This window comes from Myripristis murdjan, chromosome 16 (genome assembly GCF_902150065.1).
Source record: "Myripristis murdjan chromosome 16, fMyrMur1.1, whole genome shotgun sequence".
NCBI classification, from domain to species: Eukaryota; Metazoa; Chordata; class Actinopteri; order Holocentriformes; family Holocentridae; genus Myripristis; species Myripristis murdjan.
Window position 1 is genome coordinate 29,213,070 of NC_043995.1, and position 133,394 is coordinate 29,346,463.

At 40.6% G+C, this 133,394-nt stretch overlaps 6 protein-coding genes across 7 annotated transcripts; 2 read left to right on the forward strand and 4 right to left on the reverse strand.

The window, feature by feature from the left end:
- Positions 1 to 3,733: 3,733 nt before the first annotated feature.
- Positions 3,734 to 7,913, reverse strand: LOC115373372 (fucolectin-7-like). The gene is made up of 5 exons (XM_030071720.1): positions 7,777 to 7,913; positions 6,344 to 6,638; positions 5,259 to 5,416; positions 4,579 to 4,858; positions 3,734 to 4,025 (listed from the first exon to the last, which is right to left on the reverse strand). Exons 1-5 carry the CDS (start codon positions 7,895 to 7,897, stop codon positions 3,875 to 3,877), a joined length of 1,005 nt encoding a protein of 334 aa, XP_029927580.1. The 5' UTR covers positions 7,898 to 7,913; the 3' UTR covers positions 3,734 to 3,874.
- A 1,929-nt stretch (positions 7,914 to 9,842) lies between these two features.
- Positions 9,843 to 14,388, reverse strand: LOC115373373 (fucolectin-1-like). The gene is made up of 6 exons (XM_030071721.1): positions 14,338 to 14,388; positions 12,547 to 12,559; positions 11,685 to 11,979; positions 11,187 to 11,338; positions 10,607 to 10,886; positions 9,843 to 10,053 (listed from the first exon to the last, which is right to left on the reverse strand). The coding sequence occupies exons 1-6, from the start codon at positions 14,386 to 14,388 to the stop codon at positions 9,903 to 9,905; spliced, it is 942 nt and encodes a 313-aa protein (XP_029927581.1). The 3' UTR covers positions 9,843 to 9,902.
- Positions 14,389 to 24,893: 10,505 nt separating this feature from the next.
- On the reverse strand, positions 24,894 to 61,438 carry LOC115373366 (fucolectin-7-like). Of its 2 annotated transcripts, none has more exons than XM_030071714.1 (6): positions 61,326 to 61,438; positions 60,697 to 60,767; positions 59,363 to 59,657; positions 58,900 to 59,054; positions 25,765 to 26,044; positions 24,894 to 25,215 (listed from the first exon to the last, which is right to left on the reverse strand). In XM_030071714.1, exons 2-6 carry the CDS (start codon positions 60,761 to 60,763, stop codon positions 25,065 to 25,067), a joined length of 948 nt encoding a protein of 315 aa, XP_029927574.1. In that variant the 5' UTR covers positions 60,764 to 60,767; positions 61,326 to 61,438; the 3' UTR covers positions 24,894 to 25,064. The 2 variants fall into 2 exon arrangements, with proteins under 2 accessions (XP_029927574.1, XP_029927573.1); XM_030071713.1 differs by lacking the exons at positions 24,894 to 25,215; positions 25,765 to 26,044 and adding exons at positions 57,360 to 57,754; positions 58,302 to 58,581.
- A 3,805-nt stretch (positions 61,439 to 65,243) lies between these two features.
- LOC115373368 (fucolectin-5-like) lies at positions 65,244 to 74,277 on the forward strand. Its single transcript, XM_030071715.1, has 6 exons — positions 65,244 to 65,359; positions 66,314 to 66,384; positions 67,051 to 67,345; positions 72,189 to 72,343; positions 72,756 to 73,035; positions 73,574 to 74,277. The coding sequence occupies exons 2-6, from the start codon at positions 66,318 to 66,320 to the stop codon at positions 73,722 to 73,724; spliced, it is 948 nt and encodes a 315-aa protein (XP_029927575.1). The 5' UTR covers positions 65,244 to 65,359; positions 66,314 to 66,317; the 3' UTR covers positions 73,725 to 74,277.
- Positions 74,278 to 76,704: 2,427 nt separating this feature from the next.
- On the reverse strand, positions 76,705 to 89,440 carry LOC115373364 (fucolectin-1-like). Its single transcript, XM_030071711.1, has 6 exons — positions 89,347 to 89,440; positions 88,866 to 88,936; positions 87,531 to 87,825; positions 80,100 to 80,251; positions 79,500 to 79,779; positions 76,705 to 78,962 (listed from the first exon to the last, which is right to left on the reverse strand). The coding sequence occupies exons 1-6, from the start codon at positions 89,352 to 89,354 to the stop codon at positions 78,812 to 78,814; spliced, it is 957 nt and encodes a 318-aa protein (XP_029927571.1). The 5' UTR covers positions 89,355 to 89,440; the 3' UTR covers positions 76,705 to 78,811.
- Positions 89,441 to 93,062: 3,622 nt separating this feature from the next.
- On the forward strand, positions 93,063 to 121,668 carry smarcc1a (SWI/SNF related BAF chromatin remodeling complex subunit C1a). The gene is made up of 28 exons (XM_030071709.1): positions 93,063 to 93,302; positions 95,673 to 95,792; positions 96,292 to 96,377; positions 97,032 to 97,113; positions 97,204 to 97,296; positions 97,450 to 97,519; positions 97,896 to 97,965; positions 98,365 to 98,440; positions 98,791 to 98,916; positions 100,026 to 100,144; positions 100,670 to 100,800; positions 103,032 to 103,091; positions 103,260 to 103,297; positions 104,117 to 104,238; positions 105,420 to 105,491; positions 106,013 to 106,126; positions 106,452 to 106,605; positions 107,134 to 107,244; positions 107,661 to 107,720; positions 107,846 to 108,104; positions 108,322 to 108,483; positions 110,408 to 110,463; positions 112,525 to 112,678; positions 113,785 to 113,963; positions 114,339 to 114,473; positions 117,205 to 117,532; positions 118,462 to 118,587; positions 118,741 to 121,668. Exons 1-28 carry the CDS (start codon positions 93,117 to 93,119, stop codon positions 118,830 to 118,832), a joined length of 3,381 nt encoding a protein of 1,126 aa, XP_029927569.1. The 5' UTR covers positions 93,063 to 93,116; the 3' UTR covers positions 118,833 to 121,668.
- Positions 121,669 to 133,394: the final 11,726 nt, after the last annotated feature.

Here is a 133,394-nt window from a genome sequence, read left to right on the forward strand (position 1 = left end):
TGTTGAGTCAAGGACTGTGCAGAGATGATGCAGTCAAAGAAACGATACACTCCATTTATACACTACTCACAAAAAGTTAGGGATATTCGGCTTTCGGGTGAAATTTCCAGATGAACCTAAAATGCATTATAACCTTTACAGGTGAACTTAATGTGACCTTCTGTAAACTTTTGAATGCACATGTCCAACTGTTCAGTGTTTCAGTACTTTTTGCACAAGTTGCTGTTCTCTAACAAGGAGCTTAACGGCAAAATTCACAACAGGTGTTTGATCCATGAATCAACCAATAAATGTCCTGGTTCAATTAGAATTGGTATTTAAACAGTCTTCCTCATCATGCTGTCCACATTTTGACATCATTTTGACCAAGACGACACCTAACAATTGATCAACAGTACCTCAACATTGCGAGGCTTCAAACAGGATGTTCTCAGACGGAAGTGGCCACTGAGCTTAGAGTGTCACAGAGTGTCATCAGTAGGTTGCAACAGAGATACAAAGAGACTGGAAGAGTCACAGAAAGGCATAGAAGTGGACGTCCTTTGGCCACATCCCACACTGATGACCGCTTCATTGTGAACAGTGCCCTGCGGAACCGGATGATGAATGCCACTCAACTCCAGGCACGTTTAAGGGAGGTGCAGGCACCCAAGTGTCACATCAGACCATTCGAAACCGTTTACATCAGCATGGTCTGCATGCTAGACGACCTGCAAGGGTACCTGACCACACCACCAGGCACAGCTGTCATCGTCTTGCATGGGCCAGGGGGCATTTACGCTGGACAAGGGACCAGTGGGCCTCAGTGCTGTTCTCTGATGAAAGCCGATTCATGTTGAGCAGAAATGATGGCCGCCAACGATGTTGGAGACGTCAAGGAGAGCGCTATGCATCAGCCACTGTTGTCACCAGATGAGCCTTTGGTGGTGGTGGTGTTACTGTGTGGGCAGTTGTGTCTAGTCAGTACAGAACTGCCCTACACTTTGTGAATGGTACAGTGACAAGCCCATACTACCTGAATAACATCATTAATCCAGTCATTGTGCCCCTGCATGAACAACACAGGCCTAATTTCATCTTCATGGACGACAATGCTCCAGCTCATCGAGGTCGCATCATTAGGGAATGGCTGCTGGAGACTGGGGTACCTCAAATGGAGTGGCCTGCACTTTCTCCAGACCTGAATCCCATATAAAACCTATGGGATCAGCTCAGTTGCCATGTAGAGGCTCGGAGCTCTGTACCCCGGAACCTCAATGACCTGAGGGCCCCCCCTTCAAGAAGAGTGGGATGCCATACCTCAGCAGACAATAAGTCGACTTGTGAACAGCATGAGACGTCGTTGTCAAGCTGTAATTGATGCTCAAGGGCACATGACAAGTTATTGAGACACTGACATTTTTTGTTGTGGTATATCCACCACTGTTGTTGGCTTTTGTTTCAATAGATTGTTTGAAATAAAGAAATCACCAGTGTATGCTTCTACTTAAATGCCCTACTTTCATGATATAATATCACTGTAGCGTGAACTTTTTACATTTTCCGTAAATTTCTCCCGAAAGCCAAATATCCCTAACTTTTTGTGAGTAGTGTATGAAATCCAAAGAGAGAGAGGGGGAGTGGAGGAGGGTGCATGTTTTCACACCTGACACAGCCACATCACTAAAATATGGATGGCATAAGAGGGTCTCTGGTAAACTGCATAGGAACTTACATAGTTAAATACATTTGTGTGTATGTTAAGATCACAAAAAGGCCAGACCCCAAAATGCAGACTGAGAACAAGTTTAAGTTGTAAAGTCAATTTATTGCAGTCAAACCAAAAGAGTTCAGTAGAAAGTTTGTTGAGCCCAGTATGGAGGAGGGAGCCAGGCGCCAACAGATAATCAGGGTGAATGGCTGGAGGGTTGGCTGGTAAGCGGTGGTCAGGAGCTCGGAGCCGAGAGGAGGCAGGACGGTCCAGGAAGGCAGGTGAATGGTGAAGGTCGAGCAGGAATCGAGCCGAGGGTTAGCAGGTAAGTTCACATGCGAGAGGTCCAAGGAAACACCAAGGTAATGGACAATCTGGCAAGGAGTGGTAGAATGAGCTGGCTTTTATCTGCAGTGTGGGTGACTTGATTACCAGATCAGGAACAGGTGTGATGACTGCAGGTTGCTGATTGGACCTCCCACTGCACTCCATCTCTCAACAAATAGACAAGGGAAACACAGACACACCCACAAGAGGGAAGGGGACAGGGAAAAACAAAGCAGCAAAACACAGCCTTAACAGTGTATGTTTTTGCCTCCTTTGTTTTTATCCAAACACCCAGTTTTAGCTGTAGAAATCAAACTAGTGGCACACTGTGCAGACCTGTTTCTGGAAATGTGTCGCAGTTAATCGGTCCTGGTATTGCATCATATATATATATTGCTGCTATTTGCTATTTTGTTGTTATTATTTATTAATAATTACTAGAGTGGTGTACTGTGCATGGGTCTCATCCAAATATGGTGAGGGCAAAGTGACAGTGTGCATTTCCTCTTGTTATGCATGGTGAGTTACGGTTCCTTTGCCGCTCTGCTGACTGCAATGATGCGATGAACTGAAGACGAGAGGAGTTTTCATCAAGTCACCTTCTTTAAACATTTAATATACGTTCTATTCTTATTTTTTAATAAGGGCTGCAGCTCTAAGTACACCTGCAACAGTGGTTTTCTGAAAGATTTACCAATGAAGCTCCTGGCAAAGACAAACTGCTCCCCTCATTCTTACCAAAACATTTTTACGCCTCCGTGAACTTTTGGGAGTCCTCTGGGTCTTACCTGCTCCATCATTTCAGCTCTGCTCTGACTGAACAGCCTGCAAGTCAAAAGCTCCGCCCAGCAGCCTAAAGGCAAACACACACAGACGAGGCAGGTGCGAGGCAAGTGCTGTCTGCGAAGTGCTGTAGGTGTAGACTATACAGCACTCTAAATATAAGGGCCTTTTTACTCTATTCTAAAATAAAATAAAATTTAAAAAATATATATTCAAAAATATGCACGTTGTGTCTTATTAATGACCAAAAGCCCTTTAAATAAAACTACCACCCAACCCTCCGGGAATCACAGACCTTGTGGGAATCATCTTTTTCCCACTCAAATGTCACATTAACCCTATAAAGCCATTTGCTATATAAATTTACATCCTCCTTTACAGTCCTCATTCAACTAATCTTATGAATGAATGAATAAATGAATGAATGAATGAATGACTAAATAAATAAAAGTAAAGATGAAATGAAAAGGACAACATGTGGCATTCATTTTGAAGAAAATTTATTTCAGCGAATATGATTATTTGATTATGATTATGATTATCCAGCAGCAGAGAGTGTCGCAACAATGCTGTGTTCAATATTGAAAACAGTCATCTCAGACTGAATCAAAAGCAACGAAGCAACAGCATTCGACCATAAAGCACAGACCAGACAAATCACAAGTAGCCCAGTGACATTATATCTGCATACAGAGCAGCTCTAGACCAACAAGAACAACCTCCAATCCAGCTTTCACTAGAAAAGTCTGGAAAACTGAGACAGAGCTAAACAATGTGCTCAACCCAACTTTAACCTTTACTTCCAAAATATTTTGCACAATAAGTACCACTTATTTTCCAATGCTGCAACACCCATCAGCTCTATGATGATACATCATGGTCAGTAGAATCACAGAAGTCAGGCAGCTCTGTTGCGGCAATATTTGTCCCTGGCATCATTACCATCATAATTGGTTTTCATATTGACAATCTAGAAAGTGAGGCTTAATCAATAACTGCAATCAGTGTGAGCCTGCATGAGAGCATCACTCAATGTAAAAAGGGAGTATGTTGACTTTCTCAGCCTCCTCAGACCTAGTCCAGGCTGTGGCCGTACACCTCCACCTCACACAGGGTCAGGTACTCTCTTCTTCCTGGAACAACAATGTTGACGTAGCGACCCACCATCCCATTACACTGGAAGGTTTCGGTACCACCTCCAACGATGTGCGAGACCACAGCACACCTACCAGGAGAAGCAGAAATCATTTTGTTACCAACAGTTCAGGTGAACAAATGGACACAAAAATAGACGTTTCAGTTTCAGTACATTCAATCATGTGACTGATATGTTTGTGTTTGTGCCACTTCTGAACACAACATTACTGAACATGTTGTGGGTAAACCTTGGTTTTACTCTCTTACATGATGCTATAGATGTTTTTGGATTTATATTTTATGATGTTTATGTAGAAGTTAACAATGTTACTGTTTTAAAAAGTACAAATATTTTTAAATAGTTGTTTAAAGGACAGAGAAATGGTCTTGTGATCAGGGAAAGAAAAGTGAAGCGAAGGAGAAATGCTCTTCCCTCCCTCAACAACTGAGGTGTCTTTGAGTAAGGCACTGGTCCATACGCGTTTCAGATGTGTTTGCATATGATTATACACGCTTTTATAAGAACATGTTGTGTTGGGAAGTAGCACAAAGGTGTGTTGTTCAGAACTAGACACGGAGTTGTGTTGAAAATGAATGCCAAGATTGTCCAGTAACAGTTTTCAGTATTCCTGATAAACTACCTGGGATTGTTGTTGCCATTGTTGTCGAGGGAATTTCCGATGCGGATCTCAGCTCCATTGATTCTTTCTGGTACAAGATCTCTGTTAGTGATGCTGACAGAATCCACCTTATAGGTTTTGAGCAGGTCCAGTCGCCACCAGGGGCTGAAGTTGTATTGCGTGTGACTGCAGGAGCCTTCGTTCCAGTTGCTGGCACGATTCCCATCTATGGCATTCATTGGGATTCCAGCTGGATACACTGATGACTGCTTTGCTCGTCCTCGGAGTGCCAAATTCTCTCCTGCACAAAGGGCATGGTGACAAAAATCAACAGATCAAAATCATGACAATCTGTGGGTTTTATAAAACTCACCATATGTATTAAAAATCCACAATCCCACTAACTTTTGATTTCTCATAAATTGGAGATGCAACTTTTTTTTGTTCAGTTTATCCCAATTCATGTCTCCTGTAAATGATTATGTTCCTTTGGTATTATTATTATTTCCTTGTAATGGTTATGGTGAAGAAAAAAAAAAATCCTGTATGATTTAAGACCGAAATAAACTCATTCATTCATTGCAGTTTGTACATACATTTCATTTAGACACAAAACTTTGTCTTATGAGTTAAATATCCATTGACTGGAAGAAAATCAACACTAATGACATTTCAAAACATGTCACAACTCAAACTCTCACCAGCCACAACAGCAGGATACCCATAGACTTCCACTTCGCAGAGTGAAAGGACTTTGTTTTGACCCTCCATTTTCAAAGTCACATAGCGTCCCTCCAATTTGCTGTCAAAATTCAGAGTGAAAGACTTGCCCAATGGAACATGAGGAACATAACCATCCCTGCGAGACAGAGAGAGGAAAAAGTCCATAAAGATGTCTAAGATTAAAGGACTAGTTCACACAAAAATGAATAAAAATATCATTATTTCATCATATTTCATCATCATATATTGCAATATGTAATCGGGTAATGTGCAATTTTCACTAATTAGGCACTGGGGCAATGTGCAACGCAACAAGCACTTTATACTTCTATATAACTAGGTACTCTAGGTATCACAAATTACCATCGTTGGTATTAGATTATTGTAATATGCAACTGAGTATTAGGCAATCAAAATAGCACTTTCTATTTTTTGGGCAATTTGCAATACAATAATGCACTTTACACTTTAGCACTTTGCACTTTAACCAGCCCCTCGACATATAATTTTAGTGTTTAATTTAGTGTTTAAGCTGTGGTGAAATGCGCATGGTCCCCTGAGCCTTGGCCTGTATGTTTTATGATCAACTATGTTGTTTGTCTTGTCTTGTTCTGTTGTTTTGTTTTGTTGTTATTGTGAATGAATGTTGTACAACACCAACCTGCCAATGGGACTAGAGATGGAAATTAGCCACACGGCTACAATCTCACGTGTTTACATTTATATGTGCATTAACATGTACTGTCCCATTTCTTTCTTTTTAAAAAAATAAATAAATCTACAAATCTACAAATCTACATTATCAGCTCACCTTAATGTCAACTGAAACATTCATTTACATGTTCACAAGTTTACATGTTATTATTACACATAGTGAGCCAGGTGGCACAGCTTCATGTCAGGTGGCTCCATATCAACTTACATGAATAGTAACAACAAAAGATTGTGCAGTACAAGAACATCCAATCAGACAACTTTTTGTGGATGAAAAAAAGCTCAAAAAAGAGTAGTGGTCTCTTTTATTCACATGCTTATTGTCTGATGAGTCTTTATATTCACTTACGCATTTTTTGGACTCTGATCTTCAATAGGAGAGTCCGAGATGTAGATATTTGCCCCAATGGTCTCTTCTGCACAGCAGTCTCCTCTGACTGTGATGATGATTGAGGTGATAATGTAGGAGTCCAGCAGGTCCACTCTCCACCAGGGGTTCGTCTGATATTCAGTAGTGCTGCATGATCCAGCCATGAATTGAGATTGGCGGTTTCCATCGATGGCATTGGAGGCGGCACTGTAGCCTGTCCATGGTGCGCCTCTGATTGATGACTGAGTCGCTTTCCCACGCAAGGCCAGATTTTCTGTGAATGTGGCATACATTTAGATATACATTTAGTTGATGATTTGTCATTGTTTAATTTCTCAGTAGCTTGCCACAGCTGGTTCTGTCTAGTATAAACAATATGTGCTACCGCTGCTGATGCTGTTTAGGCACCATGATCACAGTTATTTCAAGTTGCAAACCTACCCTGCATTTCATCTAATCATGTAGTATCTGTCACCGAATGCTAACTCACTTCCACAGTATCAAACAACACATGGCAAGGCGCTGCTAATGGCTGGTAGCTGCTGGTGCTAAAGACAAGACAACTAACTGTGTCACAGTAATTTAAATATGGAAACAAAGCTACCTTTGCCTGTTTGCCTTTTCTTAAAATGGGACAAAATGCACCCACCACAATAATGTTCCTCATATCTTTTATTTCTAACCTGCATACTGTAGATTTAGCCATGTTTTGCACACAGCCGATCCTCCAACTGACCTCTATGATAGAAACAGCTGCGACTAGATTGACACAACTGCAAAACTTCTGATGCAGTAATCAAACCAATTAAGGCAGCCAGTGCATTTTATTTAAATAATCACAGGCTGTGATTGTAATTCTCTAGCAGTCAAAGATACACAGCATGAGAAAAAAAGGAGGAAAATCCGCACACTGAATTGGAGCTCCCAATAAACTTTATTGACTAAAAAACGACGTTTCGTTTTACAGTCTTCCTCAGGCAACTATAGAGTAATGACATGGCAAGTGGCAGGTGGACACCTTATACAGTTTATTGGGAGCTCCAATTCAGTGTGCAGATTTTCCTCCTTTTTTTCTAGTTTGGATCCTCTGATCATCCAGCACCTGGCCTAAAACAGGATTGGATGTGCGCACAACTACTCTGTCTTCAAAGATACACAGCATGACATGATATTTATTGCATGATATTTATTGCAGATATGTTTTAATTGTATGCACACAAAAGCACTTTTATGGCTGATGATTGTATTTTTTTAACTGTTTCTGAGAGCCAAATGCAACAAAATTTCGTTCCAGTGCACTGTTTTTTATGCATGTGTGCTTGAATGACAATAAAGTTATCTATCATCTATCATATCTATCTATCTATCATTTTATGTCAAAGACAACATAAATATCACAAGATAATATTTACTTGAAGCAGTGGTAACTGTGCAGGCGCCCAGGAGAAGCAGCAGGAGGATAATTATGGTGTGTTTCATCTTTCTGGTTGAGAGAGAGACAATAAAAAGGGACATTAGTAGATTTGTCATCATTACTGTGTGAAACTGATCAACAACACATGGCTCCTCCTTACAGTTTAATTTCAAAAGTGGCAATAAAGTGATTCCCAGAGGAAACACAAAAAAAAAAAAAAAAAAGGAAATAAAATGAAATAAATAAAACAAGTCATGAACTCATCATTTAAAAAAAAAAGGAGTATAAAAAATATAAAACAACACACAATTGAAGCCAGTTTCAAGTACATTAAAATTCAAACAACATCAGGAAAGGCTCTCAGATTATAAGATTAGAAGCAAGGAAACGCATTGCTCCTCTGAAGAGCGAGCTGTCTTTGATGGAAGATAAGACTGCCACACAGTTTCTTTAATTACACTTTAACTTTAACTGAAATTTCTTTTATTGCTCAGGCAGTGGATCAGCAGAGTTGAATCAAAAGACACTTAAAGAATAATTTGGGGAGAGAAAGAAAAATGTTTCCCACCTTCTCTCTGGTCAAAAAGGATTTAAGGAGAGATGAAGTAAAAATGCACTCAAAGATGGTGAGTCTTGATGCGCCCTCTTCAAGCAGCTCGCCGATGCGCTTCAGAACTGCCTGCTTGCAGCTCTTTTTATACCTCTCTCTCTCTCTCTCTCTCTTTCTCTCTCTCTCTCTCTCTCTCTCTCTCTCTCTCTCTCTCTCTCTCTCTCTCTCTCTCTCTCTCTCTCTCTCTCTCCACCAGATCATGATCAGATCTGATTGCTGAGTGTCTCCTTGCCCAATCGTACTGTACTATTGTGCAAGGCCACCACATACCTGCCATCTCTGGCTCTACCTGCAGCAGCTCCTCAGTGTTTAACCAGCCACTGGTCCACAAGGAGATAGTTCCTTTATCCCTTGTTGACAGAGAGCCAGCAGAGGCCCAGTCATAATGAGGCCACCTTGGTGTATGACACTGATGCCGATGGAGGACGTGGATAAGAAAATAATCTTACAGCAACTCCAAAGCTGTCTTATTTACACAATGTAACATGTATGTATGTTTTATTGCATTCATTGTTTAAGAACTTTGCTGGGCTGTATAATATCTGCAGGCATTTTTCTGTATTGCATTTTACATTCTCCTTCACCGGAATGTTTATTTGTATGTAGAGTGAGTGTGTGTCTGTGTGTGCGCACATGTGCTTATGTGCGTCTGTATCTGAATATTTATCTTGACATGTTTCTCCACCAATGTTCATTCTTAAAAAGCCCAACAAGGGTCAGGAGGTGAAACCTAACATTAGCTCCATGTATGTGTTTAAATCAGCAAAATGTTGCTATATAAACTTACATTGTCCTTATTCAACTAATCTTATGAATTAATGAATGAATGAGTAAATAAATAAAGATAAAATGAAAAGGACAACATGTAGCATTCATGCTGAAGAGAATTTAAATAAAGTTACAATAAAGGAACAATAAAGTTCCTTGAATCCTTGAATCCTTGAATCCTTTATTTCAGTGAATATGATTATTATGATTCTGATTCTGATTATTCAGTAGCAGAGTGTTTCGTAACAATGCTGTGTTCAATATTCAAAAAGTCATCTCAGACTGAATCAAAAGCAATGAACCAACAGCATTCGACCATCAAGATAAATCACAAATACCCCAATGACATTATATCTGCGTCCAGAGCAGCTGTAGACCAACAAGATCAACCTCCAATCCAGCTTTCACTAGAAAAGTCTAGAAAACTGAGACAGAGCTAAACAATGTGCTCAACCCACCTTTAACCTTTACTTCCAAAATATTTTGCACAATAAGTACCACTTATTTTCCAATGCTGCAACACCCATCAGCTCTACGATGATACATCATGGTCAGTAGAAGAAGAAGTCACAGAAGTCAGGCAGCTCTGTCACAGCAATATTTGTCCCTGGCATCATTACCATCATGACTGGTTTTCATATTGACAATCTAGAAAGTGAGGCTTAATCAATAATCAGTGTGAGCCTGCATGAGAGCATCACTCAATGTAAAAAGTGAATGTGTTGAATTTCTCGGCCTCCTCAGACCTAGTCCAGGCTGTGGCCGTACACCTCCACCTCACACAGGGTCAGGAACTCTTTTCTTCCTGGAACGACAATGTTGACGTAGCGCCCCTCCATCCCATCACACTGGAAGGTTTCAGTAACACCTCCAACGATGTGCGAGACCACAGCACACCTACCAGGAGAAGCAGAAATCATTTTGTTACCAACAGTTCAGGTGAACAAATGGACACAAAAATAGACGTTTCAGTTTCAGTACATTCAATCATGTGACTGATATGTTTGTGTTTGTGCCACTTCTGAACACAACATTACTGAACATGTTGTGGGTAAACCTTGGTTTTATTCTCTTACATGATGCTATAGATGTTTTTGGATTTATATTTTATGATATTTATGTAGAAGTTAACAATGTTACTGTTTTAAAAAGTACAAATATTTTTAAATAGTTGTTTAAAGGACAGAGAAATGGTCTTGTGATCAGGGAAAGAAAAGTGAAGCGAAGGAGAAATGCTCTTCCCTCTCTCAACAACTGAGGTGTCTTTGAGTAAGGCACTGGTCCATACGCGTTTCAGATGTGTTTGCATGTGATTATACACGCTTTTATAAGAACATGTTGTGTTGGGAAGTAGCACAAAGGTGTGTTGTTCAGAACTAGACACAGAGTTGTGTTGAAAATGAATGCCAAGATTGTCCAGTAACAGTTTTCAGTATTCCTGATAAACTACCTGGGATTGTTGTTGCCATTGTTGTCGAGGGAATTTCCGATGCGGATCTCAGCTCCATTGATTCGCTCTGGTGCATGATTTCTGTTAGTGATGCTGACAGAAACCACCTTATAGGTTTTGAGCAGGTCCAGTCGCCACCAGGGGCTGAAGTTGTCTTGCGTGTGACTGCAGGAGCCTTGGTTCCAGTGGCTGGCACGATTCCCATCTATGGCATTCATTGGGATTCCAGCTGGATACACTGATGACTGCGTTGCTCGTCCTCGGAGTGCCAAATTCTCTCCTGCACAAAGGACATGGTGACAAAAATCAACAGATCAAAATCATGACAATCTGTGGGTTTTATAAAACTCACCATATGTACTGTGAAAATCCACAGTTCATCAGTTTATCCCAATTCATGTCTCCTATAAATGATTATGTTCCTTTGGTATTATTATTATTTCCTTGTAATGGTTATGGTGAAAAAAAAAATCCTGTATGATTTAAGACCGAAATAAACTTATTCATTCATTGCAGTTTGTACATACATTCCATCCAAAATCAACACTAATGACATTTCAAAACATGTCACAACTCTCACCAGTCGCAGGATACCCATAGACTTCCACTTCGCAGAGTGAAAGGACTTTGTTTTGACCCTCCATTTTCACAGTCACATAGCGTCCCTCCACTTTGCTGGTAAAATCCAGAGTGAAAGACTTGCCCAATGGAACCTGAGGAACAGAACCATCCCTGCAAGACAGAGAGAGGAAAAAGTCCATAAAGATGTCTAAGATTAAAGGACTAGTTCACACAAAAATGAACAAAAATATCATTATCAGCTCACCTTAATGTCAACTGAAACATTCATTTACATGTTCACAAGTTTACATGTTATTATTACACATAGTGAGCCAGGTGGCACAGCTTCATTTCAGGCGGCTCCATATCAACTTACATGAATAGTAGCAACAAAAGATTGTGCAGTACAAGAACATCCAATCAGACAACTTTTTGTGGATGAAAAAAAGCTCAAAAAAGAGTAGTGGTCACTTTTATTCACATGCTTATTGTTTGATGAGTCTTTATATTCACTTACGCTTTTTTTGGACTCTGATTTTCAATAGGAGAGTCCGAGATGTAGATATTTGCCCCAATGGTCTCTTCTGCACAGCAGTCTCCTCTGACTGTGATGATGATTGAGGTGATAATGTAGGAGTCCAGCAGGTCCACTCTCCACCAGGGGTTCGTCTGATATTCAGTAGTGCTGCATGATCCAGCCATGAATTGAGATTGGCGGTTTCCATCGATGGCATTGGAGGCGGCACTGTAGCCTGTCCATGGTGCGCCTCTGATTGATGACTGAGTCGCTTTCCCACGCAAGGCCAGATTTTCTGTGAATGTGGCATACATTTAGATATACATTTAGTTGATGATTTGTCATTGTTTAATTTCTCAGTAGCTTGCCACAGCTGGTTCTGTCTAGTATAAACAATATGTGCTGCTGCAGCTGCTGTTTAGGCACCATGATCACAGTTATTTCAAATTGCAAACCTACCCTGCATTTCATCTAATCATGTAGTATCTGTCACCGAATGTTAACTCACTTTCACAGTATCAAACAACGCATGGCAAGGCGCTGCTAATGGCTGGTAGCTGCTGGTGCTAAAGACAAGACAGGTAACTGTGTCACAGTAATTTAAATATGGAAACAAAGCTACCTTTGCCTGTTTGCCTTTTCTTAAAATGTGACAAAATGCACCCACCACAATAATGTTCCTCATATCTTTTATTTCTAACCAGCATACTGTAGATTTAGCCATGTTTTGCACACAGCCGATCCTCCAACTGACCTCTATGACAGAAACAGCTGCAACTAGATTGACACAACTGCAAAACTTCTGATGCAGTAATCAAACCAATTAAGGCAGCCAGTGCATTTTATTTAAATAATCACAGGCTGTGATTGTAATTCTCCAGCAGTCAAAGATACACAGCATGAGAAAAAAAGGAGGAAAATCCGCACACTGAATTGGAGTTCCCAATAAACTTTATTGACTAAAAAACGACGTTTCGTTTTACAGTCTTCCTCAGGCAACTATAGCGTAATGACATGGCAAGTGGCAGGTGGACACCTTATACAGTTTATTGGGAGCTCCAATTCAGTTTGTGGATTTTCCTCCTTTTTTCTCGTTTGGATCCTCTGATGATCCGGCACCTGGCCTAAAACAGGATTGGATGTGCACACAACTACTCTGTCTTCAAAGATACACAGCATGACATGATATTTATTGCATGATATTTATTGCAGATATGTTTTAATTGTATGCACACAAAAGCACTTTTATGGCTGATGATTGTATTTTTTTAACTGTTTCTGAGAGCCAAATGCAACGAAATTTCATTCCAGTGCACTGTTTTATATGCATGTCCAAACTTTATTTATGTAGCGTCAAATCACAACAGAAGTTATCTCATGACGCTTTACAGGTAGAGCAGGTAAGGACCACGCTCTACAAATTATAGTAGAGAAACAAGAAACCCAACAGATTCCCTCCTGAGCATGCTCTTGGCGACAGTGGCAAGGTAAAACTCCCCTTTAACGGGAAGAACCCTCAGGTAGAACCAGACTCAGGGTGGACGGTCATCTACCTCTACCGGTTGGGTGGGAGGGGAGAGAGAGAGACAAGGAGACAGAGACAGGGAGATAGGGACAAACTGGGACAGCAGACAACAGCAGAAACAGCAGGGTATCCTGAACAGGTAATCTAGATGGAAGTGACACGCAGCATCTAGCCATCTCATCTGCAGCTGGATGACCTTCCAGGATGAGCAGGACAGTCTGACCTAGACAAGACACAAAAAGCACAACGAAAGCAAAGGGGCAGTGGACTCTGGAACAAGCATGCACAAAAAAAAGGGGTATGGGGGGGACAGGAAGAAGAAGAAAGGAAGAGGGTTAGGGTTAGAGGATGATCAGAAGAGAGGAAAGTGCTCAGAGCATGATATGAAGTCCCCCGACAGTCTAGGCCTATAGCAGCATAACTAAGGGCTGGTCCAGGGCAACCTGGGCCGACCCTAACTATAAGCTTTGTCAAAAAGGAAAGTTTTAAGTCTACTCTTAAAGATAGAGAGTGAATCTGCCCTCCGTACTGAGATAGGAAGATTGTTCCACAAACGGGGAGCCTGGAATTGGAAGGATCTGCCTCCCAATCTAGTTTTAGAGATTTTGGGAACCACCAATAAACCTGCATTTTGGGAGCGCAGTGCTCTGGCAGGGTGATAAGGAACTATGAGCTCTTTCAGATAAGATGGTGCCTGCCCATTAAGCGCTTTATAGGTGAGGAGAAGAATTTTTAAATTCTATTCTAGATTCTACATGTAGCCAATGTAAAGAAGCCAATATTGGAGTAATATGTTCTCTTCTCCTAGTTCTAGTCAGCACACGTGCAGCAGCGTTTTGGACCAGCTGGAGAGTCTTTAATGACTTGTTGGTACAACCTGATAATAAGGAGTTACAGTAGTCTAACCTAGAGGTAACGAAGGCGTGGATTAATTTTTCTGCGTCACTCTGAGACAAGATATGTCGGACTTTTGAGATATTACGCAAGTGAAAAAAGGCGGTTTTAGAGATCATGTGTGCTTGAATGACAATAAAGTTATCTATCATCTATCATATCTATCTATCTATCATTTTATGGCAAAGACAACATAAATATCACAAGATCATATTTACTTGAAGCGGTGGTAACCGTGCAGGTGCCCAGGAGAAGCAGCAGGAGGATAATTATGGTGTGTTTCATCTTTCTGGTTGAGAGAGAGACAATAAAAGGGACATTAGTAGACTTGTCATCATTACTGTGTGAAACTGATCAACAACACATGGCTCCTCCTTAAAGTTTAATTTCAAAAGTGGCAATAAAGTGATTCCCAAAGGAAGCAAAAAAAAAAAAAAAAAAAAAAACGGAAATAAAATGAAATAAATAAACAAGTCATGAACTCATCATTTTAAAAAAAGGAGTACAAAAAATATAAAACCACACACAATTGAAGCCAGTTTCAAGTACATTCAAATTCAAGCAACATCTGGAAAGGCTCTCAGATTATAAGATTAGAAGCAAGGAAACACATTGCTCCTCTGAAGAGCGAGCTTTCTTAGATGGAAGATAAGACTGCCACACAGTTTCTTTAATTACACTTTAACTTTAACTAAAATTTCTTTTATTGCTCAGGCAGTGGATCAGCAGAGTTGAATTAAAAAGACACTTAAAGAATAATTTGGGGAGAGAAAGAAAATTGTTTCCCACCTTCTCTCTGGTCAAAAAGGATTTAAGGAGAGATGAAGTAAAAATGCTCTCAAAGATGGTGAGTCTTGATGTGCCCTCTTCAAGCAGCTCGCCGATGCGCTTCAGAACTGCCTGCTTGCAGCTTTTTATACCTCTCTCTCTCTCTCTCTCTCTCTCTCACACACACACACACACACACACACACACACTAGATCATTCAGATCACAGTTGGGCATCACCATGTTCCCAAATTATGAAGTAGACTTTGCACATTTTTTTTTTATTATTAAGATAAGGAAACAGTTGGTGGATTTCAGCAAATTTTCTTGGACCAGGGTGTTGTCTGTTTACTTTAGTTAACTCATAAGAACAGTTTATTTACCAGAATAAAAATTATATGATTACAACTTTTAGTACACAGTTTAATATACACATTGTAAGAAGGATTTACATGATTGTAGTATTTTCATTAGCATTCAAGAGATATTTTTCTCACCCAGTTGAGAACTCAGAGCAATCCACCACTTCTCAATCTCTAGCTCTTGCTGTGTGTCTCCTTTCCCAATTGTACTGTCAAGGCCACCACACACCTGCCATCACTGCGCAGCAATGGTCGGTGCTGGGCAATTTTAGGCATTTTGGAGCAACAAGTGGAGAATAAGAAGATGAAAAGAAACATGTTCACATGAGAGCAAAATTCAAAATGCTGTCAAAAATTGAGTTTTTGAGATACAGTTCTGAAATTTGCCACACATCATCTACCATGACTCCAAAATTTTGTCATTTTTTTTCATGAACATTGAAGATTTATTTACCAAGAATTTGCAAGTGTACAATACCGTTTACAGTCAAACAATTTAATGCGCTGTAGGCTCAATTTTTGATAAATCAAAATCTGTGTAGATCATTTGTGTAGGACAGTCTGACGATGCTCTGTAGCAAGTTTGGTGACATTTGAGCAAAAATTGTGGGAGGAGATAGGTTTAATAAGTTTTACAGTTTTTTTAAAAAAAAATAGAGTGATGGATTTCATAATTTTCAATAGGTTTAAATGCACAAACGTTTCTTCAGTATTGGGGCTACATTTTGGTGAAAGCTGCAAAGCTGTCGCACATATGGTTGATTTGTTATGAATTTTCAAAGTTTTGAAATTTAGAGGCTTGCTGTAGTGCCACCTCATTTTTTTGTCTTTTTTTTTTAAATCCAAAGACATGTATTTCACATCCACATGATACACTGCATAACTAAGACAGCTTGTGAGTTGCCACAAGGTTTATTTATTCACTTTGATGGAGCTAGGCTAATGACTCCCAGAGACTTCAAGTCTTTAGCATTCCTGTATCAGAATCAGAATCAGACTCAGAAACAGTAATATAGTAACTGAATGGCGTCTAGGGAAAAAGGTATGAATTTAGGCTTATTCAGCAACATTCATAATACTCCAACAATGCCATATCTCCCTCAAGTATATCATGCGCCTGTACAGCTCACTACATTGGGGGCACTGTTTTGATTACAGTATGGCACCACTGTGGGCTGTGCCAGTTTTCTAACTCCACGGTTCTCAAAGTGGGGACACATAGCCAGGGGGTCCGCGAAAAAATTCACGGAAATGTATTTTTTTTATTATTATTAATTTTTAAAAACTTTTTGGATGGAGGGGCGTTAAACTGAAATCAACACTGTGTTCGTTTTTAAGTGTCTCCCATGATTGATTTGGGGAGCTTACTCATGTGATTACACATCAGGCAATCTGGTATGACACCTCACAGGCGCTCGCAGGGCTTCACAAATAACAGCAACAACAAACACTCAAAGCGCATCTGTCCGTCAGTGTCTAGTCAATTCTTATGGTACTCAAATAGTCCAGTCATTTTATGAAAAATTCAAGGTTACTATATATATAGTAACCTTGAATTAAAAGGTTACTACATAACAGTGAATTAAAAGGTTACTGTATATATAGTAACCTTTTAATTCACTGTTTAAATATCTGTTCTGGCATTTATTCCTTATATTCCTTATTAGCGCGTATCAAATCAGATAATGTGTGATATGCATGTATAAACAGAATAATTCAAAGAACTTGTAATAGACTTTTTTTCTTGTCTTTGTGTGTGTAATCAACTTGTGAATTTTTATAGTGATATCTGAAAGTAAAATTTTGAACCCCTTTGCCCTGTGTGTTAAAAACAGTGTTTTTTGGTAATTTGTGGTCATAAATAGGCGATTTTCAAAACTTTCCACCAATGGGATTTCCTGGGACTTTTTTCCCCTCACTCAGGACAAACTGAGGATACAAAATCAGTTGAGTTTAATTCTCTTGCAATTTGTCCTAGGTTGACCCCAATTTTGGCCTAAAATTACTGGACTAAAAGGGTTAACAGCCGGTCTCTGCTAGAAGTCCCGCCTCTAACCTAATATCGCTCATCGATTGGCTCTGCCGTTTCTTGCTAATGCGTGATTGGCTGTCCCCGCTGTCACTCCATGTGGTTGTAAAAAAAAGTGCTGGAGGACACAGCGGAGTTTGTTTGGCTGGTTGGCCAGCAGCTAAGCACACGGTGTGTGTTCTTCACTGTTTGTTTCGTCAGGTGGCAGTTAGAACAATAGTTCAGCATGCTTCTTTGACATGAGAGCTTTTATCAGGCACATTGGCCTGTTGTCTCTAGGGAAGCAGGAATTATCCATTTTTACTTACCATGTTTTAAAATATCAAGCTTATAGAACTGTAGAGCCACAACAACACAGATGTTTTTCAAATAAGAGCAAGGCAATGGACACTGATCTGTTTGTATTTAGGTAGTGTCACACATTTATTTTATTTATGTTTCTGTATGGTGTTGTTCATGTACAGTATGATGCACAGTTGCACTAAAGACAAGAACTCAGTTAAATTGCCTGCTTGTCTTTCTTTAGTTGCCTTTAACTTACAACATTACAGAATTATTAAATACTTGTAGTCAGTATAGATATTCATATATGCAGTATAAACATTAATGTAAATCCCTTACTAGTTTTTATTTTTTCTGATTATGATTGTTTGCTTGTTTTTTTGATCAGCTCTACATGACATGACATGGAGTGGCGTTCAGGTGTCCCCTGGCTTGGTGTAGCCTGGCACAGTGATCAGGTGTCACCTGAGGGCTATTCCATGAAAGCAGCTAAAGAAAGCTGCGCTTACGTGATATAGCCTGGCTTGAATTAGCGTCAACTTTTACTAAAGCCTCCACCCGTTCCACTAACGCGATTCAGCCGTGTCTAGTCAATGCTAATTCTAGCCACGTTTGAACCAGCCTCAAGTGCGCATGTTCACGGGGCACATAAGCAGCCCAGAACAGTCGATTGTCGAAACGAAGATACAACTGTCTCAAAAGGAGGGGAAAAGGAGAGCCTCGACATTTTCAGCGGCGGAGCAGACACTGCTGATGGAACAATATGAAGAATATAGAGAAATCACCACAAACAGGGCCGGCTTTTGGTATAGGCGGTATAGGCAATTGCCTAGGGCGCGATGTAAAAATCCAAATATAAAGGGATCATTCAAAAGTGGGATGACCATGAATCCAATTGGGATTAACTGGAATATGTGTTCTTGTAACGTCCCTCACCTGTGTCAACTAACCTATTGGCTTCGGGCAGAATAGAGGCGGATCATCGCAAATTGCGGGTGGGAAATAAAATAAGACGTCTTTTTTATTTAACCTCATGTTCTTTTCAACCCTTTTATGTTCAACGCTTGTTGTTGCATTTGATGTATGACTTGTGCTATATGAATAAAATTTGATTGAGTAATTGATTGTTTATTCGGTTGATTTCGGAGACTGACAGTGATAACACATGATTTTAATTACGTTTATTTTTATTAAGTCAACACGTACATTCATGCTTGGTCACATTGTGGGAAATAGGCTAAGTCTGAATTTATATTTCCGAACACAGACATGGTGCTACATAATTAAATTTGAATTTAATTAAATTGAATATGTGATGCTGGGGCAACAATATAGACGTGACGGAGCCGTCATTTGGGGGTCTGTTTGCGTCCGTCAGACATTCTCTGACACGCAGCTGAGCTAAGCTTGGCTGTAAGCCTGCCACGGAGCAGGCTAGTTCTGTTGATTAAGCTGCCATGGTTATTGAGCTGCAACTTATATAAGCCACTTTGATGGAACGGAACTCTCACTTAAATTAGCGAGGCTCATCGAAATATGCCAGGCTATCCCGTTAGCCAGCTTGATGGAATAGGCCCCTGTGTGTCATGGTTTTGTGTTTCTTGTGTTTTGTTTGATTCTGTTTCTTTTGCCTGAGGGCTGTACTACGAAGGAGGCTCACATAGCCAGGCTTTGTGTTCACTATCAGGCTCAACAAAACCTAAAGCTCCAGTCAAAGTTAAGTGGTATCACGACGGTGGTTCTCATCAAGGTTTGTTAAGTCCGGCTGTCAGCTTTGTGCTCTGTGCGCGTTCACAGAAAAGGGGGCGTTTTAGCGTCATATGATTCTACTTCCGCGAAAAATGGACCGTTCACCGGCTGCATATTTCACGCAAGAGGAGCAGCTTGTCCTCATGGAAAGCTATGAAAATTTTAAAAATAAAATTAACGCTAAGGGCAACACTGTGGCCGCAAATAAGGCGAGAGAGGAGTGCTGGCAGAAAATTGCTGACCGAGTGAATGCGTATGTCAACACTGACTCTCATTATATTCTATATACCTATTCATTCAGTAGCTATTTTGAATTTTAGTTTAGAAATATGTAACTTCAATAGCTTTATGGGAGTGTTGCCTAGGAATTGGAGCTAAAGCCTGAGGTTAAGTCAGGTGACTGAAGGTGTGTGTGGGTGAGTCTAGCAGTGTCGGACGAAGCAGGCGGTGGTTACCATGGTTACACGACAATTTTGACCACTATTTACGCTGTTTAGAGCTCCTTGTCAGAAGTTTCAGATAATTGTTCGTTACATTTGAAGTCTAACTAGAATTGTGGAGCCATTTCTATTGATGTTTGTTTGCTCCTTTTTTGTTAAATCTTTTTTTTTTTTTTTTTTTTCTAAATCGAAATAAGTGGCGTTTGGAGTGCGTTTGAATCACCACGGGCTGCTCCCGTCCAATCATCACCTTCGGATGCGTTATAATATAAGGGGTTTTCTTAAAAAAAAAAAAAAAAGTAGGCTGCTATAACAAAGTCTGTGATACAACGGAATATTTCTAACAAACGTGCAGTCTGTGCACCACTAATAGAAGGTATACATGCATTGTGCAGGTATAGTATTAGCACCACGCACACCGTTTGTCCTACTGTGAGCGCACAACTTCTATCCGTGGCATTCCTGACACTTGGCTCAACAAGTGAGCAAATGTAGCGTATTCCCTCAGATGAAAATCTATACCGCTCATGGAGAATATCGTCAGGAAATGCCAGCGGATCCGCGCAATCCCTAAATCCTCTTTGTCTCCGTAATGAGCCATGGACAGTCCTGGCTCCCAGCTCCACCGGATCATCAATGAACGGTGACGCCATCTCCGAAAGAGTTAAATAGTGAGATAACGCCGCTTTTATAGCCAGGCGGGGTTAAACTCATAACCTGGTCCCGACCAGGTTATGAGTCAAGCATAAGTTACCATGGTGATCTAGCCGGGTTAAAAGAGAGCCACCTTCGTGATACAGGAAAGCCTGGCTTTAGGCTCAACATACCTCGCTAGCCCACTAAACCTGATTTGTAGTACACCCCTCTGGTTCTTTTAGTGATTTGCTCCTTCCAGTGCCACACCTGTCCTGTGTCTGTTAATCATCCCTGATTGTTCTGATCCCTCCCAGTGTTTCCCTCAGCCTATCCTGTGTTCTCCTGTCTCGTGCTCCAGCCCCTTCCCCAGGTGTGTCTTGTTTGATCATTTGGTTCTTGTGTATTTAAGTCCTGTTTTGAGTTCTGTTCCTGGTCGGTTCATTGTGTTGTGCTGTGCTTCATTGTGTTCTGTTCTGTTCTGTTTCCTGCCTGAGTTTCTTGTGTTCCCTGTTAATTAAATTTTTTCATTGAGCATTTTTTGCCTGCGGCTCCTGCTTTTGGGTCCTCCACCTTCCAGCCCCCGTGACACTGTGATGGTGTTCAGGTGTCACCTGGAGTGGTATTCATTTTTCACCTGGAACGGTATTCAGGTGTCACATGGAGTTCTGTTCAGGTTTCACCTGGAGCAGGACCACCTGGCATGGTCTTCAGTGGTCACCTGGAGTGGTGTTCAGGCGTCACCCAGCACGGTGTAATCTGGCACAGTGCTCATTGGTCACCTGGAGCCGTGTTCAGGAGTCACCTGGAGTGGTACTCATTTGTCACCTGGAATGGTCTTCAGGTGTCACCTAGAGCAGTGTTCAGATGTCACTTGGCACGGTGTCCCCTGGAGTGGTATTCAGTTGTCACCTGGAAGATGTTCATGTGTTCCCTGGCATAGTCTTCAGTTGTCATCTGGAATGGGGCTCAGGTGTCACCTGGAGCAGTGCTACCAGGCATAGTCTTCAGGTGTCACCTGGTGCGGTCTTCAGGTGTCAGCTGCAGTGGTGTTCAGTTGTCACCAAATGACATTGTGCCAGGTGACACCTGAACACCGCTCCAGGTGACACCTCATACCAACAATGTACCTGACCACACCTCATTTTGAGACCTTGGGCACACAGATGGGCATGAGTGCTATTCAAACAAAGTGGGAGCTGGACGGGAACAGCAACCATGCCCGTTGGAAACTAGCAAAAACCACTGATGTCGCACTTGGTGCTGCTTTGCACCAGGTGTAAGATGTTGACGTTCTCTGCAATTTGGGTGAAAAAGTATGCTGTATCCAGGTATCAGAATGGTAATCTGCCAAAAGAGTTGGCATACTGGATATTGGCAAAAAAATTCTATTATATGTTCATAACTGATGGTCTAGTTGCTTTCTTCTGATCTTGCTTTTAATCTTGCTTCTTTGAACTCCCTTCCTAAAACAAAATTTTATTAGAGGGCCTTAATACTGTTGTGTGTGTGTTCCAATATTGAACACTGTAAAAGTGCAGTCTACACCTGATTGTATTTGCACCCACCTTGACATTACATCACCCCTAATGTGTCCTCGTTTGACAAATACTGTCAGCTGTTAGCCATTTTCCATTTATCCATTATTCTTCACCTCCACTATTCAGTTTCACCTGTCACCCTGCCAAAGCCAGTTAAGCCCTGCCTGTGACCCTTGGCGGTGCCTCAGGCCACAGTTAGCCCTGTCTGCGCCATGAGCATTCAGTGGGCCATGAGCACCTGGGAACTGGCCCTGACATATAACCCCAGACTGAACTGACAATTGAAACGCAACTGGCCTTGACACGAAAAAAGCTTGCTTGTGTTTGGCTTGCTTTACTGGTACTGTTCTTCTTCAAAATGAATGGCCCAGCGACGTACCTGGACCAGCAAACAACAAGATTTTGAAAGGCCACCCAAAGCTGTAAAAAATGTTTTGAAGGATGCACAACAACAAACGTTTGCTTGGTGCTTTATCAAACAGACTTTTACAGCCGACTTGCTTGCTAACTGGTGGAACTTCTTTATTCGAGTATCACCATGAAACAGCTCCCCTTAGCAAGTCAGTAAGTAAGTAAGTAACATTTACTTCTAGAATAAATTGAACACAGCTCAAGCTGACCAAAGTGCTGTACAAAGGACATTACATGCAAAGTTAACAGTAAACAATAAATAAAAAACAACAATAAACAGCAAAGGATACATACAGAGTTACAGACATGACAACAAATTATAAGGTTAGCGGGCCAGTCATGGTGCAGCGAGTACACCATGATTGTCTGTCACCTGTTATAGCGTTTTTCCACTATAGTGCCGTGCCGTGAAATTCACGGTTCCGCATTCATTCCCACTACACCAGCCCGCTTGGTTCCAGGAACCAACCGTGAAAGATTTCAGCCCGGTTAGAAGGGGCCGCGGAGGCGGGCCTAAATAAGATCTCCTTCGTGATTGGTCCATCAGAATGTCAGTTAACCAGGCTGCTACAAACTGACAAGTGACAAGTGTCAACCATTAAACCTCAGCCAGTGGGCTATTATTTACAAACATTAGTTTCTGGAGAGATTATGGAGGAAATTGATTTGCTTGCTGAGTTTTTTGTTGGGTTTTTCTGTTGTGTAGCCTAGTTTACATTTTTCTTACAAATGGAAATGGAAATGTGACCACTAAGCGCAGATAGCAGAGCATCTGTGAAGATGATGATGATGATGGCATCAGGCGGGTCGGCCGCAGCACCGGTCGGAGTCAGCTGGATCTGACAGGTGAGCGGCCGACCCGCCTGACTCCGACCGGTGCCGCGGCCGACCCGCCTGACTCCGACCGGTGCCGCAGCCAGCCCATAACAAAGCCACTGGCCGGCAATTTATTCAAACAAGATTTTGTCCATAAAAAAAGTAGCAAAAAGCTAATGTAACAACTGACAGCTCCTCTTGTTACTATAACAACTCCATGGCAACGAGCGCACCTCTCTAATTCTATGACGCCGACCCGCTGGTACCATAAGCAATGGAAACACTCCAAGGCCAAACAGGGCTGAGCCCAGCACGGCCCTTCACAGCTCGGCTCTGTATAGTGGAAAAACGCTATTAGTTTTAGCTGTGACAGTAGGACATATAAGAGATGATGTGCTCACACTTTTTAGTACAACATCCTGGCAGCTGCATTTTGGATCATCTGCAGTCAAGATGATGAGGACTGGGGAAGGCTGAAAAAAAAAAAAAGGATTTGCAGGAGTCCAGTTTTGATGTAATAAACACATGAACAACTTTTTGCGTATCAGAGAAGGACATGCAGAATTGACTCAGAGCTCAGAGATCGTTGGTAGTATCTATTTTTAACAATAAAACTGATTTGTTTGTCAAAACAGAACTCAGAATCAAATGTAACACCCAGGTGTCTTGCATGTGACTTCACATATGGGGTGAGGTTATTTTACTGGAGAAATGGCTTCTGGACTTAGAGAGACCAAAGATATATACTTCAGTTTTGTTACTGTTTAGCTGAAGGAAATGCCTTTAATGTCCTCAAGACAATCTAGGGGAGCCTGGAGGGAATCCCTAGATTTTCGCTGGAGGTAATCATCAGCATAGAAGTGACAGGACATGTTATATTAAGATCTAGTAATACTAGGTAGTACTAGCATGGCTTTTTCCCAGAGTCATCAGCAAGTAACAAGGCAACCAAAACCAAGTCAGAACTGCAGGCACTTGCAGTTTTCTCATCAACTTTACACTGCTTGTTTCTTGTAAACTGTAGATAAAATGTCTCATCCCTTTGTCTTACACACTTGTATGTAAGTATGCATTTATTGTTTAAGTACTTTGCTAAGCTGTATAATATCTGCAGGCATTTTTCTGTATTGCATTTTACATTCTCCTTTTCTGGAATGTTCATTCGTATGTAGAGTGAGTGTGTGTCTGTGTGCGCGCACGTATGGTTATGTGTGTCTGTATCTAAATATTTATCTTGACATATTTCTCCACCAATGCTCATTCGTAAAAAGCCCAACAAGGGTCAGGAGTTGAGACCTAACATTAGCTTCATGTATGTGTTTAAATCAGCAAAATGTTGCTGATTTAAGTGCTATATAAATTTACATTGTCCTTATTCAACTAATCTTATGAATGAATGAATGAATGAATGAATGAATGAGTAAATAAATAAATAAAAGTAAAGACAATATGAAAAGGACAACATGTGGCATTCATGTTGAAGAGAATTTATTTCAGTCAATATAATTATTTGATTATGATTATGATTATTCTGCAGCAGAATGTCGTAAAAATGATCCGTTCAATATTCAAAACAGTCATCTCAGACTGAATCAGCAAGATCAACCTCCAATCCAGCTTTCACTAGAAAAATCTAGAAAACTGAGACAGAGCTAAACAATGTGCTCAACCCAACTTTAACCTTTACTTCCAAAATATTTTGCACAATAAGTACCACTTATTTTCCATACATTATGGTTGGTAGAATCACAGAAGTCAGGCAGCTCTGTCACAGCAATATTTGTCCCTGGCATCATTACCATCATGATTGGTTTTCATATTGACAATCTAGAAAGTGAGGCTTAATCAATAACTGCAATCAGTGTGAGCCTGCAGGAGAGCACCACTCAATGTAAAAAGGGAGTGTGTTGAATTTCTCGGCCTCCTCAGACCTAGTCCAGGCTGTGGCCGTACACCTCCACCTCACACAGGGTCAGGAACTCTTTTCTTCCTGGAATGACAAGGTTGACATAGCGACCCTCCATCCCATCACACTGGAAGGTTTCGGTAACACCTCCAGCCATCTGCGAGACCACAACACACCTAACAGGAGAAGCAGAAATCATTTTGTTACCAACAGTTCAGGTGAACAAATAGACACAAAAATAGACGTTTCAGTTTCAACACATTCAATCATGGAACTAATATGTTTGTGTTTGTGCCATTTCTGAACACAACATTACTGAACATGTTGTGGGTAAACCTTGGTTTTAATTCTCTTACATGATGCTATAGACGTTTTTGGATTTATATTTTATGATGTTTATGTAGAAGTTAACAATGTTACTGTTTTAAAAAGTACAAATATTTTTAAATAGTTGTTTAAAGGACAGAGAAATGGTCTTGTGATCAGGGAAAGAAAAGTGAAGGAGAAATGCTTTTCCCTCCCTCAACCACTGAGGTGCCTTTAAGTAAGGCACTGGTCCACACATTTTTCAGATGTGTTTTCACATGATTGTACACGCTTTTATAAGAACATGTTATGTGGACAAGTAGCACAAAGATGTGTTGTTCAAAACTAGACACAGAGTTGTGTTGAAAATGAATGCCAAGATTGTCCACTAACAGTTTTCAGTATTCCTGATAAACTACCTGGGATTGTTGTTGCCATTGTTGTCGAGGGAATTTCCAATGCGGATCTCAACTCCATTGATTCGTTCTGGTACATCATCTCTGTTAGTGATGCTGACAGAAACCACCTTATAGGTTTTGAGCAGGTCCAGTCGCCACCAGGGGCTGAAGTTGTCTTGCGTGTGACTGCAGGAGCCTTGGTTCCAGTTGCTGGCACAATTCCCATCTATGGCATTCATTGGGATTCCAGCTGGATACACTGACGACTGCGTTGCTCGTCCTCGGAGTGCCAAATTCTCTCCTGCACAAAGGACATGGTGACAAAAATCAACAGATCAAAATCATGACAATCTGTGGGTTTTATAAAACTCACCATATGTATTAAAAATCCACAATCCCACTAACTTTCAATTTCTCATAAATGGGAGATGCAACTTTTTTTGTTCAATTTATCCCAGTTCATGTCTCCTATAAATGATTATGTTCCTTTGGTATTATTATTATTTTCTTGTAATGGTTATGGTGAAAAAAAAAATCCTGTATGATTTAAGACCGAAATAAACTTATTCATTCATTGCCATTTGTACATACATTCCATCCAAAATCAACACTAATGACATTTCAAAACATGTCACAACTCAAACTCTCACCAGTCGCAGCAGGATACCCATAGACTTCCACTTCGCAGAGTGAAAGGACTTTGTTTTGACCCTCCATTTTCACAGTCACATAGCGTCCCTCCACTTTGCTGGTAAAATTCAGAGTGAAAGACTCGCCCAATGAAACCTCAGGAACAGAACCATCCCTGCGAGACAGAGGGAGGAAAAAGTCCATAAAGACGTCTAAGATTAAAGGACTAGTTCACACAAAAATGAACAAAAATATCATTATCTTCTCACCTTAATGTCAACTGAAACATTCATTTACATGTTCACAAGTTTATGTTATTATTACACATAGTGAACCAGGTGGCACAGCTTCATTTCAGGCGGCTCCATATCAACTTACATGAATAGTAACAACAAAACAGTGTACAGTGCAAGAACATGCAATCAGACAACTTTTTGTGGATGAAAAAAAGCTCAAAAAAGAGTAGTGGTCACTTTTACTCACATGCTTATTGTTTGATGAGTCTTTATATTCACTTACGCTTTTTTTGGACTCTGATCTTGAATAGGAGAGTCCGAGATGTAGATATTTGCCCCAATGGTCTCGTCTGCACAGCAGTCTCCTCTGACTGTGATGATGATGGAGGTGATAATGTAGGAGTCCAGCAGGTCCACTCTCCACCAGGGGTTCGTCTGATATTCAGTAGTGCTGCATGATCCAGCTATGAATTGAGAGCCACGGTTTCCATCGATGGTATGGGAGGCGGCACTGTAGCCTGTCCATGGTGCGCCTCTGATTGATGACTGAGTCGCTTTCCCATGCAAGGCCAGATTTTCTGTGAATGTGGCATACATTTAAATATACATTTAGTTGATGATTTGTCATTGTTTCTCAGTAGCTTGCCACAGCTGGTTCTGTCTAGTATAAACAATATGTGCTGCTGCTGCTGCTGCTGCTGCTGTTTAGGCACCATGATCACAGTTATTTCAAGTTGCAAACCTATCCTGCATTTCAGCTAATCATGTAGTTTCTGTCACCGAATGCTAACTCACTTCCACAGTATCAAACAACGCATGGCAAGGCGCTGCTAATGGCTGGTAGCTGCTGGTGCTAAAGACAAGACAGCTAACTGTGTCACAGTAATTTAAATATGGAAACAAAGCTACCTTTGCCTGTTTGCCTTTTCTTAAAATGTGACAAAATGCACCCATCACAATAATGTTCCTCATATCTTTTATTTCTAACCTGCATACTGTAGATTTAGCCATGTTTTGCACACAGCTGATTCTCCAACTGACCTCTATGACAGAAACAGCTGCTGCTAGATTGACACAACTGCAAAGCTTCTGATGCAGTGATCAAACCAATTAAGGCAGCCAGTGCATTTTATTTAAATAATCACAAGCTGTGATTGCAATTCTCCAGCAGTCACAAATACACAGCAGGACATTTTACGGCAAAGACAACATATATATCACAAGATCATATTTACTTGAAGCGGTGGTAACCGTGCATGTGCCCAGGAGAAGCAGCAGGAGGATAATTATGGGGTGTTTCATCTTTCTGGTTGAGAGAGAGACAATAAAAAGGGACATTAGTAGATTTGTCATCATTACTGTGTGAAACTGATCCATATCACAAAGTGCTTCACAAAGACAGCAAAAAAAAAGAAAGAAAGAAAGAAAGAAAGAAAGAAAGAAAGAAAGAAAGAAAATGAAAAAGATAAAACAAGTCATAAACTCATCATGTTAAAAAAAAAAAAAAAAACAATTTGTAGTATAAAAAAATATAAAAGACAATTATTATAGATATTAAATACAATTTAAAGTACATTAAAACTCAAGCAAAATCAGGAATTTAAAAAGGCAAAGTATATTTTCATAATGGACTTCAAAGAGATTAGAAGCAAGGAAGCACGATGCTCCTCTGAAGAGTGAGCTTTCCTAGATGGAAGATAAGACAAGACACACAGTTTCTTTAATTACACTTTAACTTTAACTAAAATTTCATTTATTACTCAGGCAATGGAACAGCAGAGCTGAATCAAAAGACACTTCAAGAATAATTTGGGGAGAGAAAGAAAAATGTTTCCCACCTTCTCTCTGGTCAAAAAGGATTTAAGGAGAGAGATGAAGTAAAAATGCTCTCAAGGATGATGAGTCTTGATGCGCTTTCTTCAAGCAGCTCACCGATCCTCTTCAAAACCGCCTGTTTGCAGCTCTTTTTATCTCTCTTTCTCTCTCTCTCTTTCTCTCTCTCCCTCTCTCTCTCCTTCTCTCTCTCTCTCTCTCTCTCTCTCTCTCTCTCTCTCTCAGCAGATGTTTTTTTTTTAGTGAAAGCTGTTACCTCATACATTCAGTTACCACAGTCAGCAAGCTTTCTGTGACCAGGGTGTGGTCTGTTCACTGGAGTTAACTCATAAGAACAGTTTATTTACCAGTGTCCCCGTCTTTCTTCTTGCCCAATCGTACTGTCAAGGCCACCACACACCTGCCATCTCTGGCTCTACCTGCAGCAGCTCCTCGGTGTTTAACCAGCCACTGGTCCACAAGGAGATAGTTTCTTTATCCCTGGTGACAGAGAGCCAGCAGAGGCCCAGTCATAATGAGGCTATGCACTCTAAAATCTTTCTGGTCTGCATGTCTTCCTTTGTTACCCCAGCATGCTGGTGAGCCAGATTGGAAGCAGGAGCAGGAGAAATGGCTGCAGCCTCCATGTGGAGCCAGCAGGTGGACCAGCAGCTGGAGTTCGTGAGAGCATCCGAAGGGTTTCTCTCAAAACAACTTGCATGCTGATGCCTCCTCTGCAACTCCTGAGACTGCTTTCAGATCAGTTTTGTACAAGTAGCAAGAAGAGAGGCCCATGTTGTTTCATTCGTGCATTGTTATTAATATTGTGCTTACTTTGAATTACTTATATCAGCATTTATTACTAACAATGTTTATGTGTTATTGCGTATATTATCATGATACATTTTACTACATGAGCCAGCAGATAATAGGAAAGGTACATTTAGGTAACTGGAAATTACTTTACTCAAATAATTCTACACCATCTGCCTCAAATCGTATTCTTCTATTATCTTATTATTTACAGCGATGTTTACAAGCATTTTCAAAATAAACAAAAAAGAGGTATACCCAGGTGTCTGCAGCTCCATAAAGTCTTAAATGCAAAATTATAATCTCTCACCATTAAAAAATAATAAATAAAATAAACTCAATATCTTTATCGTTTCAATTTTAGTCTCCTTCACCAAAAATTCAGTAGAGGCCAGGCAATAGTTGCTATAGCTAAATGAGAATATTTGTCTAGATAATAAACCTGTATTCTGGCCTCCACTTTCAGATAACCATATTTATTTAGTCTTTCAGGTATGAATGCATGTAAAATCTGCCAAAAACAAAAACATGGGATAACAAGTTGATTATGATTATTCTATGATATCATAACTTAATATTTGTTGGCCTTTAACTTTATTTCCTATAGGTGAAGTATTTAATTTGAACAGGTGCTGAATGGATTCTTTTTTGTATCTCGAATAGTACTTATAGACATGTGTGTGCATGTATGTATGTATGTATGTGCACAGTACGGACAAAAGTATTGGGTCACTTCCATATTCCACCTCCAGGAGCTTTTCTGACCTCCCATTCTAAATCCATTGGCATTAATATGGAGTTGGTCCTTTGCAGCAGAACAGCTTCCAATATTCTGGGAGGCTTTCTCCCAGATTTTGGAATGTGTCTGTGGGAGTTTCTGCCCGTTCATCCAGAAGAGCATTTGTGAGCTCAGACACTGATGTTGGACCAGAGGGCTCGGCTCGCAAACTCTGTTCTAGTTCATCCCAAAGGTGTTAGATGGGGTTGAGGTCGGGGCTCTGTGCGGGCCGCTCAAGTTCTTCCACACCAAACTCAGCCAGCCACACCTTTATGGATCTGCTTTGTGCACTGGGGCTCAGTCATGCTGGGACAGAAAAGGGCCTTCCCCAAACAAAATAATGACAGCATGATTTAGCTTGGAATATCATTTACTTTAGAAAATGAACTGAAAGAATGAAAATGAATTATTTAACATAAAAACTGAATGTTGTTGTGTTTTCCAATTTGTGGTTGTGGTTTTTGTTTTGCCGTTGTGATTTTGCATTTGTGCTGTTTTCTGATTTGTCATTGCATTTTTACTTTTGTTAATTTGATTTGCAATTTGCATTTATGTTTTGTTCTTGCAGTTGTGTTTTCTGAGTTGTTGCTGTGTTTTGTTATTTGCCGTTGTGATTTGCACTTCACAGCCTCCGTATCCACTACACATCACTTCATGATCTTCATGGGTACAATGTTTACGAAACACACACATTAGTAGGGAAATTTCAATTCCAATCAGCTGTAGACTGCTCTTTTGAGGTGTTCAATATTGGAAACACACACACACACACACAGAGACAAATGGAACACACTGGAACATTTTTACAGCGTGGGCTTAAACACTTTCAGTTTCATTTCTTGTTATCATTTCATTTCATTGTCAAGTCAGAAGAACTACTATCTGTCATTCACACAAGTTACAACTCCTGTATTTTAATTGGAGATTTTAATATACATATTGATAATCTGGCAGATACCAGAGCCAAAGAGTTCTCAGAATTATTAGAATGTATGGATTTTAAACAGCATATTAACTTACCTACTCACAAACATGGACATACATTAAATCTGGTTATATCATATGGTCTGAACATCAACATATCATCTGTTACTGATCTGGCTCTCTCTGACCACCACTGTGTATTTTTTAACTGTCTCGATCACTCTCTACACAACACCATAGAACGCACTATTAGAAAGCGATACATCACCTCTGAAGTGGCCACAACTCTCACATCACATATTGCAGCTTACAAAAGTACAGTTTTACCATCATCCTGTGAAGTTTTAGTGAAAGATTTTAACCATAAAATGAAAACAGTGCTTGACGCAGTCGCTCCGATCAAAACCAAGAAAATAACTATGAAAAAGGTTGCTCCATGGAAAAATAATCACACCATGAAGTTAAAAAGAGAATGCAGAGCTGCAGAGTGCAGATGGCGAAAAACAAAGCTAGAAATCCATCACAATATTTTTACTGAAAACCTTAAAAACTATAACAAGGAAATTCGAAAGTCCCGACAGTCATACTACTCCAACTTAATCAACACCAATATTCACAACCCTAGACTGCTTTTTAACACAATTAATTATCTTATAAATCCTGCTACAAACTACAGCAGTGAGCCCCCAGCTTTTAAATGCCAAGAGTTTGCTGGCTACTTCAGGGAGAAAATAATTAACATTAGGTCTTGTATCTGCCAGCAAAACAGGCACACTGCACTTTTACCAGTATCCTGCGTAAAATGTGATGCGAGATATGAATGTTTGACCTGGTTGAGGCTGACACTCTGAGGAAAGTAGTAACAGAACTGAAACCTTCCACATGTTCCCTTGACCCCATCCCAACTTCCCTTTTTAAAACCAACATGTAGCAGGTATGATCCCTTTTTAAAACTTCCCTTTTTTTTTTAGTTCAGTATCTGAAGACATACTAGCCATTGTAAACTATTCCCTACAGCAAGGTGTCTTCCCCACTGATTTTAAAATTGCTTTAGTTAAACCTCTTTAAAGAAAGGGAACCTGGACATTCTATCTCCCAGCAGTTATAGACCAATTTCAAACCTCCCATTTTTAAGTAAAATTTTAGAGAAATTAGTTTTTATTCAGTTAAGTGCCTTTTTAAATTCATATACCAAATTGGAAATGTTTCAATCTGGTTTTAGGACAAATCACAGCACAGAGACGGCCCTGCTAAAAGTAGTAAATGATATCAGAACAAACCTTGACAAGAACAAACCTTCAGTTCTGGTGCTGCTTGACCTGAGTGCTGCTTTCGATACTGTGGACCACCAAATTCTTTTAGATAGATTAGATGAGTGTGTTGGCCTGTCTGGAATGGTTTTAAAGTGGTTCACCTCATATCTTTATTTCTATAGACAATCAGTTTTCCAAACAATATGAGGTTACCTGTGGAATACTACAAGGATCAATTTTAGGACCGTTACTTTTTAATTTATACACGTTACCCCTGGGCAGTGTCATCAGGAGACACAGCATCTCTTTCCATAATTATGGTGATGACACCCAGCTCTATGTGGCCGTGTCTCCTGATGACACTGGACCACTTGATTCACTTTTTAACTGCATTTCGGATATTAAGGCCTCGATGTCACAGAATTTTTTACAGCTCAACCAGGACAAAACAGAAGTACTGATTATTTGTTCAAAGGCTCAGAGAGAGAAACTGGCCTCTAAACTAAATACACTTGGACTAAACCCAAGCCAAGAGGCAAGAAATTTAGGAGTGATATTTGACTCTGATTTTAATTTTAAACCACATATACGCAGTGTCACAAAAACAGCATTTTATCATTTAAAAAATATCTCCAAAGTGAGACCATTTCTCTCTCTGGGCAATACGGAGAGACTAATGCACGCTTTTATAACTAGCAGGCTAGACTACTGTAACGCTCTCCTTTCTGGTCTACCCAAAAACACAATTAATCAGCTGCAACTGATCCAAAACTCTGCAGTAAGAGTTCTGACTCAGACCAGAAGGAGAGCACACATTACGCCTATTTTAAAATCCTTACCCTGGCTGCCTGTTAGTTCTCGCATTGATTTTAAAGTTCTTTTATTAGTTTTTAAGGCGCTGCATGGACTTGCACCGGACTATATATCAGAGATGCTTTTAGTACATGAACCAGGAAGGCTCCTCCGATCCTCCGGCTCTTCTCTCTTGGCTGTTCCACAGAGTAGAACCAAAACATTCGGTGATGCTGCTTTCAGCCACTAAAACTCTGGAACAGCCTGCCGGAGGATCTGAGAGGAGCTGGAAGCATTGAAACTTTTAAACGTAGACTAAAAACCCATCTCTTTGGTCTGGCCTTTATGTAGTGTCTTATAATATTATTATAATTTTATAGTTTTATAGGTATTCTATTTCTTATTTACTATTAATTATTTTATCTGTATTTGTTTTATTGTTATTTTATTGATAGTTTCTATATATTATATTCTACATTCTATTTTATTGTTTTTCATCTTGTTTTTATATTTTATTCAGTATCTTATTCTTGAGTTATTTTATTATTGCTGTGTCTTTATTGTTTTAAATTGTGTCATGGATTTTTCTCTTTAGTTAGTCAAATAAAGGATCTGGAATCAATAAGTTGTCTTTGGGAATTTTATTATTCAGCGCAGAAGGGAAGAACCAAACAGAGTGCAAGGCAGTCTGCAGGGAAGTTCCGCAGAGTGTTTATAATCAGAGATATTTATGCAGAAAAATCAGACAATGAGTCAAAAAACGTTTACATCCTGTTTGGTCATGAGTGACATGTGCCATTTCCAAATTAGGTAATACAGACAAGTTAAAAGTTCAAGCACTTTTGGTGCAAAAGTTCAGGATCCTTAAGCAAAGAGTTCAGCTAGGGTCTTATGCTAGCGAAAGTTTTAGTTCCTTAATATAGAGTTCAAAAGGTCTAACGAAGGTTCATCTGAAGTGCAAGCACGACCGTAAGAACAGGAACCTAAAGCAGGAACATAGACACTGTCTGAATGTAATCAAGGCAATCTTAAGGCATATTAACTAGTAAACATGAGCCATTGTATTTGTAGGCATGAGCAGTAAATTTCCATTACAATTGTTTCATATTGTTTTTTATATTTTATTCGGTATCTTATTCTTGAGTTATTTATTATTGCTGTGTCTTTATTGTTTTAACTCGTTTCATTTTGTTTTTATATTTATTCAGTATCTTATTCTTGAGTTATATAGAGTTCAAAAGGTCTAACGAAGGTTCATCTGAAGTGCAAGCACGACCGTAAGAACAGGAACCTAAAGCAGGAACATAGACACTGTCTGAATGTAATCAAGGCAATCTTAAGGCATATTAACTAGTAAACATGAGCCATTGTATTTGTAGGCATGAGCAGTAAATTTCCATTACAATTGTTTCATATTGTTTTTTATATTTTATTCGGTATCTTATTCTTGAGTTATTTTATTATTGCTGTGTCTTTATTGTTTTAACTCGTTTCATTTTGTTTTTATATTTTATTCAGTATCTTATTCTTGAGTTTTTTGTTTTCTTGTATTGCTGTTTTTATTGTTTTTAAATCTTTTTATTCACTTTCTTTTTTTTTTAAATTAGCCATATTTTATGAGTGTGTATCGGTCTCCTTGTCCTTTCACTTCTTATTTTATGCTTATTTGTCAATCAAGATGTAAAGCACCTTGAATATCATGCATTTGTTTGAAAGGTGCTACATAAATAAAATTTGACTGATTGATTGAAGTCAGCTGGTATTCTTTACAGCCTTGCTTTGTCACATATATATATATGGAGTTTGATTGGGCAAGAATTAAAGCAGAAAGATGGGGAGACTCAGCAAGAGCTAGTGATTGAGAAGTGGTGGATTGGTGTGAGTTCTCAACTAGGTGAGAAAAATATCCCTTGAATGCTAATGACAATGCTACAATAATGTAAATCCAGTTTACAATGTGTGTTTTAAACCATTTGTTGAATAAACTGTTCTTATGAGTTAACAAAAGGAGCAGCAAAAAGACAATTCTGAAGAGGATTGGCGAGCTGCTTGAAGAGGGGGGAACATCTTTGAGAGCGTTTTTACTTCATCTCTCATGTTTTTGGCTTTACATCTCCTTGAATTCTTTTTGACCAGGGAGAAGGTGGGAAAAATGTTTGTTTCTCTTCCCAAATTATTCTTCATATGTCTTTTGATTCATGTGTCTCTTGATTCTGCCTGAGCAATAAAAGACATTTTAGTTAAAGTGTCACAGTAACTTTGTTATAGTCTTATCTTCCATCTAGGAAAGCTCGCTCTTCAGAGGAGCATCGTGCGTCTTCTTGTAGATCAACAGGAAAATAGACATTTTCTATCCAGCTGAGTGTGTTGCATAATTGACGGTTTGGTTGCTTGCTTCTTTGAAGTCCCTTCTTAAAACATACTTTTCATCAGAGAGTCTTTCCTGATTTTGTTTGAGTTTTAATATACCTTAAACTGTCTTTAATTCTCTTTATATTGTTTTTTATTCTCCAAATTGTTTTTTTTTCACCTGATGAGTTTATGAGTTTTTTTTTTCACCTGATGAGTTTATGACTATTTTATTTTGTTTTATTTTATGTTTTGCTGCCGTTGTGAAGCACAAACCAAAATGTGTAGAGCAGAATTATATCAAATAGGTTAAACAACATTTAGTTAAAAACTGAACTTACTGAGGAAGTATGTTTTTAAATTTGTTCTTAAAGAGAGAGAGTTGACAACTTTCAGGTAAACTGGGAGAGAGGTCCAAAATTTGGGGCCGCAGTAACACAAAGGAGAATTATACCTGCTACATGCTGTCAATATTTCTAATCAAAAAACATTTCTGAGACAATACTGCCTCCACCAACGACATGAAATCAGGGGGTTATGTGCGGTTATAACTCAAAAACTACTGCATAGATTTGCATAATCAATCAATCAATCAAACAAACTTTATTTATAGAGCACTTTTATACATAAAATGTAGCACAAAGTGCTTTACATGTTAAAATCATTTTTACTGTTAAAATCATCAACAATAAAATCACAGGGTGCAGGTAAAGAAACTGGAGGATGTTTATCTAAAATGTCAATAAAATTTGCAGCCACCTCAGAGGTAATACAGCGCTTCCTGACAGTTCTCACTGTTGTCTCCTGCTGAATAAAACTGGTGATATTAAAAAACACGCAGTAATGGTCGGACACAGCCAAGTCAACAACAGAGGACACACCAGCTGAGAGGCCATCGCTAATGACCAGATCCAGGGTGTGTCCCCTGTTGTGAGTTGGCTGTGTGACGTGTTGTGTAAAATCCATGCAGCTGAGGAGGTTTAAAAACTCTTTGGACATGTGGTCTGATGCTATAAAACCTGGTGGGAGGGTTGGCCATGGGCCAACAAAGAAATGATTCAGGCTGTGACAGTGGGCGGGGCTTAGTACAATTGGACACAAAAATCCACAACCAACCCTTTTGGGAAGATTGTCACGGCAGAACTCATCAACTTTCCCCAAGGGGAGTAGCTAAAAGTGGTGTGTCTTGTAACAGCTGTATTGCTGAAAGGGGGTGTGGTTCAGGATGAACATCCAGGTGCGACTTTGGTGGCGGTCAGCGTTCTGCTGAACGTTCATTTTGAACCACCAGGTGTTTTTTTGTTCTTTTTTTTCTGTTTTAGATGCCACTTTTTAAATTAAAGTGTCAGGAGGAGCTATGTGTTGTTGATCAGTTTCACACAGTAATGATGACAAATCCACTCATGTCCCTTTTTATTGTCTCTCTCTCAGCCAGAAAGATGAAACACACCATAATTATCCTCCTGCTGCTTCTCCTGGGCACACGCATGGTTACCACTGCTTTAAGTAAGTATGCTCTTGTGATATTTATGTTGTCTTTGCCATAAAATGTCATGCTGTGTATTTGACTGCTGGAGAGTCACAATCACAGCCTGTGATTATTTAAATAAAATGCGCTGGCTGCCTTAATTGGTTTGATCACTGCATCAGAAGCTTTGCAGTTGTGTCAATCTAGCAGCAGCTGTTTCTGTCATAGAGGTCAGTTGGAGAATCGACTATCATTCTCAATTTCTATTTCCCTTTTTATTGACTGTTTTTATTGTTTTAAATTGTGTCTTGTTGCTTTTAATGTCTCTGTAAAGCACTTTGAATTACCTTGTGTTGAATTGTGCTATACAAATAAACTTGCCTTGCCTTGCCTTGCCTTAATTGGTTTGATTACCGCATCAGAAGCTTTGCAGTTGTGTCAATCTAGTCGCAGCTGTTTCTGTCATAGAGGTCAGTTGGAGAATCGGCTGTGTGCAACACATGGCTAAATCTACAGTATGCAGGTTAGAAATAAAAGATATGATGAACATTATTGTGGTGGGTGCATTTTGTTATGTTTTAAGTAAAGGCAAACAGGCAAAGGTGGCTTTGTTTCCATAGTTAAATTACTGTGACACAGTTAGTTCTCTTGTCGTTAGCACCAGCTGCTACTAGCCATTAGCAGCGCCTTGCCATGTGTTGTTTGATACTGTGGAAGTGACTTAGCATTCGGTGACAGATACTACATGATTAGCTGAAATGCAGGGTAGGTTTACAACTTGAAATAACTGTGATCATGGTGCCTAAACAGCAGCAGCAGCAGCAGCACATATTGTTTATACTAGACAGAACCAGCTGTGGCAAGCTTCTAAAAATTTAAACAATGACAAATCATCAATTAAATGTATATTTAAATATATGCCACATTCACAGAAAATCTGGCCTTGCGTGGGAGAGCGACTCAGTCATCGATCAGAGGCGCACCATTGACAGCCTACGGTGCCGTAACTCTGAATTCTTGGCCGGTTCATGCAGTAATACTCACCCACAAATGGACCCCTGGTGGAGAGTGGACCTGCTGGACTCCTACATTATCACCTCCATCATCATCATAGGCAGAAGAGACTGCTGTGTGGATGAGCTCAGAGGGGCAGATATCTACATCTCAGACTCTCCTATTCAAGATTGGGGTACAAAAAAAACATAAGTGAATATATAGAGACTCATCAGACAATAAGCATGTGAAAAAAGTGACAGCTACGCTTTTTGAACTTTTTTTTTTTTTCATCCCAAAAAGGTTTCTGATTGAATATTCTTCTGCTTCCGCTGGGAAACAGTCACTTTTTTGTTGTTACTATTCATGTATGTTGACACAGAGATGGCTGAAATGAAGCTTTGAAGCCCCCGGCTCATTAGCTGACTTTGCACTGTTATCTTCGAAGCAGATGACACTTTGTGTGTTGTGTGCTTTAAATGCCTTGTAGTGAGACCTCAGTTTTTTCAGTTTTTGGCAAACCTGTCCCATTGTGCGTGAGTTCCCAACTGCTGCCAGCTCTCTCTATATATATCACATAATGTCCTCATTTTGGCAAACACCGTTGATTTGACATTGGACATTATACTACATAATGTCCTTGTTTGACCAGGATTGCCGCTTTTTCTCCATTTTTCTTTTCCCTGTTATTTTTCTGCTACAAAAGTGAGCTGCTGCGCTGACATCTGGACTTATCAGCAGCACCATCTCCCCGCCCACAACCAGGTAAGCCCCACCCACAAGCCTTAACTCCACCTCAGACATCGCACCTTGTCTGGTCCTTGGGTATTTTTTGGGCCATTAGCACCTGGAAACTGGCCCAGACATCTAGTGCCGCTGAGGAGCGATCAAAGACCGGAAGTGCGACTGGCAACTGGCCTTGGCACACAAAAGCTCACCCTCACCTGGCATGACAGTGGAAAGCCGACTATCTTATAATGACAAACAAACTTGTGAACACGTAAACTAATGTTTCGGTTGACATGAAAGTGAGTAGATAATGACATTTTTTTTTTTTTTTTTCATTTTTGTGTGAACTAGTCCTTTAATTGCAGGCAATTTAGGTCACCCTCATTCACCCACATCCAAGAGTTGCAGTTGTTAAGCTGCTTCATGGACTGTTTCCTTTTTCTGTCTTGCAGGGATGGTTTAGTTTCTGAAATTTCACTGGGCGAGTTGTTCACTTTGAATTTTACCAGCAAAGTGGAGCGACGCTATGTGACTGTGAAACTAGAGGGTGAAAACCAAGTCCTGACGCTCAGCGAAGTGGAAGTTTATGGGTACCGTGCTGTGACTAGTAAGAGTTCATTTTATTTCAGTCAATGGATATATAAGTCATAAAACAAAGTTATATAATTTAATCATTTTATTATATATATCTCAAAGGAACATACTTACAACTACAATCATGCTGAAGTAGCATATTAGTGAAGGAGTTCCATTAGAGATGCATTACATTTGTATTACAAATGCCAGATAATCATGCCTTTTATCTCCATCCTAATTTATCATTACAGGTGTTTAATGATTTATGAGATATAAACTGGGATAAACTGAACAAAAAAGTTGCATCTCCCATTTATGAGAAAGTTAGTGGGATTGTGGATGTTTAATACATATGGTGAGTTTTGTAAAACACACAGATTGATCATGATTTTGATCTGCTGATTTTTCTCACCATGCCCTTTGTGCAGGAGAGAATTTGGCACTCCGAGGACGAGCAACGCAGTCGTCAGTGTTTCCATCTGGAATGGCAATGGCAATTTTTGCTCAAATGTCACCAAACTTGCTACAGAGCATCTTCAGACTGTCCTACACAAACGTTCCACACAGATTTTTGAATTATCAAATATTGAGCCTACAGTACATCATAATGTGTGGCTGTAAACGGTACTGTAAACATATACTTTCAAATTCTTGGTAAATAAAACTTCAGTGTTCATGAAAAAAATTGAAAAAATTTTGGAGTCATGGTAAATGATGTGTGGCAAATTTTAGAACTGTATCTCAAAAACTGAATTTTTGACAGCATTTTGAATTTTGCTCTCGTGAGCAATTGGAGTCAATGCAAGAATGGCATTTTTAAACATTGGTTTTTCACTTATGGAGAAAATCAATCATTGTTAAAAACAAATGATCAACATCTCCATGCTGTCTAGATGCAATTTGTGTATTTTCAGATTTTTGTCTTAATAACTGGATTTTTGACAGCTGTTTAAAATCTGCCTTTCCATGCATGGCTGACTGTTGTCCTGCATGTCAGTGACTGGCTTAGTCAGTTTGTGAAGCTGCATGTGAAGTTTTAGCTCAGTGAGGTAGAGGCCAGTCCTCGGTGTCGAAGATTGTGAGTTCAAGCTTCAGCTTGTGCAACATTCCCATGTGCCAAAACTCACCAAACTTTGCACAAAGGTCCAGTCCCATGCCAGATTTCCTCAGCTGCCAACACAAGCCAATAGTCCTGATGGTGGCAATACAGTAAGCCTCTAAATTTCAATACTTCAATACTTAATAAATTTATAATAAATCAACCATATGTACTACAGCTTTGCAATTTTCATCAAAATGTAGCCCCAATACCAAAGAAACCTTTGTACCCTTTACAATTGAAGTCAGTTTTTCACTTATGGAGCAAATCAATCACTGTTAAAAAAAAAAAAAAAAAAAATTACCAACATCTTCATGCTGTCTAGATGCAAGATGTGTATTTTCAGATTTTTGTCTTGATGACTGATTGACTGACTTGATGACTTTTTTATTATTTTTTTTTTTTTTTTACAGTGGTTTCAAATCTGTCTTTCCTTGCATAGGCGGATGCTATCATGTGACTGGCTTAGTCAGTTTGTGAAGCCTCAAATGAGGTGACACTTGCCAATCAGCTCAGTGTGATAGAAGATGGTCCTTCGTCTCAGAGATTGTGAGTTCAAGCCTTAACTTGATTTATTTATTGTTGCAGCTGTAAGTCCCATAACAAGCTAGAAGAAGTTTTAAACATATCACTGTGTTGTCACTTGCTAATTAGCTCAGTGAAATAGAGCATTGTCCTTCATGCCAGAAATTGTGAATTCAGACCTCAGCTGATGCAAAATGCACATTAGAATGCCATCTTCCAATTCTACACTTGTTGCTCAGAATTGCATAAAATTGCCCGGCCCGACCATTGCTGCGCAGCAGCTATAATTTAAACAATAGTTGTACTTTTTTAAAACAGTAACACTGTTAACTTCAACATTAACATCATAAAATAGAAATTCAAGAAAGTCTATAGCATCATGTAAGAGAATAAAACCAAGGTTTACCCACAGCATGTTCAGTAATGTTGTGTTCAGAAGTGGCACAAACACAAACATATCAGTCACATGATTGAATGTATTGAAACTGAAACATCCATTTTTGTGTCCATTTATTTACCTGAACTGTTGATAACAAAAAGATTTCTGCTTGTCCTGGTAGGTGTGCTGTGGTCTCGCACATCACTGCAGGTCTTACTGAAACCTTCCAGTGTAATGGGATGGTGGGTCGCTATGTCAACATTGTCATTCCAGGAAGAAAAGAGTTCCTGACCCTGTGTGAGGTGGAGGTGCATGGCCACAATCTGTTCTAGATCTGAGGAGGCCGAAAAATTCAACACACTCCCTTTTTACATCGAGTCCTCTCCTGCAGGCTCACACACATTGCAGTTATTGATTAAGCTTCAGTTTCTGGATTGTCAATATGAAAACCAATCATGATGATAATGATACCAGGGACAAATATTGCTGTGACAGAGCTGCCTGACCTCTGTGATTCTACCAACCATGATGTATCGTCGTAGAGCTGATGGGTGTTGCAGCACTGGAAACTAAGTGGTACTTATTGTGCAAAATATTTTGGAAGTAAAGGTTAAAGTTGAGTTGAGCACATTGTTTAGCTCTGTCTCAGTTTTCTAGACTTTTCTAGTGAAAGCTGGATTGGAGGTTGATCTTGTTGGTCTAGAGCTGCTCTGGATGCAGATATAATGTCACTGGGCTACATGTGATTTGTCTGGTCTGTGCTTGATGGTCGAATGCTGTTGCTTCGCTGCTTTTCATTCAGTCTGAGATGACTGTTTTGAATACTGAAGAGAGAATTGTTATGACACTCTCTGCTGCTGAATAATATTTCATATTTGCTGAAATTAAATCAAATCGCTTCACCATGCATGCCATGTTCTCCTTTTCATATTATCTTTATTTTTATTTATTTATTCATGTGGTTATTTGAATAGGGACAATGCAAATATGCATAGCAACATTTTGCCAGTTGACTCACGTGCATGAAGCTGATGTTCTGCATATAGAGATTACAGCCAATGCTAGTTTTCAACTCCTGACTATTTTTGGACTTTTTAAAAATGAGAAAAGGTGGACAAACTTGTAAAGACAAATATTCAGATACAAACACACATCCCTAACAGCAAAATACATCTGTGCCGGATCTGTGCCAGACATGGGTCATGATTTGGTGCAGATCCACGAAACTTATCTGCGCCTATGTCTTTCTTCACAACGGCCCAATACTGGCACAGATTTGGATAATAGTAATAGATTTTGACCAGAACTGGCCCAGTGCAGTGGATAAAGCCATGACATGTTGTCTGTATCTGGCCCAGATCCGCGATCCGTTCTTATATGTAGTTTGGATTTGGCACAGATCTGTAATATGATATATGGTTTGTAACTGGCACAGATCCACTTTTCATATATTACATCTTATAAATATGAAATACACATACAATAATCTTATAAATATGAAATACACATACAATTTATGTTCAAAATAATTCTCAATTTATTAAAAAAAAATTGTTTCCAATGAATTTAACAAATAATCCAGACAAATTAGATTAGAATTGGAACAAATATATACATGTGGTACAGTAAAATGACTGGTCTCAGTAAATCCTGGTGAGCCAAAATAAAGGAAGCAAAGGCCAAACTTGGCCTGTGGGCCCAAATTTGGGCAGCTCTGCTGTCAATAAAGAAACACTTGCATACCATACCTTTAAAAAAGAAAAAGAAAAAAAAAATCACAGAATACAAATGGGATTCAACAAATTAAAGAAATACCATCCCAAGTTTAACTCAAACCATAATACAAATGTTTCTCTCTGAAACAGCATAATGCAGAACATTTTCACATTCTTTGCATGAAAGGCAACTGGGGTGGTGTGTGATAGTTGTGACTCGAGTAAAGATGTATACAAGCACTACTGGGACACACCAGCTTGTGCTTGCACCACTGGTAAAGTCCGTTCTCTGCGGCCACCTCCACAGTCTGAGGCCAGATTAAACCACCTGATGGCATGCTTGTTGATTTCAGTGTCAGTTGCTTTCTCTGCCACGTGACTCTTGCGCACAGCCCCTAAAGTACACACAAAAACAAGTTAGTGTGGACCCAATATTTTGACTTTGACAATTAATTTGACCTTCAACACCACATGAGTAAAAGTACTGTGTAAAATCATCTGATATTCACTTTATCAAAGTATGGAAATTATAGTGTATGTCTTGGGGTATTGAATGTTAAAAAAGCCAGGAATTTAGAGAATTATCAATTTCTATTGCGCTCCTTCGCCATACATTCTGCAACATAAGGTTGACAAAATGTCATACATGAAGACAGACAACAGCTGAATAAATTTATTTCTGAAGCTTCAAGTTAAATGTGCCACTGTAAGCATAGGGCTATAAGCAGTGTTTATATTCCTAATCATGGCAATGAGAATAGTTGATGAAATTATGAGGAGCAGTGTGTAATTGATACTTACGTGCAAGTAGTGTCTTAGTGGCCATGTCACTGAACTTCTTTTTGTCGTTGACCCCTTTCCAATTAATCTTCTTGGCAACACTGTTTGAAAATATGTGTGCAAGAATGTTCCATGTGAGATGCTTCATGTCACATCCTCCAATAGAGGCCAGCACTGCCACCTGTGAAAATGAATGAATTAGCAGTAAGAAAAGAATTCCAACAAAAATTCAGAGGTAAGAGAGACAAGTCAGAGTAAAAGATGGAAACTAACATGCAGTATGATACATACCATGTTCTTCTGCTTTATGGCATTTGCTGGGTCCTTCAGCCAGGCCTCAAAAAGTCAACCTCATCCAGTGAATGCAAAGGAAAAGAGATGTCTTCAGGCATCTCTGATGTAGGTTCAGATGGAGCATTGTTTGATCTTGACAACAGCAGATTCACCATTGTACTTAGTTGGTTCATTTGATGCTTCATATTTTCCAAAAGTGTCAGCATGTGGATGTCTGCAGCTATAAACGGAACAATTACAGACCGGTCATGTTAAGGATACTAAACAAAGCAAACAAAACAGAACATCATGCAGAGAACACTACATAATGGTCCAGGAAAGGCTCATTTATTCAATTTCTTATCACACACCAACACTGAAGGTCATTTTAAATCATTGCCAAAAATTGTACTCATTTCTATACGATTAAAGACTACATGAGGTGAGGGGTTAGTCAACACTTACGTGTGCAGGGAATTGACTCTAAGAGTGGGCCGGAAAACTTCCTAAGTAGTTTCCTTATAATTAGGGGACGGAGTGGATTAAGATGAATCAAGACATTCAAAGGGTGGTGGTGGAGGTAGTTGTGCTGCTGACTGAGGAGGCAAAGGAAATGAAGATGGCCCAGGAGGTGGTGGACTGAGGGATGATGGACATGGGTTTGGCAAGTAGGACAGTTCAGTGAGTGTATGTTCAGGAGATGGACAGTCATAGAACAGCTGAGGAGGACGCACAGGAGGTGCAGTAAAGGAGGATAGCTCTGGACTGGGTGGCTGAAGACATGCAGCAAAGATGGATGACCCTGGAGGTGGTGTTTGTGGATGGGCAGCAAAGGCGGATCGCAGTGAACGTGGAGGATTGCTAAAAAATGAACAAAAAATGAATGCTGATAAGTTGGTGTGTATGTGTGATAAACATTTTCCTAACTATTACAACAGCATCATCTTTATAACAAAATAATATTGCATTGCCAGTGTTAACTGTGTGGTACAGCTCACTCAAATTATAGGAAACTGCAGCCAAAAAAACATCACCCTTAGAACTTGTTTGGTGAATATTTTAGACAAGATTTTGGTTTGAAACATTTTAATTTCATTTCAAACACTGGTTATATTCACCACTGTGTTGATAATGGGGGTGCTGATGACTGTTGAGAGTGCAGTACTGGCGTTGAGCTTCTGTTAAATTTGGCCTTTTTCTTCGACAGAGACTCACTGTCACTTTCGCAATCTGTATCAACATAATGTTAGCTGTAAAAAAAAAAAAAACATTTAACTCAACAGTCTAGTCAAGTTACATCTATTTCAATGCAATAATTAAACCTGATATACACTAACACTGGTTTAGGATTTCGCTTAAAACGACTAACTGGTGCCTCCTCTCCATCACATGAGTCCAGCTCAGATGTTTCACAGGTCAAAGACTTTTTCATTCCAAGCCATGCTGAATGGTAGTCACCTAAAAAAATAAATTAGTACATCATTGACCACAATCTTCATTTGTGACATCAAAAACAGTTATAGCTGACTGTTGTGATATACAAGGTACCAACACCAACTAGGTTAGTGGTTCCCAATCTTGGGGTCAGAAATCAAAACGGGGTCACCTGAAATTTTTGTCAACTGATCAATGAATACCCTGACTTAAGAAAAACCTCATGACCACATCTGCTCATTTGCAAAAATGTTAGTGTGGAGCTCCACTTTTGAATAACTATGCGATTGAAAAATTAATTCTAACAAAAAAATTGTTTGAAATACATGGGACCAAAAAAAATGTTGGGAACCACTCAATTAGGTGATTTTAAATTTTTTTTTTACCATATGCCTTCAAAACTCTGATAGGATGCTTTGTCCTGCTCTGGCCTGGTGATTCTGCCAATCGTATAGCTTTGTTGATGCGCACATCATTTGTATAATTTGGCCAGAGGGTGACACCATCGCTGCACCATGATTGAGGTACCACAGAGGCAGACATTTTCAAAAAATTGCACCACATAGAACATCCTGTGAAAAAAAGAAAGCATGAGACATTAACATAGCTACTAAATCATGGTTGCTGGCCTGCAAGAGAAATACAAATACTTTGAGTACAATTGTTAGTGTGACTCTCCTGTGTATGTATGTGTATTTACAAATGTTACTGTTGTCAAGAAAATGTACTTACAGTGTTAAAACATTGATGCTGTAGATTTGTGATGCTTGAGACGACTCATCTAACCACAACTAGTCAAACACTATCAGCTTAACCACTACATCTAGTGTTTCAGGGTATGTAAAATTGGTATGGATACAAAACCTCTTTTGTGAGGGAGTAGGATGCATTTTTGTGCAACTGCACCAACTTCAGCATGCATGCATTGTTCTGATAATTGTGAGACACAGTAAATATTCAGGAAGTCTGAGCTAAATGGATATGTATAAAAGATGGACTTATCTGAGAAGGTTCTATATACTACATAGATTCCATCATAACAGTCAGCGATATTGTCAATTATGCAAATGTCATCTGCAATTAAACATACATTATCTCCTGTTGAGACTTTGATAGTCCACTGCTCAGTAATCATTTGGCTGTACTGCCCTAGAACCCCCTTAGAAGCTAGGCCATTAGGAAGTGGTCCAACAAAGTGGGGCTTTTTTAAGGTGTTGGACATTTGATCAACAGTCTTCTGAATAGTTTGCTCAGACAACCGAAGTAAAATCTGAGCAAGTGGACGTTCAGGTTTTCTAACCAGTTTTTTTAAGCCTTTGAAGGTGGTTCTCATAGGGAAATGCTGCTATGTTATCCAGACATCCATGCTGTCTGACATCCTGAGCCAGATGTACTAATGAATGCACACTGTATACAAGTGCATCCTTGCCATATATTTGGCCAAAATGTGTCACAAACATTTGAAGCAATGTCTCAGCATACTGACAGTGCATTGAGGACAGTGTTGGACTGACTAAAATGGCAATGCCTGAAAACAGCAGCATGAAGTTCTTATAAATATTCAAGTCCAGGTATAAAGACAGAATGACAGGCCCAATGTACAATAAAAACATCCTAAATTCTGTCGCCTTCCACCTATCAAGTTCTCTCAATGTTCTGGGTTTTCTCGCAAATTCCACAGGAATGTGGTTGCATAACCCTGTCAAACAGTCAGACATCCTGTTAACAATGTTAGCTGGCAAACGGAATTTGAGAGCACCTCTAAGCCAAGTGTTCAAGAGTCTCCTAACAACACCAAAGCAGACTGAATGCATATAATCGTTTGGAAACTGAGAAACCATTTCAATAGTTAAACCATGGAAAGGGTTAGGACCACTTTGGTGATGTTCTTCGTTTTTTTGTTGTGTGAATGATTCATCTGTCCTCAGTGGGCAAGTGATTAAAGGAAAGGTCATTCTGTTTAAGTATTGTCCTTGCTGTACACATTTGTCACATCCAAAATATCTGTTGTGAGACTTTATGTTTTTTTTTTACAAAAACAAGGGCAGGTGCATCACAAATTACAGAGTCCAACTTAACAAAAATCCTTTTGCCCTCAAAGTCAATACCATTCTCCAGCTCTTTCAACTCACAAACAAAATCTTTCAAAAATTCTCCTGCTGGCTTTGGTTTATGTGGTCCACAGAACAATGCAATCACAACTGGTTCTTTAATCGGAAAACTTAACAAGTTATTGTAAGTATTGACCATAAGTTTGACCATTAGCAACACTTTTATTTAACTGCCAGATTCAACCTGATCTCACAGAAATCCGTGAAATGAGCACGACCTCTTAACAACGCATTGCGTGCTCCTGGCACATAACCTGTTATAATTACGTCTGGCCACCACAGAAACAGCGTCCACTGAAAGTCAATTAGGATCCGTGTCGTATGGCCACCACGCAAACGCTGTCCACTGAAAGTCAATTTCACGTGGGTGGTAGTTCATAGATCCCGGAAGTGCAAATTTAATCAAAATAAAATAATAAAATAAAAAATAAAAAATCGCCAGTTTTCTAGACTAGACCTACCATATTGACCCGCATAAAAGACGACCCTGATATTAAGATGACCCCTCTTTTTCAAGACCATTTTTTGGAAAATAGGCTACTTTTTATATGGACAAAATCTTGTTTGAATAAAAAAGCCACCGGCCTGCATCAGGCGGGTCGGCCGCGACACCGGCTGGTACCGCGCCCACCCGGTCAGGTCTGCGGGATCTGACAGGTGAGCGGTCAGTGCCGCGGTCGGCCCGCCTGGTGCTATGGCCGGTAGGAGTAGTATCTAACATGGAAGGGCGCAAGCCAGTAATTTCGCCTAGGGCGGCACATAGGCAGAACCGCCACTGTATAGTTTATAATGTCATCATTTTCATATTTTTCTAGTCCACAAAAATCACATTTTAAGCCATTTTGAAATCAATGAACGAAATTTTATTTTAATCTGAAAAACACCGGCGTTACCAAGGCAACGCGCTTCATGCTACCTGGTGACTCCCGGCTTCTCGGCTTCAAAGACGTCACGCCGTGGGTGGTGGTTCATAGATCCCGGAAGTGCAAATTTAATCGGTATTCTGAAAAAAAGGTCTGATTATTAGCCATAACGTTGTAACCACCCAAGGCAGACTTACCACGAGCTATGAGGATGTGTAACGATGGCATGTGTCCACAAGTCCCGTATAATATCAACTTTATTTTAAGAAAACACGTTTTATTTGCGATATCATATCACGGAGAAGCACTACATTACCCATAATCCTAGTGTTTATCAGCGACGTGTCTGAATCGACAGCTTTCATCAATAAAGTCAATAAAATCTAATAAAGTGCATGAAAGTTGATAATGTGCTGATATGTTACGCCATTGAACACAACCCTTTCAGTCAGCGAAACAGAGCGGGTGGACAAACCGTCGGAACACGTCAAAAATAGCACTAAAGATTTATATAGTCTATATATATTTTTTTTTTTTTCATAACACATCTTTACTCGTGGTATAAACATAGGCTACATGTTAAGGTTATGCTTTTGCTGTTGAAAAACTACCGTATGTATGGTTTTTAAACCTAAATTCACAATGTTTATCCTAACCCGGAAGAGGGGTACCAGAACTACAATTCGTGCAGAGTTGCAACACACAGAGCTGTCCTGCGCCATAGCTTTTGTAGTTCTAACATGTTATGTCTATTATATGAAGTGGTGATCACTAATTTTGCAATCTTAATCAAAGTTTTTGGGTGTGGGAAGAACGCCTGAATGGTCAGATTTTAATTTTTTTTTTCTTAAGATAGTGAAATCATGTTTTTTCCATGTTTTGACACTAGTCGGTGGCGCCCCCTATTGGTTTGCCATCGGACATGATAGTAGAGGTCAAGAGCTTTCCAAAAATGTTGACCCCATGTCTGTGCCATTTTTTGTTGCTGCACTGTAAGCCTTTAAAAGTGTCTCAGGTGCAAGGTTCTAAGGGCACTTGTGGGGAGCAGGAACTGCCCACTGGTCTCACACTGAGATATGTTACTCCATAGGTCAAGACCTTTCAAACGATGTCTTCATTGTTGTTCTGTGACAAAGTTTGATTTTCATCATGCTCCAAGTCAAGGCTGTCTCAGGTATACATCTGCAGACCTCTTTTAGGGCCAAGCTTGATAAAATCAGTCAAACTTCTTTAAGGGGGTATGTAATGGCCAAATTTATTTAGAATATTGATGTTAGTCATATACACAGTCATACTTTTCAATTTGGACCATTTCAAAGCTTTTTTTCCCCATAAAATACTCAATGTTTCATATTTCAGATTTTCCCATTAACTTAATATGGCCACCTGAGACACTTTTAAAGGCTTACAGTGCAGCAACAAAAAATGGCACAGACATGGGGTCAACATTTTTGGAAAGCTCTTGACCTCTACTATCATGTCCGATGGCAAACCAATAGGGGGCGCCACCGACTAGTGTCAAAACATGGAAAAAACATGATTTCACTATCTTAAGAAAAAAAAAATTAAAATCTGACCATTCAGGCGTTCTTCCCACACCCAAAAACTTTGATTAAGATTGCAAAATTAGTGATCACCACTTCATATAATAGACATAACATGTTAGAACTACAAAAGCTATGGCGCAGGACAGCTCTGTGTGTTGCAACTCTGCACGAATTGTAGTTCTGGTACCCCTCTTCCGGGTTAGGATAAACATTGTGAATTTAGGTTTAAAAACCATACATACGGTAGTTTTTCAACAGCAAAAGCATAACCTTAACATGTAGCCTATGTTTATACCACGAGTAAAGATGTGTTATGAAAAAAAAATATATATATATAGACTATATAAATCTTTAGTGCTATTTTTGACGTGTTCCGACGGTTTGTCCACCCGCTCTGTTTCGCTGACTGAAAGGGTTGTGTTCAATGGCGTAACATATCAGCACATTATCAACTTTCATGCACTTTATTAGATTTTATTGACTTTATTGATGAAAGCTGTCGATTCAGACACGTCGCTGATAAACACTAGGATTATGGGTAATGTAGTGCTTCTCCGTGATATGATATCGCAAATAAAACGTGTTTTCTTAAAATAAAGTTGATATTATACGGGACTTGTGGACACATGCCATCGTTACACATCCTCATAGCTCGTGGTAAGTCTGCCTTGGGTGGTTACAACGTTATGGCTAATAATCAGACCTTTTTTTCAGAATACCGATTAAATTTGCACTTCCGGGATCTATGAACCACCACCCACGGCGTGACGTCTTTGAAGCCGAGAAGCCGGGAGTCACCAGGTAGCATGAAGCGCGTTGCCTTGGTAACGCCGGTGTTTTTCAGATTAAAATAAAATTTCGTTCATTGATTTCAAAATGGCTTAAAATGTGATTTTTGTGGACTAGAAAAATATGAAAATGATGACATTATAAACTATACAGTGGCGGTTCTGCCTATGTGCCGCCCTAGGCGAAATTACTGGCTTGCGCCCTTCCATGTTAGATACTACTCCTACCGGCCATGGCACCAGGCGGGCCGACCGCGGCACTGACCGCTCACCTGTCAGATCCCGCAGACCTGACCGGGTGGGCGCGGGTACCAGCCGGTGTCGCGGCCGACCCGCCTGATGCAGGCCGGTGGCTTTTTTATTCAAACAAGATTTTGTCCATATAAAAAGTAGCCTATTTTCCAAAAAATGGTCTTGAAAAAGAGGGGTCATCTTAATATCAGGGTCGTCTTTTATGCGGGTCAATATGGTAGGTCTAGTCTAGAAAACTGGCGATTTTTTATTTTTTATTTTATTATTTTATTTTGATTAAATTTGCACTTCCGGGATCTATGAACTACCACCCACGTGAAATTGACTTTCAGTGGACAGCGTTTGCGTGGTGGCCATACGACACGGATCCTAATTGACTTTCAGTGGACGCTGTTTCTGTGGTGGCCAGACGTAATTATAACAGGTTATGTGCCAGGAGCACGCAATGCGTTGTTAAGAGGTCGTGCTCATTTCACGGATTTCTGTGAGATCAGGTTGGCCAGATTTTTTAACAGATTTCTGCTGGAACAGCTAATTTACACTTCGAGCTAATGCTATATATGCTAACAACGGAATATATGCACTGCATGCAACATAATTTGCCAACACTTAATATCAAATAACACCTAGAGGTTAACGTTACATGATGGAATAAAGTTGCTCCGAGAAGTAAGGTAAAATAGAACCAACACCAGCTATGAGCCTGACAGGCCACCCATCCTCCAGACAGCTTTCCTACTTGTGCCACCGGCAGACTCACTCTGGTTGGCGTTGCATGCTCTTTGACATGCCGCTGCTATGCGCTTTCTCCTTTCTTTTCGTGGCAGGTTACAAGTAGTGGCTACCTTACTGACTCACAAATAAGCCCGTGTGTAAAGAGAAGGCCGTGGCCGGGAGCGTAGTTGATATGAAAAGGCCCAATAACTACGGCTAGATGTTAGCTAACTCTGCGACCCTGTGATATACATCTTACGCCACTACACATATGACTCCACGTAAACTAATTAGCAAACGTCATGTGTAAAATATGAAACAGAATAACAACATGACACCAATTATTTTCATACTGTTTTACTTACCAACAACTCTGTTTCCCGCTGCTCTCTGCCTTTGAGAACGTCGTGGGGAATAAAAATAAGTGGAGCTGTACTTTTGAGTTTGGCTGCCTCCGGTTCGCGCAGCTGTGCCAAATCTGTTCCTAATACACCATAACAATTGTTAATCAGTGCGCTCCACCCAAAATCCGGCACAAAGCTGGCGAAGAAGGCGGGTAGCGGGTGTGACTGCTATACGTATTTTGCGATACGAGGGCAGATCAGACTGCCATATGGGTGGTCCGGGGCAAAGCTGGTGCAGAGGCGTGTAACGGTGTGACTGCTGCGCGGATCTGGCGACTTGAGGGCGGATCCGTTTCGGAGTGTACTGCTGTCTTGGTAATAACTGATAACATTAAGGCATAAATAAGAAGGACAAAGTTACAGCTGCACATCCCTGTGGAAAATCTTACAGGTACTGTCCGTGGTGCTGAATCTGCCTCAGCAGGTGCTGTCCATGGTTCTGAATCCGCCTCAGCAGGTGCTGTCCGTGGTGCTGAATCCGCCTCAGCAGGTACTGTCCGTGGTGCTGAATCCGCCTCTGCAGGTGCTGTCCGTGGTGCTGAATCCGCCTCAGCAGGTACTGTCCGTGCTGCTGACTCTCTTTATTACAGAAATTAAAGCTCCATAAAATTCATGGAGGATCTTGTTTAGCTCTTCTTTCTTTACAGTTGAAAAAAATCAGCTGTTTGCCCATTTTTCAGGTAGTCTTGTAGACATTTGACGGCCCAAGACGTTGACCGGGCCGTACTGGCTTCATTTCTTGACCTCTCCGGCTGGTCCAACTCTTCACTAGTCACTCTCGCTTATCTCAACTTTTTCTCTTCTGTCTTGTCTTCCTCGTTCAGCCATTTATCCAAACTTAGGTCACCAAATAAATCAAAATTGACAACAAAGCGGTCCATTATGCAGGCTGACAAAGCTGACATCGCCTTTTGATGCAGGTATCAGTGAAACGTTTTGTGTTGCCATGGAAACCACACAGACCCTGGCAATAAGATATAGGCGAGTAATATTTTCAGTGATGAGGTATTTTTCAATTGAGCACATGCTAAACGTCTGATTGACCAATCAGATTGCTCGGTCGGATCTACGTGTTGTATAATGCGATTTAAGCTCTGGCTGATCCTGTCTACCCATCCATGGACCTCACTGCGCGTTAATTCATGATATACATTGAAACGACAAGTCCAAAGCATTAATTTTAAAGACACCTCAATCTTGATGATGGATCTGGGGCATGTGTGTCTGAGTTCATGGGAATAAGCAAAGCGTCTTTTTATGTTTTTATACCGTAAGTGTTGCAATATAGGGGCATGGATGAGGTGCACGGAATAGAGGCACTGTGAATGAGCTGAACACACAACACGGCACTTTTTGCCCCGCACTTCTTAAGTGAACCCGGCGCTCCTGCTCTTCTCTAATCACCATGGAGGAAAGTCGGAGCTTCCTCCTCTTTAAAGCATCTATTTCTCCCGAGGACAACGCTCATCTCATTGTCATGCTACAAATTTAGAGTGAATCCGCCGCTGGACTTTTCCGTTAAAGCACCACAGCGTCTAGCATCCAGACCAGCCCCAAAACTCAAAACTGCCAAGGTGTGATTTGATCTGCAGGAGAATTTATTTCGGGTCACCAAATAAATGAGAGATTTTCAATAACTTCAACATGCGATGCTATTCTGTCTTTTTTACCGATACATATGTTTTTTAATAACACATGCATGAACGAAGTTGTGGTCTCATGTCTGTTTATTGAAGATGTGGAAATGTAACTCTGGTTCGCCGAGGCTCAAGCTCACCTCATTACAACCCGACGTGAAGAAGCTGGCACAGAGCCACCAAGCGCAGGGCTCACATAAGCCGCGGCGCGTCATCATGACACGTCATGAAAACCCTCCATTAGGGCTCACAAAGATTGGCTATTTTTTCTTTTGCTTTTTCCTCAAATCATTTCCATGAAAATCGGGCTGTTATAGGCTATGCTAGTGCAGTAAACGTTGTAATGCTGTTCTTGTTCTCTGTTCTGAAAAAAAAAAAAACTTTTTTTCATCATTCTGATTGGCTGCTGTTTAATTCACAGTTTCTGATTGGCTAATTAATTAAGCAACACCTCAATAAAGATTGTTAAAGTGTTTTTTTATTAACCCTTATACAGTGGCGGTTCTGCCCATGTTGCCGCCCTGGGCGAAATTACTGCCTTGCGCCCTACCGTTCTAGCTGCGCGCACGCACGCGCGCGCACGCGGCGAGAACTTCCAAGCTATAATGGCCGCTACCGGTGCCCCTCTGGCGGCTAGATGTGCCCCTCCCAGAGCAGGGGCGCCAACACCTGCACAAAATACTTTTTATATGGACAAAATCTTGTTCGCATAAAAAAAAGCCACCGGTCGGCATCAGGCGGGCCGGCCGCGGCACCGGCTTGATGCCGCGCCCACCCGGTCAGGTCTGCCGGATCTGACAGGTTAGCAGCACACACATACTGCCATCCTCTCATTATAAATCAACTTTTGTTCATACGCGGCTGCAGCAGCACAACAGACAATGACACAGACAACATGGTTGATTATTGACTGAGCAATGCGGCCATTCGCCGGTAAGGCGAGCCTACCTACTGGTTTATATGCAAGCACAATACATGTGTATTTGCTTAGACCCCAATATTAGACGAGGGCGTTTTTTCAGGGCATTTTCAATGGAAAAAATATTGTCTTATATTCAGATGAATACGGTAATAGAAAACTGCTTTGCAGCGAGGATGATTTTTTTTTTTTTTTTTGCTCTTATGCCGCCCCCCACGTGACATGAAAATATGCCGCCCCGGGCGGCTGCCCGCTTCGCCCGTGCCTAAAACCGCTACTGCCCTTATAAGGTATTCGGGTCTGTGGGACCCGTTTTCAGTTTTTAGCTTAAGAAAAATGATACAAATAATTATTTTTTCAACTAATATTTATTGGCCTTGGGTCATTTTCTGTGAGGAACATAAATCAGAAAAAAATTTCAATGACCCCCGTATACCCCTTCTCCACATTTATATTAAACACAGGGTCTTCGGGTCCACTGGACCTGGACCTATTGAAAGTGTGTAAATCATAGATCCCGTACACCCTCATGTTCCCTTCCTCCTCTCTCTCTCTCTCTCTCTCTCTGTGTGTGTGTGTGTGTGTGTGTGTGTGTGTGCGTGCGTGCGGGCGTGCGTGCGTGTGTGCATGTGTGTGTGTGGGAGAGAGAGAGAGAGAGAGTGTGGGAACAGGTGTACACTGTGGGTGCACCTGTTCCCACACAAGGTTGCAACATTGTTAGAAAATTGGAGTACCCAACACTAACTGCACCCACATTCTCACACATTTCACCTTCTGTCTTGCGGGAACCAATCTTGGGGACCTGACGCTATAGATAGCTCTGTCAGTGTGGTGCCATACCACAACTGATCAAGATGGCAAAGCAATTTTCTGTTCAGTCTGCCTTACAATTGATATTGGAAGAGAGAGAAGGTGTTGATGATGATGCAGAGGAAGAAGTTTCAGAATGTGAGGATCACATTTCTGAGGATGAGTATCAGCCAACTCAGAAGCGTAAAAGAGCCTCTGGACCAGCCCTTCAGCAAACCAGGACGATGTGAGCAGCCAGGACCAGCCCATGAGCAACCAGGCCCAGGACAGGCCCACAAGCAACCAGGCCCAGGACCAGCCCACGAGCAACCAGCCCCAGGACCAGCCCATGAGAGGCCAGGATCAGCCTGTCAGCTGCCTCCCAAACGCAAGTGTACCTCAGGACCAGCAGGCCAGCAGCCAGCCCCAGGGCCAGCTGGTGAGCAGCTTGCAAATGACAACATATGGATGTCAAGAAATGGCAGAATTGAATGGTCTTCGTTTTCAAGAAATGAACCGCCCCGCATAGCTGCCAATGTGACGAGTGTTAGTAAAGATCTTTATCTTTTCATTATTCTAGATTGTGGCCAGTAACAAAAAGAAGTGCTGTGAGTTGTGTGGACCCAAGATGGACAGAAAAACACTATACATACAGAGTTATGCATACATATAGAGTTTCACTGTGTGTGCAATGCACACAGTGAAACTCTGCACCTATTGTATGGCATAGTCTGGTATGAAATGGCCGTGTTCAATTGGGCTAATGTGTTGTTCAGATAGATTTTATGAGTAAATGTTAAGTTACATTTCTAATGTAATTCAAATAAAACACTAGTTTTATGCCTTCATTTGTACATTTGCTGATTATTTTCTAGTTATGCCTGTTTTATGATAGATTTTCTTATTTTATTGCATTTTAATAAAAAAAAAAAGAGTGTTATTTCTATTCATAAATGTGATTTTACAAAGGTAAAGGGAACAAATTTAACATATGTATTGTTTATATTACTTGCAATTGGGATGAAGTAAAAATCTGCTGAGTATTTTAACAAAAAAAGGTTTGATTATGTTGAATTAAAAGCCCCAAAATGCAATGGGTCCATCAGACTGGCCGTGGCTCGAATCGACAACCTTCTTGCTGTGAGGCAACAGTACGAACCACTGAGTCGCCACCCCAACCATTTTAGATAAAGCTCTTTTATTGACAAGGCTGACTGAAGAGAAGCATGGCTTCAATCAGTGTTACTATCCAGTCTGAAACTGTTCACATGTCGAGGATTTATTGCCAGCAGAAATTAAATTGAATAAAGAAATGAAAGACTTTGATACACAGGTCAAATGTTGGTTTTTCTCATCAACTTTGCACTCCTTGTTTCTTGTAAACTGTAGATAAAATGTCTTGTCCCTTTGTCTTAAGCACTTGTACGTATGTATGCATTTATTATTTAAGTACTTTGCTAGGCTGTATATCTGCAGGCATTTTTCTATATTGTGTGTGTGAGTGTGTGTCTGTGTGTGCACACGTGTGCTTATGTGTGTCTGTATCTGAATATTTATCTTGACATGTTTCTCCACCGATGCTCATTCTTCAAAAAGCCCAACAAGGGTCAGGAGTTGAAACCTAACATTAGTTTAATGTATGTGTTTAAATCAGCAAAATGTTGCTATATAAATTTAGAGTATCCTTATTCAACTAATCTTATGAATGAATGAATGAATGAATGAATGAATGAGTAAATAAATAAATAAATAAATAAAAGTAAAGACAATATGAAATGGACAACATGTGGCATTCATGTTGAAGAGAATTTATTTCAGTCAATATGATTATTTGATTATGATTCTGATTATTCAGCAGCAGAATGTCGTAAAAATGATCCATTCCATATTCAAAAACAGTCATCTCAGACTGAATCAACAAGATCAACCTCCAATCCAGCTTTCACTAGAAAAGTCTACTGAGACAGAGCTAAACAATGTGCTCAACCCACCTTTAACCTTTACTTCCAAAATATTGTGCACAATAAGTACCACTTATTTTCCAATGCTGCAACACCCATCAGCTCTACGATGATACATCATGGTCAGTAGAATCACAGAAGTCAGGCAGCTCTGTCACAGCAATATTTGTCCCCAGCATCATTACCATCATGATTGGTTTTCATATTGACAATCCAGAAACTGAGGCTTAATCAATAACTGCAATCAGTGAGAGCCTGCATGAGAGCATTACTCAATGTAAAAAGTGAGTTTTTTGAATTTCTCGGCCTCCTCAGACCTAGAACAGACTGTGGCCGTACACCTCCACCTCACACAGGGTCAGGTACTCTTTTCTTCCTGGAACGACAATGTTGACGTAGCGACCCACCATCCCATCACACTGGAAGGTTTTGGTAACACCTCCAGCGATGTGCGAGACCACAGCACACCTACCAGGAGAAGCAGAAATCATTTTGTTACCAACAGTTCAGGTGAACAAATGGACACAAAAAAGGACATTTCAGTTTCAGTACATTCAATCATGTGACTGATATGTTTGTGTTTGTGCCACTTCTGAACACAACATTAGTAAAAATGTTGTGGGTAAACCTTGGTTTTATTCTCTTACATGATGCTATAGACTTTTTTGAATTTATATTTTATGATGTTACTGTAGAAGTTAACAATGTTACTGTTTTAAAAAGTACAAATATTTTTAAATAGTTGTTTAAAGGACAGAGAAATGGTCATGTGATCAGGGAGAGATAAGTGAAGGAGAAATGCTCTTCCCTCCCTCAACAACTGAGGTGCCTTTGAGTAAGGCACTGGTCCACACGTTTTTCATATGTGTTTGCACATGATTGTACACGCTTTTATAAGAACATGTTGTCTTGTGAAGTAGCACAAAGGTGTGTTGTTCAGAACTAGACACAGAGTTGTGTCGAAATGAATGCCAAGATTGTCCAGTAACAGTTTTCAGTATTCCTGATAAACTACCTGGGATTGTTGTTGCCATTGTTGTTGAGGGAATTTCCAATGCGGATCTCAGCTCCATTGATTCTTTCTGGTAGAATATCTCTGTTAGTGATGCTGACAGAAACCACCTTATAGGTTTTAAGCAGGTCCAGTCGCCACCAGGGGTTGAAGTTGTCTTGTGTGTGACTGCAGGAACCTCGTTCGTAGTCGGTGTCATGATTCCCATCTATGGCATTAATTGGGATTCCAAGATGAAATATTGACGACTGCGTTGCTCGTCCTTGGAGTGCCAAATTCTCTCCTGCCCAAAGGACATGGTGACAAAAATCAACAGATCAAAATCATGACAATCTGTGGGTTTTTATAAAACTCACCATATGTATTAAACATCCACAATCCCACTAACTTCTGATTTCTCATAAATGGGAGATGCAACTTTTTTGTTCAATTTATCCCAGTTTACATCTCCTATAAATCATTATGTTCCTTTAGTATTATTGTGGTTTGTACGTACATTCCATTTAGACACAAAACTTTGTCTTATGAGTTATATATCCATTGACTGGAGGAAAATCAATACTAATCACATTTCAAAACATGTCACAACTCAAACTCTCACCAGACGCAGCAGGATACCCATAGACTTCCACTTCGCAGAGTGAAAGGATCTTGCTATGACCCTCCAGTTTCACAGTCACATAGCGTCCCTCCACTTTGCTGGTAAAATTCAGAGTGAAAGAATCACCCAATGGAACCTCAGGAACAGTACCATCCCTGCGAGACAGAGAGAGGAAAAAGTCCATAAAGACGTCTAAGATTAAAGGACTAGTTCACACAAAAATGAAAAAATATCATTAACATCTCACTTTCATATCAGTTTAAACATTAGTTTACATGGTCACAAGTTTACATGTTATTATAACACATAGTGAGCCAGGTGGCACAGCTTCATTTCAGGGGGCTCCATATCAACACACATGAATTGTAACAACAAAAGATTGTACAGTGCAAGAACATGCAATCAGCTTTTTTCACTTTTTTTCCACATGCTTATTGTCTGATGAGTCTTTATATTCACTTACGGTTTTTTTGTACTCTGATCTTGAATAGGAGAGTCTGAGATGTAGATATTTGCCCCAGTGGTCAATTCTGCACAGCAGTCTCCTCTGACTGTGATGATGATGGATGTGATAATGTAGGAGTCCAGCAGGTCCACCCTCCACCAGGGGTTTGTCTGATGGGGAGTATTACTGCACGATCCAGCCGAGCCATGAGAGTCACGGTTTCCATCGATGGCATTGGAAGCGGCAGCGTAGCCTGTCCATGGTGCGCCTATGATCAATGACTGAGTCGCTTTCCCACGCAAGGCCAGATTTTCTGTGAATGTGGCATACATTTAGATATACATTTAGTTGATGATTTGTCATTGTTTAATTTTTCAGTAGCTTGCCACAGCTGGTTCTGTCTAGTATAAACAATATGTGCTGCTGCTGCTGCTGCTGCTGTTTAGGCACCATGATCACAGTTATTTCAAGTTGCAAACCTACCCTGCATTTCAGCTAATCATGTAGTATCTGTCACAGAATGCTAACTCACTTCCACAGTATCAAACAACGCATGGCAAGGCGCTGCTAATGGCTAGTAGCTGCTGGTGCTAAAGACAAGACAACTAACTGTGTCACAGTAATTTAAAAATGGAAACAAAGCTACCTTTGCCTGTTTGCCTTTTCTTAAAATGGGACAGAATGCACCCATCACAATAATGTTCATCATATATTTTATTTCTAACCTGCATACTGTAGATTTAGCCATGTTTTGCACACAGCCAATTCTCCAACTGACCTCTATGACAGAAACAGCTGCGACTAGATTGACACAACTGCAAAGCTTCTGATGCAGTAATCAAACCAATTAAGGCAAGGCAAGGCAAGACAAGTTTATTTGTATAGGTTTGTATTTGTATACAGTAGGTTTTTATACAATTCAACACAAGGTAATTCAAAGTGCTTTACAGAGACATTAAAAGCAACAAGACACAATTTAAAACAATAAAAACAGTCAATTAAAAGTGAAATAGAAATTGAGAATGATAGCGAAAATAAAATACAGTAACATAAAATAACAACAGGTTCAGTACATTGCCTGAGCTAGACGGCCAAGGGCCCAGAGCGTGATAGGCCTTATCACCCCTGCAGCTCCCTGCCACCAAAAGGCAATAGGCCAAGGGTCCAGGCCGTGATGACCTATATCATGCCTACGACTCTTTGCCACCAAAAAGTGAACTTGACAAAATTAAGGCAGCCAGTGCATTTTTAAAAATAATCACAGGCTATGATTGCAATTCTCCAGCAGTCAAACATACACAGCAGGACATTTTACGGCAAAGACATCATAAATATCACAAGATCATACTTACTTAAAGCAGTGGTAACCGTGCATGTGCCCAGGAGAAGCAGCAGGGAGATAATTATGGTGTGTTTCATCTTTCTGGTTGAGAGAGAGACAATAAAAAGGGACATTAGTAGATTTGTCATCATTACTGTGTGAAACTGATCAACAACACATGGCTCCTCCTTACAGTTTAATTTAATAATAATAATAATAACAATAATAATAATAATAATAATAATTATTATTATTATTATTATTATTTATATATTACTTTTCAAAATCCACATCACAAAGTGCTTCACAAAGGCAGCAAAAAAAGAAATAAAATGAAAGAAATAAAACAAGTCATAAACTCATCATGTTAAAAAAACAATTTGTAGTATAAAAAAAATATAAAAGACTATTATAGATATTAAAGATGGTTTAAAGTACATTAAAACTCTTTCAAAGAGACAAGATTAGAAGCAAGGAAGCACGATGCTCCTCTGAAGAGCGAGCTTTCCTAGATGGAAGATAAGACAAGTCACACAGTTTTTTTAATAACACTTTAACTTTAACTAAAATTTCTTTTATTACTCAGGCAGTGGATCAGCAGAGTTGAATCAAAAGACACTTAAAGAATAATTTGGGGAGAGAAAGAAAAATGTTTCCCACCTTCTCTCTGGTCAAAAAGGATTTAAAAGAGATGTAAAGCCCCAAAAAAAAAAAATTTAATTTAAAAATGCTCTCAAGGATGGTGAGTCTTGATGCGCCCTCTTCAAGCAGCTCACCGATCCTCTTCAAAACTGCCTGTTTGCAGCTCTTTCTTGTTGCTCTCTCTCTCTCTCTTTTTCTCTCTGTTTTTTTTTTTTTTTTTTTAGTGAAAGCTGTTACTCAGTGTTACCACATACATTCAGTTGCCAAAGTCAGCAAGTTTTCTGTGACCAGGGTGTGGTCTGTTTTCTGGAGTTAACTCATAAGAACAGTTCATTTACCAGAATAATAATTATATGACTACATTTTTTTAGTACACAATTTAATATACATGTTGTAAGAAGGATTTACATAATTGTAGCATTATCATTAGCATTCAAGGGATATTTTTTCTCACCCAGTTGAGAACTCACACCAATCCACCACTTCTCAATCTCTAGCTCTTGCTGTCTCCTTGCCCAATGGTACAGTCAAGGCCACCACACACCTGCCATCACTGGCTCTACCTGCAGCAGCTCCTCAGTGTTTAACCAGCCACTGGTCCAGATAGTTTCTTTATCCCTTGGTGACAGAGAGCCAGCAGAGGCCCAGTCATAATGAAGCCACCTTGGTTTAGGGTGCTGATGCTGATGGAGGATGTGGACAAGAAAATAATTAATTCCACAAACAGCTGTTGATGGATCCTTGACGCTCATCTTGAAAATGAAAATAAATTTACAGAACATATACAATATGGCCACCAAGAGCAGGTGAACTTCATGGATGGATGACAAAGCAAGGCTGGTGGAGCCTCCAGCTGACCAGTTAAAGGAATACTCCAATGTTTTGGGCAAAGCTTCCTTCTTTCTTTTGGCTGAATTTGGAGGGGACAACTGGTGTATCCCTCGCTGCCCAACATCTTCCAGAATTAAGTTTGTCATTGATGCGAGGAGTGGAGATCAGCAGATAAACAGGACAACAACAGTAGGTTTTTATACTGTTTCATCATTAACTACTCATCTATGTAGCACAAACAGGTTTGAAAGGTGAGAGTCATGTTTCCTTTGTCTGCCCAGCATGTTGGTGAGCCAGATTGGAAGCAGGAGCAGGAGAAATGGCTGCAGCCTCCATGTGGAGCCAGCAAGTGGACCAGCAGCTGGACGTCATGAGAGCATCCGAAGGGTTTCTCTCAAAACAACTCGCATGCTGGTGCCTCCTCTGCAACTCCTGAGACTGCTTTCAGATCAGTTTTGGACAAGTAGCAAGAAGAGAGGCTCATGTTTCATTTCTGCATTGTTATTAATTAATATTGTGCTTACTTTGAATTACTTATGTCAGCATTTATTACTGACAATGTTTATGTATTATTGCTATTATTATCAGCATGATACATTTTACTACATGAGCCAGCAGATAATAGGAAAGGTACATTTAGGTAACTGGAAATTACTTTACTCAAATAATTCTACACCATCTGCCTCAAATTGTATTCTTCTATTGTCTTATTATTTACAGCGATGTTTACAAGCATTTTCAAAATAAACAAAAAAGAGGTATACCCAGGTGTCTGCAGCTCCATAAAGTCTTAAATGCAAAATTATAATCTCTCACCATTTAAAAAAAAATTAATTAATAAACTCAATATCTTTGTGGTTTCAGTGTCTAGATAATAAACCTGTATTCTGGCCTCCACTTTCAGATAACCATATTTATTTAGTTTTCCAGGTATGAATGCATATAAAATCTACCAAAAACAAAAACATGGGATAACAAGTTGATTATGATTATTCTATGATATCATAACTTAATATGTGTTGGCCTTTAACTTTATTTCCTATAGGTGAAGTATTTAATTTGAACAGGTGCTGAATGGATTCTTTTTTGTATCACATATAGTACTTATAGACATGTGCGTGCATGTATGTATGTATATACACAATACGGACAAAAGTATTGGGTCACCTCCATGTTCCACCTCCAGGAGCTTTTCTTACCTCCCATTCTAAATCCGTATGCATTAATATGGAGTTGGTCCCCCTTTGCAGCTAGAACAGCTTCCACTCTCTCCCGTTCATCCAGAAGAGCATTTGTGAGGTCACTGATGTTGGACCAGAGTGCCCGGCTCGCAAACTTGGTTCTAGTTCATCCCAAAGGTGTTGGATGGGGTTGAGGTCGGGGCTCTGTGCGGGCCGCTCAAGTTCTTCCACACCAAACTCAGCCAGCCACGCCTTTATGGAGCTGCTTTGTGCACTGGGGCTCAGTCATGCTGGGACAGAAAAGGGCCTTCCTTCCCCAAACTGGTCCCACAAAGCTGGAAGCAGAGAATTGTCCAAAATGTCTTGATGAGCTGAAGCATTAAGATTTCCCTTCACTGGAACAAAGAAAAACCAACCCACAGCGTTATCCCTCCTCCAGGAAACTTTACATTCGGCACAATGCTGTCAGGCAGGGAACGTCCTCCTAAATGCTTCCACTTTGCAATAATCCCACTTCCAGATGATGGTGAAATATCTAGGTGGGAAGAAACTTCACCAGCTTACTTGTTGCAGCGGGGGCATCCTATTACATTACTATTATTACAGCACCACACTGAAGTTCAGTGAGCTCTTTAGAACAAGCCATCCTTTCACAAATGTTTGTAAAGGCAGACTGCATGGCTCGCTGCTGTTGATGTTAGTGTAAATAAAAGAAGAAAAAAAAATTTAAAAATTCAATTTTATACATATTAGGCCTTGGAAAATAATAATTTGATATTGAAAATTAACTATGAATGAATGAATGAAAATTAACTTAGAAACGGATTAATTGATAACATAACTTGAATAATGACAGCATGATTTAGCTTGGAATGTTATTTAATTTAGAAAATGAACTGAAAGAATGAATGAAAATGAATTATTTGACTTAGAAAGTTTGTGGTTGTGGTTTTTGTTTTGCCATTGTGATTTTGCATTTGTGGTGTTTTCTGATTTGTCATTGCATTTTTACTTTTGTTAATTTAATTTGCAATTTGCATTTGTGTTTTGTTCTTGCAGTTGTGTTTTGTGAGCTGTTGCTGTGTTTTGTAATTTGCCGTTGTGATTTGCACTTCACAGCCTCCGTATCCACTACACGTCACTTCACGATCTTCATGGGCATAGTGTTTACGAAACACACACATTAGTAGCGAAATTTCAATTCCAATCAGCTCTAGACTGCTCTTTTGAGGTGTTCAATATTGGAAACACACACACACACACACACACACACACACACACACACACACACACACACACACACACACACACACACACACACAGACAAATGTGTGTTGTTCCAGACTACACAGGAACATTTTTATAGTGTGGGCTTAAACACTTTCATTTTCATTTCTTGTTATCATTTCATTTCATTTTCAAGTCAGCTGGTATTCTTTACAGCCTTGCTTTGTCACATATATATATGTAGTTTGACTGGGCAAGAACAAAGCAGAAAGACAGGGACACTCAGCAAGAGCTAGTGATTGAGAAGTGGTGGATTGGTGTGAGTTCTCAACTGGATGAGAAAAATGTCCCTTGAATGCTAATGATAATGCAATTATGTAAATCCTTCTTACAATGTTTATATTAAATTGTGTACTAAAAATTATAATCATCTAATTTTTATTCTGGTAAATAAACTGTTCTTATGAGTTAACTAAAGTAAATGGACAACACCCTGATCCAAGAAAACTTGCTGACTGTTGTAATTTAATTTATGTGGTAACAGTGAGTAACAGCTGCCATTAAAAATCTGCTGAAATCCACCAACTGTTTCCTGATCTTGGGAAATTGCACAAAGTCTACTTCATAATTTGGGAGAGAGAGAGAGAGAGAGAGAGAGAGAGAGGGAGATAGAGAGAGAAGGAGAGAGACGCAAAGAGCAGCAAACAGCAGCTTGAAGGGGGGAACATCTTTAAAGCCATTTTTACTTTTTTACATTTTTACATGTTTTTTTTGGCTTTACGTCTCCTTGAATCCTTTTTGACCAGAGAGAAGGTGGGAAAAAATGTTTCTTTCTCTTCCCAAATTATTCTTCATGTGTCTTTTGATTAAGCTCTGCTGATCCATTGCCTGGACAATAAAAGACATTTTAGTTAATGTTAAAGTGTCACAGTAGCTTTTTTATAGTCTTATCTTCCATCTAGGAAAGCTCGCTCTTCAGAGGAGCATCGTGCGTCTTCTTGTAGATCAACAGGAAAATAGACATTTTCTATCCAGCTGAGTGTGTTGCATAATTGACGGTTTGGTTGCTTGCTTCTTTGAAGTCCCTTCTTGAAACATACTTTTAATCAGAGAGTCTTTCCAGATTTAGTTTGAATTTTAATGTACCTTAAACTGTCTTTAATTCTCTTTTATTGTTTTTTATTCTCCAAATTGTTTTTTTTTTTGTTTGTTTGTTTGTTTGTTTTTTTGATGAGTTTATGACTATTTTATTTTGTTTTATTTTATGTTTTGCTGCCGTTGTGAAGCACAAACCAAAATGTGTAGAGCAGAATTATATCAATTAGGTTAAACAACATTTAGTTAAAAACTGAACTTACTGAGGAAGTATGTTTTTAAATTTGTTCTTAAAGAGAGAGAGTTGACAACTTTCAGATAAAAAACATTTCTGCGACAATACTGCCTCCACCAAGGACGTGAAATCAGCGGGTTATGTGGGGTTATAACTCAAAAACTACTGCATAGATTTGCATAAAACCTGGTGGGAGGATTGGCCATGTAACAGCTATATTGCTGAAAGGGGGCGTGGTTTAGGATGAACTTCCAGGTGCGACTTTGGTGGCAGTCAGCCTGCTACTGAGTGTTCATTTTGAACCACTAGGTGTTTTTTTTTCTGTTTTAGATGCCACTTTTGAAATTAAACTGTAAGGAGGGTCCATGTGTTGTTGATCAGTTTCACACAGTAATGATGACAAATCTACTAATGTTTATTGTCTCTCTCTCAACCAGAAAGATGAAACACACCATAATTATCCCCCTGCTGCTTCTCCTGGGCACCTGCACAGTTACCACTGCTTTAAGTAAGTATGATCTTGTGATATTTATGATGTCTTTGTCATAAAATGTCATGCTGTATCTTTGACTGCTGGAGAACTACAATCATGGCCTGTGATTATTTTAAAAAAAAAATGTACTGGCTGCCTTAATTGGTTTGATTACTGCATCAGAAGCTTTGCAGTTGTGTCAATCTAGCAGCAGCTGTTTCTGTCATAGAGGTCAGTTGGAGAATCGGCTGTGTGCAACACATGGCTAAATCTACAGTATGCAGGTTAGAAATAAAATATATGATGAACATTATTGTGGTGGTTGCATTTTGTCACATTTTAAGTAAAAGTGAACAGGAAAAGGTAGCTTTGTTTCCATATTTAAATTACTGTGACACAGTTACCTGTCTTGTCTTTAGCACCAGCAGCTACTAGCCATTAGCAGCGTCTTGCCATGTGTTGTTTGATACTGTGAAAGTGAGTTAGCATTCGGTGACAGATACTACATGATTAGCTGAAATGCAGGGTAGGTTTACAACTTGAAATAACTGTGATCATGGTGCCTAAACAGCAGCAGCAGCAGCAGCAGCAGCAGCACATATTGTTTATACTAGACACTACCAGCTGTGGCAAGCTACTAAAAAATTAAACCATGACAAATCATCAGCTAAATGTATATTTAAATGTATGCCACATTCACAGAAAATCTGGCTTTGCGTGGGAGAGCGACTCAGTCATCGATCAGAGGCGCACCATGGACAGCCTACGGTGCCGCCTCCAATGCCGTCGATGGAAACCGTAACTCTGAATTCTTGGCCGGTTCATGCAGTAATACTCACCCACAAATGGACCCCTGGTGGAGAGTGGACCTGCTGGACTCCTACATTATCACATCCATCATCATCATAGGCAGAAGAGACTGCTGTGTGGATGAGCTCAGAGGGGCAGATATCTACATCTCAGACTCTCCTATTCAAGATTGGGGTACAAAAAAACCGTAAGTGAATATATAGAGACTCATCAGACAATAAGCATGTGGAAAAAGTGACAGCTACGCTTTTTGAGCTTTTTTTTTTTTTTTTTTTTTCATCCCAAAAAGGTTTCTGATTGAATATTCTTCTGCTTCAGCTGGGAAACAGTCACTTTTTTGTTGTTACTATTCATGTATGTTGACACGGAGATGGCTGAAATGAAGCTGTGAAGCCCCCCGGCTCATTAGCTGGCTTTGCACTGTTATCTTCGAGGCAGACGACACTGTGTGTTGTGTGCTTTAACTGCCTTGTAGTGAGACCTCAGTTTTTTCAGTTTTTGGCGAACCTGTCCCATTGTGCATGAGTTCCCCACTGCTGCCAGCTCTCTCTATATATCACATAATGCCCTCATTTTGGCAAACACCGTCAATTTGACGTTGAATAGTATCCTCTGCCCAGATAGTGAGCAGAGCCCTACTGTCCTCATTTGACCAGGATTGCCGCTTTTTCTTTTCCCTGTTATTTTTCTGCTACAAAAGTGAGCTGCTGCGCTGACATCAGGGGTGTATTCAACGGCGTTACGATACATAACATTGTGTGACGTCTCATTGAATGATTTGTTTGGTCGTAACGTTTTGTAACAGAGAGCAACATGCCTCACAGGTAGTTTTCCTCTGTTTTGTGGGCTTGTCACAGGTGTTATCCAATCAGCATCAGCCTGTATTTAAGCCTCCGTGATTTAAAACAATAGTGCTCCATTATGGCTTTCAGTGCAGCCTATGTTTAAAATGTTACCCATCATTTGAGGAGGTAAAAGCACATGTATGTGGTAAGTATGATGATAAATCAGACATAGTTTATTGTTTTTCTTCAATAATATGACAACTTTTATTCAACTTAAAACTTAAAACTCATTTGTGTAGGCCTATGGCACAATTCTTTGAAACAATGTTTAACAATAACTGTTTTTTTCATAGCGGACATTGAATGTATTGCAGTACCCCTATAATTAATGATCCATTGAAGGTAATGTTTGCTCAGACAGTCCTTCAGCTACAATCGTGAGGAGAATAGCCCTCTGGGCTTCCAGACTTGCAACGCTTGCGTAATGCAACAGGTTGTTCAGAACTTTATCGTTTCTGTTAGCTTGACGTTACGTACCGGTACGTCTGCGCTGAATACACCCCTGGACTTATCAGCTGCACTGTCTCCCCGCCCACAGCCAGGTAAGCCCCACACACAAGCCTTTACTCTACCTCAGACATTGCGCCTTGTCTGGTCCATGGGTATTTTGTGGGCCATTAGCACCTGGAAACTGGCCTGGATATCTCGGGCCCTATCTTGCGCCAAAGTCCCTAAACCCGTTATTTAGGGATTTAGCATTGCGCAAGAGGCGTTCCCCCGCAAAAGTTGCTATCTTGCGCACCTCCCGTTATCGGTAAAACACCTGCGCTACCCGCTATATTATGCATAGGCTGTTTTGGGCGTTACGCCAGTTAAACCAATCAGTGTGCCAGGTGCCATTGCCTTTAAGGGCAGGCTGCGCTATCCTAAATCCTAAATCCTAAACCTGCGATGGAGAGAAGGAGGTAGATTTTCTCAGGGGTTCTACTTAGGCTAAAGCAAGTTGGCTTTGTATCTATACATATTATAGGCTATATTATATTATAGGCGAGTTAATTCGGGAGGTGGCGCCACATGTGTCTAAGTGGACATGTCACAAGGTTGTACTGATTGAGTAAAATCCCCGGGTCACACCACACACACACACAAGAGGCAGAGGTGGAACTATGTGTAAACTAATTTATTGACAAGGTAGATTGGGCAAATAAAATATTAAAAATAAAGATATAGCACAGCTGCTGGCTTATGATAAAACAATAAAACGTGCTGGCGTAAGTGTCCAATTAAAACGGTCTTTCCTCTAAACAGTCTATATGAGTAATATCTACTCAGTCCATTCCGGTGGCGTCCTGGTATCAGTCTGACCGTGTGTGTGGCGAGGCTCCGTCGGGGCGCGCATTGAAGCCGCCTGGGCGCACTCTTGTAACAGCCCAAACTTTAGGGATAGCGGATAGCGGGTGGTCAGGACCACCCACTATCCACTTTCCCTAAAGTGTGTGCGTAAGATAGCAACTTTGGGGATAGCGCATGAAACACACCCACGGACACACCTCCAGGCGCAAATAACGGAGTCGGCATAATGGATAGCAGGTAGCGTGGGCGCAAGATACCGTTTAGGGATAGCGGAAGTTCCTAAATCCGCAATTTGCGGGTAGCAGGTAGTGGCAGCGGGTAGCAGGTGGCACAAGATAGGGCCCCTCATGCCACTGAGGAGCGATCAAAGACCAGAAGTGCGACTGGCAACTGGCCTTTGCACACTAAGGGCTCTAGTTTCGCAGACCTGGCGAGGCGCAGGCGCAGTGCAGCTGCGCTGCGCCAACTGGGTGTGTCCAAGTGGATTTTGCAAGTTTGGCACGCCGTGCGCCTTGGCGCAACTACTGCGCCGTCCCTCCTACCGGCGCAAGGGAGGAGAGAAGGCGTGGTGTGGGTTTGACACAGCCGATTCACTTTAAACCAATCAAATGAGCCCCTGTCCTCGCCTTTAAAATGCGCTGCGCGAAGGCGTAGTGGTAGTCTACACATTTGACATGGACGAAGAGAGCAGCCGCATCACACACGCACTGAGGCCAGTCTTGGCTGCTGCAATGTTGCTGGAGCTACCTGCCATCCATCTGTCCACCCATCCATCTAACCACCCATCCATCCATCCATGCATCTATCCTTACATTCGTCTTCCTGAGTCCCCTGTCTTTCCATTACCTACCTGCCTCGCATCTCTTTTTTTCCAGCTCTGTCACCGTCTGTTAAAGTTATTGATTTTTACGAGCAAATATAAATTTTACTGTGAAGCCCCCATTTTTAATGAATGTTTTTACCTCAAAGGATAATCCTCACCATATTCATATAAATAGCCTACATGTTTGTTTTGCAACTTTCGACTCCATCACTTACTGATGCAACAACACACTAGAGATTAAAACAAAATCCGGTTCATGAAAGCTTTTACATTCGCTGTTCTAAACGCCCAGTGTCTGTCAAGGAACCGATGCATTTTACATTTTCGATATGTGTGGAATCAGGGTTTCATTCATTCATTCATTCATCTTCTAAACCGCTTATCCTCACTAGGGTCGCGGGTGGGGGTGCTGGAGCCTATCCCAGCGCTCACAGGGCGAAGGCAAGGAAACACCCTGGACAGGTCGCCAGTCCATCACAGGGCAAATCAGAGTTTCCGTTAGAAAAAATTGGCACTGGACAACGTGACCGGCAGGTTTTCAATTTACCGGACAAATGTTTGAAATTCCGGTCAAATATTATCTGAATTTACTGAGCTTAAAATTATATGCAGGCTATATAAGAATGATATCAAGGCATGTCAATTTATAGCGTAATCTTTTTATTGAAAAGCAGGCTGTATCAAATTAAATTAGTGCCGTCAATTGACTCACGTGCGTAACTTCTAAAATAAATAAATAAATATTGCACAAGCCTGTGCTGTTTTAACATGAACGTTGCATACAATTGCAACTACAATTTGCAAACAAAAAAACTGGCTCATATCATTTTAATAACGCGGCGTGCTGCCAACTTGAAATCAAATAGATGCAATAAAAACTTAATTCATCAGCTGAATTAAAATCAAAAGTCTCAAGTGTCTCACCGCAACTTGCAATGCGCATCAGTCTTGTGACGTTCTCCGCGCTGTTTTGATCCGGTTCTGCAGAAAAAAACCCTCTCTCTCCCTCTGGTACACCGGAGACAGGGATCACGCAGTCTATTTTTTTTTTTTTAAATTATAAATAAAATTATGTGGAAATTGACTGTTTTAATAAAATTCAAATTGTGAATATTTTCACCGGACATTTAAAAATTACCTGACTTTGGCAGATTTTACCAGTCATAGTCCGGTGATTGCCGGATAACGAAAACCCAGAGTGGAATATTTAAATATATATGGAAGAAAAACTGTAGTTAACAGGGGCAGCGCCAGACACCATAACTGGAAAAAAGACATCACTGTATGGGACACGTTGTTTGACTGACAGGTGATCAGGTTGGGTTTCCATTACGCTGCCAAACGGTGCCAATCTCCTTTGATCTGACATCAGTTGTGACGGCACAGTCGATATGGAGATACATTTATGTGCTGACTGAGATAGTAGCATTGAATAGTGGTTTCTGTGGGTATTTATTGCATTGTTACTGTGCCTGACAATCTGGAAACCTGCCTGTGAGGTTGTGGTGACGTGTGCGCACTGCCCGCCTGTCAGCCAAACTTCCACTGCGCCAGCCACGCTGCGCCTTGCGCCGAAAGTAGACGTGGTTTCAGGAGGCGAGCTTTTGGCGCACCTCGGCGAAGCCTTTTGGCACGAAACTGTCACTGCGCCAAGCTGAATCTGTCGACACCTCCCCCTGCTGCGCCGCCACTCCCATCTCGGCGCAGATCCGTCTGCGAAACTTGGAAACCGTTCGCCTCGCGCGTTGCGCTGGTCGAAACTAGCTCTGCGCGGGGTGCGCCTCACTGCGCCACCCTGCGCTGCGCCGGGAAACTAGAGCCCTAAAGCTCACCCTCACCTGGCATGACAGTGGAAAGCCGACTATCTTATAATGACAAATAAATTTGTGAACACGTAAACTAATGTTTCGGTTGACATGAAAGTGAGTAGATAATGACATTTTTTTTTTCCATTTTTGTGTGAACTAGTCCTTTAATTGCAGACAATTTATTTCACCATCATTCACCCACATCCAAGAGTTGCAGTTGTTAAGCTGCTTCATGGACTGTTTCCTTTTTCTGTTTTGCAGGGATGGTTTGGTTTCTGAAATTTCACTGGGCGAGTTGTTCACTTTGAATTTTACCAGCAAAGTGGAGGGACGCTATGTGACTGTGAGACTGGAGGGTGAAAACCAAGTCCTGACGCTCTGCGAAGTGGAAGTTTATGGGTACCGTGCTGTGACTGGTGAGAGTTCATTTTATTCCAGTCAATGGATATATAAGTCATAAAACTAAGTTATATAATTTAATCATTATATATATCTCAAATGAACATACTTACAACTACAATCATGCTGAAGTAGCATATTAGTGAAGGAGTTCCATTAGAGATGCATTACATTTGTATTACAAATGCCAGATAATCATGCCTTTTATCTCCATCCTAATTTATCATTACAGGTGCAAATTAAGTCAATTTTCCTGTTTAATGATTTATGAGATATAAACTGGGATAAATTGAACAAAAAAGTTGCATCTCCCATTTATGAGAAAGTTAGTGGGATTGTGGATGTTTAATACATATGGTGAGTTTTATAAAATCCACAGATTGTCATGATTTTGATCTGCTGATTTTTGTCACCATGTCCTTTGTGCAGGAGAGAATTTGGCACTCCGAGGACGAGCAACGCAGTCGTCAGTGTACTCAACTGGAATTGCAATGAATGCCATAGATGGGAATCGTGCCAACCGCTGGGACCACGGCTCCTGCAGTCACACGCAAGACAACTTCAACCCCTGGTGGCGACTGGATCTGCTCAAAACCTATAAGGTGGATTCTGTCAGCATCACTAACAGAGATATTCTACCAGAAAGAATCAATGGAATTGAGATCCGCATTGGAAATTCCCTTGACAACAATGGAAACAACAATCCCAGGTAGTTTATCAGGAATACTGAAAACTGTTACTGGACAATCTTGGCATTCATTTTCAGCACAACTCTGTGTCTAGTTCTGAACAACACACCTTTGTGCTACTTCCCAGTACAACATGTTCTTATAAAAGCGTGTATAATCATATGCAAACGCATATGGACCAGTGCCTTACTCAAAGATGCCTCAGTTGTTGATGAAGGGAAGAGCATTTCTCCTTTGCTTTTCCTTCTTTGGTCACAAGACCATTTCTCTGTCCTCCAGTGCATATTATTTAAACAATAGTTGTACTTTTTTAAAACAGTAACACTGTTAACGTCAACATTAACATCATTAAATATTAATTCAAGAAAGTCTGTAGCATCATGTAAGAGAATAAAACCAAGGTTTATCCACAATATGTTTAGTAATGTGTTAAGAAGTCGCGCAAACACAAACATATCAGTCACATGATTGAATGTACTGAAACTGAAACATCCTTTTTTGTGTCCATTTATTCACCTGAACTGTTGGTAACAAAATGATTTCTGTTTCTCCTGGTAGGTGTGCTGTGGTCTCACACATCGCTGCAGGTCTTACTGAAACCTTCCAGTGTAATGGGATGGTGGGTCGCTATGTCAACATTGTCGTTCCAGGAAGAAAAGAGTTCCTGACCCTGTGTGAGGTGGAGGTGTACGGCCACAGTCTGTTCTAGGTCTGAGGAGGCTGAGAAATTCAACACACTCCCTTTTTACATTTGCCTGCTCTCATGCAGGCTCTCACTGATTGCAGTTATTGATTAAGCTTCAGTTTCTGGATTGTCAGTATGAAAACCAGTCATGATGATAATGATACCAGGGACAAATATTGCTGTGACAGAGCTGCCTGACCTCTGTGATTCTACTGACCATGATGTATCATCGTAGAGCTGATGGGTGTTGCAGCATTGGAAAATAAGTGGTACTTATTGTGCAAAATATTTTGGAAGTAAAGGTTAAAGTTGAGTTGAGCACATTGTTTAGCTCTGTCTCAGTTTTGTAGACTTTTCTAGTGAAAGCTGGATTGGAGGTTGACTTAGAGCTGCTCTGGATGCAGATATAATGTCTCTGGGCTGCTTGTGATTTGTCTGGTCTGTGCTTGATGGTCGAATGCTGTTGCTTCGTTGCTTTTGATTCAGTCTGAGATGACTGTTTTGAATACTGAAGAGAGAATTGTTATGACACTCTCTGCTGCTGAATAATATTTCATATTCGCTGAAATAAAATCAAATCGCTTCACCATGCATGCCATGTTTTCCTTTTCATATTATCTTTATTTTTATTTATTTATTCATGTGGTTATTTGAATAGGGACAATGCAAATATGCATAGCAACATTTTGCCGGTTTACTCACGTGCATGAAGCTGATGTTCTGCATATAGAAATTACAGCCAATGCTAGTTTTCAACTCCTGACTGTTGTTGGGCTTTTTAAGAACGAGAAATGGTGGAGAAACTTGTAAAGACAAATATTCAGATACAAACACACATTTGCACGCACAGGCACACTATGTAGAATAGAACATTACAGTAAAAAGAGAAAATAAAAATGCATGAAATGAAATGCTAGAAAAATGCATGCATCATACAGCCTAGCAAAGTACTTAAATAGTAAATGCATACACGGTTACATACATACATTACATGCATACATACACTTCTTACTGTTTAAGACAAAGGAAAATTTATATACAATTTAAATAAAGCACAGAGAAACAAGTGGTGCACAGTTGTTGAGAAGTGACGCGGCGTGGCTCAGGAGGCGCCTGTCTGGTAATCGGGGGGTTCCTGGTTTGACCCCCGACTCCACCAGAGAGTGTGTCGAAGTGTCCTTGAGCAAGACACTGAACTCCTAACTGCCTGACTGACTGAGCTGATTGACACTTTAATCATTTCTCAATAACACAGTATGGACAGGGTCTCCAGCGATGGTGAGTGTGCCTGTTTTCAGAGTTTTATCACTAATCACATGTGTTTTCAGCCCATACGGAAATGTCTTATATTTACATAAACAGCCCTACATCACGAGTGATTCTCCATATACATGAATGATACCCATAGGAATATTTGTTACATGGTATTACATGTTGCAACCCTAAATTCAGTTTCAATTCAATTTACGTTTTTAACACCATGAGTCTTATAGATGTGTGTAATTTATATTCTGTATCAATGCAAAAATATTTTGTATTTGCAATTCATACACATATTTATGCAGAAACATATGTGACAAACATGTATTTTCCATACATATAAGTAACATATATTCCACTGACACATGTATGTGCACACCATGTTTTGTCTTTGTTAAGAATATATGGCACATCGAGGCGCCCCAGTAGCTCATCTGGTCGTGTGTGTGCCACTCGTGTGTGTTAAGCATGAGTCCTGATCGCAGCGTCCAGGGTTTGAATCCGACCTCCGGCTATTCACTGCATGTCATCCCTTCTGTCTCTCTCTCTCTTTCTCCCCTGCCTGTCCTGTCTCTTTCTTCTCTAACTGTAAAATAAAACAAAAATGCAATATATATATATATATATATATATATATATATATATATATATATATATATATATATATATATATATATACAGTGTATATATATATATATGTATATATATACATACATATATATGGCACATATATGGCACATATATATTTAAAAAAATATTATACATACATAAATATATGTATTTATATGGGACCGACATATATGTCAATATATAAAATTCTTCCAGTTTCTAAAAGGTTTTATATACAGTTTGTACATACAGTATATGTATATATGTATTTAATAATATTGGTTATATGTATAAATCATTTGTGTGACATATATATAAAAATGTATTATACATACATAAACATACATATTTGCATGGGCAAGACATATATATCCATTTATGAAATTTCATATCATTGTGCCTTTAATGTGACTGTTTACTACCTGAGCCACAAACCTCTGTTTATACCTTTCCTTTTCCTAGTCATATAACTCTTCTCTTCTTTTTACCCAATAATTAACATTGCTTGTGATCTCATCAAATATAAGGCCCTGTTTTTGCAAGCACAGAGACTTGGTGCCAGCGAAGTTTTTCAACGCAGTTTTTCAATGAAGTTTGGCAAAGTGGCATTTTTTATAAGGCACATTGATGATTTTTAATCACCTACTGGTTTGATATTTTGGTGACGGGTTGCACGCCAAGGTATGGCAACTGGTGGTAGTGGGTGTGTTATTGACAATCTGATGGTGCACTCATCCACATCCATCTGCTCAGACCAGATCAACAATGTGGCTCCCTTACATTTGGGGTTATGGTCATCACTTAAGTTGGTGGTTATATGTGTTATGCTTTCCTTCTTCACTTCAGTATTAATCTGTCAAGATGGAAGATATTTTGTTTATGCATTCAAATGGACATTCATATGCACATGACTGTGATCATATCAACAAAACTGCCGTGCCATGACAAATAAAGAAATGTATCCTTACTCAAGCCTTTAGTGATGGCTTAACTGAATAGATTACACCTGTGATCAAGAGTGTAGGTCTGATTTGGAATGAGTTGGGGACACATGATGGAGGTGTGGGGCATCTACATTACACCCAAATTCATGTTATAAGCCCAACTAGAGAAGACAGTATGATAACATGGCAGGCTCTCTTGATTGTTGTATTTTATTTCAGTGAACATTTAAGCAGCAGACAGTGTGTATGAAAACATTGGAGCAAGCATAAAATATTTAAGAAAAAATCTAAAGACCAATCAGCAACAGCAATAGAAAGACTGTGGGGTCCATGTGATGAAACAGTATTCTTTCCTGTTACAAGTAATGCAGCAAATTGTAGACATTATGTCATGGTTTATCTGAAAATATTTCCCTGCTTTATACATCTAAAATTAGTCTTTATAATATCTTGTACATGATTGCTCGAAGCAGATTGGAGTTTTACTTCTACAAACATTCCTTGGAAGCAGAGCAGCTGTGGAGGAAAACATAATCTTTCTGGTAAGTAAGTTAAACCTCAGAGTTCCTTCTTTAGTTTGCAAACTTGTGTAAACTAACGTGGGTCCTCTGCCGCTGGCTCCCTGCTGGCTTGATACGTTTTGAAGGGATGCAAGTAAAGGGAAAAGGGCTTTTGAACATTTTGGCCACAGGGTGGTGCTCAACAGAAGATTATCAAGTCAAAGTTCATCCTCTGCCACTGGGCACAATGATTGTGCTTTCCGAATTTCATATCAAACTGTCCAGATTTTAAGATTTTAAATTTGACATTTTGGCATAAGAACGGTGTTAGAGGAAAGGTAATGTCATCCTCACAATCAAGGGGATGAATCTTCCTTTGGGGAACATGAAAGCACTCATCAAATAGCATTACAATCTCCTCATTAATTTAGTGGTATCACATGCATATTTCACATTTTGGACTGAGGGTAGCGCTACAGGAAAAGTCATGAGATAACCACAATGGAGAGGGTTCCTCATCTGCGGAGCATGAATGTGCTCATCAGATTTCATGACAATCTGAAATCCATCTATCACATTGTGAGATAGATGTGTGTAATTTGGCATTTTTGTCTAAGCAGGCACTCGAGGAAAAGTGCTGGCGGCACAATGACTGATGGTGTCTCTTCCCTGGTAAGGATGAGCATGTTCACATCAAACCAATAAAATTGCTTTTTATTCGACAAGTGTTGCTGGAGGTTTGATCTCTGGAGACTTTCTCTCTTCCCCATGCACTATAGGTGAGGCTGTGTGAGAAAGCCCTACTCTGCTTCTGAAGGACAAGTGTACTCTGCAAATTACTTGGCAATCCCTACATTACATTTAGAGGTATGTTGTGCATAAGTCAAATGTTAGGCCTGCGAGTGGCACGATAGAAAATGTCATAGGAGCACCACAAAAAAGAGAAACCTTCTTTTGGGGAGTATGAATGCACCTACCAAATGTCAGTCTACTAATTGCATTTGGTGATATCTTGTGTACAAAGTTGACAATTTGGCCTGTGGGTGGCACCACAGAAGTGGTCTTAAATTCACCACAGGGTTCATCCTCTGAGGAGCATGAAGGTGCTAGCCAAAATGAACAGCAATCTGTCCAATAGATTTCAAGCTGTATTGCCTTGGAGTTAAGTGCTGAACAAAGAGACAGAAAGACACTGCCATTCTCAGGCCTCGGCTGCCAGCAGGGAAAAACTGTGATTCTTTGGCACCCTCTCTTGAGGTTTATTTCCTCCAATGAAATAATTTATGCCTCCAGAGCAGCTCTAGCCCAATGAGTGAGACCTCTGGCTCCCAGATATATCTCTCCAACAACACCAGGCAATGTCATTAAGTTACCAGGCATGTGGAATTTACTTCATGTACAACATGCTGAATTAAAATACCGATTCTCATCATTTGGAACAAGCAGCAACTGCAGTCATAACAGAGCCTTGTTTTGACAGCCAATTGCTGGCTACTTTCTGGATGATTTTGAAATGTTGTGAAGTGTCACTTATTTTCATGTGCTGCCTTCACAGTTTAAAGAAACAAATCCAATCCACTGTAACATTCATACATGGTGACATTTTCTGTTTCTCTCAATGTTAATGACCAAACAGAAAAAAAATTCTCCAATTACAACAACACCCACCTTCTCAATGCTATTGCTAAGGGAAAGGAGCTGTAAGCCTGTTAGTATAGTTACTTCATCTTTTTTTCAGAATCAGAGCATCAGAGTATCAGCTGAATATCTACAGTGTAGTTTTTCAACCTCTGTGGGCCTAGTCCAGGCTAGAGCCATACACCTCCACCTCACACATTATCACGTGCTTTCTTGTTCCTGGATTGACTATGTTGACATAGCGACCCTCCATCCCATGACACTGGAAGCCATAGGTAAACCCTGGAGGGATGTGAGAGATCACAGCACACCTACCAGAGGGAGAAAAAAACACTTTGTTATCTCAGTAATAGTTCAGATGAAAAGGCCTGTGCCTAGTTTGACACGCTGCTCATTTGTACCACTTTTTATCAAAATATTCTCATCAATATTCTCCTCTCTGTTTGACAAAGAGCAAGCTAATATTGATCCAGTGCTGGGTGCACAATTTCTTTTCTGTGCAATTGTGTCTTAGCTGTAGGTGGAAAATCAGGATCACTTCAGTCTGCCATGAAGTGACCAGATTGTTTGGTTCAGACAGAAAACTGGACTACATCAGTATTTGTGAATAACAGGAATGATGTGCCTCCTCAGTAAGTCAACTAATAATTATATACCATCCAACTTATTCACTGACAACATTACCAATAATGTTGTGTTTTAATAGTATGACAAGACTATGATCATTCTGGACAGTTAAAAAAAATCCAATTATGCGACCTCCCTTGGAGATGAAGAAAGAGGGAAATAGAGAACAAGTTAGGCCAGAGAACCTTTTCCATATACAGAATACAAATTACATAATCTACCTGGGGTTGTTGTTGCCATTGTTTTCAAGGGAATTTCCAATGCGGATCTCAGCTCCGTTGAGTTCATGTGGTGCAATATTGCGGTTGGTTACATTAACAGAAAACACCTTGTGTGTTGTGATCAGGTCCAGCCGCCACCAAGGATTCAATTGTGCTTGTGTGTGAGAGCAGGAGGCATGTTCCCAGGTGGAGTCCCGGTTCCCGTCTATGGCATTGTATGGGACACCAAATGAATGCGTTGACGACTGTGTGGCTTTCCCTTGCAGTGCCACGTTCTCTCCTGCGTGAAGGGAGCGGTTATAAAAATCAGCAGAGATAAAATTTCCTTTATTTGTAGAGCGCCTAGAATACAGGAGTGTTACAAAAAAGTGCTTTACATGAATAGAGTAGACAAAGAATCAGAACTAATAACAATAAAATGCAAAGCAATAAAAAAAAAAAAAAGACTAGAGGAAAAGAACTTGCAAATCTTTTTCTGTCACTATCCAGAAGAACTGCAGGAACTTTTGATTTACGATAAGAGGGAGCTACATGTGTGTTTATTATTTTCTCCTATGGATGATTTAATTAGAAAATGCATGTTGCAGCTCAATTTCTCACCAGTTGGGGCACGGTAACCATAGACTTCCACTTCGCAGAGTGTAAGGTGCCCTGTACGTGGCAGACGCACAGTCACGTAACGTCCCTCCATACCTCTGGTCAAACTCAGAGGCAAAGATTCTCCAGCTGGGATATGAGAAATAACACCAGCCCTAAAAGAGTAGGGAAGCAAGTTTGTGACCAGAAGGTTGCAAGTTTGATTCCTGAGCCTAACTGTGAAAAAAGGTAGGCTACGAGAAAAAACCTTGGAAAATTTGTTTTTATTATACTGTCAGATTTAGTAAGAAGGAAATCCTGGTGATTTTAGCCCAGAGTCACAATATTGTCAAAAGCATCCAGACTTTGAAGAGACATTGTTTTGATTTCAGCATATGTGAAAATATGAACTATTTTCTGACTTTTTAGGGTTAGGGTTGGGGGGGGGGGCTTTTTACCACGGATCTTTTGTAGCACAAAGGAGATATGTTGGTCAAACTCATAAACATACACTAACACTACATACCGAGTGTATGTAGTGTTAGTGTATGTTTATGAGTTGTATAACATAATAAATTATCTTGAAGGAGTAGATGTTTACCAGTAAACTTGACTCCAATAATTTAACAATATGTTAACAATATGTTAAATTATTTGTTTTAAAAATGTAAATTACTTATCAAACAGACCTAACAATTCAGGTACCAATGAATGAGCAGTAGTATGCCTGTGATAACACAGATTGAAAAATAAGCCGAAGTGATACCTCTTCTCTGAATAGACAAGCTAAGCCAGAGTGCTGCTGTTAGCCAGTGAAAATAGAGCAGAGTGGCAACTCTTCGCTTTGTCACTCAATCTATGTCAGTGCGCTGCTGTAGCTGGAGAGTTTCTCTGCCTTTTGGCTCGTGCGATGCCGGTGTAGTTGCTATTATGTCAAATTCCGCGTTAAAAATAGATTCCGTTTTATTTGGCTAATTCCGTGATTCCGTGATCGATAAGTCGACAAAGCAAAAAGGGGAGGAAAAAAAAAAAGACCAGCCGGCTGGCCGGCCGCCGGTCAACTGGCAGCACCGGCCGTTCTGGTATTCTCCAGAACGTCCAGATGGCCAGTCCGCCCCTGTATATATATACAGTGGGGAGAACAAGTATTTGATACACTGCTGATTTTGCAGGTTTTCCCACTTACAAAGCATGTAAAGGTCTGTAATTTTTATCATAGGTACACTTCAACTGTGAGAGACGGAATCTAAAACAAAAATCCAGAAAATCACATTGTATTATTTTTAAATAATTAATGTGCATTTTATTGCATGAAATAAGTATTTGATCACCTACCAACCAGTAAGAATTCTGGCTCTCACAGACCTGTTAGTTTTTCTTTAAGAAGCCCTCCTGTTCTCCACTCATTACCTGTATCAGCTGCACCTGTTTAAGCTTGTTACCTGTATAAAAGACACCTGTTCACACACTCAATCAGTCAGACTCCAACCTCTCCACAATGGCCAAGACCAGAGAGCTGTCTAAGGACATCAGGGACAAAATTGTAGACCTGCACAAGGCTGGGATGGGCTACAGGACAATAGGCAAGCAGCTTGGTGAGGAGGCAACAACTGTTGGCGCAATTCTTAGAAAATGGAAAAAGTTCAAGATGACAGTCAATCTCCCTCGGTCTGGGGCTCCATGCAAGATCTCACCTCGTGGGGCAGCAATGATAATGAGAAAGGTGAGGGATCAGCCCAGAACTACACGGCAGGACATGGTCAATGACCTGAAGAGAGCTGGGACCACAGTCTCAAAGAAAACCATCACTAACACACTACGCCGTCATGGATTAAAATCCTGCAGCACACGCAAGGTCCCCCTGCTCAAGCCAGCACATGTCCAGGCCCGTCTTAAGTTTGCCAATGACCATCTGGTTGATCCAGAGGAGGAATGGGAGAAGCTCATGCGGTCTGATGAGACCAAAATAGAGCTTTTTGGTATGAACTCCACTCGCCGTGTTTGGAGGAAGAGGAAGGATGAGTACAACCCCAAGAACACCATCACAACCATGAAGCATGGAGGTGGAAGCATCCTTCTTTGGGGATGCTTTTCTGCAAAGGGGACAGGACAACTGCACTGTATTGAGGGGAGGATGAATGGGGCCAAGTTCGCAAGATCTTGGCCAACAACCTCCTTCCCTCTATAAGAGCATTGAAGATGGGTCGTGGCTGGGTCTTCCAGCATGACAACGACCCGAAACACACAGCCAAGGCAACTAAGGAGTGGCTCTGTAAGAAGCATCTCAAGGTCCTGGAGTGGCCTAGCCAGTCTCCAGACCTGAACCCAATAGAAAATCTTTGGAGGGAGCTGAAAGTCCGTGTTGCCCAGCGACAACCTCGAAACCTGAAGGATCTGGAGAAGATCTGTTTGAAGGAGTGGGCCAGAATCCCTGCTGAAGTGTGTGCAAACCTGGTCAAGAACTACAGGAAACGTCTGATCTCCGTAATTGCAAACAAAGGTTTCTTTACCAAATATTAAATTCTGTTTTTTTGATGTATCAAATACTTATTTCATGCAATAAAATGCAAATTAATTACTTAAAAATAATACAATGTGATTTTCTGGATTTTGTTTTAGATTCCGTCTCTCACAGTTGAAGTGTACCTATGATAAAAATTACAGACCTTTACATGCTTTGCAAGTGGGAAAACCTGCAAAATCAGCAGTGTATCAAATACTTGTTCTCCCCACTGTATATATATATATATACATATATATACACACACACACACACACACACATATATATATATATATATATACACACTATGGCAAGCCGTTTAGGAAAATATTATATATATGGAATGAAAGTCTGAATATATGGAATGAAAGTCTGAATATATGGAATGAAACTTGAATATTTTGAATGAAAGTCTGAATATTTTGAATGAAACTTGAATATATGGAATGAAACTTGAATATATGGAATGAAAGTCTGAATATTTTGAATGACACTTGAATATATGGAATGAAAGTCTGAATATATGGAATGAAACTTGAATATTTTGAATGAAAGTCTGAATATTTTGAATGAAACTTGAATATATGGAATGAAAGTCTGAATATATGGAATGAAAGTCTGAATATATGGAATGAAACTTGAATATTTTGCATGAAACTTGAATATATGGAATGAAACTTGAATATATGGAATGAATCATTCCATAGATTCAAATTTTCATTCCATATATTCAAGTTTCATTCCATAAATTCAGACTTTCATTCCATATATTCATGTTTCATTCCATAAATTCAGACTTTCATTCAAAATATTCAAGTTTCATTCCATATATTCAGACTTTCATTCCATATATTCAGACTTTCATTCAAAGTACTCCAGACTTTCCACATTTTTTTTCCACGGCGCACCGGTGGCCGACTGGATAAGCGCATGTACAACAAAGTAGAGCGGAACTGCGATATCCTGGGTTCGAACCTGGCTTGGCTAGCCTAGTCCTCCTTCCACGCAAAAACTAAAACTAAAAAGCCATTTAACAGGCAGATGACATTTAACCAAAGGGGACATTCAAGCCTCATTTTAATGCAGCTGTCAATCACTGAAGACGTATCTCACATCTTTTATATACTTGACCTGATCACGTTCAGGCACAGATTATTTAATTTTTCCAGCGGGTCCGAGAGGGTCGAGCTCCGTTTTGGTGGATAAATCAACCAGTAAAATTTCTGTGGTGTTCCTGTTATAACTGCAGCGCGAACATTCACGTAGTGGCCTATGATATTTCTATAATAAATGTATCGCGTCTATAGTGAATAGAAAGAATGCGTTTAATCGCGCCGGGGCACAAAATGTAAGAAAAGCTGGCGCCTCCGAATTGTATATGGAAGAAGAAATCCTGCATACTGTTAATACATATTTTAGAGACCTCCCAAAATTTATTGCATCATGTTTTTAGCGGAGTTCATGTGTTATTAGGCTAAGGGAAGATGAGCTCCTCCTGCCTCCCCTGTCGTTCCCACCCTCCAGGTAGACAGTTTGTGTTTTTATTCATTAACCAGCTGCTTTATAGCCGTCCTGCACTCCAGTTTGCATTTGGCCCACCAGCATATTCAGACTTTCATTCCATGTAGACTTTCATTCAAGTTTCATTCCATAAATTCAGACTTTCATTCAAAATATTCAAGTTTCATTCCATATATTCAGACTTTCATTCAAAATATTCAAGTTTCATTCCATATATTCAGACTTTCATTCCATATATTCAGACTTTCATTCAAAATATTCGAGTTTCATTCCATATATTCAGACTTTCATTCCATATATTCAGACTTTCATTCCATATATTCAGACTTTCATTCCATATATTCAGACTTTCATTCAAAATATTCGAGTTTCATTCCATATATTCAGACTTTCATTCCATATATTCAAGTTTCATTCCATATATTCAAGTTTCATTCAAAATATTCAGACTTTCATTCAAAATATTCAAGTTTCATTCCATATATTCAGACTTTCATTCCATATATTCAAGTTTCATTCCATATATTCAAGTTTCATTCCATATATTCAGACTTTCATTCAAAATATTCAAGTTTCATTCCATATATTCAGACTTTCATTCCATATATTCAGACTTTCATTCCATATATTCAAGTTTCATTCCATATATTCAGACTTTCATTCAAAATATTCAAGTTTCATTCCATATATTCAGACTTTCATTCCATATATTCAGACTTTCATTCCATATATATAATATTTTCCTAAACGGCTTGCCATAACACACATATATATATATATATATATACACACACACACACACATATATATATATATATATATATATATGTCGCTGGTTTAAGGTAGTCACTGACTTTGATTGTTATGAGCATTATTTCATTGATAGTTCATTTGTCTGATAGAGAGCATAAGTTAAAAAGATCAGTATTGAGATATTTCATTTATGTTAGTTTATGCACACTGATTAAAAACTATTTACACTATTTTGAGAATACTGTATATGCAAACTGGTCCTGAGACTGAGAGCATTGTTCACAAATGTACAATTGTTATACTGCATACTGTATTGTTATACTGTAATGTTTAATACACTTTGCACAGTTGGGTGAAGCAGAGAGCTGCGTCTGCGTCTTGCTTTCTCCCCTTACTATTTGCCCGCTTTTCAGGGAGACAACATTTTCTTTCAAATTTACAACTTTAACCTAGTTTTTTCTCAGAATATTACCCCCTTTCCCGTATTCATATTTTTTCCCCCCTACAATGGCCCTAACATGCTGTCATAAGCAACTCAGCCATGTCTTGAATGATTATTATATAAAATTTAGGATCCTGCTCAGCTCAGACAAGACAATCAATAATGTCCTATATTCACAACTACAAAACTTAAAAATTGGCATGTATTTTCAAAGTAGACATGCTGTCAGCCAACAATAGCAGGGCATATTCCTGAAAACAGCTCAATCCTCTATTTCCTCTTTTCTACCAGGAAACAGCCGGTGTTATTGTGGAGCAAGTTGTTCCTTGATGCCTTTTGAGAACCGGCCCGCATTTTGGCAGGTTTCAGAACTGAACATGACGTAGCAGAAGTTGGGCAGCAAAAGTTGGGGTGAAAGTTTTCATGGGGAAAACACTGTCATGGTGGACAGAACACAACTGCTTGGCTTGCTTTTTAGGAATTTACTTTTAAAGTCATTACAGTTTGCATTTGATGGTGACCTGCGTGTTGCGACCACGAACATCGTTCAGAACAGACCAGTATGTTCCAGACAACAGGTAGGTAGTGAAGCGGATCTTACACTTGGGGAATCTCTTGTGGTAGCCCCTTCCATAGCAAGTGATGTCAGTGGTTCCATGTTTGGGACCAGCATTTTTGTGGAGGCATGCTGGTGTCAGCATTTTTTCAGTGGAAATGCATGTGTGGAAAAGAGCTATCAGACACCTTCTAAGTCTTTCCCTACACAGAAAATGTGAAAAGTGTTGATTAAAAATTACTGGAGTTATCATGTTAACAAATGGAAAGTTTGGGCCTGTGGAGGTGCTCCAGACTGGTGACATATTAAGGGAAAAAACCCCAAATAAAGTATCTTAGGACGCAGAGGCATTTACTAAGTAATGAATTTCAGGTAGCACTATCTTTCTAAGAATGTAAAAGCATTGGAGTTACAGACTTTTAAATAATATGTGTAACTGACATTTGTGAGGTAGTATCACAGTCATGTTTATTCACAATTTAGACACACCTATCTGGAACACGACCCCTCCTGTTTTACACTGATGTTGTAGTGCATAAAGGCTTATTTATGCTCCTTTTACATATGAAAATCATCTCAAATCATGTAACCATCCCTGCCCACATTCTTTCATGCATTCTTTATGTTGGCTCAGAGTCAACAGTTTTGGACAACAATATACATGGTGACAGTGGAGGAGGTTGCATTAAAGCACCTGCTAAGAGAGATTCAAAAGTGGAGGCAGTGCTGCAGACAGCAGTGGTCTGTGAGGCCAATGCATTGTAACAGGTGGAGAATTATTTTCTCCAACATTATTGATGAGAGAAAGTTCTTCCTTGTGTCTGGCTCAGAGACCAGTCTCACTTGAACTGCTGGCTACACTGCCCCCATGATCTCCAATGGCACTGCGTCATTTTGTCCATATCTGTAAGCTTCCTGAAAACATGCATAAATATGTAAAAGAAAATGTAAATGAACGCAGAGTTCAGCCAGAAGGCTCTGACTGTATTTTTATCTGTGTTTAATGTTGAGCATAAATGATCCTTAATACCTGAATTCTGCTGTTTTTTTATTAGGATTTATTTTAATATACTAGTTATTAGTATGACTACTTTAAAGTAACTTGTTTCTATTTTTTTATTTTTTAGCACACTTAGTACTTTCTAGGATCACACGTAAGCTGCTATATGGATTGATTTCCGTGCCAAACGAAATTTCATTGTATTATTTACCAGTGCAATGACAATAGGGGTGGTTAATCTGTGTGATTTCACGATTCGATTCGATTACGATTATTGAGGTCCCAATTCGATTAACAACCGATTTTCGATTATTAGCGATTCTCGATTACCGCGCTCCTTCTCGTCTGTGTCTTTCCTCTGCTGTCTCGCGGTGTTTGTCTAACCTCTCGCGAGGGGATCGAGCGCGAATCGCTGATTGGCTTGGTGAAGCGCGAAGAACAGTGTCACCAAATAATCGATTCTTAAAAATTTAATAATCGATTCATAATCATCCACAACATAATCGTGATTAATCGATCATCGATTTTTTTCACCACCCCTAAATGACAATAAAGTATCTTGTATCTAATGGGAGGCTTCCTCTTGTAAAAGTGTGGAACTGGATGAGGGTGAAAAAGAGGAGCTGTCATTATTCTTTCCCTCAAATGTTTATTATCATATAACTGCTTATAGCCACTCACAGTGGGTTTCCAGCACCATTCTGCTCCAAAGAGTTTCCTACGTAGACCTGGGCTCCATTGAGCCTTTCTGGACAGCAGTCTCCTCTGTTGGTGATGATGATGGAGGTAATGATGAAGGTGTCCAGCAGGTCCACTCTCCACCAGGGGTAAGCGTGACTATCAGTACAGCTGCATGACCCAGCATCGAGGCGAGATTCACGGTTTCCATCGATGGCGTTGGAAGCAGCACTATAGGATGCCCATGGGTTGTTAATGAGATTTGACTGGGTTGCTTTTCCACGCAAGGCCAGATTTTCTGTGAATGAGACATGATCAATAATCAAACAAGTCAATCAGTTGACTGCAAGTCAGTTGCATTCAGCTTTTTAACAAGCCACATACCTAATCAACTGCTGTGTATGTCACACTTAGGGCTAAGCTTTGGTGAATGCGAACTTACACCATCCTGTCGACGGGAACTATTTACAATAAACAAAAAATGGGTCTGGAAAGCAGAAATTGAAATACAGTATATGTGGCACTGAGCTGGCTCAGACAGCTCAGCTGACACACAGTGTGACACAGAGTTTTTGGTTGAGAGCCAAACACAACACCTGAGAATCAAGGATTTGACTCTTTTTGGATCAACCATTCACCCAGATTTACAACCATAACCCCAGATTTATTAAAGCATTATTAGGCTCTAAAGCATCTTCAGTATTCAAAGTTTGCATTAAAGGAATACTCCAGTGTTTTGGTAAAAATACTCTTTTTCTGACTTACCCAGACTTACCAGGGTTAATGATTTTATAATCTACTGCAGACACCATTATGTATGTGTTTTGATTGGCCTTTTAATAATAATAATAATAATAATAAATGATTATATCTTTGTTAAAATAAATAAATAGATAGATAAATAATATTGAACATTAATCACATAACAGTCAGTTTACTTTATAAATATATTTTGGATTGCAATAATTTCTAAGTCCTAAGAGTTTTCAAGTCCAGGCTGAAACTACAGACAACAAATCCACTTGATCAGCCTATTCACTTTTGATTGACAGAATGGGCCTGCCTCCACACCCAGTAATCTTTATCATATCTGTAGAACCTATAGTTAGCCTTTTTCATTATTCATTATTTCATTTTCCAAAAGATGCACAAATCTCCAGCTGACCTCCAGCTGTGGTTTTAGGAGATTTACACAACTGCAAAACCTCTAATGCAGTTAGCAAACCAGTTAGTAACCAGTACATTGCTTAATAGCCATGATTGTACTTCTGCAGTAGTCAAAGCCACACCAGGTGTTATTTTCTGGCAAAGACATCATAAATAAAAGATCATATTTACTTAAAGCAGTGGTAACCATGCATGTGCCCAGGAAAAGCAGCAGAAGGATAATTATGGTGTGTTTCATCTTTCTGGTTGAGAGAGAAAAAACACAGGGTTATTAGTGGACTGATACTGAAGAAATGTAGATCACCAACATTCTACCTACCGTGTGAAATTTATCCCAGTCCAATAACAGACAGTACTGATTTAATTTCATCTCAGAGTGCAAATCAAAACCATGAGAATGAACTCACCAATGGCTGCAACAAGAGTTAATTAAAACGGAAATCATAAAAATATAACATTGAGTAATTAAATGAAGATTGCTAATTCATTAATTACATCTCTGCAGTTGTTGAGGGAAAGGAGTACAAACCTGTAAGCAGCACCCACAACTAAATAACCATAACTGATAAACACTTAAAAAATGCAGAATGTAATTTTACAGATTGTAATTTTGTAAGTTAGATTATTATAACTAAAAGTGTTCCCTCTGTACCTTGGCATGCAGAATGAATAACAGCCTCTTCTGTTTAGATTGCTTAATACAATCTGACAAATTGCGTTGTCTGCAGTGTTTATGTAGCAGTTTAATCATGGGGTGGGGGGAGTACAGTACAGGAAAATCAAAAGTTCCTTAACGTCTTCTCAGAAGAGTGAGTACCTTTCCACTTTTGGTTTCCTCATACCAAAGAATGGCACTGCTATTCCAGTACTTGCTGTAAACTGTATCAGTAAATCTGGACTGGCTTGTCTACTAATCACATGTTTTCATGTTTGGTTACTGAGGGGATAACTACATTTAACTCAACGCTGATTCAGGTGAGCGCCATCTCACGTGGTGAGGTGATGAAAAAAAACAAAACCTTTGCCCAACTATTCTAGTTGGGCAAAACTGTTTTTAAATGCTTTTCACTTCATATAGAGCTGCCCCTAGCCAAACTGGGGCCCTTATTATAAAATATTTCAACCGGAGATTTTTTCCTTAAAAAACTTCATCCTGATAAAGAAAAAAAAACTAGCAGCCACACCCCTGAGTCTAACAAAAGTAATTTATAGATAAATGTGTGTCACATCAATTAACAAAAGATGTTTACAGAGACTGGACTTCTTTCATGTCATGAATTGCAGCTGAAGTGCAGAATCTGGCCACAGTTTGACATTTTTACTGAAACAACAGACCCACCTTCGAGTGAAGCTTGAGCTTCTTCTTTTGTTTGTTCTTCTTTTGTTGTTGTTGTTTTCCCCTTGCTTTCGCTGGATTCAGATTTCTTGCGCTTAGTAATGTAAGGCTTGTGTGCGGCAGCTATTGAGTCAGCAGAGCGTTGGTCACTTTTACGCACTATGCGGCTCAGCAACCCTAACCCCTTCCTGGACATAAATTGAGTTTATAATGACGAATTACTGTCTTTCAGAGGCTGCAGAGGGCTCAGTTTTAAAGATGGAGTGAAGGTAGCAGCGGAGATGGTATCAGTATGAAACTGGGCAATTTAAGGAATTGGTTGACATCAATCTAGGCTATTGGCAAGGTGGCTAAATTATGCTGCAAAGTTTTAGTGAGGGAAAAACTAGCAGACTATTTTCAAAGGAGTCCCTTGACCTCTGACCTCCAGATGTCTATACGAAAATGGGTTCTCTGGGCAGCCACGGCTCTCCCTTTGCAGACATGACCACCTTCTGCTAATCCCATGCAGTTTGGGCCACAAACCCTGCAGTCCACATTTGTTCTTGTGGCCTGTTGTAAAATGGTGTATTTGGGCAGACTGAGGCCTAAACAGTCTTGGAGTTGCATCAGTTGGGTTTGACTTAAACTGAGCCACATTGCATTCATGTGTGATGATGTTCACCCTCATAGGAGCCATTTCATTATAGTGACACCATTTTTTGCAACTTGACATCACTGTATAAAATGCAAGAAAAAAATGCAATTTTTCTGTGGTGTTCCCTAAGGTCTTGGTGTCCTAATGTGGTATTGTGCAGGGACCATTGTTATTAATTTATCAACCATTTTATTAATTCTCCAGTGGTCATGCTGCACAAACATTTGGTGTTTTCTTTGATTTGTTAGAGATGAACAGACAATAATATAGAGCACTTTTTTGTTGTTTTGTTGTCACTCCTCCAACTAGAAATCGTCACAGTCAGTAATAAGATCTTCCTCCATGTATAATAAAACCTGAAATGTAACCTCTTCCTGGACAATGGAAGAATCTCTTCAGACTGGTTTTGTAGTGTGTGTGTGTGTGTGTGTGTGTGTGTGTGTGTGTGTGTGTGTGTGTGTGTGTGTGTGTGTAAGGAGGGAGAAGTGGACAGGAACAGAAGAGCTTCCAAAATATGCACCACTTTTTTGCACACTAGGTATTGACAGACACTGCAGGTTTCGGTGTGTAAAGTATGTATGTTCGGATCGGTAAATAGTAAAAAATGAGTTTATCAGTTTCAGCCAGGGGTTACACTTCCAGTCAGGGAATACATAGATCACACATGAAATGATTATTTAGTGCTGCAAACAGAAAGGGCAATTTTTATTTTTTTATCTTTTATAAAGGTTAGGACTAGGAGCACAGTGACTCAAAGTTTGTGTGTGTGTGTGTGTGTGTGTGTGTGTGTGTGTGTGTGTGTGTGTGTTTTATGTTGTATTATTATTTAATTATGGCATTCCCTATGCTATAAGAGATGCAGGCTATGTGAATTTATTTTAGACAACTGAAAACTTATTTATTCAACAATGCTTTTACCTATAACTGTCACACTTCTGTTGTTTTATTCCATTCTTTTACATGTTTTGTTTGCTTCCTTTGTATTCTCTCGATCTTTTTTTGTATTATTTACAGTTGTTTTTGCTGCCTCTGTTTTTTTTTCTCTTTATTGTGAAACACTTTGAGCTACACCCTCTGTGTGGAAGGTGCTTTATAAATAAACTATTATTATCATTATCACATCAGTTCCCTGTATTTCCTCATATCAGTGGCTGAGACAAGGACCCTAAATAAAGTGACTTCCATTGTGGATAATGTCCACTATGTTCCTCACAGGCAGAGGAGTGTGTTCAGTGGCAGGGTGCTGTCTTCAGTCCTGCTCCACAGACAGACGGAGGAGGTCTATTGTCCCACAGGCCTGACGGTGATTCCACTCCTCCAAGTGATGGTGTCGAGAAAATGATTATTGGTGACACCTCTCTGCTGCTGCCCATGTCAGTCTGTCTGGCATTGGGCAGCTGAACTGTTGGTTTTCTGGTTTTGTTAATCAACTTGAATTTGTATTGGTATGCAAATCCATATCAACATTTTATTTTACATTAATACTACTTATTAGTCTTATTGTTATCATAATTATACAGTTATTACGATGCATGGGAAGGTTATAATTTGGACTTCAGTGTTGATTAGATTATTGGTTCTCAAATGGGGTATGCAAACCCCTAGTGGTACTTTGGAGTACTGCAGGGAGAACGTGAGTTACTTTAAAAATATCAGTCATGCATAATTCCTAAAAAATGATTAGCTTATGCTATAATAAGTTTGATAAAAATGTAAACGTGAGTTTGATGAACCACATTTTACTTTCTGTATTCCCTCCAGGCTTCCCAAAGGTGTTAGATGTGTATGTTTGTGGCTTAAATCTGCTGTTGTGGTCGTCGAGCAAGTTTGTTCACTATGACTGCAAAGCCAAGACGAAAAAGTGGTGACAGAGAAAACAAAAACAGCAAATAAAATATTGTCAGTATAGGGTTGTTATTTCAGACACTGATGGAACTGGATTGGACCTTTTCATGTGGGCTTTTTCTTCCTTTTTCCCCCCACTGGTCAGTGGGTACTTAACTGAAAGAAAAAATATTTCAAAGGGGGTACAATATTGAGAAAAGGTTGACAACCACTGGACTAGATCACATTTGGTGGGATTACTACTACTACTACTCCTACTCCTAACAACACCAACAACAACAACAATAATAATAATACTAATAATAATAATACTAATAATACTAATAATAATAATAATAATAATAATATAAGGTGAAATGTTGGAAAATGGGAAGCAGGTGAAAAAAAAAACAAGACAAAATTTCCTCTGTGTTTATTTTGGTTTGCACTGTTGGTGGTTGACTACGTTTCCCATAAACCATTTCGTTGTCGCGAGAGCAGTTGAAAAAAAAAAAAAAAAAAAAAAAAAAAAACATCAACACATTTGCGGCTGCGCAGTACCATTCGAAAACTTGCATGGTGAGGGAACCGAGGGGGAGAAAGAAAACGCAGCGGACAAAACACAATGGCGACAGGGGCGACTGCAGCAGGCGGGACGGGCTCAGGCGGGCCGGCAGCCGGCCCGGTCAGCGGCGGCACCGCAGTGGGACGGAAGAAAGATGGGGGCCCGTCCTCGAAATTTTGGGAGAGCTCAGAAACCGTATCCCAGCTGGAGACGGTGCGGCTGTGGATCGGGAAGCACTACAAAAAGGTTAGCAAGCGGCGCTGCTCCTCCATTGATTTGTACGAAGGCCCGCGTCCCCTGACACAATGGAGCGGCGCTATCTTTGCTAGCTCCTGCCTCCTCCAAGCACATTACACGTCTCGTTTGTTCGCACAGACAAGCAGTTTTTGACTGTGAGAGGTCGTCGACAATCAACGAGTTCCCATTCAAGCCAGGAAATGCGATACAATCCGTAGAGTTGAACGATAACTTCGCTCAGACTGGATAACAGTTAGCTAACGTTAGCTAAACTCTTAGCTAGCTTGCCATTCAGACGCGTTACGGGCCCCAGACAGCAAGAAACACCGAGGTGATGTTTACAAATGAGCGAGTCTGTTCCCGAGTGCTTAGTTGTGCAGATTAACTGAATGTAGGCGCCATTAATGCACACAAATTGAGCCCAAATCCCCTGACATCTGTTAGTTTTGCTGGAGAATCGGTGTAAGTTAATGTCAGTCACGGGACGCCGCTCGGTGCAGAGGCTAAACAGCAGATGGCTGCAGCGTCCTGATGTGCACCTGAAATTTAACCTAAAGAAAAAAGCAAACAAAAAACAGCGTGTCTATTTTGCAAGTGGAAACTAAACTTTTGCTGAGGAGTGGGCGATGTTGAGTTTTGTCAGCACAGCAGCATACCAGACTGGAGCCCACACACACACACACACACACACACACACACAAACTAAACAAAGAGTTATCCTTGGCAAATCCATTGAAACAATGAAGTCTTAGACATGATGTTGAAGAAAGGAAAGGAATCAGTCGTTCATTTTATTAAAATGTGCCCAAACCAAGTATGTGGATGAAATAATGTTCCACTATCCAGCACTTAAATGATCTGAAGCTGGATATAAACAGCACCAAGCCAGCATCTGGGCAAGCCATGTGTGTGTGTGAACCTCTTATTTCATTTCATTGAGATGTGTGGGTGTGTTCAAGGCTGGAAGTGGGTCTCCTTGACATTGTCCCTGTTATTAATAGACTATCTGGTTGGTGTTAGCCTTTTTTTTTTTTTTCTCTTAGTTTGGCCTGTTCTATTTTCACACAGGCAGACTTTTAGCTATCACTTTCACTGACGTTTTCTTAGCTCTATGCCAAAGCAGGAGGTTTTTAAATTACCTGAATTTTTTGCCAAATTGTCATTGGTAGGCATAGTTGTGTAGACTAGAGAGTTTTTTTTTGTTGTTGTTTTTTTTAATTGGAAGGCCTGGTGTGGGAAAACATCTGTTATGCTGAAGTGCCTTTTAGCAAGATCCTGAATCCTTCTCAGCCTTGAGGATGATGCTCTGTAGTTGATCCTGACCTCCATGTGGAGGAGGTAAACGAAAACATAAAATTCTACTTTTTGTTTTCAACCACAAAGAACACTCTAAATAAAGAAAAAAAAAACACTTTTTAATTGTCAATAAAGCTAACATTCATGGTTGTATAAGGAAAAAATGGCTCTGCAAACCTGAGTGTTCCTTTCGGTGGTGTGTTTTTCTTAATATGCCATATGGCTGACTGGCTGACTGTATCCTGCATGTCCAGATGTTTCCAGCACTGCAGCAGTGCAGTTTGACAGATGATGTCTCAGCCGTTTGAAACATCAGTTCGTCAGAATCATGATAAAAATTTTTAAAGACAACATTGCCGGGAAAAGGACACGTTGTCTCGGTCTGACTGTTCTGTTGCTGTTCTATCGTGTCGCCTTCACCCACATGCACAATCAACATTTGAATGCAGAAAGTTAAGACCTTCTTGGGATGGTTTGTGGGAATTTTGAAAACATCTGTGGATATGGACAAAATTTCATGTCTCTATACTTATGACAAATATCTTGATAGCAATACAATATGTGATATGACAACCAATTCACACTTATTTGAAATTTTAAGTGTAATGACAGTGAAAATTAAGCATTGTTCAACAAAATAAACAGAAAAATAATGCCAAATGGAAGTAAAAAAAATGCAGGTACTTCACAAAGCATTTTATTGAACAGACCAGTCACTGTCTTTGGCAGCATTAAAATAAATAAAAAAATAAACAAATAAAATCGAACATTTTGCTGCAGCTTCTGCTTTGACACAATGCCTCAATAATATTTTAAGTCTAGCAACAACCTAACCCTAATTAATTTGCTATCGTCCATATTGTTTTCTTTTAAGATATTAATATCTAACATCTTCATATCTGTTTAACAATATGTCGTTCAACCCTACTCCAAAGGATGAATTTTTTATCCTAGTCGTGTTAACTAAAAGTGTGATGAACATGGCTAAGTCACAGCCCTAGACAGGGATGTTTGTGTAGCCTAACTGTGTCTGTTGCTCTTTGTTAATTATTATTATTTTTTTAAATCTCTGTCTGGTGGCAGTATGTTCAGAACGACTCCCCCTCCAGTAAGACACTGGCTGGCCTGGTGGTACAGCTGCTCCAGTTCCAGGAGGATGCCTTCGGACGCAGAGTCAACAACCCTGCCCTCACCAAGCTGCCTGTAAGCACACACACACACACACACACACACACACACACACTTATCACACATTGTAACATGACATTTCTTATAAATAGCTTTGGGTTTTCCACAATATTTACATGTTCTGATTATCAAAGTCCCCATTCGTGCACCTATTTATAATTAATACTGTGATGTTGGATATTCAATCTCAGGGTGCAAGTCCTGCCTTAATATTTTGCTATCAAAATTCAAGGTGTCGTATAATATGTAATACAGTTTAATAGAGCATTTTGAGTCAGTTATAGTTTTAGAAATCTTAATTAAGTTGTGATTTTCCTGGTGGGTGTCCCTCTGGTGAGACGTCCTGCAAAGCACCTTTTGATAGGTCACAGATGTCTTTATTTTCTCATTCGTTACTGTAATGAAAGTGCACAAATTTTCTGTTGTATCTGGCATTAGAAATCATTAGAAGTCTTAAACTGATCAGAATTGCAGGCCCTTTGTAACCTCCCTTTGTACCTTTTGGCTTCTCCAGGCCAAGAGTTTCCTGGATTTCAAGGCAGGAGGTGCTCTCTGTCACATCCTGGGGTCGGTCTACAAGTTCAAGAGTGAGCAGGGCTGGTGAGTGAAATAGTGTTTAACCTTCATCGGCAGGCCTGGTACCGACTTTCCCTTACACTCTCATACACTCCTGACATGTGAACAAACAGGCTTCGTCATGGCTCGGTGACGGCTCTTTGCCGCAAACTCGAACCTGAATGATTTCATCCTTAATTTTGTAAATATAAATGAATTGCATTACTCTAGCACTTTTTTAGTCTACCGAACACTCGGAGTGCTTTATAATGTTTGCCTGACATTCATCCATTCACACACACACACTCACATACATATATACTGATGGCAGAGGCTACCATGTGCGCTGTCAAGCTGCCCATCAGGAGCAATTAGGCGTTCAGTGCCATGCTCAAGGACACTTAGACGCACTCTCTGAAGGAGCCGGGGATCAAACGGGGAGCCTTCCAATTACCAGACAACCACTGTACTGCCTGAATTACACTGCCTCAATTTCTGTCAGTTTTAAATAAAAAATGCTTGTTAGCTTCAGGTTCAAAAGTAGAATCGCATGTCACAATATCCCAAAATCACCATATTGTCACCATATGATTGGACTGAAAGATGATAAATGATAATATAGAAGTATTGTTCACCTCTAATCTGTCTGAAACCTGAAACTGTATCTCTGGTAATTTGCTCTCGTTTCTTCCTCCCCAGGCGTCGGTTCGACCTGCAGAACCCCTCCCGGATGGACCGCAATGTGGAGATGTTCTTAAATGTAGAGAAGACCCTGGTTCAGGTACTGGCCCATGAACTCACAGGTGTTTATTTAAGCCTCAGGGTGAAATATCACCTGCAGTCCAACCTCACCTATCGTCTGTTCTTCTAGAATAACTGTCTGACTCGGCCTACCGTCTTCCTGTCATCAGACATCGAGCAGAAACAGGCCAATAAGCTCAAAGACATCATCAAGAGGCACCAGGTGAGTCCCGCTCTGCTCAGTTAAACCAGCCAGCAATGGGATTTGTCTTAGCAGTCATTAAAATCTTGCAGTCGTGTTTCAGCTGGACTCTTCCTTTTTGCTCTGATTCACTCTGTTGATTCTGTCTTCCCTTCCCTCTTTCCCTCTCTTCAGGGCTCCATCACTGAGGATAAGTCCAAGGCCACCCACCACATCTACCCCTCTCCATCCCAACAAGAGGACGGTAAGCTAACCTGTTCATAACTCCCAGAGAATGGAAAATTTTACCCTGAAATGCAGTTTACCCTGAAAAACAGACGATCCAGTCTGTAGAAATCTACTGTACCGTAATTTGTTTTTGTTGTATTTATTTTTGAACTGTGCAGGTGAGGTTAAAAAATTCTCCACTTATAAAACTATCTCATCAAAAAACAAAAGATGAGACAAAACAAAGTGGAGTCAAGTTGAATAAAGACTCTGCTGGACTGGGCAATGATGAATACGAGATGGGAACCCTTAACCAAAATTATAATCAGTAGCAACAATAAAAATAACTTGAATAATGACTAGTCAGTATGTGTATATGCATTAGTAATTGTGTGTGTTTGTGTGTGTTGCAGAGGAGTGGCTACGTCCTGTCATGAGGAAGGACAAGCAGGTGTTGGTGCACTGGGGTCTTTACCCTGACAGGTGAGCAGAGAGGATGACGGCAACTTTAACACAACCAGTAGATTGATAAAGAAAAGTCGATGGACAGGAAGAGGCAGGACAAAACTAAGTGCAATAACTTTTTCCTTGGAGTAGCATTTGGCTTCCAGCTTTGTATTTTAAACATAGAACATAGATGAAAATCAGTCCATGTAAGTCTGGTCGGTCTATTGGACCATCCCTGACTTTGGTGATAGATTTTCCTCTCTCAGAAAGTCTCAGATCAGGAGTTTTGTGTGACAAAATCTTTTCAAATGGACCTCTATGGCCCAAGGCTGTATTTGTTCTGCTGTGAAAACATTGGGGACCCTCCTGTTGTAGTCGTACCACTTTCATTCATGTTAATAAGCTCTAACCCAAGCTTGTTCTCCTCATGACCAGCTACGATACCTGGGTGTCAGCCAGCGAGGTGGACGGCGATGTGGAGGACCCGCCGAGCTCCGAGAGGCCTTGGAAGGTGAGTGAGTGTGAGCCAAGTTTACATTTTTAATAGTGGCTTCTAAAACAAACTTATTTAACCTTTAGTTAGACTTTTGAGGGGGGAAACACTATCATTATTATCCCATGTCCAACAGCTGTCTTTTTTTTTTTTTTTTTTTTTTTTTTGTGGCCACCTGCATTTAAAAATTATGCTTTTATCACATGAATATTCAAAACCATCAAAGAGCTGTGATTACACGCTAAAAGCTTAAATATTTTAAGGTTCTGTCTCTTGGGGCTGTCAGTGATATTTAATACTCTAAAAAATGTGTGCTGTAAGGAAAGCTTGTAAAGAAAACCCTGTTTCTCTCCCTCTCTCTCTCTCAGGTCCATGCTAAGTGGGTTTTGGACACAGACGCTTTCAATGAGTGGATGAATGAGGAAGATTATGAGGTGGACGAGAACAAGAAGCCGGTCAGCTTCCGCCAGAGGATCTTCCCCAGAGAGGAGGAGGTAGGTGGTGTGTGGATGTGTGTTTGTGTGTGTTGCCATCTTTTTTGAAAACATTTTCCAAAAACTTCTGGACTTCACCATTTAAAACGTACTGTAACATCAAACTTGACTGTGAGTAGGTCCAGATAACTGTTTTCCTTACAGTGAGATCCAAATGACAGTAGCTTATCGACAACAAAAAACGTAAATGGTCAGATTAGTTCTTCAACACAACAGTGTAACTTAAGAACAGAAAACACGGCCACGTATTGCTCATGAATTAAATTTGTCATGGAAAATCTGGTCAGCCAAAATGAGCTTGGATTCGTGGTGTGTGTGTGTGTGTGTGTTGGGATGGAAATTTTGCTGCAAGCTGCTGTTTTTTGTGCATGGCGATGCCCTGTGGAATGTTCTTTGTCCTCCTCCGTCTGGCCTGTATCTGTCCGTTACCCATCCTTTCCAAACTCTTCCTCGCTCTGTCTCCTGCTGAATTCCAGGGTTTCTGTCCAGGTCTGTAAAATTTAGTTTTAGTTTTGAAATCAGACAAAATTGTTAAATGACTGAAACTAGACACCTAGAAAAAAAAACCCCACAGAGAAATATACAATAATTGCACCTCCACTTTCACGTGTTGTGATATTTGGTGTTGAGAGGAATATCTTCTGAGTATTAAACAGTGATGAGACCTAGCTGCCCAAACTTGCACCAGGTAAATTTCACTATCAGATTTGGTTTACATTTAAAACTTGTCACAGCTTAACAGTATATACAGCAGAGAGATGCAAATATTCTACTATTATAAAGGACCAATGTTGATTTATCTGATAAAGACACAGTTTATGAGCATTTGCAGCTTGGTGGGTGGTGAATCTGTACCCTGCAGTACAATGCACACCAACTCAAATGAAGAAATTAAGGCCTGAGAGGGAATAATGACAGCTTGGGAAGTGGGCACTGTGCGGGAACCCTGGTCTTTGCCTGTCTCTCCACCACGGCATCCTTCCTCCCCTCCCTGCCCTCCTTCTCCTGCCGCTTCCCTTCCTTGTGTGTGCAACCGTTCCATCCTCTCATTCTCTTTCTCTCATCCTCCATCCCTCACTCCCTGCGCTGCGCGGGATTTGTCTGATCAGTCTTCCCGTACACCCGATCGCAAGGAGCGCAAGGCCAACTCCGCCGGCAAGAAGAGGAGGCGCTCGCCCTCGCCGCCCAGCACCCCTGCCGAGTCCCGCAAGAAGGGAGGCAAGAAGGGGTAAGGGAGCTAAGTCGACATCTTTAGGGCTGGAGGCAAAGCACGGAGATGAAGTTGTACAAACAGATGCTCGAGTTTTCCATTTTACTGCACAAATTTCGAAAGGGGTCTCCGACCTTTTTAAGATCTCACATTAAATCTCACATTAATGATAGAAAATGGTACAGCAGCTACAAAATATTCAAAACCAGTTCACTGACTTCACTCAGCTTAAATCGGTAACCAGCGATTCTACGCAGTACCAAAGCCCCTTCTTTTAAGAAACTGTCTGAAGCACGTTTCCAGCCAACATAAAGCCGCTTGTGATTTTGAAGTTTGATATTTTTGATCAGTTGTGATTAGTTCTTTGTTAAAATATAGAGACTGACTAGTTTTATTCACAAAAAACAAACATGAAGTCATGGACTAATAAACAAGAAATAATAGAATCCCTTGAGCCAAAATGTTAATTATTTGTTTTGTTTGGGATTGACTGTTAAATCTCACTTCTGTAAATGACCTTTGACCCTCATCTTTCCGTGGCAGGAACCCGGGGCCTTACTGGAAGCGACGGGGCCACCGAGGCGAGGAGGAGGACACGGAGGAGGACCTCACCAAGGACATGGACGACTCCTCAGCTGGCGCCGGCATGGAGGAGGGCAGCACGACCAAGAACGGTACGGGCTGTGAGCGGGGCTTAGCTGGGCGTAATCTTCGACTTGCACAGTTCTCCTGTTGCTGTGAATAACTCGGTTACAGTGAAGGTTAAAGTGATAAAAACATTTGTAGAGGTAGTGATGGGCAGTTTGCCTTTGCTACAGGATGAAGAGAGGCTGGAGGCAGTCGATCTTTGGTTAATCATAAACTATGTGGGCACCATCAGTCACTAAATTTCTCACAATGATAATGATGATAATTAACAATGATAATACCGTAAGCCTGTATGTGGTTTAATTTGAAATATCGGAAAGCAAACGGACAGAGGTCCGCTCTCAGAAAAGACTGTAGCCATTTAACATAAGAGTATTCATTTATTATATGATGGACATTTCGGCTTCTCAGCATTTGTCAGTGATTTGTCCCAAAAAGTATTCAAATGTTTCAAATGGGGAAAAAAATCAATATTTCTGTGTAGGCCTGGGCATATGTCACAATGATATTTACAGTGTGATGTGAGAGGTGATACTGTCTGGGGTTTTAGGTGTGCTAACATTGTGATATGACATAGGATTTGTCTTTAGTTGGTTTTAAAGGCTGCATAACAGAAAAGGGAGACACTTTTCTGAACGTAAAGTCTTGTTGCTCTTCTGCTATTTGCCTTTAACTGCTTGGTCATCGTATCCACATTACTCATTGCTGTTTATCAGAAATCTTGTGTGTGAATATCTTATGAGAGCAGCAAAGAGTCGTGGTTTTCGATGTTGTAATAAATGCAATATTAAGGCATTAGATCAAAGATACTTTGATTTTGGATTTTGTCCACGTCACCCTGCCCTACTTCAGTGTCATTCATCATCTTTTCAGCAAAACGTTAAAGTAGCTTCACTGTCAGAACTTAAAGTGAGTGCCATTACTATCCAACATGTTTCAAAATTATTATGATTGAAACTTCAGGTCATGTTGCCCACTGCTAGGCTGTAGTGACACAGGTTGACAAGGATTTATTTGATAGTCTAGTTACTCTTGTAGGATGTGACACAGTGAGTTTCACTCTTATCTGGAAAAAAAAAAGTCGACTTGAGGATGTTAATTTATTTTGGTGGGTTCAGCTTGAAGAGTTTGGCAGTCGCCTCTGAAATGTTGACTTTTGCCATCACCGCTTGAACTGTGCTTTCCATTTGTGTGAACAGGCATACCACCTCTGCATCTGAGTCAGCTTTGATCATCGTTACACGCAGATGCAGGCAAATGACTAAAATCAGAATGAATAAGCAGTTTACATATATCAAATATTTAACAGAAATCTGGAGTTTTTAACCAGGGTAATTTTAAACTATTATATAGTAATACCCTAAAAAGATGGGTTATCTTTTATGGGGGAAAATTCTGTACATTAGAAAATGCATCTAGTGTGAAAAACAATTTTTACTGTGTCCATAAAGAATGCATGTTACCCACTATTTAAAAAGCACCACAACTTGTTTCTAATTTTTTGCTACTAATTATATTGTTGGACTAGGGGGCATTTTTTCCTTAAATGGTGGATTTCTGTTTTAATCTCTCCAGTGTCGGCCTTAAAAACAGGACTGCTGATAAACAGGTGTACAATACACATATTTTCATTTTTTGTTTATATTGATTTCTCTTCGCTGTCTCTTTCCTGACAATTTCTTTTCAAACAAATGCTGTTTTTTTTTTTTTTTTCCTCAAGGGTCATACACCAAATCAGTAAACTCAATTCATGAGCCTCCTTTTTTTAATTTTAAGGTCTTTTTCTTTGTATCTTGCTGCGTTCAGTGTACACAAGGGCATTTGGCTGACAAGAAAATCCACTCAGCCTCAGACATATAACTTGGTACACACAAACACACACACACACACACACACACTCCCATGTTACAGCAGCACAACAGCCTGAGGTTGTGTTCTTCTGCAACCCGAGTTGAATGGAGCTCCAGCATGATTCTCCTGCAAGCTTTCTTTAAAACCAAACACGCATTCCTGACTGAAAATGCTCTTTTTTAGACCACATCCCATCTGCAATGTCCCACTTTTATCAGCCCCCACCCTTTTCCCCCAGCACACACACACTTCTCATTCGATCTATTTTTATACCCTCTTTTGCAAACCAGAGTGCCAGATGATGCTTTCCTGGCCACGGCTGAATAAAACTGCCTTTGTATCTTTTGTTTTTTCTCTCCTCTGTCAGTACTGCGCTCTTAATCATCTTTTTTCTTTCCATACACAGCAAATTCAAAGAAAGACAGTGAGAATACCCCGGTGAAAGGAGGGAATGTGGCCGATTTGGGTATGTGCCCGTGGCTGAATTTAAATTTCATCTTTTTAATTGTGTGTATATATTGCATCAATCCATGAATCAGAAATGCTCTGATTTTCACTATCAAACTGATTTTTGAATATTACGTCCTGCCACAATATGGTGTTTCTTAAGTGACATTCATTTTACTTCTTCCAGATGACATGGAGGATGACTCTGTGCTTTCTGGTGGCAAGGTAAGATGATCGATGGTTATGATTACTCCTCTTGACACCGTACACTGTAGGTGTGTGAGAGAGGCACACACACCATCCCAGCCCGCCCTTTCTAACACCTAAAAAAGGTCTTCACTAGCTAGTGGCACTTTTTTATTTAGCCTAGATCAGTGGTTCCCAAAATGGAGCCCTGGAAGTTTTGGTTTACAGCCTGGCTGCCACATTTTTCACCAACTGTCGATGAGCCAGTTGGATTAGTTAATGCAAGTGAGGAGGGAGTTGCAATAGTCTAATCACAAGCAAATGAAAGTGTGGATTAGGTGATCCATGCCTGTAGTTGATAATATAGGTCTGACTTTAGCTGATTTCTCAACTGAAAGAAACTCAACAGAATGTGTTTATTAATGTGATGTTCAAATGTTGATCAAAAATAGTCTTGGAGGATGTCTTGATGATGTGAGGGAAGACACTTACTAACTTGACATAAAAACATTTGCGATTCCCTGTCCTCAATTGCAGTTTCCAGGAGGAATTAATCACCTTTTTGTATAACCAATATTGAGATGTGATATTTGGCATTTAGTACAACTAGTGTCAGATGTAAGTTGCACTTCAGCTCCCAGTGATGTGTAAGCCTACATCCTAAGAAGTGAAAATAATTTGCCAAAGTGGTATATTGCACTAAGATCCTAGGCAAAGACGTTCTTGGTACAGAGAAGGTTCTAGGAGACTGGGCCCTTTGGTCTCTTAATCAACAGGCCACTGTTGCACAGCAGACCAAGCAGCACTGTGCACAGAGCCTTCAGGCCGGCCTCTCTGACTCACTGTTTCTCTCTGCAGGAGGACGAGGAGCAGGGCAAGACTGAAGCCAACCGGCTGATAGACACCAGCGAGGACAATGTGACCGAGCAGACCCACCACATCATCATCCCCAGCTATGCTGCCTGGTTTGACTACAACTGGTAAGCAGGGTGTTGTAGCCTGAAGATCAGAGGGGAAATCTTGTTTGGAGGTAGGGCTGGGCGATATGGCAAAAAATATTATCACAATAATTTTCCCCATATTGATCAATATCGATATTTATCACAATATATAATTCAATAATGATGCCAGTTTGAAAAGTATCCTGATAATGTCTGTCACCTGAAGAAACCAAAACATGTAGGCTACTAGTTGAACTTAGGATATAGTTTATTAACATACAATTATATAGTATAGTGTAAAGAACAACACTGTAAACATGCAAACAAAAAACCCAAAACAAAAAAGTAAACAAACAGGTCACAAATAAGGCCCTGAGACATTTAAATACTCAACTGTAAAATAAAATAAAAGTGAATAAAAATAATTTTGTACAGTGGACTGGTTTTAAATCTCAAAATGTTGGAGATAGAAATCTGAATAAAAGCTTGAGTGCAAAATGTACACATTCACCAGTCTTTATACTATTTTTGAGCTGGTGCACATCAGTTCTTTTTTTACATTACCCATCAAAGAAGAATCAGACTACAGTAAACAGTGCAAAATGTAAACAAATGTGCTTTTTTTTTTTTTTTTTTTTTTTTTTTAAGCTATTAGCACTTTGATTAATTTACTGAACCCGTCTTTCTCCACAGTGGTCAGGGGCATCATATCTTTGGCCAGAAAGTATGACACTGCGTTGGTTATGTCCCTGCTCCTTTTAGACCGCTTCTCATATGGGGTTAAGGCGTCTGTCACCCTTCTGCTGTATGACAAAGCATATCGAGTAAAAATGACCATAGTTTATCATCGTTATCGACTCACTTTTTATCGCGATGACGTTTCGTCATCGTTTTATCGCCCAGCCCTATTTGGAGGGTCGACATAAGCTGGAGCATCTGGGAAAAATCTGAGTGAGGGGAATGAATGAGAAATGCCCTGTTTTGCCTTTAAAAGTCTATTGTTCAGGTGACATTGGATCAATAAAGGTGACCAAGCGCATGGGAGAATTAGAACCAATCTGCATGTGTTTCTATTTTGTATTTTACATTTTACATTTGAGGTGTGAACCTTAGATCTGCAAGGATCAGAACAGGAGCAAGTTAATTATTTTCCTCCAGCTATTCAAATTTTTCTGCTTTATTGTTTGCTGATTTCCTTTGTTTATTTCTCTCCCTCGTAGTATCCATGAGATTGAGAGACGAGCCCTGCCCGAGTTCTTCAATGGAAAGAACAAGTCCAAATCTCCAGAGATGTGAGTCTATACACACAAACCATCGATGCAAAGCTACAGGTTGCTTTAGACCACTGAAACACATTGACAGGTACTTCGGTGAGCAGTGTGCCAGTGTCAATAAAGGATTGCCTTCTTGTAATCTCAGTTTAGTAATTCACTATTCCAGTGGCTAGCTGGATGCTTACCAACCCTCTCTACATCTGTAACAATTTATGTGTGGATTGATGTGCATTGCATATCTTAACACTGTCCCCTTGCACTAAATGTGAGATTTTGATGACTATTGTGTACAAGTATATGTCATTGTCTCATTTTCTTGATAAATGTGCACTGGTGTTAACAAGAAAAATTCCTGAACCTTTACAGTGCTTCGTGAGTTCAGTAAGTCAGATTCAGATAGTTACTAAACTCCAGCCAAATGTTTGTACTTCTTTCTGCCAGCTACCTTGTCAGATAACCAGGCGGCTGCTGTTTCCAGGGGCTGAAATGTAGTTTCCTGCCCCGTTAACCTCCATCTGGCTTTTCTCGACTGCTTTCAGATACCTGGCGTACCGTAACTTCATGATCGACACTTATCGGCTAAACCCTCAGGAGTATCTCACCTCCACCTCCTGCCGCCGCAACCTGACCGGGGATGTCTGCGCTGTCATGAGGTGAGCCAAAGGATCACAGATCAGCTGGGTTCACTGTGACAAATCAGTCAAATGATCAGAAAACAAGACAAAGGAAACTAGACAAAGTTAAAAATGTGGTGTGAGGTAAGGGTGCAGGTGTTGGTATGTAGTTTGAAGGAATACTGCATGAATGATAGGTTCTTGATTTTTACCGCATTTGTCACACATTGGCCCGGAGAAAAACAGCATCATTATCTGGGGATGACATTTTTATTATTGACCTATCTCTATTTGTCTCCCTTTTTTAATCTCCCTCTCTTTTCCCCCTCCTTTCTTTGTCTCTTCTCTTGCTTGCTCTCTCCAGGGTTCATGCATTCCTGGAGCAGTGGGGTTTGGTGAATTACCAGGTTGATGCTGAGAGTCGCCCGTTACCAATGGGCCCCCCACCAACCCCCCACTTCAACGTGCTGGCCGACACGCCTTCTGGCCTCATGCCTCTTCACCACCGACCTGCACAGGTAACGACAAATGGAATGACCTGGGAAAGAAAGCAATAAAGGAGAAATACAAAATTGCAGGTGCACAGAATTGTAATATTTTACTGTCGTTTTCAGAATAAAGTGCATTTGGAAAGCACGATGGAAAATCGATACAAAGTGTCGTGGAAATTCAGTAAATGATGAGACTCAGTTGTCTTTCTGTGGTTATTTATTTTGAACTCAATAAGTCTGCACAGCATCTGGCACAAATATCAGGATGCAGTGACCTTGGAGCACACAGACACTTCTGATTTTGTTGCTTTGGTGGAAAAGCACAGGCACAGCTTGCCATTTTGTGAGGCAGAAAACATAATGTGTATCAGAATCAGAAATACTTCATTGATCCCCGAGGGGAAATTGGGTTTCGCTCGTTTTATGACATGATTGAGGTTATATGAGGCTATTATCAATAATTTCCACAGTGCTAAGTGCTTTACAGATATCAAAGCAATATTAAATGAAAACCAATGCGAGTTGTTGATTAATAATAATGTTTCCTCCCACCAGATGCCCCCTGCTCAGCCGATGCTCAACTTTCCAGAGAAAGGCAAAGAAAAACCAACAGACATGCAGAACTTCGGCCTGCGTCCCGACCTCTACGCCAAGAAAAACCACAAGGTCAGCACGCTGCATGCCAAGTCTTCCTCCTTACAACTTCTGTTTGAAATTTTCTTACTCAAACTGGTTCTCAGCTCTGGCGTCATGTGTCCCCATTTTGTCATGAGATGATTTTCAGTTGTCTTCAGTGGAGTAAATGAATAAACGATGAATGTAAATATTAATCATATAAATATAACTAAAAATATTTAAATAAGATTTGTTCTTGTGAAACAGCAAATATTTGCAGCCTGAGAAGGAATAATTTTTCTTTTTTTAAATCAAAGTCTACCATTTTGTGCATATATGCCTGCAGCAGGAACAGTATGAGAAGGTATCACTTTGTTTTGGAGAGTTTTCAAGTGAAAAATGTTTGAGACCCATTCAAACAGTTAATTAAAATTATGTTTTTGTTTTTTTTTTTTTTGTTTCTGCAGGGCAAAGGAGCAAGCTCCACCAGGGAATGGACTGAACAGGAGACTCTGCTGCTGCTGGAGGTGGGTCCCATCAGCCATGGGGGAAAAAACTGCTGTGGATTGTATGGGTTGTGGTTAAACTTGGTCTAAAATTCTGCATTTGTTAAAGCGCCTTCAGACTTATGTCATGTTATCACCCCCACCAGGCCCTGGAAATGTACAAAGATGACTGGAACAAAGTGTCAGAACATGTGGGCTCACGGACCCAAGACGAGTGCATCCTGCACTTCCTGCGGCTGCCCATCGAAGATCCGTACCTTGAGAGCAATGAGGCCACACTGGGACCGCTGGCCTACCAGCCCATACCCTTCAGCCAGTCCGGCAACCCCGTCATGAGCACTGTGGCCTTCTTGGCCTCTGTTGTCGACCCCAGAGTGGCGTCTGCTGCAGCCAAGGCAGCCCTGGGTGAGGAGGGGTTGGGGGATATTGAAGCTGCAGTATTTATTCCATAAGTTTGTATAGCACATTGCTTGGAGGTCATTTTGATTTTGTTTGGTCCTGATGGACTTTTGTATGGACGCTTGTATTCACAGTAATTCAAATGAACAGCATTCCAGTTTTAACTGGATTTCGGACTCTCGATATAAGCTCTGTGTCTAAAATGTAACCTTCCTGTATCCAGAGGAGTTCTCTCGTGTGCGGGAGGAGGTGCCAGCAGAGCTTGTGGAGGCTCACGTCAAGAAGGTGCAGGAGGCAGCTAGGAGCACCGGCAAGGTGGACCCTGCCTTCGGCCTGGAGAGCAGCGGCATCGCCGGTACGGCCCCTGAGGAGCCTGAAAAGACCGGTGAGTAATAAATGATCAGAAACTTAGGCTGTAGACAAGATGCTGGAGCAGTGGAGACTGGAAGGACACTGGTTTGAATGCTAGAGCCAGCTGGGAAACTGAAGAAAGGAGGAGTAAAAGTGACCTCTTCCTGCTATACACACTACAGGACCTTATGTGTGAATAGTAACTGTGAAAATGAAGCAGGGCTCTGCTGGAGAGAGTTTTCATGCTCAGTTACTCTGTCCTGGGTAAATTACGATTTAAAAAGTAGACAAATGTCATATCCGGCTATCGAAAGAGGGTCTGCACTCTGCAGCCTGTAGAATTTGGACACCATTGACACTTGGTTTTGGACAGCTCTTAGTACAATTGTGAATAGGATTTAATGCGTGATGTAGACACTTTGTGATCCGATCACTCAGGCCACCTTCAGAGGTGGTCAGGGCCACGTTGCATTAGTGGTGTGAACGCTGATGCATCCTGATGCCCTGACAGCATCTGGAGACTGCCTGGTCGCTCTGTGGAAGGAACGAGCATGTGATAGAAGGGACTGCTGGCATGAAATACAAATTTTTGTTGTATTTTAAGGTCGTAAGACGGAGTAAGAGGAAACAAAATAATTCAATAAATAATTCTGACACTGAAGTTGGTAACAAGTTTGATCACAGGTCACTTGAGACCCCTTTGAGGTGCGTGATAAAGCCAGGTATGAATGGTGATCTGTCTCTGGCTGCTGTCCACTTGGCACTGGATCACCTAAGACAGACTTCAACAGGGCTGTGGCCTGCTCCTCTCACAGTTTCGTAGTTTTTGTGTCACTTGTCATTGTGAGTCTGGTCACTGGGGGGCAGCAGATAATAGCAGTATATACAGCTAGCCAACAGGCAGGGCGAGTCTTCTTTTTGCTCTATTTGGAGAGAGAGAGAAAGAGGGAGAAGAGGACAGTCATCGCCTCGGCTGGCGTTTCATCCTGGTTTGTTCTCTCTGAATGTGAATAAAGATGACTGCCTGTTCTCACCTGAATATCAAGCCCAGAGATGATCACACCCCAACTTGGCATTTAAAGGCTGTGCACCACTCAGAGGGGGGACAGGTGGGAGGGGTGTGTGGGGGATGATACAACAGTATTGGTGTGGGTGTGTGTGGGCGTGTGTGTGTGTGAGTGTGTGTGTTAGCAGTGGATTAAAACAGCAGTGGCAGATGGGGTAGGGGAGGGGGAGGGAATCAAAACTGGGTCATTGCACGCTACCATGCCGTTCTCTATCTCTCCCTCTCGCTCTGTTCTCTTCGTTTGTCTCACCCTCTCACTGTTGCTCACTCTCTGGCTCACACACATACACACACACACATATTTACTCCCACAAAACAGCTATTATTCCTGAATTAATGCCTTCTAGAGCCACAGTCACAATCGATAAGCTTAAATGCATCCAGTGGCCAGGCCGCCCTGAAGCATTTGGCCGACACACATCACACAGTCAATATTTAAACACTCAGCACACGCACAAGTGCACCCATGACATGCTTTAACACTCAGCATACACATGTAGTTACCCAGTCACGTGCACGTGCACCAACACACACGCGCACACACACACACACACACACACACACACACTTGACACCTCTCCCTGGGGACCTGTTCACTCAAAAAGCTTTCTGAGTTGGTTTCCCTCACTCATTTGATAGTGTTTACCTCAGATAGTCCACAAATCTAGTTTATCTCAAATGCGCATCTCTTGGCACTGCTGCTTAATTCTGCTGCAGCTGTATTTTATTGTGCTTGTGCATTGATTATGCATGCACAGACAAAATGAAACAGCATCTTGGCCTGATTTTTGATGACATTTTTGTTTTTGTTTTTTTGTGACAGAACATTTCATGAGGGTGGTAGAGACATCAGCAAATGTCACACTTGTTATTCACTGTCTGTCCCTTCTAGACACCACAGAGGCAGAGAAGATGGACACAGACTCAGACTCTCAGCAGGGCGATAAGGTAGGTCCATCCCGACAGAAAGGTTATCTGTTTCTCAGGGATCTCACTCACCCTGGAAAACCTGCAGTTTCAGATACAGTTGTGGGAAAAAAGGCAGGGAAAGAAATAAAATGTCATGGATACTTTGGCAACATCCTTGAACATCAGAGGGTCAGAAGCCCATCTCAGTCGTCAACAGATAGGTTATTAATCATATGTATAATCACATATCACATCATTTTTCACTAAGAATCAAACATTGACATACCATTTAATTTCAGTGGCAATAATGTTTAGCAAAATAATCCCTGGTTGTGCAGCATCGCTATAATTTGGCACTTTTTACGGACTATATTATGCAAACACTTTATTCATGTAGCATCTCTCACAGGGAAAGACAAAAAAAAATCCAAAACAGGATTAAAACAACAAATAAACAGACAACAAGTTAACATAAAGACTAAACAAAGGCTAATCTGAAGTCTATATTCAGCTTCATTTTAAAACCGTGTTTCCAAAGTGTACAGTCACCTTTGGTTTTGAGTCTAGTTCGAGGAGCAGCAAGAAGATGAGAAGACCGAAGAGACCTGGTTGTAATGTGAGGATGTGCTGAGGATCTTCACCATGCGATGCTTTAAAGGAAACAAATCATTTTGTAAAGAATTCTGAATTTGATAGGAGTAAACTTTACACAACCAGACTAGAAAACTGACCCCTTAGATGGATCAACAGTTATAAGATGCATTTAAATATTAAAGCCTCAGTCCCATATTATGCATGACTGCATCACGATTTTGTGTTAGAGTCGCTGCAACTGCCAATGTGTGTAGAAATTATGAAAGTGCCGAGATTGAACCAAAATCAAACACTTTTATCTAATCATGTCCCAGAAAACAACTTTGAAACAATGAGCGAAAATACACAGGGAAAATTATTGGAGATTACATCTGTTTAGGTTGTTGTGGACCCACGGTCATTTAATAATAATCTTCAGCCGTAGAGTGATCATTGCTTCGGTAGCAGTTGCCCAGCCACTGTTAGTGTACAATAAATAAATGTATTATTATTTTAACATGATTTCAGCACTGACAAATCTTCAAGTCCAGTCAGGGAAAAAAGTTAAATGAACAAAACTGTGTAGGAGCCCTGTTGTTAGTCCATCATTCATCCTCTCAGCATTCACTGAAGCATCTCCCACCCCCTGTTCCTGCCTCTCTGCTCAAAGTTTATTTTTGCACTCATCCACATTCGCCCGTCTGCGTCCCGTGCTTTGTGCAGGCCCGGGGGCTGAATGTAACACTCTGGCTAACATTAACGCTGACCACGCTCCACTGGCTTCTTCATTAGTATCCATTAGCTTGTGCCGCACACTTCCTGCAAACGACACAGATTGCCCCCAAAAAGCGATTTTGTAGAATTGAGGCAGGACAGGAAACTAAATATAGTTTCCATCGCACACATTTCACAGCTTAACATTCACCATCCATTTTATCTGCCAACTAGATTTGCTAAGTAGAAGAATACTTACAATTTATGATTTGTGACAAAACATATGGAGCGTGCAGCCTTGGGATCTTTAAAAGGGAGGGAAAAAAAGAAAAAAAAAATCAATTTCCCATTTTCCTCTTTCCAACCATGTTGTTTCCCTTTTGTTATCTGGCCCTTTTTTAACACTACTACAGTTGTCAAGGCTACACATCACTCTCTTGGACTCATAGACTCAAACTCAAAGACCAACACTGATTCTGATATTGCATTTTTTCTTTTAAACTGCTCTTAGCTGGTATTTTGTGCTGGTTTTTAATGAAGCGTTTCCATGAACAAAATGAACAAATCACATCTTGCCAATTCAGAATAAAAGTGATGAATGAATGAATGTTATGAGTTAGAGTCTAACTGTCTGAGAGGGAAGACATGAATGTGACAATATTCAGTATTCAAAAAAGGCAGATATAAGTCTATTGGTTAACTGAGGAATCGGCCCAATCCTAACTCATAGTTCATTAAATCACAGCCCTCACTCTTACTACCCTGGTAATAACTTGGGCATCCTTTCATCGCGGGTGTGTCTTCGTCCTTCAGGCGGAGTCGAAGGACGAGGCGGAGAAGCCCAGTGAGTCGGCGGAGAAAGGCGAAAAGACGGAGGGAGGAGAGAAGGTGAAGAAGGAGGGAGCCGAGGTGTCGGAGCGCGAGGAGGGAGACGCCGAGGGAGGAGAGCCCAAGACGACTGCAGCAGGTAACACTGGCCTTCATAAGACTCCCACCTGGTGGAAAATTAGTGTCTCCCAGCAAGACGTTACCATCGCAGTCCTCATGTTTTTAGTTTTTAATATAGATTTGATTCAGCAGGCACCCATGTCCCAATTATATCCATTATTATTATTCAGTTATTAACACATGAATTCAGTGTCATCAACGCAGACAGCGAGACTAAACCAGGATTGATCTGTAAAACTAAAGAAAATTAGTTGAATCATTTCAAGGTCAGGAAGAGATTCAGACTTTGTACAAAAAGACGGTGCCAGCACCTTTACAGACTTTATGTAACTGTAAGCCATTGTAAACATTATGATATTTGCTGTTGTAAAGAACACTCTACAGCTGTAGGACAACATGGCCTAGTTGAGTCATTGCCTGTCAGCACATATGTAACTGAACATTAGGATAAAATACAAAAAAATAGCTACAAGCAGCAGTTCACAAGGTCCAAGCACAATAGGCAGCCTGCGACTTAACATGACCTTGAGAAGAATCTGAAAACATGCCAGGCCTTGGTCACCTGGGGATTTGAACGCTGGACCTTTGTATCCCCAGAGAAGGTGACATAGTGAAAATTTTGTGAAATTTGTAGGAGTAGTGAAAAAATGGCTTAGTAAAAAAATGCAGTACTGCGGGAAATTTTCCCAGAGGCACAAGGGGAGTTTTTTTTTTTTTTTTAACAGGGAATCCAGGTGGGTAAAAAGGAGGTGCTCCCTTCATTGGTAGTTCATTTGATAGCGGTGCAGTAGGTGAGATCTGTAGGGAGGGAATCAAGCTCACACATTCTGCAAAAATATTCATTCATGCATTGGAAAAATAATGTAGATTTAAAGATCAGTTTCAGGATTGTAAGGATTTACACAGAGTCGTTCAAATGAAGGTCTTGATTAATCAGAAGATCAATACTTTTACCTAGCCTTACTCGAACCTTGTGACAAATATTCATTTTGTTTTGGTGATCATGTATTTCTCTGCTGTGTAAGAATTAACAATTTAGTGAGTGCAGATCATTTGCATACTCTGTCATCACCCCCACCCACCTCCCTCCCGTGGTTGTTAAATTGCCCTCTTCCACTGTTTCAGATAAAGACAAGGAGGAGGCCATGGAGACGTCGTCCTCAGAGCAAGAGAAGGAAAAGGAGGATAAGGGAGCAGCAGAGGAGGGAGAGGACAAGAGGAAGAAGCTGGAGCTTGATGTCGGAGAGGGAAACATCGCCACTGCAGCTGCCGCCGCCCTGGCATCTGCTGCTACCAAGGCCAAGGTGAAGCCCCATGAGCACTGATGAAGAATGCTGTGGCCGTCATGCTGCCCAAAACACAATAAAACAAATTTAATGTCTGTAAAATCCACTAGTTTTGGATTGAGCATTCTCAGTTGTTTTCATAACTTTTCTCTAATAGATTTGATCATGTTCATTGTCAGTAGATTTCCACCATAAGAAGAAGGCAAAGCTGCAGCAGGCTCAGCTTCACCAACACAGAATACATTATTGGCACTCAGCCTGAAATAAATTGTTTCATGCTTTTATAGCTTGCAGTTAACCAGTATCTGAAGGAGTTTTTTTTTTCTTTTAACATCAGTTCCAAATGTTCACAGTCTATCTTTTTCTGTCTCTCCCGTCCCACCGTCCTCTCAGCACTTGGCAGCGGTGGAGGAGAGGAAGATCAAGTCCCTGGTGGCCCTGCTGGTGGAGACGCAGATGAAGAAGCTGGAGATCAAGCTGAGGCACTTCGAGGAGCTGGAGACCATCATGGACCGCGAGAAAGAGGCTGTAAGTTAAAAGGGCAACAGGCAGTGAGTGAGTCATGGGAAAGTGACTTCAGCAGTGAGATGAATTGTCACCGCTTTGGGAACGGGAATGCAAATGCCTATGGTGATTTAGGAACTAAAAGCTTATTCTGCTAATGTAAATCTCTCTGGATAAAATCATCAGTTAAATGTTCCAGAATGCAAATGAAAACATGAAACACTGACAGTAATTCTTTATTTGCCTGGGCAATCTAAGATCTGGAGTCTACATTACATGAGAGTTATAACATTTATACAATTTTGCTCCAGAAAGTAGCCACCATTGATAATTTGTGTCTTGCAGAGTTTCCCATAGTTTGACCACTTCCTGACTTTTCATGCAGAGAGCCCAGTTAACTATTTTTCAAGACACTTAAGTCTGTCTATTTGCAGCTAATGGATTTACAATATTAGTCGACAGTTAAACTTGAATCTGATTATGAAGGCAACTTGTCGGCACAGACACTCTGAAACGAGTCCAAAACAAAAATTTATTTGGCAGGCTGTTCATTTACCAATGCCAGACACCCACATATTACAGCACTGTGTGGGAAGTGAAGTGAACAGTCGACCGCCACAGTCCTACCATGTACAGTACAGTTTTTGGTTTTGTTAAAGATTTCCAAAGATGTTGGGAAGATTCATCAAGTTCAGTCCATACAGTGCGGTTTCTCTGCTAGATTATGGATAGTTTGCTGAGGAAATCATATTTGTAGTGATTTGATTCCAAAATAATATCAATATCAATATGAGAGAGAGAACCACACATTATGTTTTGCCCAGTATTAAATAGTCCCTCTTAAATGTCACTAATTTGTTATCTAAGTGCTTATACTAGTTAACATTAAGTGTGTTTTTTCCATATGTTTGTCATTTTGTCATCCTAGATCAAGAGTGTTAAAATGTTAAACAACCGTTTATCTAATGTGGGGCAGGTTTGGTACAATAATGAGAGGATTTTCCTAATTCTAAGTTTTAGGTCTATCCAGCTGCTACCATTGATGATGTCCCTTGAAAATCAAAAATGAACTGAGATTTTTCAGGCTAATTCCCATTTGCAAATTGGGCTAAGAGTTGAAACACAAATAAAACCATTTTCGGAGCAAAGCAGGTGTGTAGTAGGGAAGTGAAACAGTTACCTGCCCTCTGTAGGGTAACAGAATAGCCCTTAACTTGTGTGTATATGTGTGTGTTTGTGTGTGTGTGTGTCCTCTGCCCCTGGCCAACACTTTGAGGTGCCAGTGATAGTGTAAAACTGTGTTTGAGGTGCAGGCATTGGGAAAGCAGCCCAGTTTCATGGCTCTAAATAGTGCATGAAAAGGGTCTTGGTTTACATAAGCTGTCTGAAGACTGGAGAGAGCATGAGCCTCTGCTGCTGAAACACACCAGGGTTCTAAAAAAACTCGAGCACACACACAAACAGCCGGGTGACACCACAGTTTTAAAGCTAAGCCTGACTGGATCGTGAGATTATATTCTGTGTCATGAACTGGAGACTTTTGTCCTTCTGCAGCTTCAGACCAAACAGAATCTGACAACAAGCAGAAGAGACTGGCAAAGAAATTAGAGCAAGTCGCATTGAAATTGACATTTTATTTTGCAAGCCAAGTATCTGTTTTTTCAAGCACTTAAGTCTCTTTACTATAAACTAAAAAGGCTAAGCATGAGTTAACTTGGTACTGCAACATTATTTGAATGGTAAACTCCAATCTGATCATCACTGTCTCAGTAAAATAAGCACAACATACAGCAGATTAAAAATTTTCCTCAACACATCATGTAGTTTACGTTTCTCTTGGCATTTGTATTCAGATTTGGCAGACTGTTCGAGTAATGCTCTGCATAATAGGCATGATGGGGCACAGTCAGTGTTTCCAAAGTTGCTTTTGGAGCTCAACAGTGTTGAACTTTAATGTTTTTGTTGTACGAAGCTGCATGTGAAACTATGACAAACAACAGGTTTTCAAATCTTAACATTCATGACATTCATCTTCTCTTCCACAACATTGGTTCCCTTTCCTTCCAAACAATATACAGCAGACACTCAGTTGATAACACTTTATTTAAGAGCTGGCTTTTAAACTTAATTGTTTTAATTTACTGTTCACAGTGTCACAGGGAATAACATAGTGAAACCTGACAAAAGCAGTCATGCTTCTACATTGTGTTATTTCAGAAACTTTTAGAAGATGAAATAACAGTAATGGTGAAATTAAACTTTCATTTTGCTGAAGACCCCCTGAGTGTCTTTCAGGACTCCACTGTTCCACAACACTGATCCCACCCACACACTCACCAGAAATTAGGCCATGTTCACACTAAGCTGAGTAATTTTTTTTTTTTTTTTTTCACCATGTTGGCCTTCCATCCACACTAAGCCACCACTTTCCACTTGTGAAAACATTGCAGTAAATTTGAAATTGCCAGACTAGTGTTGTAGTGTGACTGGAGAAAATGGAGCTTTTTGAAAATGCAGACATAGGGTTGTCATGACCTGGGCTATAGTTTAGATGGAGGACTTCAGGCGTTTTTGAGGCATGTCAGTCTGAACTTTTGTTAAACTTTTGCTGGCCAGCAATGTGGATGAAACACTAAAATGGTATTTTCATATTTACCCAGTTCAGTGTGGACATGGGTTTATTGGATGATGAAGATTGTTCATAACAAATTTTACTTTCACCCTCTGAGTGTCAACTCCTCTTGTCTTGGTCCAGTTGGAGCTCCAGAGGCAGCAGCTGCTGACAGAGCGCCAGGCCTTCCACATGGAGCAGCTGAAGTACGCTGAGATGAAGGCAAGGCAGCAGATGGAGCAGCAAGCCGCCGCCGCCGCCGCTGCTGCTGCTGCCGCCGCCGCCCAGGCTCAAGGACAAGGGCAGGCCCCCGGTCCCGTCCCCGGACCCCACCATGGGCCCCCTCCCCCACCCATGCATCACGGAGGACCGCCACCTCACCATGGAGGACCGCCACCTGGTGCTGCCATGCATCCCGGCTACCCCCCGATGGGCCACCACCCCATGGCCCCTCACCACCCAGGACAGACAGGTGAGAGAGAGGTGTTCACAGACATAGAGAGAATTGGAGATGTGAAAAAGAGGGAGATGGTGATGATTCTTGTCATCTGCTTCTTGATGAAAATTCTGAATAGGCACCTCACATTGGTTATGGTTGTGCTTTTCAATCATGATATGCTTACTTTATTTTAAAAATGCCTTTGACTTTATTCTCAAAATTTAAAGTGTATGATAACCCTAGTACCTTGTAACCTCACAACACTTTTGGTTTTCGTAACTTAACAACTTAACAAAAGTCAGGGAAAATCTTACTTTATAGTTTGTAAGATTTCGGTCGTAGTTCCAGGTTTAAGGTTTGCAGGATTGCAGGATCCTAAATCGTCAAATAATTATAATGCCTCGCGCTACACACCTTGGTCAGCTCCCCCCATCTCCGCCTGACAAATGCCAAAAAGTCCAACTCCATAGATTACATGCTTTTTCTGTGGCCTTGGTAGTTAAAATTTATCTGCTGGACTTACATTCTTAGGTTCAAGAGGTTTTATGGGCCAGATGTTATTTTAGGGTTAACTGTCACTTTAAATCTCAGAAGTTTGACTTTAATCTGAACATTTCGGCATCATTGTGAAATTGCTCATTGGAGTATATTTTCAAAATTCAGACTTAATTCTTGATGTTTTGACATTTTCAATAGACAGTGTGTACATATAAATGTATACAGATATATTTTTCTCACTAATTTTTTAAATCCTCCATACTGTAAGTGTAAAATCTTGACCTGTCAAGGCGATCCTTGGTAGGAAAATGAAGAAAACACTGAACACCTGCTGGGTCCACAAATACCTGCCTGGGATCAAGACTGTCACGCAGCTTGTGCTCCATCTCTTTTCCAGCTGCAGTCCACCTTCTGTGCCGTGTTGGACAACATTCCTGATCTCTAACCTCCATTTTTGTACACAGGACCAATGGGACCAGGCCAGCCAATGCCAGGACGCATGATGCCTGTCCCGCCCCCTGGTGGCCCCCCTCCCGGCAGCATGCCCCCTATGATGGCCCCCCGCCACCCTGGAGCTCCCAACGGCATGTGTGAGTACTGATCATATGATGTGTGTGTCCGTGTGTGTTTCATATCATCTGTTTAGCCAAAGCTAATAGTAGTGTAGTGTTTTATGAATATTTAAAAAAAAAAAAAAAAACTGCTCTACCCTAAAACCAGCATCTGCTCTCCTTCTGTGCTAGTCCCTGGCCCACCACCTGCACAGCCTGATGGGATAGCTCCAGCACCTGTGGGTCCTCCAGCGCCCCCCAGTGGACGGGTGGCAGACAACTAAGATCTTCACGCACACACACACTTATACACACACACACATGCACACACACACTAACTCAGATCTCTGAATCTCAGCCCCTCTGCTACTGTTTTGGTATTTTCCCTTCAACTCCCAAAACTACCATAGGCTTCGTCACAGCACACACTCATACACACGCACACACACACACACACTCAGGGCTCAATGGCAAGGGTGACCCAAGCTTACACACACATACACACACAAATACACACACACACACACTTCCTCTCAGGGCACAGCGGCAAGGGTCGTGTAGTAATAAACACTGTTTTCTGCTTCTGACTGGTATGACTAACTGTATTTAAATAATTAGGAGACAGAACAAGGTGGCAGAGTCTCTCACCCCCCACCCCCACACCCCACACCCTCCCCTCCCCTGTGCTGTCTGTTTTCAATGACACTGTAGCCACCTCCCTTCCTTATTTAACACACACACCTCTCTTTCTCTGGTGCCTCTTTCCCCATCCAAACACTAGGGGGAGCTAGTCAGAACAGAGGGCCAGTTAGACTTTCAGGGACGTGTGTGGTGTGTAACTTCAGCCGTAACACACACAAATAAACACACACACAGAGGGGACCTAGACTGCCCTCACACTCTTGTCTCGCCGAGTATCTACCTCTCGCTCCTCTTGAAATGATACACTGTAGTTCTGTGTGTGTGCGTGTGTGCGTGTGTGTGTGTGTGTCTGTGTGTTTTGGGGGCAGAGGGGTGTGTGATGACTATTTGGCCTCTCTGTGTCCCGGGTTGGACCATCAGTGGATTGTGCACCCAAACTACCCATGATTCCTCCTTAGGCCCCTGCATTCCCCTGCCATGTACACACACACACATACACACACACACATAAATACACAACCCTAGCCAGGCGTAGCACTGTAACATACACATACACACAAGCTAAGCTGGATGCTCACACTGGAGGCTGCTTGCTAACACCAACTTAGCTAGACCCTGCCGCGATGCACTGGACTACCACACACACCCACACACACACACACACACACACACACAATCTCCTGCTGACCTTCAAACAGTCTTTACAGAGCGAGAAGCGGCGATGAACACACACGCTCTTCCTCAGCGCGGTGGGCTTCTAGCTGTTTTAGGTGCTGAAATTGTAGCCGCTAGGCCCCGCCCCCACTCGCTGCCCCGCCCCCTCCCGTCCCAGTCCCAATGCCTAGTACTGCCTACCTCGCTACAGCTCCGCCCCCCTCACTGCCCCAATGCCTCACACACACACACATTTTGCTTTCTGGCCACAAGCCACAATCAAACTTTACACTGCCTTCATCCCTGTGTATTAACCTGTGGGAAAAGCACAGTCAGTACACAGTAATACTGCGCTGGGAAAAATCTAAATAACAAATAATGTACTTAAAAAGGATGTAACAATACAGTAACAAGGAGAAACGATTAAGTTTTACACAGTTGTACCCTAGAAACCCATGTCATCTTTCACACCTCGGTTTGTCTTTGGGCTGATGCACATTACAGTTGTGAAATTTTGCTGTAACAAATTTCAGTTCAGTTTACTTTCACCAGTTTAAAAATTTAAATTTAAAGTGTCAGTCTCGCCCTTTTATTCTGAAATGTGTCTTAAAAAAAAAAAAAAAAAAAAAACAACTTTGAATCATTTATAATTAATGTATCAGTGCAGTCAATGGATCTTTACACCACTGATGCACATTTGTTGCTTTTCAACAACATATTTATTATGTGTTCTGTTTAACGTATTGAAAGGTAACACAGATACATGTTGTCCTGAAGAAGACACACCTGTTGAAAAGGCATATCATTTTTTTTTTTTTAGAGTGCTAGTACTCACATTTCAGTGATGTGAAGCTAAATAAAAAGGTGGGACACAACCACTAGTGTGAAACCAGCGTTTAGGTTTTGCTTTGCCTTGCTCTTAAGTCACTTTGATATTCATTTGTAATGGACTTAACTTTGAACATCGGTAGATTTGTGTCTATTTTGAAAATGGAAAGCTGTGTAACGAGTTTTTCGAAGCAGATTCCTGTTTGTACTGTGTTGTTCTTCCAGTGCTAAGTAGTAGTAGTAGTCGTCGTCGTCGTCGCCGTCTTCCTGAGGTACTACCACAGTATTACTGCGTGCTCACGGTGCGTTTCCAGATGTGATTGTGGAGTAAGGCAGGTGCAAAGTGAAGTCTTAAGCCCGACCCGCTCCCTCTTCTTCGCTAGCACTGTTAGTATCTCTCTGCTACCTCTTCCTCATTCACCCACTAGCTACCTCTTACTAGAAATCTTCCTCTCGCTGTCTGCTACCTCTGCGCACCCCTTCGCTACCTCTAGCTGCCCCCCTCCCTCCTTTTTTCCACCCGTCTTTTTATTTCCTTTTTCCTGCCCACATGACTGCTGCATCTCCGACTGTTGCCTTCTTCCCCGAGTCCCAAGGGGGGAAGATAATAACATCATAACAAGAAAATAACATCCACATATATACATATATATATATATTCGCACACAATACAACACACACGCACACACATTGTCATTCACTCACACTCTTGTTCGCCCCCCCTCCCTTCCCCATTCGAGATCTTTCCAGGCTGTTATATATTAAATCACACAAAAATGTTGGGAATTCCCTTACATATATAATCTTTCATTGCTACTTTTTTGTGTTCATGGTAATGTATTTTTAAGAATAAACTTTGTGTAGATGGAAGTTATCTTTGTTCTTTGGAAGTTTGTAGCGATTGTTTTTTTTTTTTTTCTTTTTTTTTTCTTTTGTATGGGGGTCTGTTGGTACTTGGACCTAGACACTGTCAAATAAACTGTTTTTTGTATGAGGTTGATGTCTTGGTTTGGCTAATTTGTCCTTGTTTCAGCTTGCGTTCATGAAATTTAAAGTCCACACACACGTGGGTCAGTATCAGATAGCTCGGGATATTGTTGTGTTAATATCATAAATAATAAATAAGCTGTTGTTTACTATGATTAAACAGTGAAGCTGCCGGTCACGTTTGACCACATCAAAATACCCAGAAACACAATAAATTAAATATTTAAAGATATCATGGTTATACAGGTTGTAACAATGCATGCAGCCTAAAAAGGTTTGCAGCTGTCACAATCCTATGCGGAAAAAAATAAAGATAATACAAAATGACAGATAAATCTTGCTGGGTTCCCCATGAGTCAGTACAGCAGTCAAAATGCTGCTCTGTGGGAAATACCAGCACATCAGAGTTGAGACTGCCAAAAAGTCAAAGCCAAGTCTTTAAGATTAAATTTCTTGGTTCAAATAATGAAAAAGCACAAACAGCATTTTTTGAGGCAGAGTTCCTTTAAAGTTTTTTTTTTTTTGTAAATTTATAAGCATCAAATGTAAAGGCTCATCCTTCTATGTTTCTTCCTTTGTGTCCATGTTGAATGCAAGACTGCAGCATTGGTCTATTATACAATTTCAGCGCGGTATATTTAGTATAAAATTTGGAAATTTAACTTTGACATCATCAGAAAACACGTGAATAGGCTGTTGCATGGCAGTGGTAGACAAAGTCCAAGTTGTTCCAAGTCCAAGAGTCTCATGATTTATAGTTACATTAATCTAAGATGTTACAAAAAAAAAAAAAAAATCAGATGCCATCCTAGATATTGCTGGCTGATGTTATTTGAGTCCTGATGGTTAAACATAAATAAAATAAGCAGCCTAGTTGAACAGTTGACTACTGACTGGTGTGCTGATTTTTTTCACTATTGAGGCCCATTAAAAGCATCATTTTTTTATTGGATCGTTCCATATCCAATTAATTGTCATTTATGAACAACAAAATTACCAGTTAAAAGAATTTTAGGTCAGTCAATAAAATGAGTTTACTTTGAATTTTGTCCAGTTTCAACAGCCAGAAATCTTGTGTCTTGACATGAAATTATAAAGAAAACAAATGGAGCAAATCTATTGTGTCTCAGTGTATCACTTTGTTATGAAGACAGATTAAATTTTGACCTGCCCAGCTTTAACCTATAGCGATTAACGATGCCAAGTCATTTCTTGCAAAAAAAAAAAAAAAAAAATCCAAACCTATTCACCGCAATTTGACAAACATTTTCAGTAAACCAACTCAAATTCAAATCACACATGGATCAAGTTCACAGGAAGAGATTGGATTTATTTTCCAGAGAAGTGGGCGGGACAGTGTCGAGGTTTCTCCTTTGTCATCCTGTTTTTCCACAAACTGCAGAAAATGGATTATCTGCTTGTTTCCCCCTTTTGCTTTTGTGTTGGGATTAGCGGCGCTGTTATGAAATATGTACACATAATGTGTTTACCATGAGTAAGTTTGATTGTCGCTACATGACCGGCTTATCTTGGCATGATGGAAGAGTTTCATTCCTAAATAAATATCCACCATCTGGAAAAAAGTGACAAAAAATAATGACTATAGCACAGCATTGGAACAAATGACAGTTTGGTTCAACATGAAGAACATTTTCTCTCATCATCGTTTCACTGTAATCAGTCAAAACTGTTGACACTTGACTATGAAAAATGTTATGTAATGCCTTCCTTTCTCATTTCAGAACAGATACAGAGTTAGAAATGAGCTTTTCTCTTCTAACTGAATTTATAAATGATCTCTAACCCCTGATAACTCTTATATCCGAATCTATTTAAATGCAAAGTGCTGTGAATGTGCAGGGATTTATCTTGGAGAGTGCTGCAGACATGAGGGAATCAGAAAATGTAATAACTACTGAATAATAATATCAGACAAAAATAAAATGATAAAATACTGAATGATACAATCGCATCACCATCACTTTTAACAGATTCTTACAAAGACAAGGTAGCAACAGTGTAATAGTACATTAAGTCTTTAGTTTCAGGCAATTAAATTATAATTAATTTTAAAAGATATTATTAATTAATTATTAATTTTAAAAGTTATTTATTCATTCACCTCATTACCTTTATCTTTCAACTTTTACACTGACAAGGTAGGAATTAAGCAACTAGACAAGAGGCTTTTGTAATAGCAAAAAAGGCTTTCATTTTCAGGCAGTTTCATTATAATTGACTGTAAAAGAATTTTTTTTTTTTTTTTCATCTTGAATTTGTGGCACAAAAAGCCGCAGTCGTGTGCTTTTGCCCGGCCCGGCAGTCACACATGAGGGGAGGGCAAGATGCTCTTGGTGTGGTTGTTTTTCCTGCCTCAGCTGCTTAGCCGTCCGCCCGCAGCATCTGTGTGTGCATATGAAGGGGAAAATGATAAGAATAACACGGGCACTGCCGGCGTTTAAGCCCTAATCCCGGGCAGGCAGCACTGTAATCTGGTGAGAGGGGGGGATTTCTCTGGCCGCTAGATTGACCATGAGGATGTTATTGAGAGGGATGAGGGGCCAGAGGGCGATTACTGCCTCGGGGGGACGGGTGCGGATGGGATGGAGGATGGGGGGAGGCAGAGGGGTGGGGTGGGAAAAGGCCTGTTTTTGTGCCAGATTATCAGGGCAGTCGGACAGTGCCGGTCATGCACGATGGGAAAAATTGATGGTGCAGCCTCGTTTGACGCCTCATGCAGCTCACGGTTTCAACACAGCGTCACAGCAGCGACTGGACTCCAACACACTAGTGGCCAGTTCAAGGCAGCATTTACCACGTCTGACACTTTGACACTCTTTGATACTAACTTTAATTCATAGCTTGTCAAGCCTATGTTACGTAACCGTGACTGTAAAAGTGGTTCTGCGGCGTCCTGCTGGCTCACTTGGCTAAAGCAGCGGCCACACTTACGCTACAAAAAGCTTTCCCGGATTCAAAACCCCACAAGGGACAAAGAGTTAGACTCATTTAAAGTGGCTCAGGACATTGGTAGGTAATTGTTGCTGCCTTAGAGCTGAGAGACAATGTGGGAAAATTGAAAGACACCTCTGAAAAACACCTGTAAATGTCCTGATTCAAAATGTTCAGTGTTTGCGCCGCTAGTGTTTTAAAACTTCAAACAGTAAGGCTTTAGTCCATTGTAAGATGTCATAGCACGATTATAATGATTATAATAGGCTACTTATAAAAAAAAAAGCCTCTTTGTTGAACTCATTGTGTTGTTAAAATGACTTGACAATGGCTACCAAATCAGAAGGGGTGTATCAGTTCTCCAGTGTTCTCTGTATTTTCTCTTATCTGCTTTGGAAAAGCAATATGAAATCAACAAATATTCTTTCAAAGGCAAACGTCTACTTAGACAATTTAAATCCAACATAAAAATGCCGTCAGGTTTTTTTCATTAATTCATCAGCTCAGTGTGTGGGAAGGCGTCTCTCACATAGTGGATGTGTTTTCAGCGCTGAGCTTTGTAGAGTCTATTGTCTATTGGATGGTTAGGTTTTTGTTTTTTTTTACGGTTCTGTTTTGCACAGCAACTAATCAGTTAGGGCTACTTTTATTTTGATGAGCAACATTATTTAGAATATAGTGAGCCAAAGAGTACTCAGCCTCTTCATGGTTGGATAAAAGGCTCCATAGTTGTCCACTATACTTGTAGTGGTAAGTTTCTCAATACTCATACAGTCAGTGGAATTGTTGTATTTACATATAAATTTTAATGTCCCCCCACATCCAGTTACAGCCCATTTTCATGCCATTAAGTGAATTTTTCGGCTAAAAACAGGTTGGACTCCCCTATGTTGCAGGTAACAAACTGTGATGTCCAGGTTTCAAATTCTGGTCCGGGACCTTCAGGGGATGACCTAACATGTCATCCCCAGAATTTGGATAAAGTTTCATTCATACTGCCAAATAAAAAAAAAAAAAAAAAAAAAAGCTTATTTAGTCATTTAGGGCCCTATCTTGCGCCAGACTCCCTAAACCCGCTATTTGCTGATTTAGGATTTAGGAAGAGGCGTTCCCCCGTAAAAGTTGCTATCTTGTGCACCTCCCGCTATCCGCAAAACACCTGCACTACCCGCTATATTATGCATAGGCGTGTTTTGGGCGTTACGCCAGTTAAACCAATCAGTGTGCCAGGTGCCATTGCCTTTAAGGACAGGATGCGCTATCCTAAATCCTAAATCCTAAACCCGCGATGGAGAGAGGGAGGTAGATTTTCTCAGGGCTTCTACTGAGGCTAAAGCAAGTTGGCTTTATATACATATTATATATTATATTATAGGCAAGATAATTCGGGAGGTGGAGCCACATGTGTCCAAGTGGACGTGTCACAAGGTTGTACTGATTGAGTAAAATCCCCGGGCCACACCACACACACACAAGAGGCAGAGGTGGAACTATGTGTAAACTAATTTATTGACAAGGTAGATTGGGCAAATAAAATATTAAAAATAAAAATATAGCACAGCTGCTGGCTTATGATAAAACAATAAAACGTGCTGGCGTAAGTGTCCAATTAAAACAGTCTTTCCTCTAAACAGTCTATATGAGTAATATACTCAGTCCATTCCAGCGGTGTCCCGGTATCAGTCCGACCGCGTGCGTGGCGAGGCTCCGTCGGGGCGCGCATTGAAGCCGCCTGGGCGCGCTCTTGTAACAGCCCAAACTTTAGGGATAGTGCATGAAACACGCCCACGGACACACCTCCAGGCGCAAATGACGGAGTCGGCATAACGGATAGCGGGTAGCGGGTGGCGCAAGATACCGTTTAGGGATAGCGGAAGTTCCTAAATCCGCAATGTGCGGGTAGCGGGTAGTGGCAGCGGGTAGCGGGTGGCACAAGATAGGGCCCTTAGTCTCATATTCAGCGTTAAAAATTGTTTTTCCTAAAACAAGGTAGAAAATCTGCCAGTGCGATGAGATAATCGCTCTTGTGTCCAATACATTTTCACTTGTTTCAGGATTAATATCAAGAAAATGACACTTGATTCAAGAAAATTTGATTAGCGTTAGAAACAAGAGGGATTATCTCATCCCACTGGCGGATTTTTTTTTTTTTTTTTTTTTTTTTTTTACATTGGTTTAATAAAAACAAGATTTAACACTGAATGTGAGGCTAAATGTGTCACCGTATTAGAGTCATTGTAGGGGATAAAAATCTGGAATTTCCAAGATTAAAGTTGTAAATTTATGAGAAAAAAGAAACTTGGATATTCTCTGAGATGTGTTCAATTTACGGAAAGTCATAAATTTGCACAAACTCAAAAACTAGTGTGTTTTGTTCCTCTGAATCCGCCCAAGTCACAGCAATGTCTCTTCAAAGTTCGGACACTGATGGTAATATTGTGATTCTGGGCTGAAATCAGCAGGATTTCCTTGTTGCTAAATCCTAATCTCCCCTAGCTCCATATTTTTCCCCCTACAGTGGCCCTAACACACCGTCATACGAATCAAGGAAAGCGGCTGACTCAGTGGCTGCAGAGAGAGGAGCGTGTTGGATCGTTTTTTCCCAGCCGATTGGGAATTCAAACGGGCACGCTGCCAATCAGAGGCCTGCTCCTCCAGCCTCGGAGCTACCGACACCACAGAGTCATTTCCAGAGCAGAAGACACTGAGCCAACGCAGGCTGGCTCCCTGCCAGAGTGGCGAGGAAAATGGACCAGTTTGCATTGAAATTTAGCTGGACAAGGCGTTTTTTTTTTTTTTTTTTTTTTTTTTTTTTTACAGAACATATGGGATCAAACCTGTGGCTTCCCCGTTACACGGCGATGCGTTCACCTGCAGCCGAGCTCTGCCACAGTCTGGTTAACATCAGTTGTAACTATATTTAGCCATGTCTGTCTCGTTTTTTTTGTTTTTTTTTTGAGGTTGGACCGGCTCTTCCTCTCCTCATATTCACATGGCATGAGCGAGTTTGACATTGGCGGCTGACATGATTGACACGTGTCGGCTGCAATTTGCTCTGCTGTCAGTTTTCGCTCAGGAAAGGGAACAATGAGGCGAAGTCTGGATGTAAAATCGCTTGTCCCCATTTGTGCCGTTTCAGTGTTCTCCATGCGGTGTGTGTTGTACTGACTGATGCTGATGTGTGTGTAAAAAAAAAAAGCAGATCCTCCAAATTGATAGGCGGCCTGCAAGTGACACAGCGTCCTATTTCTGGGAGTCGACCTACTTAAAGCCCCGTGGCTCAGACAATGTCATTTAGCACCGCGAAAACACAAAACACGTCAAAATAAACCCAATTTTTCTTTCTTTTTTTTTTTTTTTTTGCTCTTTTTCACTCCTTGTGACTTTTCTGACTGTCAACACTTTGCTTGGGCTGTTTCCGTCACGTCAGCTCGAGTCATGTGACTGATATTAAATACCACCTGCTGGCCAACATTAACTTTTTTTTTTGTTGACAAATTTTTTCTTGCAGCTGCACAGTCAGTCGTCATCCAACTTGTTTGCAGCATGAACAAGCAGCAAGGAGGAAACTCAAAGGAAGATTTAAAGGAACAGTTCACCTAAAATACAACAACAACACCCAGATTATTTCAGTGTGATTTGGTGAGGTTTCCAGTCTTCCTCCCTTCACCTCCACACAACAGGGCTGGATTGGTATTTTTATTATTATATATTTTTTCAGCTGCATACAGGTCGCTGGTGTTCTTCGGCTGGAAATAGTTCCCTCTGTGTGAAACTCTGAGTTTTTCACAAGCAGGTTTTTGCAAGTTTGAGCCTCACAAAACAAAACAAAACGCATCCAGTGCCGTTGTATTTGGGTTGAAGGGAGGCAGACTGGAAACTTAACCAAATCACACATGAACTTTCTGGATGATGCATAAGGGGTAGGTGGGAAAATACATTTTTTTGTATTCCCATCCTGCATTTGCACAGTGAAGACGCCACTTTTACATGTTTGCTCTCACTTTTGTGTTCTTCATGTAAACTGCTCACCTCCAAGCTTCCCAGAGGTTTTAATTCAGTGAAGCCCTGCTTTCCCTTTCAGAGCCAGGTTAGGTTTCTACAGAGCCGCTCACCTTGACAGCAGAAGGGAGAGGAAATGTAAATGACTTGAAGCTCCCTCTGATCCTCCCCGATGCTGCGAATTACGCTCCAGCATCTCCGCTCCACGAGCTAAAAGCTGCTCTTAGCTTTTAAACATGCAAGTCAGGTGTTAATAGACTCTCCCTCCAGGGTGAATGGCAGAGCGATGCACACACACACACACACACACACACACACACACACACACACACACACAGGGTGACCGTGCGGAGTGAAGAGTAACGATGGAGGATAAGTGGAGGGCTTTCTGAATTAGTGATGTCGCGCCTCCGCTTTCTTCTTGCTCTCCACTCCTCAGCCTCTCACCTCCGCTGAGAGAGAGAGAGAGAGAGAGAGAGGGAGAAAGAGGGAGAGAGAGAGATGAAGAGTGTGTTCAGATGAGAAACTTGTTTGTTGTTCCTTACTGTTGCACCAAGTCCTCTCAAGTATTTGTCTCAGTTATTATTTGATTGTATTGCTTCCAAGTTTCCAATATTACACATGGTACAACAACTGGTTCTCATATTTAGTATGTTTATGTGCACACCAGTACCCTAATTATTGGGAATAATCAGTTGAAGGTCAATATTTTGGTTATGATTTTTACACGCCTGGAGGTAAAGCCATATTTTTTTTTTTTAACTTTATAGGGATTTATGGCCACAGCTAATGATTATTTCCATTGTTGACGGACCTGCTGATTGTTTTTAGGTCAGTTGGTTGATCATTTAGTCTGTAAGAATGTTGGCAAAATTTCATGGGAAGTTAAGCAAAGTGAAGTTGAACCGGCAACCCAAAAAATTATAATTACCTCTGCTAACGGAGCTGGACAGGAGTTATGTTTTCCCTCCATTTCGTTTTGTGTTTGTTTGTTTTCAGGACATCTATAAAAGTTATGAATGGATTTCCATGATACATTAAAATCTTACTGGGACGTTTAAATTCCCCAAAAGTCAAACGACTGAGCAGAAATGTGGGTTTGTTTACTGAGCTGTGCATACTGTGACGATGATCTCAACCTCATCACACTAATCAGATGAAAACATTTGCACGGCATTTTGCTGTGAGTCCAAGTCTCGCCTCAATCGAGTTAAGATCCAATTATTACGGTGCATTTATTAGTCACTGCCGGGATCAGGGGATTTCTGTGGAAAGCACAGGTGGGAGAATCTGAGTCATGTTTGAGACATGGAGTCATGGAATATCAAGGAATTATGTCAGCCTCAATTTAAAAAAAAAAAAAAAAAAAAAAATCTGTAACTAGTCATTCACCACCCATAGTCTTTATTTTTCACTGTGTTCACTTTCCCAGCTGCATCCAGAAAATGAGACACTGAATGCACTGTGTTTTTTTTTTTATTCAAACAGTAAGAAACAAAATATTAAAGCCTCTGAATCATACGTTTTTGCTAAAGGGAAAAAAAAAGTCATATAACACTGATATGGGTCATGGGAAATCAACATTATTCCCCGTCGTGTTCCTGGATTCATGAACACCAAACCTGCTGTACTGTGTTCAGAGACGCCACTGTTTTCCTGCTCCTTTTCTCTCCCTGTCAGCGGAGGAAGCCATGAAGAGAGGCAGCAGTGGGTTAATGTGCTCAGAGCCGCGCTGTGCTGATGCATGTATATGTAATATGCATGTGCATGTGTGTATGTACGCACATGCACACGCGGCGTCCCAGAATGTGTTCAGATGTTTCATAATTAACATGCTCCGCTCCCTCCCTCCGGCCTCCCACATCTGCACTAAATCTGCCACTACCGATGAGCTTTACACTTCACAACTCAACCGTCTCTCTCTCTCTCTCTCTCTCTCTCTCTCTCCCCTCCCACTCGATCTGCTTTCCCCCACCACACACACCTTGAGTTCCACCTCTTTCTTTCACCTTCCTGCTCTTTTCTTCTCTTCTTATTGTACTGGCTTTCTCTCTGCCTTCACAGTACCCCCCTCAGTGTCAGGGCTGAAGCTGCTCCTTTATTCCACGCCGCTCTGAATTTGAGCGTCAGACCAAAAGTCGAAGGAGTAAAATGTAAATGTCTCTGGCTCTCCTCGGCGCCTGTGTGAGGCCGATCCACCTCCGTCCTGAACAGGCACCTTGTCAGCCAGCGCTCCTCCGTCTCTCAGCCCTCTTGGCTGCAGGCTAGTCTCGCCCCAGATAGCGCTGCTTCTTGTGCTTGTCTACATTTATTTATATCTATGAAATGGCCATTATGTGCAGTGCTGCGTCCAATGCAAGAATACGGGTTAAATATATATTTACGATATCATCATAGTGCATTTGGTGCTTTTCTCCTCCTTACCGGCTTGGAGTTTTAGTTCTGCAAACGTTTCTCGGAGGCAGGCCTGCCCTGGAGGTGGGAGCAATCTCATTGGTTGAGTTAAACCTCAGTGGGAGGAGCCAAAGAACTACACACAGAGCTAAACGGGAACGCCCACAAACGTCACATCCGGTTTTAGCCTGGGTGGAAAATAAAGCCTTAGCGACCATTGAGAACAACGAGCGGACAATAGTCAAGAGCTGCTGTGTGACGTTTTGCTCATCGAATATCGCAAAAAAAAATGAATTAAAGTTCATACGTTTGCCAAACATAAAAACAGAGCCTATTAGGTACCGGCCGGTACCTGATAGGATCTCTAATAGGCCGGCAGCAGTGCCCACCCGGTCAGGTCGGTAGGAGTAGTAACATGGAAGGGGGGAAGCCAGTAATTTCACCTAGGGCAGCAACATAGCCACTGAGTCTTAAGAAGAAAAAACTGACTAAGAGGTGGTCATTAGCAAACATCTGTATTGGTCAGCTCATGTGTCAAAACAACTAGCCTACCTGTAATTCACTCAAATGAGCTCCATAAACATGATTAATTCATTACTGGCTCTTGCTGTTTGATATTAAGGTAAGTTTAATTGAACACAGCTGTAGAAAATGTAATAGTGTCTCTTACCAGGCGACTCAATCAGGTAGTTGTAAATATCTCCGTACGCGACCGGACGCCATTGGGTTGGATCGTCTGTCCGGTCCTTAATAAGATAGGGACAACGATCAATTCCGATTTTGGCCAGCTTTGTCAGGTATCGTTCTTTGTCGGCTGGCAATAAAGAGTTAATGTAAGCCATTGATATTCATTTGAAAATCTATATTTTACTGGAAAATAGGATTCAAAAATCGCGCTAAATGAATGGGAATCAATGAGAGCAAACCAATGTTTTCCACCCATGTGACTCCACCCCCCAGCTATGACGCGCTGATGACACTACGCCGTGTGTATCTATAGCAGGCTTTCTGATGTCTGAACCGCAAGAATAAAAACTATTCACATTTCACATGCTTCCTCGTTGTAAACGTTGCACGTCCCACACATGCAGGTGTAGGAAGTAGGATGCGAGCAGTTAAAGTTTGCACACCTGGCAGCATCAAACTCCAGTGACATGATGATGCTGTCCCGGGCGGTCTCTCCGCTGACTGCAGGACGATGGCCCAGGACACCGTCCATCAGGTCGTACCACAGGAATGTTTTCCTCTGGACGCCACTTGGTGTGTTGTGTGCCTTAACTCCCTTGTACTGACACCTCAGCTTTTCCAGTTTTTGGCAGACCTGTCCCGTTGTGTGTGGGATCCCCACAACTGCCAGCTCTCTCACATAACGTCCACGATTTGACGTTGGACATTATCCTCCGCCCAGATAGTGAGCAGAGCTCCAATGTCCTTGTTTGACCAGGACTGCCGCTTGTTCTCCAGTTTTCTTTTCTCTGTTATTTTTCTGCTACAAAAGTGAGCTGCTGTGCTGACATCCGGACTTATCAGCTGCACCGTCTCCCCGCCCAAAGCCAGGTAAGCCCCGCCCATGAGCCTTAGCTCCGCCCCAGCCCCACTGAGGCATGATCGAAGACCAGAAGTGATAATGGAAATGCACCTGGCCTTGGCACACACAGTGGAAAGCCGGCTAATGATTCCTAACTTCGATCAGCCAATCACATTTATTACAAGCCACCTTTTTTGAAATCAGACTCAAAGGTTGAATGTAACTCATGGGTCAGCTCGACAGTCTGAAAAGCAGCCGGTCACTCATTTTCTTCATCATACTGCCATTTCAAACACTGGACCACCTATTTCATTACCTGTATCTGCCAGTCTCCTCTAGCCTCAGTATAACCAAATCCTGCACTTCAGTAAATGTGAAAGTAGTAATAGAGGAATGGAAAGATATTCCAGTAAAAGCCCCACATTCAAGATGTTAATGAAACAAAAGTATAGAGGTATTATCAGTGAAATGTAGTTCAGGATGAAAAGTAAAAGTAGTCATTCTGAAGAATAGCTCCTCAGAAATTAGGGAGGCAAACTCTCTTAAAACCTTTAAGACACAAACTTAAGACTTATTTTCTTGAACTTATGGATAATATAATTTTGATTTGACCATTTGGTTCTAAGCTGGAACCAAAAGATAATAGTTCTCAAGTGGGAACCGAGTAAGACGGAGACAATTTCCAAGAAAACTTTGTGATCTAGTCAATAACTGTGGTTAAAAATGGTTTTGCCAGCACTACATGGTCAGTGCTTGAAATCCGAACCCTTTATGATATTGTTTAAAAGCATATTTAGAGCGCCCTGATAGCTCACCAGTTGAGAGCAAGCTGAGATCCGACCTGGGGCCATTTGACGCC

Excerpts from the sequence above, each read along its gene's own strand:
- LOC115373364 (XM_030071711.1), bottom strand. Across the intron at positions 87,826-88,865 it reads CATGGTTACCACTGCTTTAA|AAAATCTGGCCTTGCGTGGA; the intron begins GTAAATATGATC and ends TCTCATTCACAG. Across the intron at positions 78,963-79,499 it reads AATGGCAACAACAACCCCAG|GTGTGCTGTGATCTCTCACA; the intron begins GTAGATTATGTA and ends TCCCTCTGGTAG.
- LOC115373372 (XM_030071720.1), bottom strand. The coding sequence starts at position 7,897 with ATGATGACAAATCTACTAATGTCCCTTTTTATTGTCTCTCTCTCAACC. Across the intron at positions 6,639-7,776 it reads CACAGTTACCACTGCTTCAA|AAAATCTGGCCTTGCGTGGG; the intron begins GTAAATATTATC and ends CCACATTCACAG. Across the intron at positions 5,417-6,343 it reads GATCAGAGTCCAAAAAATGC|GGATGGTTATGTTCCTCATG; the intron begins GTAAGTGAATAT and ends TCTGTCTCGCAG.
- smarcc1a (XM_030071709.1), top strand. The coding sequence starts at position 93,117 with ATGGCGACAGGGGCGACTGCAGCAGGCGGGACGGGCTCAGGCGGGCCG. Across the intron at positions 93,303-95,672 it reads TCGGGAAGCACTACAAAAAG|TATGTTCAGAACGACTCCCC; the intron begins GTTAGCAAGCGG and ends GTCTGGTGGCAG. Across the intron at positions 112,679-113,784 it reads GCCCAAGACGACTGCAGCAG|ATAAAGACAAGGAGGAGGCC; the intron begins GTAACACTGGCC and ends CCACTGTTTCAG.
- LOC115373366 (XM_030071714.1), bottom strand. The coding sequence starts at position 60,763 with ATGAAACACACCATAATTATCTCCCTGCTGCTTCTCCTGGGCACATGC. Across the intron at positions 59,658-60,696 it reads CACGGTTACCACTGCTTTAA|AAAATCTGGCCTTGCGTGGG; the intron begins GTAAGTATGATC and ends CCACATTCACAG. Across the intron at positions 25,216-25,764 it reads AATGGCAACAACAATCCCAG|GTGTGTTGTGGTCTCGCAGA; the intron begins GTAGTTTATCAG and ends TTCTCCTGTTAG.
- LOC115373373 (XM_030071721.1), bottom strand. The coding sequence starts at position 14,388 with ATGAAACACACCATAATTATCCTCCTGCTGCTTCTCCTGGGCACCTGC. Across the intron at positions 11,339-11,684 it reads AATCAGAGTCCAAAAAAAGC|GGATGGTTCTGTTCCTCAGG; the intron begins GTAAGTGAATAT and ends TCTGTCTTGCAG. Across the intron at positions 10,054-10,606 it reads AATGGCAACAACAATCCCAG|GTGTGCTGTGGTCTCGCACA; the intron begins GTAGTTTATCAG and ends TTCTCCTGGTAG.
- LOC115373368 (XM_030071715.1), top strand. The coding sequence starts at position 66,318 with ATGAAACACACCATAATTATCCCCCTGCTGCTTCTCCTGGGCACCTGC. Across the intron at positions 66,385-67,050 it reads CACAGTTACCACTGCTTTAA|AAAATCTGGCTTTGCGTGGG; the intron begins GTAAGTATGATC and ends CCACATTCACAG. Across the intron at positions 73,036-73,573 it reads AATGGAAACAACAATCCCAG|GTGTGCTGTGGTCTCACACA; the intron begins GTAGTTTATCAG and ends TTCTCCTGGTAG.